The sequence below is a fragment of the Mytilus galloprovincialis genome, chromosome 10 (assembly GCF_965363235.1).
Source record: "Mytilus galloprovincialis chromosome 10, xbMytGall1.hap1.1, whole genome shotgun sequence".
Lineage (NCBI taxonomy): Eukaryota > Metazoa > Mollusca > Bivalvia > Mytilida > Mytilidae > Mytilus > Mytilus galloprovincialis.
This window is the reverse complement of record NC_134847.1, coordinates 70,126,189-70,266,064: the sequence shown is the minus strand read 5'-3', so window position 1 is coordinate 70,266,064 and position 139,876 is coordinate 70,126,189. Positions and strand designations below refer to the sequence as shown.

Genomic DNA, 139,876 nt, shown 5'->3' with positions numbered 1-139,876 from the left:
ATTTGCTCAATATTAGCATGAATGTGTCTCAATAAGAATCATGTTTCTTGTGTAGATGATGTACTTCTGTTTATATGTATTTATTATGTATAATAGTTTATGAATATTTTTGAGAAATTGATGTGATTTAAAAGGCAAGTCCTGTTATACCATATAGTCAAAGTTGAACCAATGTTTCATTACTTATTATTGACCATGTGTTCATTCCCACACTTAATCAAGGCTCAATCAAGGCTCAGTATGTTCTGCTAGTTAGCTAAGCATGCAAAATTTGGAGTGAGAGTAAAGTTTGTTGTCTTGATGTCAGAATTTTATGTCTGATTGGTGTGAAGTGAATAACATTGTTAGACTGTAAAGATATTTATTCTGTTAGACACTTTCTGCTACCCATAGGCACATTAAGTGTAATCTTGAGACTGATTTTCTTGTAGTCATGAAAATATGTCAGTGTAACTGTGAACTTTTACCATTTTAGTATTTGGTCAGCTCAGCTTGAAGGTCTAGCACATAATCATATCACTAGTCATGTCCTTGCCCTCGATGTTGTTGACAGATTTACAGCTATATGTTTAGCATCCACCATTATCATTATTCAGATATTTCACATTCAAATCATCAATGCCAGCAATTTGGTTAAATATTTACAATTAATGTTATTTCAAGTTCTGGATGTGTGATTTGAAGAACAAGATATAACCAGGGACACCTCTATATTAATCTTTTGATTTAAATTATTTGTATTGCTTACATTCAGTATATTTTCATAATATATTAAACAAAACATGAAATAATTGGTGCATAAATAGTTTAACAAATGAATGACAAATGATCTATTTAAACATCAGCTGTTGTTAAATTTCATTCATTTTGGATAACCAATTAACTTAATCCATATTCTTTGTTCCCATCTTAGCTTTGAAACAGATATCCTATCTTGAGAGTGAAAAAGTCACACTCCTTATCTATTCAGTAGGAGTTGATAAATCTGGCTTTGTGTCAATAACATTTTCCATATTCAAGTTATTTAAGTTGCATAGATGTGCTCATACAGCCAGGAGTATTAAGATGATCAGTATTGCATTCCTACCTCTCCAGCAAAACCCAATAAGTTAAAAAAATTATCAAGACTTATTGCTTGCTGGCGAAATAATTATTGGTCAGGTGAAACCCTTGCTGCAGATGAGTAAATTGTAGTGAATATGGTTTCAACATCTAAAAATGTTCAAATATCTATCCTTTCTGGTGTGAAAGAAGTGGTGTCATCTCAAATGTTTAATAAAGTCATAGCATTCATGGATACCCTTATTTGAAATGGCATCAGTGAGAACACATATGTAGTGGTATGAAATGACATTGAAATTATTTTGTGGATGAAAAAAGGGTTGAATGCTCAAATGCATGTAAGTTTGATACATGCTATTAAAGGAAATAGATAGTTATACATTAGGTCTTTATCTTTTAATGTTATGTGTATTTTTAAATGAATTTTTTTAAATGCAATTTGTATAGCAATATAGTCTGTAGAAGAATTTGTAGATACCAATGTATATGTATTGAGCATATTCTGTGAACCAAAGATGTTTTAGTTATATATAGAAATATTTAACATAGAATATATATGTGTGCATATATTGTAAATAAGGTGTATTGTCTATGCAAACTCGTTTATGCATGTTCCACGGTATATTTTTAACTTTGCAAGAAACAGATATGACGTGTATGTAAGTTAGTTATGGCAAGCCTTTTCCTGCTTGTATTAATGTAATTTAAGGCAAACTTTATTTTCCTTAAAAGAAAGGTATGAAATTATATTACATAGCAACTTCATTAACATACAAAACAAATGACTAAAAATTAGGTTCACTTGATCAACTTCTTACTGGTGATTTTCAAAACAAAGATCTAGGTATCTGTCTTTTCAGCAATTAGAATGTTGTCCTTACTTTTCATGGAATGGGACCAGACAACTTCATTTAAAAGGCATAGATTTATAATACATACATCATAAATGGAAGGCATATGTACTGATCTCAGTATTATAAAACATTCTACTTAATTATGCAAGTTAATTTGAGTGTTAAATTAACAAAGTAAACGACTTAAAACAATCCTTTGTATGCATAAATACTTATTAATTATTAGGAATTATTAGCATGTGATTTGGGTTTATAGGAATGTTGTATATATGTGAAGGTTGAAATTAGTTTTGTGTAAAGATTGTAGTGTTTTGGTTTCTGATAGATACTTGATTTAGTAAAACATGCACCATTTTTTGGTAGAGTTTCTGTTATTTTGGATCTTCATATGAAAATGAGATATGCTGTTTTATTATACGATGTTGAATAATGTTTTGATTTTAATGTTTAGATCCTTTAAGTATAAGGACAAAATCAGCCAAGACAAAATATAAATCATCCAACAGGTTGCAAGAATGTATTAAGTTGAGAGGTATTGTAAAATGAAGGACTAAAATGACAAAAAAAATGTATGACATGTAGGTTTGAGAATGAATATAAAAGTAAAACAAAATTCTGAACTCAAAGGCAAATTATAATATGAGTATTAGAGACCATTTAACTGAAATAAAACGTTTTCAATCTACAGAACTTGTAACAATTAACTGTCATATTCCTGACTAGGTACATGCAATTTTAAAGAAAATGGTGGATTAAACCTGTTTTTATAGCTAGCCAAACCTCCTACTTGTATTAAAGTTTTTCTATAACAAGTTTGAAGCAAAACATAGAATAAGTGAAGATTTGAAATTTTGAATTATGAAAACATTTATCAATCATCATGTTGAAATTATAAAAAAAAGTATGATCAGACTGAAATCATTACCTGATGACTGTAATTAGCATTAAGTATATTCACCATGTATGTGCAGTCAAAATATTAAATTGAAGAAGATACAAGTAAATGTTGTTGGAAAAGTGATATATTTTTCAATAAATAGGGATATGTAAAGTGACATCATAAGTTGTTAGAATATTTCAACCTCACTATGAAGGCCAAAGAAAAATAGTTTTTTAAATTAAATTTCCTCTTCAAAAGACTGATTTCACATTTTTGCATAGTCTGCCAAAGCAAAAAAAATAATCTTAAAGTCATACATGCTGTACTTGATGATTTAAGGTTACTGTATTATTTTCATACAATCAGATTATTCACAACTGAAGTGAAACAGACATTAGTCATGAGATCAGAAATTTACATTCATGTGTTGGTGCATTATGTGGTAATTTGTGAATAATTATGATGTATGTTACATTTTCCTGTTATATTTGTATTTTTTGTTGATGATCTTAAGATGAAAGTGCTGATATTCCTGTGTTAATGATCCTTGTTGAAAAATAAAATAGTATACATACATCTGTGTTTACTTATTCGAAAACATAAACTATCTCATAAAGTAAAGGTATTTCTGTGCTATACCCTGAAGAACTGGAATTTAATTAAAAAAAAATGTTTAAAGAAGGTATTCTTTTCCTAGAATTTGATGCTGTCATCCAAAATCCATCCCTTATATTTGTCTTAGTCAGAAATAAACGGTACTCCATATTTTGAGTTGGGGCAGAATTCTAAGTTGTAGAAGGTACAGAATTCTTAGTTGTAGAAGGTACAGAATTCTTAGTTGTAGAAGGTACAGAATTCTTAGTTGTAGAAGGTACAGAATTCTTAGTTGTAGAAGGTACAGAATTCTTAGTTGTAGAAGGTACAGAATTCTTAGTTGTAGAAGGTACAGAATTCTTAGTTGTAGAAGGTACAGAAATTCTTAGTTGTAGAAGGTACAGAATTCTTAGTTGAAGACACAGTTTTTTTATGACTTGCACAGAAACTTTATTCACCATTGGGTGAACAGCTACTTTATTTTAGATATGCACTTGCATATAGTTCCTTTAGAAATCAAAATTGACAACAAATAACTATTTTTGAATTAATGTGAAAAATCAATGTATCCAATTTATTCAGTTGATAAGAACTATGAATGTATTTTATCAGTAACTTATTGATAAAAAATTGTTACAAGATGTGTATTGATATATCAAAGTGGATTACCAACCTTTTCTATAACTGCAATATATTTTTGCTGTGGTCATAATATTATGATGGTTTCAGCGTCTTTATCGTCTTCCCAAGACATTTGATTTCAAGATAACAACGCAGGTATAATTGTATGGATCTACATGAAAATGTAGCACAAGGTTCCATACCACAAAATACAGGTTGAGTTGATATTAAGGGTTATTGTCAAAACTGTCTGAGAATAAAGGTAAAAATACGAGCATTTAAGTTCTCAATTTATAGACAATTACTTGTACATAAGTGTGCCGATTGGTGCAGATATAGAGCAGAATTGCTCACTTGATGAGGAAAGCATGAAACTTTGCATAGTAGTTCTTGGTTATATACCCTTTGATTTCAGCTATGGACCCACTCTGAAAAATCCAATATGGCTGCCATTTTCAAGATGGCGGAAAAACGGTATAAATATCAAGATAGTCCTAAAGGTATTCTATATAATTTCGGAAATCAAAATGGACTTTTTGTTCTTGAATTTGTTATTAATTAATTTAAAAAAAACCAAAAAAACAATTTGGTTATTTCTATAACGCATACATTTGCAAATATGTCTGCATGTACAAAACAAATAGTGAAATTCAAAATGTTAATCAATATGTGTGAGTTCGTGGTCTAGTGGTTAAGACCGATGGCTACAGTGCTGAAGGTCCCGAGTTCGATTCTCACTCGGGGTGCTAAAAATATCAGTACATCAGAAGGGTAATTTTCACCCTCTCACACACATCTCTGGTACCCAGACCGGAGTTTAAACTAGAATGGGTACTTTGGGGGCCTCGGTTGGTCAAAGTTGTTCCCTACTTGACCTGGAGATCAATCTTCTGATATCTATCTGGTTTGTCTGTTTCCACCGAGTGGCCCAGTGGTTCTCTCCGAGTACTTCGGCTTCCTCCACCATAATAACAGACTTCCCGGTGTCCTACATTCCCTTGGTGTTGGGTGGGATTGAGTTGTCCTTGTAAAAATAATTGTATAAATATACGTTAGTGACACATCTCCATTAATCCCGATAGGGAGTGTACATGGATGCCACTGTACCCTCGCAGCTTTCGAGGGGTTCTTCGGATATCGGAGGCATTTACCAGTACATACATACATATGTTACATGTTATTGTAATTGTTCTTTAAACGCTTTCAGTTTTAATGGTTGGAATGAAGTAGGTTGAAACGAGTCGATTGAACGTTAATATAGGTCGGATAAATGTGGTGGAATAGTAGGTAACTCATCTTAACTTTGCGGCAGTGCCGAGGGCACCTTGTCACGTGTCTCTTGAATGCCACGTCTTCCGTCACTTAGCGCGTTTTCATCTGCCGTACCCACTACATCGTCAAACTATTCTATGTAATCAATAGGCGTACCTTTCTTCAGGCGGATTAGACGATTGCCAAACCCATCATTATATTGATGACAATATCGGACGAGGCCGTGTGCCTCTGTTCGATTTTGTGATGAGGTGAGGTTTCATGGCTTTGGAATCGTGCGTTGGTCTACTGACTCGATCCTTTGCTGTTTAAAGACTCCCTTGTTGGGGTTGCACTTTGATTTGCTCCGTATCCTGGTGCAGATGACCGTTGTCTGAAATAACCGGGATTTCTAGAGTTTGTCCGTGGAGATGCTAACCGTTGTCTATAGGAACTATATGATCTCTAGCTTAGTGGGGGTGTTGCTGATCGATAGGCATTAAGCTTGGGTGTATTTCTATCTGGCAATCTACCGCGATTGTATTGCTCAGGAGATCTTCCACGTGTATATTGATCAGGTGATCTTCCATTGAACTGGTGATCGTCCATGATTATTTGATCAGAAGAATCGAGGTTATATTGATCAGCCTATCCACGGTTAAGCTGATAAGTTGAAAGCATAACATCAACTAGTTTTGTGACAATTTGTGTGAGGTTATGCACCTCATTATTCAAAGGACTGCTCATATTTCCTTTATCGGTCGGTGATACTGCGCCATCAGCAAAGTAGACTTTTTTCGATGGTCATAATTGGCACTTTTTGATCCATATATCGCCATCTAGTTTGCTATTGAGGTTTTCAATTGTTTTAACTGTTTGCAATAGCATGAATTGTTCTATATAATAAGAATGTTCTTATCCCGGGCATAAAAACAATGCCGTATTTGGCGAAACCTTTTCAACTTTTTATCTCCAGTGCTGTACAACTTTGTACTTTTTTCACTTTCGATCTTTTATATCTGGGCGTCACTTGTAAGTCCTGTGTGGACAAGGCGCGTTTTTGGCGTATTGAATCTTAAACCTGATGCTTTTTGTTATCTATTAATCATGTTTTTCTTTGTCTAATATGTTCTCCTATTTATTTGTATTGTAGTCCTGTAATATTATGTTGTCATTTCAATGTTATATTTAACTTTGCCATTAAAGTGCGAGGTTTGGCATGCCACAAAACCAGGTTCAACCCACCACTTTTATTCCCCTTTAAAAGTCTTCTGTACCAAGTCAGGAAGATGGCCATTGTTATATTATTGTTCGTTTCTGTGTGTGTTGCATTTTAACGTTGAGTCGTTTGTGTTTTCTCTTATTTTTGAGATATTGAGATCAGACGTGGCACGGTACTTGTCTATCCCAAATTCATGTATTTGGTTTTCATGTTATATTTGTTATTCTCGTGGTGTTTTGTCTGATGCTTGGTCCGTTTCTGTGTGTGTTACGTTTCGGTGTTATGTCGTTGTTCTCCTCTTATATTTAATGCGTTTCCCTCGGTTTTAGTTTGTTACCCCGATTTTGTTTTTTGTCCCTGGATTTATGAGTTTTGAACAGCGGTATACTACTGTTGCCTTTATTTAACGCCTTGTTGAACGTTTCTGGGTTTCTCTCTATTACATAACTAGAAGAATCTTTGTCTTTACATCCTCGACGGAATGCTTCGGTTCCAATCTGGTTTGATCGTCTTTCTTGCTGAAGCGCTGCTTCAAATGAATGCTTTTTTTAAGGCCTTGGAATAATCATCTGTGTTTACTTTGCGAGCGTACTCAAAGCCAACATCGGCCTGGCAATCTGGGGCCTACACACATTTTTCCTGTTTTCCCATTGTCATCTACCGACAGTTCGTTAAAATTGGTAAATGAACACCTCCCAAGTCATGGATCCTCTTCAATTGAGTTTCTGCATTTTTGGGAGCTGTGGGCTTCGGCTACGGTCCCTTGCACCAAGATTTTCTTGCCATCGGGTATATTCTCTCTCCAATGAGGAGTCTGAAGAAGAGGTGTTGCCACATTCTTTTGGTTTCCTCTGCCCTTTCCTGGATCGGTCAGTTGAGTCAGCTTGCTGTTATGGGAAGCCTGTTAGAGTTCCAGGAGCTGACGAGGCTGTCATAATTGGAGTGATAAATGTGGGATATGCCATTGACTTGACGGGGATGATACCATAAGCAGGCACTGCATTCAGCATTGGAGGAACTTGATAGAATCCACTTGCAGCCAATTGTTTCTGTAATGGTGTGTTGCTCTGAACCAAATATTATTGACTCATAGTAGATGGTAAGTGTGCGTAAGAAGACACATAAGCCTTTTGCTGGTATCATTGATTAGTACTAGAGGTTTAAAGTATGTTCTTAAATGGACATTGTTGTTGAATTATTTGAGCTGTCTCGTGCAGGGTCAAGGGCCCTGACATAGGACTTTTGAATTAAGGTGAAGACACCTTCAACAGAGTTGGCGCGGTTGATGGTTCATGCGAACTACAATTGGGGAAAGACCCAAGGCATGGATTTTGTTGTGTACTTTTGGTAAATTTGCATTGTACTGGCTAAGGTCAAATTTGTGGCTTAGATGATGTGTCCATTGCAGGAATGTTAACTTCTTTATTTCGATTGTCCACTAATTCATGTACAACAGATGCCAGTTGTTGGAAGGTACCCTGCTGTTAAAATGCACTTTTAAATTGAACTGTGTATCCTTCGTCAGTTGTTGTCAGCTTGTCCATTCGTCTCACCACAACATTGAATATCTTATTGGTCTAACCATCAATTCCGTCAAGTAATTATTACTAGCCTTGTGGTCTAACCTGTCTTCAGACTGCTGAAGTTGCTGAGATATTGCTCTCATATGTTCATTATTAATATTCATTGCCTCTTTCTGTTCAGCTTGAAACGTAATGAGACCAACACATATTTTATCAATTCGCGCTTCGCTCTGTTTTATATTGCGGAAAATCTCAGCTGTTCTTTGGGCATTAGATTTTCTATCTGCTAAAAATTCTTGGTACAATTGTTTAATAGTCATTTCTGAGCTGTGGTTGTCTCTATATCCCCAAGTAATTCGGTTTCTGCCATTTCAAGGTTCTTGTCCTTGTTGTACTAAATTCCTGCCATTTCACTGATATGTGTTTTAATAATTCTCAATTCACAGTTTAATATCTTAAATTGCAAAATATTGTGACCCAAGAAATAAGATAGACACTGAATAATATCTTAAGGTAGATAAATCCCAAACCACAGCTTATCCCAAATCACAGCTTTTATGTGTGACCCAAGACAACAAATAGTGCAGCTTTTAATTAAGTCTACTACTGCAGCTTTTTATGAAAGCTACTACTTTATGTATGAAATGACAAGCAAGGCAAAATCAAAAAGGACAGAACTGGGAGAGATACTAAATGACACTAAACATCAAGAAAATGCTTATGTTCAGGTCAAATCTCAATAATGAATATTTGCTTATTTTTCAAGCCGGCCATTTTGAAAAAAGCTGCCATTTTGTATTTCAAAGATAGATCAAAACAAAATCTACAAAAGTACACCAAGTCATTTAAATATGTTGATTTTTGTGCTTCCAGCATCAAATCCACTGTGGTTTGTGCAATACTGGAAAATATTTTAGAACGTACGGCAGCCATCTTGAAATCAGCCGCCATATTGAATTTTGAGGGTGGGTCCATAGCTAATATTGCTCAGTACAAAAAAATGTACCATCATGCAAAAATTGGTGCTTTCCTCATTATTTGAGAAATTTCTTCACCGATCTCTATGAAATTATACCACACGGTTTCATACCTCAAAAGGAGGGTATGGATTGATTTTAAGTTAATGACACTTACCATTTAAGATAAAATAGGCCCAAAACAATACTTTTCTAATACTATATTTGTATAACTAGCTTTTTTGTCAATTTAAATGTGGTTCAATTGAATTTTTGGGAATCCTTCAATGCATTAATCTTATTAGATATCAAAGGCACCAGGCTTTTAATTTGGTACGCCAGACGCGCGTTTTGTCTACGAAAGACTCATCAGTGACGCTCAGGTAAAAAAGTTAAAAAGGCAAACAAGTATAAAGTTGAAGAGCATTGAGGATCCAAAATTCCAAAAAAAAAGTGCCAAATACGGCTTAGGTAATCTATGCCTGGAATAAGAAAATCCTTGGTATTTCGAATAATTTTTACTTTTACAAACAGTAGTTTATAAACATGGCCATATAATTGATATTCATGTCGACACCACATGCATTTAGATTTTTTTAATTTTTGACCTATTATTTAAGTGGCTCCAAATCGTGGTCCACTATGAAACTGTTTGATACCATCAAAATTATTATAAGTGTTTTTTTTATATACCGAATCTTACCATGTATTTAAAATTTGATATTGGACCATAATAGATTAAAGTTCTGTGTCAAAAACCTATTTTTTTGCTAAACGTATAATCACAATCTTACTTCATAGCTGTATCAAGTATGAATGCTGTGTCCATTTAAAGTTTGATTTTGTCAGTTTGAATGTACATTTTATTTTTTGTCCCTCACTGACAAATGATGGATGACTCTTATGAATATAGAAGACTTTTCGAAAGAAAAACTATGTGAAAGCTTAGTTTGGACATTTTTATAGCAATTCAAAACTACAAAATTTCACCTTCATCATGACCATGACTATAAAATATCTATACAAATTGTTAGACTATTTTTTCTCAAAAACGGTAAAGGGGAATTAAAATCTTTATTTTCAAAAAGACGGGTTTTCGTTCCCTATTGTTTATTTCCTTTCTGAGAGCGGTGATTATTTTGGTACTACAGTTATCAAAGGTATCAATTTAGTACGCCAGACGCGCGTTTCGTCTACATTAAGACTCATCAGTGACGTTCATATCAAAATATTGATAAAGCCAAACAAGTACAAAGTTGAAGAGCATTGAGAATCCAAAATTCCAAAAAGTTGTGCCAAATACGGCTAAGGTAATCTATGCCTTGGATAAGGAAATCCTTAGTTTTTTGAAAAAATTCAAAAGTTTTGTAAATAGGAAATTTATAAAAATGACCACATTATTGATATTCATGTGAACACCGAAGTGTTGACTACTGGGCTGGTGATACTTTTGAACAGTGTTTTTATAAATAGGAAATTTACAATATTATGGGGAGGGTATTTCTAGCGGCTTGTGTCTACAATGACGTCATATATTTAAACGCACATACTCAATGTATGAATGTTAAATTATAAGGTTAATTGTTTTGAATTGAAGAACACAATCTGATTCTAAATTATTTTATTTCGTAAAATCATATCTAAATATCAGTATCTTTTTGCCATCTGCTACCCACAAAAGATTATTGTATATTGCAATTGCACCTGGTGATTCCAGGTTATAGGCACTGTTGCTAATAATAAACTTCTTGAGTTTCATATTTTCATCTAAAGCATAAACACATCTATAAGTTTCATCGGAAACTACAATGGTATTGTTGTTATCAGTACAAATGCCATTACATTTGAATTGCAAATTCGGCATTAGACCGAAGGAACCTTGAAACCATTTAACATCCGCCGAGTTGGTGGATCTAGCGTCTTTATTCTTCTGATTTAAAAGATAAATCGTTGATTGTTTATAGTTTTCTGAGCAATATTTGCATAAAATACAAAACGACATTTCTTTTCGATTGGCATGGAAAATTGATTCTGGTGATCCCATAAAATGTAAAGAAGACACATCCCAGGTTGATGATATGATGCCATCAACACTAAAAGAGTTTATGTTGCTGAAACTGTTTGGGATTTGTTACAGTCTTAGTATGTCATGCTTATCAAAACAGAATGGTCCTTGAGACACAGACTCATGGGCGTGTTATTTTCCATACAAGCAAACGGTACAACTCTTCCGTCTAAAAGTAGCTTTGTAACGAATTTTTCATACCGGTTAAGTACTATTATAGACCCATCCTTGAGTACTCCAATATCATCTGCTGTTACGTATTTAGTACTTTCAAGCACCCGATTTTTTATTTTTCTCAGTTTTCTGCTGATGATTATCCATGCATCCTGATCGGCTGTTGGAAAAATTTTGTCAATATTTCCTTCGTTTTTATCAAAACTAATAGTTATAGGATAATCCTCTTGTAGTTCATCAGAAGAACTTTCGTGCTGATTTGATCCATCTTTAATTGCAGTAACACTTTTGTAACACTCAGCCTGTACCGCGACACCAAGATCAAATTTATGTGACTTATTGTTTATGTCGTTTCCATCAGCAGATTTACGAACTGTGCCTGCATTCTTACAGTCTTCGTTAATATTAGTGAAGTATCCGACCCCACAATTTGGATTTTGAATAAAAATCGGCTTTTCATCCTTTTATAGTATATTTTTACATTGAAATCATCCCTTCGTAAATTTTACGGACGCCATCACGAGTTGGTTGACCGTTATGGAATAACCGTTTCACAAATGATATCGGCTATGTTCCTTACGTCGTAACTACAATCCCCTTCCCTTTCATGACTGTGACCTACCGAATTAGACTATTTACCGGATTTGTAATCACATAAGCAACACGACGGGTGCCACATGTGGAGCAGGATCTGCTTACCCTTCCGGAGCACCTGAGATCACCCCTAGTTTTTGGTGGGGTTCGTGTTGTTTATTCTTTAGTTTTCTATGTTGTGTCATGTGTACTATTGTTTTTCTGTTTGTCTTTTTCATTTTTAGCCATGGCGTTGTCAGTTTGTTTTAGATTTATGAGTTTGACTGTCCCTTTGGTATCTTTCGTCCCTCTTTTACATGTTGAAACACACCTTCTCATCTCAACATGTAAATTAACTACCTGATCGTCCTTAATAGTGTCTGGGTCTACATTATTAACGCATGAGCAGATAGTTTTCAAACTGTCTTGAACAGTTTTGATATGTTCGTTATGTTTATAAAACTGTTGTTCTAATGAAGTAAGGAGTTCATCTTTTGAAGACTTTATATGCCGTATCATTTCCTCCGTTCCATCTATTACTTGGGTCTTTATCAACAATTCATCACCTTTGAATTTTTCAATCTTACGTTTCAACTTTTCAGCAAAATGGTCAGCTGTTTCACTGTTATGTTCGCCATTTTTAGTTACGAATGTTTGTAGTTCTCTGAATATGCCATTTCTGGCATCTTTTAATTTACAAAAGCTATGCATGTGATGTAGGTCATTTTCTAAACATTCCATGCAAATACATTCCTTGCAGTCCTTGCAATATAGTTTGTAATCCTGATTATGAAAGTTGCATTTTATATTGCTGTTGTCCGCCATTTTACAGCTTAAGTTTTAATGATTTTTAACATAAGACGGCACAGTTATTGCATGAGAAATATTCACAAACCTTATACATTTTATAGATAACAATGTTTATTACCTTAACGTAAACATTGAGTGCAGATAAATCGATATAACTTGAACATATGTTAAACTAAATTAATTTAAAACCTGATGGAATCGAAGATTTAGACAACGATCGTGTTTAATATTACCTCCAAAGAGGACAGCGATGCAATGCAAGTGCATTATGCATGTTTACGAAGATATACTATGACAAAATTAGACCAATGTATTTAAATCGAACTATAATAGAATAAGACTTGATTTAATGTCATTGTATTTTCTGTTGACACGATATAAATAAATTATATTGATACTTTAACTGTCATTATAAGTGCATAACCTTTTAAAACTATAAAAGTGTTACATATGTACACATCTCTGATACAATTTAAGATATTTATTTCACTTTAGAGGATATTTGTCATATTGACAATTAAACCTCATCTTCTCATTTTGAAGAACAAGTCATAATCATGGACCAACCCTACATTATCTTATTGATTTATATTATACGTATTGATTACATTCAGTATATTTTGATGAAATATTAAGTAAAACATGAAATAATTGGTGCATAAATAGTTTAACAAATAAATGACAAATGATCTATTTAAACAACAGCTGTTGTTATATCTCATTCATTTTGGATAACCAATTAACTTAATCCCTATTCTATACTCTCATTGTAGCGATGAAATACTTATCTTATCTTGAGAATGAAAATGTCACTTCTATTTGTCTAGTAGGAGTTGATATATCTGGCTTAGAGTCATTACATAGTTATCAAAGGTACCAGGATTATAATTTAGTACGCCAGACGCGCGTTTCGTCTTCATAAAACTCATCAGTGACGCTCATATCAAAATATTTATAAAGCCAAACAATTACAAAGTTGACGAGCATTGAGGATCCAAATTTCCAAAAAGTTGTGCCAAATACGGCTAAGGTAATCTATGCTTTGGATAAGAAAATCCTTAGTTTTTCGAAAAAGTTTTGTAACAGGAAATTTATTAAAATGACCACATTATTGATATTCATGTGAACACCGAAGTGTTGACTACTGGGCTGGTGATACCATTAACATTGTCCATATTTAAGTAATGTAAGTGGCATACATGTGTTCATGCAGCCAGGAGTATTAAGTGATCAGTATTGCATTCCTACCTCTCCAGCAAAAACCAATAAGTTAAATCATTTATCAAGACTTATTGATTGCTGGCAAAATAACTATTGTTCAGGTGTTACCTTTGCTGCAGATGATTAAATTGCAGTGAATATGGTTTCAAAATCTAAAAATGTTCAAATATCTATCCTTTCTGGTGTGAAAGAAGTGGTGTCATCTCAAATGTTTTGTAAAGTCATAGCATTCATTGGTACCCTAATGTGAAATGGCATCAGTGAGAACACATATGTAGTGGTATGAAATGACATTGAAGTTATTGTGTGTATGCAAATGGGATTGAGTGTTTCAAATGCATGTAAGTTTGAGACATGCTGTGAAAGTAAATAGATAGTTATACATTAGGTCTTTATCTTCATATGTTATGTATATTTTAAAAAGATTTTTTTTAAATGCAATTTGTATAGCAATATAATCTGTAGAAGAATTTGTCGATACAAATGTATATTTCATTGAGCATATTCTGTGAACCAAAGATGTTTTAGTTGTAGATATAGATATTTAACATAAAAGATATATGTGTTCATATATTGTAAATAAGGCATATGGTCTATGCAAACTTGTTTATGTATGCTCCACAGTTTATTTTAACTTTGCAAGAAACAGATATGATGTAAATGTAAGCTAGTCGAGCAAGCCTTTTCTTGCTTGTATTAATACAATTAAAGGCATAGTTTATTTATGTAAGAAGTAAGGTATGAATTTAGTTTACAGTGCAACTTCATCTGTGTACTCAAAAGTTTAATATACATGCAAAATAAATGACAAAAATCCGGTTCACTTGAATAACTTTCTGACTGGAGATCTTCAAAACATAGATCTAGGTATATGTCCATCCCGCAATTAGTCTGCAGTCCTTACTTAACATTAAAAAGAACCAGACAATTTTATATATATTAATATATGGAAGGCATATGTACTGATCTCAGTATTATAAAGCATTCTACTTAATTATGCTAGAGTTAATTTGAGTGTTAAGTTGATAAAGCATAGGACTTGAAGCAATCCTTTGTATGCATAAATACTTATTAATTATCACAAATTTTGAGCATGTTGATTGCTATGTGATTTGGGTTTATAAAAATGATGTATATATGTGAAGGTTGAAATTAGTTTTGTGTAAAGATTGTAGTGTTTTGGTATCTGATAGATAAATAATGTAGTAAAACATGCACCATTTTTGGTAGAGTTTCTGTTAACCTAGATCATACGAAAATTATATATGCTGTATTAACTACACTTATAACAAAATATATATTTACTGGATCATGGCGGGCGGAAGTGTATTATTTGAAAACTTTTAATTTGTTTTGGGGTTGACACGAAACACATAAACATACATATGAATTAGGCCTGTATCGCTGAAATGATGTTTTTGTTTCAAAATTCTTAACTTGACACCTTCGTTTTGTGTGGGAAACCTGCTGAGAGATTTTCCAAAACGTTCGATTTACATAATCCGGAAATTCAGCTCCGTGAAATTTTGGTAGAGTTCTCTATTTTATATTTTCTCCCAAAATTAGGTCATATTGCCAGCTGGACATTTATCATTTCTTTTGGATATTTTGCATCAAAGAAAAGGTAAGCATTAGTATTATATGCAAACATTTCTAGCCATCAGTGAAATTTGTTCTCAGTGGACCAGTGGAATACTGTGGATTCATTTATTTTCGTGGGTATCAATTTTCGTGGATAAAGAAAAAAAGACGTTTCGTGGTATACGTAAATTCGTGGATCACTGATTACAACAACAAAAATTAGATACGTAATTCGTGGATTTCTTTTTGATTTAGGAGATCATATAACATCCTTGGTTCGATCAATAATAAAACAAAACTAAAAAGAAGGAATTCATTGAAAAAGTTTTGAATTGTCAAAATCCTCGCTTAATTGGTCATTCTAGGTTAAAGTGTTCATTGATAACTTCGATTACAATAATGAGCAGAGACAACTAATTATTTGTTTGTTTTACAATTTATAAATTCTTGTCTGAATTCTATAAGGCATTCAAAACATTATGATTGAAAGCTAATTTCCCTAATCACGATATAATAAACAGTGATATAAGTATAAGGTGTGAAAATAAATGTTCCTGTCATAAACAATATTACCTACGGGCAATATCCCCGTACTTAATCCTATTGATTTTTAATCACAGGTAAACCAAACTATGACACGGTAATTAACAACTTGCAGTTATTTTCCATGAACAGTTTTAATCAATTTTAAAAAGTAAATTATCACTGATATTCGATATATTTATTATAGATTTAATCAAAATACTTGTATCTTCTTTCAATAAAAATCACGTGTTATGTTACAATGTTTATCGCTAGTCAACACTATACTAGAACCGCATAACATAACCGGAAATAAACATCCAACTCCATACACATTTCTCGGGATTATTCTTCGTTGAATTCTTAAATTCGTGGTTCGCTGTGACCCACGAAACCCACGAAAATTGTTATACCACGAATAAAAATGAATCCACAGTAACCTGTCTCTTGACACTAAGATTTATCACAGGTGAAGGCAAGGACTCCCAGGTTGGAATGCTTTTTCATGTTTTCAGTTGGATTAAAATAATGAGAACTGGAACCTTAGGGAACGGTCATTGTTTATCAGCTGAGGGGTATGTTCAAATTTATTGACCCCCCCCTAGTCCGAGATAATTTACTCTGACGTCCAACGGCTGTTTTGTCCCACGGCACCAGCTTGTCTGGCAAAACAGCCGTTGGACGTCAAAGTAATCTCGGACTACCCCCCCCTAAATAAAAAAAACCAACACATTTTGAACCACATAATGACACCCCTCCCCTTACCACATACAGGTAGCTTCAAAACTTTAAAATCATCAATACATGTACCTCTCTCTCTCTATCTTCATGTATCTAGATTTTTTGCGCATCCATGCAAGTGTGTCCACACCAGCCTCGTGTATATACATGTATATATTTATCAAAATTGCATAGACCTTATGTCTAGATGTAGTCCATTCGTCCACACCAGCCTTGTATATATATTAATATATGGAAGGCATATGTACTGATCTCAGTATTATAAAGCATTCTACTTAATTATGCTAGAGTTATTTTGCGTGTTAAGTTGATAAAGCATAGGACTTGAAGCAATCCTTTGTATGCATAAATACTTATTAATTATCACAAATTTTGAGCATGTTGATTGCTATGTGATTTGGGTTTATAAAAATGATGTATATATGTGAAGGTTGAAATTAGTTTTGTGTAAAGATTGTAGTGTTTTGGTATCTGATAGATACTTAATGTAGTAAAACATGCACCATTTTTGGTAGAGTTTCTGTTAACCTAGATCATACGAAAATTATATATGCTGTATTATAATACAATTTAAAATAGATTGTTGATTTTAATGTTTAGATACTTTGGGATAAGGAAGCATCAGAAACATATAAAAAATATAAAACACCAAACAGGTTACAAGAATGTATTGAGTTTAGGGGCATGGTAAAGTGAAGGACTGAAAATATGAAAATTAAATGTATGACATGTAACTTTGAGAATGAATATAAAAGTAAAATAAATCTGAACTTAAGGCAAAATTAGAAAAGGGGAAGTCCATAAAAATTGGCACAATCAAATGTTATCAATCAACAGAATGTGTGAAAACAAATGCCATGTTCCTGGCTTTGTACTGGTATTTTCAGACGAAAATGGTGGGTTGAACCTGGCTTTATTGGTAGCTGAATCTACCACTTGTATGACAATTGTTATAACAAGTTTGAAGTAAACAAAGTTTGAAGCAAAACAAAAAATAAATGGAATTTTTAAAAATTTAAATTATGATTTACATTAGTAATCATCATGTTTGAATCATAAAAAACTATAATTAAACTGAAATCGATACTTGATCACTGTTATTAGCATTACGTATACTCATCATGTCTGTGCATTCAAAATATTAAATTGAGGAGGATACAAGTAATGGTTGCTAAGAGAGTGATTTATTTTTCAATGAATAAAAGTAAAAAGTGATATCATTTATTGAAAGAAAATTTAAAACAATACTATGTAGGCTGATGAAAATTATTTATTGTTCAAAGACAAAACTTCCTCTTCAAAAGACTGAATTTACATTTTTGCAAAGCCTGTGGAAGCAAGACATTTAATTTAAAAGCTGTACATGCTGTAATGGATGATTTAAGGTTGCTTTATTATTCTCATACAATCAGATCAATGACAACTGAAGTGAAACAGACATCAGTCATGAGATAAGTAAGTTACATTTGTTTTTTGGTGCATTATGTAGTTATATGTGAATTTTTATGATGTATGTTACATTTCCCTGTTATATTTGTATTTTTGTTAATGATGTTAAGATGAAAGTGCTGATGATCCTGTGTCAACGATCCTTGTTGAAAAATAAAATATTATACATACACTTTTGCATTTTAATTCACCCCCGAATTACATGGTTTCTAGGTGCCATACGTCATATACAAACAAGATAGATAAGTTTGTGCCAAAAAAGAAAATAGAATTGGCCTTATTTTCGAGAATATGCTCACACAAGCTTACCTGCACTATTTGTGCAAATGAGGAGTGCAATGCTATTCTTTGTTCGGCAGTTCCTTAGTGTGTCAACTTGGGGATCGGCAATCAATTAAAATTCCATTTTATTGACAACGATGTGTAAACTAAACAAACGGAAACAATAGGCAAAAAAGTCAAAAAACAGGAGTACAGTAGTTACCGTTGTGTCATTATCCCAATCACAACCAAAAAATATCATATAAACAAACATTTACCATGACACAATAAAACAATGATGGGATGCATAAGTACAATGCCACGTTACATGGAAGAAAGAAACACGAAAAGGCACACAGACAAAGCACATCAGCAAAAACTAAAGACAAGAATACAGAAATTAAAAAAGATCAACAACACAATGTCGGAGCCACGTCAAATGCACGGAGAGTTGTCTCATTGGCACTCAAACTACATTTTCTTATATCAAGAAATTATTTTAGAACAATAACACAATGACGCAATGTATAAGTCCTGTAGAGAGCCACCTCATATGTAACCAGGAACCACAAAAAGACATACAGAAAAAAACATATTTCAGCAAAAATGAGACAAGAATACAAAAATAATAATAGATCAACGTCTGGATTTGTAAGTACATAGTCACTTTAAATTGATACCACCAAAAGAACAGACTAAAAAGTAAAAGTAATATTCATAAAGACAAATCAAACAATACTTAAGTACGTTATTAAGATAATGAACAGCTTTTTTGGTACCTTCCGATGAACCTTTTTAGAAAAAGGACGAGACGTACTTTGACATACCACTGGTTCATCAACTTTCTCCTCAGGCGCTAGTGACGTTTGAAAATATTGTAAACACAGTCAATATGGAGTTTTTTTCTGCTTAAATGAAACTTCTCAAGATGCTAATGAGAAACGAAATATTTTAAAGTAAGAGATCCTTGACGAACAAAGATTATGATAGGAAGAATATTATTAATTATATAAATTTATGGCTTTGACCCAGACTAATATAACAGCCTGGAATATGAACCCGGAGCAATCACTATTAAAATAGACAAAGGCATAAAGCTTTCTTTTGTGTGTCCATATTTGCCACCTGAACGATATTACCATATAGAAAAAGTATGATAATCAAAAGATTTAAGAATCAGTGAACAAGTAATATTAGATCCAAACGCAACACATGCAACAATCAGGAATTTTGGAAAATTTAGTTGAACAAATTAGAGACATTATAATAAATATGTTGACAAAGCAAGAATTATTTGTGTTTATGAAGACCAACCAACAGGAAGTATTTCAGAATCAATACTGATAAAAAGTAAAATCACAAAAATTCTGAACTCCGAGGAAAATAAAATCGGAAAGTCCCTAATCACATGGCAAAATCATATGACAAAACACATAAAAAACGAATGGATAACTGTCGTATTCCTGACTTGGTACAGACATTTTCAAATGTAGAAAATGGTGGGTTGTACCTGGTTTTATAGCGCTAAACCTCTCACTTTGTACAACAGTCTTATCATTTCCGTTATATTTACAACGACACGTGGACTAAACATTCATAATAAATAAAATAGTCAAAATATGGGTACATCAGTTATTATCATCACCGTGTTACAATTTTACAAAAAACACAAAAACATCTATCAAATAAAAACACATTCATGATTGCTTCGCGTGTCTGACGTCTGAAAATTTATACGTCACATAGGAAGAAATTTTGTCGTTCAATGCTTATACAAAACAATTTATAATTTCACATGGGAAATTTTGGCATACAGGGTTTAAAAATCAAATGTATGATAGAAAAAAATCCAATGTATGTTAAAAAAAAATCTAAATGTATGTTAAAAAAAATTCAAAAGTATGTTAGAAAAAAATCAAGTTTATGTTAGATAAAAATCAAATGTATGTTGGAAAAAAATCAAATGTATGTTAAAAAAAAAATCAAATGTTTGTTAGAAAAAAATCAAATGTATGTTAGGAAAAAATCAAATGTATGTTAGAAAAAAATCAAATGTATGTTAGAAAAAATCAAATGTATGTTAGAAAAATAATCAAATGTATGTTAGAAAAAAATCAAATGTATGTTAGAAAAAAATCAAATGCATGTTAAAATTAATTTCAGAAATAGACCGAGATTTCAAATTGTCCAGAAGTTCATTAGAATTGATAAGAATCCACAACTTGTTAATACCACTACGCGATTGAATAATGTTGACGTTTGTGGTTCAACGTATTGCCCAATTTATAATAGAAATATAACATAATGCCATATAACAATAGAACAGTAACATACTGACGGGATCTTTTGAAGTACATAGTCACGTTATAAGAACCAAAGAAACACAAAAAGTCGCATATACAAAACACACCAACAAAAATGAAAGATATATGAGATCAAGCTTCTAACATAATTTTATTAGTTATGAGACACTAAGACATGAAAAAATAAGATCTGAACATTTACGTGTTTTGATGACATGACAATTTAACAGAGTAGACTAGGAAGAGTGAAAGCGAACTACGGTTTAGAATTGGAGACTTGCTGGAAAATAAACCAGCTTACAGCAAATCAGTTTTTCAAAATTTCAGACATTCTCGGACATTATTAGTAAAACACTTGAAAAATTAATCCCATCATTAGATTTCTAACCAAGAAAACACAACAAGCAACGCTTTTCAAATAGCAAAGCAATAAAGCTGCTACAACATATCTCAATCACTGGCAGAAACAATATCGAATGAGAAATACACAACAATTAAACCAAGGCTAGTTACTGTTGAAGAGAACATAAATTAAAAAAAATAGAGTATACAAATTAAAACTGTTTAAAAAAAAGAAGAATATTGTTTTATTTTTTTAAGACTTGAAATACATTTCTTGAAAAACACCTGGATATAATTTACCTTGTTTAACCCAGGAAAGTATACACAAGGGACCCTGTGTTTACAATGATCCATCGTCCAGGAATAAATGGTTTGATAATTATTCTTTTTAATATTTTTTGCATATCAGTTATACATTCATATTAATTACACAGAAATATTTTGCGTATAAAAGATTTACAACATTCTACAGCAGATGAAATACATCAAAAGTCATCAAAAGACACATTCCAATCTACACAATAATTTACCTTTACCTATAATTGAATAGAAGAAATTTTACAAACAACTTGAAGTATCTTAACACTATCAACATGAAGAATATCTGTTTAATTATAATTTCAACGACAATTGAAATAAATATAGGTCAGTTTAATTTGTCAGCATAATTTTCTATTCCCTTTGGTATTAATAAATTACCCGTTGGCCAATGAAAACCTGATACTCAGTGCATAGATTTAACTTCTAACTGTTTTCGTAGGACTGACCTACATTTTTTTTCAATATCAAAGTTATCATTTTTTAAACTTTAATCATCGCACAACTTGACTGTCTTAATCTTTTGATATGGTATAATCAATATATTTTCTATTCTTGTAGACATTGCTAAAGATTGAATGCCCACTCATTCCTGTAGAATTTTTTTTTGTTGTCCTGATCACTAAGACAAACAGGTTTTTCGTTAGGCAATACATTTCATGTTTCTCGAGTACTACCAAAGTTACGAAAAGTGTACCTTACAAATATGTATTGCCCTTTTTTTTTATCAAAATATTTATCTAAATTTTGCACCAGAGACTTATACCTTTTTCATTGGTTGTCTTTCGGTTTTGTTTGAATTTAGCACACATCGGACTGGTTTTGACGTAGAATCGTTTAGTCCCTTTGCAAAGGTAGACTCCTTCTTTAACCGGATCACAAAAAGGCTGATACCTGTGCCAAAAATGATAACATGAAAGTGACATATAGTTAACAAAGGTACCAGGCTAATAATTTAATACGCCTGAAGCGCGTTTCGTCTACATAAGACTCATTACTGACGCTCAGAGCAAAACAGTTAGACGTTTTAACCAATTCTGAACGAATAATAACTTTTGATACCAAGATTTAAGTTGAACACTCTGAGATTAAATGTGATTGAAAATTTAAAAACTGAAAAAAACCCAACACATTACTCACATATGCTTTTGCTCCTTCCGCTAGTCCCATATTGTCAATTGAAATTGTTGTCCATAGTGAGAGAACTGTGATCATGGTGAACAAGTCCTTTTTTTAGTTGTCCAATTATATGGTTAGGTACGTTATTGATTAAAAAAAAAGACTGTTACAGGTGATATCAAAAGTGATACCAACCCACTGAAGATTGATAAAAGTTAAAGGAACAAAATTTGTTACATTTATTTCAGAGTAAATCTTAATCAAAGGATGAGAATGCGAAAGACTAAGAATGTGAGTACATCTTGGGATCTAAAATAATACCACTATGCAATTTTTTTCAACTCATATGTTCAATATCTTTTTATTTTGTCAACATCATATCTGAATATCAATATCTTTTTGCCATCTACTACCCACAAATGATCATTGTATATTGCAATCGGACCGGGCGACTCGAGGTTATAGTCACTACTGCTCACAACAAACTTTTTGAATTTCATATTTTCATCTAAAGCATATACACATCTGTAAATTATATCCGAGACTACAATGGTATTGTTTTTATCAGTACAAATGCCATTACATTTGAATTTAATACTCGGCGACATACCAAAGGAACCTTGAAAATATTTAACATCAACCAAGTCCGTCGATTCAGTGTCTTTTTTGTTCCTATTTACAAGATAAATAATCGACAATCCTTCATTTTCTGAATTATTTTTACTCAAAATACAAAAAGCCGTTTCTTTCCCATCGATATGCAATACTGATTGTGGCAATCCCGATAAATTTAAAGCTTCCAAATTCCAGGTTGTTGATATTATGCCGTCAAAACCAAAAGAGTTCATGTTACTGAATACCATTCGGAATTTTTTACTGTTGTAGTAACACAAGTTTATAAAAATAGAATTTTCCGTTAAACAAATACCATAAGGGTAGTAACTATCAATAAATGCAAACGGTACAACTCTTCCGTCTAGAAGTAGCTTTTTGATAAATTTATCATGCTTACAAAGCACCACTACAGACCCATCCTTGAGTACTACAAAGTCATCTGCTGATGTGTATTGAGTACTTTCAAGCATCCGATTTTTTATTTTTCTCAGTTTTCTGCTGATAATTACCCATGCATCTTGATCTGATATTGGAATAATTTTGTCAATCTCTCCTTCTTTTATATCGAAACTAATGGTTATTGGATAATCTAGTATTTCGTCTGACGAACTTTCTTCTTGGTTTGCTTCACGTTCTTTTGCGACAACACTATCATTAAAATTTGTCTGCACCCCGACAGTCACACTAGAGCTATGTGGCTTTTTGTTTATATCAATTACATCATTAGATTTACTTATTGTTTCGGCATTTGTATTGTCATCAGAAATATTAGTGAAGTATCCCAACGTACAACATGTACAATTTGGATTTTGAATAAAAGTCGGCTTTTCATCCTTTGATAGCAATTGTTTACATGTTGAAATATACGTTTTCATCTCAACATGTAAGTTAACTACCTGATCGTCCTTAATAGTGTCGGGGTCTACATTATTAACGCATGAGCAGATTGTTTTCAAACTTTCTAGATATGTTTTTATATGTTCATAATTTTTATAAAACTGTTGTTCTAATGAAGTAAGTAGTTCATCTTTTGAAGCCTTTATATGCTGTATCATTTCTTCCGCGCAATCTATTACTTGAGTTTTTACCAACAACTCAGCATCTTTGAATTCTTCCATCTTACGTTTCAACTCTTCAGAAAAATGGTCAGCTGTTTCACTTTTAGGTTCGCCATCATCGGCTATGAAAGTTTGCATTTGTTTTAGTATGTCATTTCTGGCATCTTTTAACTTACAGAAGCTATGCATGTGATGCAAGTCCGTATCTAAACATTCCATGCAAATACAGTCCTTGCAGTCCTTGCAGTACAGTTTGTAATCCTGATTATGAAAACTGCATTTTATGTTGCTGTTGTCCGCCATTTTACAACTTACGTTTAAAGGTTTTCTATAAATAGACACTGTTAGTTATATAATAAATATTTAACCTACATTTTATAGATCAGCCTTAGCATGTTTATTTACTTTACGTATAAAGAAGTGCAGACAAATCGATATAACTTAAACATGTGTTAAATTGTAAATGAATGTAAAACTGATATTTCACTCTCCCTTTTTAAAAACAGCAGGTGCAAAATGCATGTCTACAAAGATATATGAAAAAAATGACAGCAATAGATTTAAATCAAAATAAAATAGAATTAGACTTGATTTAATATCATTGTATATTTACTGTTGACAGTCACATGTTGGAAATAAATAAACTCATCATAAATACCAGCTAGGATTAAAACTTTGTATTTACTACAAACGCGCGTTTCGTCTACAAAAGACTCATATTCAGTGATGCTCGAATAGAAATAAGTTAAAAAGGCCAAATAAAAGTACGAAGTTGAAGAGCATTGAACTCCAAAAATTACTAAAAGTTTTGCCAAATACAGCTAAGGTAATCTATTCCTGAGGTAGAAAAGCCTTAAATTAGTATTTCAAAAATTAAAATTTTGTAAACAGTAAAATTTATAATAATGACCATATCCTACATATTCTAATACTTTAAATTAACCGTTATTGTAAATGCATACACCTTTTGAAACTATGATATTTATTCTAAAAAAGCTTATGACTGGTGCAGTGCCGACCAGTCATTATGATATGACCCTCATGTATTTTGATATCCACTTGAAGGCTTTATGTAAATTTCTTCTTTATCTATTTGAACATGTTGAAATTACCTATACTCCGAGTTAAAATTTAAAAAAAAACAAACAGAAATTGTATGGTACAATGGAGTTATGTTTAAAATATGTAAAAATGATAATAGAAGAGTGTCGAAAGATACCAGAGGGACAGTCAAATTCATGACATATGTATATTAATTTCGTGCGTCCGATGTCTAATAATTTGTATCGTTTATCTTTTATCCATATAAAAGTGATCTAAAGGATATCATATGAAGTTTATCGAGATATGGTTTTATTTGATCCCAAAATGATTTCAGAATTTTTTATGTCAAAATAAAATGTCCATAATCTGCAATGACTTTACATATATATCATAACGGAGTTAAATTTATTTTTCAAGAGAAGGGTAATTAGTGCGGCGGCTACAAGCATATTTCAGACGAATTGTGCACATCCTGCTACAAGGATGGAATTTGACACAGACCTTCCTCAACTATAACTCTTTTATTTCAGATAGGGAGGCATTTGAAAAAAATGTTTCACTTCAGGTAAATCCAAAATGGCGGACATCATACTTGAATCAGCCCAATATCGAAGGCTAGTATGAGAAAAGGTGTAATTATCATGCTACTATCATAATATTTGATAAAAACCTTTGTTATGTTCTTCTTTTGGATATATTATATAGATTAGATGTCTTCAAAAAACCCTACTTCCGGAAAAATTCAACATGGCGAACATTGTAACAAAATAAGATAAGTTTTTAGGGACGGTAATTGAAATGTGTTTTAACGTATTGCTACTATAATTCTATTGCACAGGAACCTTTCTTTGGTGCTTCTAATGGATACAATGTATAAGACATATGTCTTTAAAACCCTTACTTCCGGTAATATCAAAAGAAATACAAAGAAATATCAATTTTATTTTGATATTCAATGTAAAGAAAATGTTGTTTTTCGTGCTGGTCATTAAATTTTTGACTTAGTTATCCTCAAAATTACTTATTCTATTCTGTTGTAAATGTTTAAATAGAAAGTAAACACTTCCGGTAAAAAAATCAATAGGGCATAAATGTCAAAGATGAGTCATCAATCCATATCTTTGATGTAAAGTTTTGGATAGATTGATTAAAACAAAATAAAATCACTAAAGCACTAAAACATTTTAACTACTACTTTTCGGCCAAAAATATATGTTCATTCACTGTCACCACCACATGCACACAAGGCAGTGCACGGGAGACTAGATTTTCCACATTGACAATGACCGCGGCATCCATTCTTACATCCACAATGTACAAGCTTCTGACAAAATGATGAGGCCTCAGAAAAAGTTTTTTAAAAGGGATCCTCTTTTGTCCCTTCGCCATCCATTAGCGCCTGAACTGGGTAGCATGAGCGCCAATTCCAAGTATAAGTGCCTTAGTATATTGCACGTTTTACATGCTTGCAAAGACTAGACCAAATTGAAGGAAAAGCCTCAATTAGCCTTCCCTTTTGCACAAATAGTTATTGTCTTCCTTCGTTAACCATGTTAACCAATCTGTTAAGTTTGTGCGATCTTACAGTAAAACCCCGGTGATTAAGGTTGATCAATTATCATTCTTTTTGTTAAAGTAACATCTACAAATGCCATCAATGTCTCCCACGCAGTCTTTTATTTTCCTTTTCAAGCAAACAGAGAACCGTATCACAACCGGAAAAGGCATGGAACACAATAAGTGTATTTGGTCACTCATTGTCTAGTGCATTTGAAAGGCCATTGCTAGATATTAATTCAAATTTGTTTGCCTACTCATACACAATCCATAGTTTGTCTACCCCTAAGTCACGGAATAGCGCAATAGTAATGACAGCATCATCAGTAACGACTGTTCGAATCATGACTCGTTTAAGTTCGTGTTTCACTGCATCAGACACATGCACCATGATTCTTGTGACTGTCTCTTAATGTGAACTTGATGCTAAACTGGAAATACACTACGTAGTGGATAAGATAGAATATCCTGAACATTTGCAGCTTCGACTACCATATGCATCCAAGACTTCATCCACTCGTGTTACAGTTTCGCTGTATTTCATTCCATATAAGGCACAAAATGTGCACCATAATTCAGTTACCTTGTTTTGTAACCCCCATTGACATAATGGTTACATTTGGTTACATTGGTTACACTCATACAAACTATCATAAATCATCATATTCAGAAATTCTCTAATCCTGGTACATTTGTAACCTCCATTGACCTAATGGTTACATTGGTTACACTGGTTACACACATGCAAGAATCCCTTTTATCTTGTTACCATGGCAACTCCATTATCCATGGCTGTGAGGTTACATAAGTTATTTAGGTTACAATGATTTAGGGTTACAATGGTTACATGCATGGAGAATCAGGTTACAATGGTTACATGTATAGGGAATCAGGTTACAATGGTTACATGCATGGGGAAGTCGGGTTACAATGGTTACATGCATGGGAAAGTCAGGTTACAATGGTTACATACATGGAGAATTTTGTTACAATGGTTACATGCATGGAGAAATAGGTTACAATGGTTACATGTATGGGAAAGTCAAGTTACAATGGTTACATGCATGGAGAATCAGGTTACAATGGTTACATACCTGGGGAATCGGGTTACAATGGTTACATACATGGAGAATTTGGTTACAATGCATGGTTACATGCATGGAGAAATAGGTTACAATGGTTACATGTTTAGGAAAATCAGTTTACATTATGGTTACATGCATGGAGAATCAGGTTACAATGGTTACATACATGGGGAATCGGGTTACAATGGTTACATACATGGAGAATTTGGTTATAATGGTTACATACATGGAGAAATAGGTTACAATGGTTACATGTATGGGAAAATCAGGTTGCAATGGTTACATGCATGGAGAATCAGGTTACAATGGTTACATACATGGGAAAGTCGGGTTACAATGGTTACATGCATGGAGAATCAGGTTACAATGGTTACAGACATGCCTGGGGAATCAGGTTACAATGGTTACATTCATTGGGAAGTCAGGTTACAATGGTTAAAATACTTGTGACTTTATCTTTTTATCGGTGGCTATAAAACTATGTCCACCATGATGGCCCTATGTGTCCATCATTATACTCGCTGTTGCTAATTAATACACAAGGTATTAATCAAAAACTAGTCAAGGATAAAGGGAAATCATGACTGCATTGAAGTGTTAAAATTACATAACCTACAGGTAAAGTGTCTCAGGTAAAATATGTGTTTGTCAAATTTAATTACTGTGATTATGACCAGAAAATTCTAAAAATAAAATGAAATAATACAACTAGTTGAATCAGAGACATATAAAACACATATAACCTTATAACATTTTTTTTTAAATGTCTTGTGACTTTGTTTTGAGGTTAAATTTTTTTTTTAACTTCTATCAATTTATGTTATTTTTTACAAGTACTTTTTGACAACTGAAGATTAAATGAATGTCATCTTCATATATAATGCAAACTTTCACTATACCTGTCTTTTTCTATTGAAAAGGTGTTTCTAAAATCAATTGTCTAAATTCAAAATTGTTTATACTAAGAGAGACGGATCTGCATTTAAAATTGTTTAACAAATGTTTAAGATAATATCTTTAGGACTTATTTTAAATATAATTTAGGCAATTCATTATTTCTCTATTGAATAAATATATTCAACATATATTTATTATAGCAAAAATTGATAATATTTTGTATTGTCATATATATTTGAGACTACTAGACAAGTATCTTTAAATAGTCTAATTCATTCAAGTCCCTGCAGTTATTACAATGTATTAACTTTATCTAAAAGGTCTGGTTTTAAGTGAAATATTCTTGACAAATGTATACAAGATTATATGAATGTAGGACAGAGAGTCACAGCTCAAAATTTCACGGAAAAAAAAAATCATAGGACAAAAAGTCACAATTCAGTTTTGAGATTATTTTTCTTTGAATAATAAAACACTTCAAGAAAAAATTTGTATTTGCCTTGAAGTTTAATATATGAAGCAACTTTGTAATTAAAATGTATTTAATAAATGTCATTAATAATTATCAAATAATTGTTTATTATACTTTATATGAAAAAAAAAAAAAATGCCAAAGTGACTTGGTACTTAAATTGGTTCATTTTGCCAATAAATATATCCTTTGCATATTTAAAATTTAATACATTTTCATTATCAATGTCAGTGTTCCAGCTAGGCCGTTTTCAGAGGGCGCGGCGCCCGCCCTTTTCCGAGTGGCGCCCTGTGCCCTTTTTACAGTTTCCAGGGCGCCCTGCCTTTTTTGAAGATCGATTGCATATTAATTTGCGTATTGATATGATACGCTAATTACTAAATTTTACCTGGGGAAAAGATTATGACTTTGTTTACCACCCCAAGCTAATCAATGGTTACAACTGGTGTCATAATCTGTTGTTATAGGTAATCTGTTTATCGGATGGGTCATTAATGATCATCAACATTAATTCGTTCAAATAGAATCGGTCAGTCGGCAATTATCTTTGAAGAAATGTGCATACAACAACTTGGGCACAATTTGCGATGTTTACCGTAGTTTCATGGAAGAAACGTAATGACAGAAAGTTGGAAAACCATTATAAACTCGTTGAAGACATTGTTTTACTTGTTTTCTGTAAAATAAACAGAAAATTCAGACGTATTTGTCATTGACTGCCTTCATTTTTGATACGAAAATAACAAAATCGGCCGCCATATTGTGATCATATTTACATCATATTTACGTACTGTTTATAATCCTCCAAAGAAGGAGCACACCCGAATAAAGAAAGATAACTCAATCTGATTTTTTTCCTAGCATTGAGTAACCCATTTACATATTCTAAAATGTGTCTCCATACTTCTTGCTTAAGAATATATATGTTTAGGTATTTATTTTGAGTTATGGGAAAAGTTAAAGAGGGTCTTAGTAGCAGTGTTGGTAGGGTGCCTTGGTCATCTTTTTCTGTATTCTTTATTTTTGATACTATTTTTCACTGTTGCTTTATATCCTAAAATTGTGAATTTACTGAGCACAGCTGTTTTGTGCTGTATTGCCATCAAGCACAGCAGGGGTAGAAAGGTGAAACTGGTAAAATGTGGTAGACCATAGAAACAGTATGAAACAGATCTCCTTTCAAAACATACAGCACATAAAGTTCAACTGTGCCAAGCAATGATAAAAAAACTTGTGTGACAAGCTGCTTGACAAGTTTTTCAGCCTTAAAAGTAGAAAGATAGAGTTCTATATGGGCTAAAGATGTTGTTCTTGTATAACCTGTGATTCAACGAATAAACACAAATGTTTGATTAACATCTTTTATTAAAATATGCCCTTTTCATATTATCATATCGCGCGTTAAATGCCCTTTTTCAGGATTGGCACCCTGCCCTTTTGAAAACCTAGCTGGAACACTGAATGTGTATATATATGTATCATGCCAGTCCAGCAGTTTCAACAATATAATACACAGAGAAAAAAAATGATTTTATTAATAGACCATAAAAATGTCACAATCTATAGACATGGTAGAAGTGTATTTATTTTTTCTGAAGACAATTTTTGGTTATTAACTGACAGATTTTAGCCAAACTGACGATAACATACTTGATTTTCAATTGTTTTAAAAAGCAAGAAAATTTTTCATTAACTAGTTTCTTTTCATAATGCAATTAAGATTCACTTTATTCTGAGAGCTAAGAAAATTTTTCAATATGATAAAAAAAAATAATGAGCGATAACAAACATTAATGAGCATTTATACAAATTTGATATTCCAATTCAATTCAATTCAATATTTTATTTAAGTCTCACCTCTCAATAATATATAATACAACATTACATTAAATGTAAAAATATATATAATTCCACCGCAATATCTATGTACTGTTTAAACTGTTTATTCAAAATACACTCAGACGCAGATTTCCTGCATAACAGGAGCGACAAAGAATGTAGGACAGAAAGTCACAGGACAAAAAGTAATAGACAAAAAGTCACGGACAATAAGTGACAGGACAAAAAGTCACAATTATTTTTTTTCTGGCTATTTTCTTTGAATAAAAGACGCTTATTTCTACAAAAATATTTTGGTATTTTTTTTTAACTATTGTATATAAACCAACTTTGTAAACAAAATTTATCCAAAAAATATCAAAGATGATTAAATAATTGTTAAAAAAACAAAATGTGAAAGTGGCTTGACACATTTTAATGGCCATTAAAATGGCTTCATTGTGCCAATAAATATATCCTTTGCATGATTTTTATTAAATAAATAATCATTTTTCAAGTATAATGACACATTTCCTAAACTTTAATATGAATATATGAATTAAAAAGTGAATACATCACTTACATATTCAAACAATTGGCAACAAATTATTTGTGACCTTTTGTCATGTGACTTGTTGTCCTATCTTTGTGACTTTATGTCCTGTGACATTTTGTTCTGTGACTTTCTGTCCGTTTACTGAGACAAATACACATAAATTTACAAATAACATAGATAGCGAAATGAGTAGAATACATAAAATGAAACAGTAAAAATATTCTTTTAACAAAACAAAATATATACTAAATCTTTTGACCAGATCGCAAAAAGTCTGTGCAATCTGTAAAGTTTAAATAACCATGTGATCAATATATTAAGATATGTGCATTAGGTTGGTTCTAGAACACCCAGACAAAGTCCTAGTAATATTCCTTATTATTGTATAGCAATATAATATTTCCCACAGAACGTAACCAAAAGTTAGCGTGCAATAAATTCTAATATTGCACTAGTGCAATAAATCTTCAAAATTCATGACGTCATCAACGTTTAAATCTTAGTTTAAACCATTTTTTTACTTTCAAATATTATATTGCTATACAATAAAAGGGTTATTGCATGAATATTGGGGAATATTGTCCCTCGTAGAACATATATTGCACTCGCAAGCTCGTGTAATATAAAATTCTACTCGGGACAATATTCCCCAATATTCATGCAATAACCCTATATTATTCCCAAAACTCAAACTAATTACTTATATACAATCTTTGTTGATAGCTAGAAGTATCTTATTCATCAAATTTGTCTGAAATTTACTGAAATAATTTAACACAATTAAATCTTTAACAAAAATTGAGGAATACTTTGTTTATTTAATTTATTTGTTATAATAGTTTAATATTGTTTTAGTTTTTTAATTATTTAGTTTATGCCTCATTTGTTGTTTGTATTTTGACTTGGGACATCGCAACTGTTACAACTAGCCTAAGTCCCCAAAATTCAAACATATCTTATCTTAGAAGACTTTCTTAAGACTAATTAAGATGTGTCCTAAGACCAATACATGTATACCATGTATACAGGTTGAAAACATATATATGAAACCACAGCACAGGGAATCTGATGTTTTAGCGCCAAAGAAGAAGCCTTTTAAGCACCAGATGTTTAACCCATTTTAGTGAAAATTAAAAATGTCAATGACCATTTTAGAGAAATATTTTAACCCATTCTAATAAATAATGTATGATCAATAAAAAACTTGAATAGACTCAAGACAGCACTATAGAACATATCTTGTCCATTAAAATACAGCACTAATAGTCTAAAAGATTAATTTAAATGTTAAAAGTCTGTTCTAGTCTGTAATTTATATTCCAGATTAAATACAGCACTAAAAGTCTAAAAGGTTAAATCAAATGTTAAAAGTCTGTTCTACCCTGATATTTATATATCCTATGAGAAAGTACATAATGGGCTCTGCATGAATATACTCCCTGTACAATACTATTCATAGAATTGCATACGGAACTGTTCTTTCTCTTTATCTTGTCTAGAATGTGGTGCACATTCCTGTATACTTTGTAATTTTAAATATGTTGTTGTTTGAAATTTAATAATAGTATCAAGGAAAATGTAAATAGCTGGGTGACAACTATAAAACTGCTCATTATAATGGGCATGGAAAGACCCTGGACGATCAATTGGTTGCTTTGAATTACACTGCCCAAAGCTTAAGTGGGAATATAGAATCTTCAGTTCTTCCCAGTTTCTTCTAAGAGATAATCTGCGAATTCGATACATCTTTTATTGTATTTCCATGATGAACATATAAACAACTTAAACATTAAACCAGTATAAATTATTGTTCATGGTTATAGTGAGGCTAGTATTATTCAACCAGGGTCAGCTTTCGCTAAAATGGACTATCCAAAATACAGGAGAACAGAGTAATCACACGCTAAAATGGGCTCTAATGTAGGCGCTAAAATATTCCCTAGTACCGGTAGTCTTTTTTTTATCTCTCGCTAAAATGTCCTGTGCCCAATCCTGTATTATGTGGTAATAAGCATTGTGTATAAGTTTCAAACCATTTGGTTGAGGCAAACTAATGTTCAATGGCATACTTGAAATTTCTGAAAATCATAAGGGAGTTCACATAAATAGATTTCAACAATTTACAATTTCATGACAATTCCTTAAATCATTTTTGTCAAGCCTTTGACTTTTGTCGAAAAAAGCAAGACATAGCGATTCTACATTCCATCGGGTGCATCAAGGCCTAGGGCGTTCACAAATATTCAATCAGTGGTTAAAGTTTTTAAAATGTTAATAACTTTCTTTAACTATCCTGGATTTCTAAGGTACCAAACTTGGACAGAAGGTTATTTATGATTAATAGCTATAGTATGCAGAAGGAAATTTTGTAAAAATATATTTCCAGTTTTTCTTTATATTCTTCCAGTTAACAGCACATAAAATCTGCAGTTAAAGTTCTCTAAACATTAATTACATTCATAAAGTAGGCGAGACACTATGTTCCATGGAACCCTTAAATTCTTTTGAGTTATTGTCCTAAAACTGGGAAATTCCCCTTTTTTCAATGAATAGATATGTAAAATCTTAAATTAAAACAATTCTAAAAGGAGCTTACATCAATAGATGATAAACAATTCACCAAAGTTTTGTGAGAACTGCTGAAAGCATTTTTGAGTTTTTGTCGAAATCTTGGAAATCATCCTTTTTTTTAATTATTATGACTGTTAATTGTATTAACCCTGAAGAAACTCAATAAACGTAAAATCTAAAATTTATGAAAATCTAAAGGCAGTTCATGCAGATATGAACTGAGACATATAATTCTATATTATATGTCTCTGATATAAACAATTCAGCAGAAGTTCTTGCAAGTCAATGATAGCATTCTTGAGTTATTGTTCGAAAACTTGAAGATCCCTCTTTTTTTAATGATAATTTAACCCCATAACTCAGAAACATAAAATCATAAATTTATTTCATATGAAAGGAAGTTCACATCAAAAGATAAACAAATCACCATGGAATTAACCATTGTAACCCTCATTCTCCATGTATGTAACCATTGTAACCTGAATCCCCATGTATGCAACCATTGTAACCCTCATTCTCCATGTATGTAACCATTGTAACCTGAATCCCCATGTATGTAACCATTGTAACCCTCATTCTCCATGTATGTAACCATTGTAAGCTGAATCCCCATGTATGTAACCATTGTAACCCTCATTCTCCATGTATGTAACCATTGTAACCTGAATCCCCATGTATGTAACCATTGTAACCAAATTCTCCATGTATGTAACCATTGTAACCTGATTCCCCATGTATGTAACCATTGTAACCAAATTCTCCATGTATGTAACCATTGTAACCAAATTCTCCATGTATGTAACCATTGTAACCTGCATCCCCATGTATGTAACCATTGCAACCTGAATCCCCATGTATGTAACCATTATAACCCTCATTCTCCATGTATGTAACCATTGTAACCTGAATCCCCATGTATGTAACCATTGTAACCCTCATTCTCCATGTATGTAACCATTGTAACCTGAATCCCTATGTATGTAACCATTGTAACCTGACTTTCCCATGTATGTAACCATTGTAACCTGATTCTCCATGCATGTAACCATTGTAACCTGACTTTCCCATGTATGTAACCATTGTAACCTGATTCTCCATGTGTGTAACCATTGTAACCTGATTCTCCATGCGTGTAACCATTGTAACCCGACTTTCCCATGTATGTAACCATTGTAACCTGACTCTCAATGTGTGTAACCATTGTAACCTGATTCTCCATGCATGTTACCATTGTAACCTGACTTTCCCATGTAGGTAACCATTGTAACCTGATTCTCCATGCTTGTAACCACTGTAACCTGACTTTCCCATGTATGTATCCATTGTAACCTGATTCTCCATGCATGTAACCATTGTAACCTGACTCTCCCATGTATGTAACCATTGTAACCCGACTTTCCCATGTATGTAACCATTGTAACCTGACTCTCAATGTGTGTAACCATTGTAACCTGATTCTCCATACGTGTAACCACTGTAACCTGACTTTCCCATGTATGTAACCATTGTAACCTGACTCTCCATGTATGTAACCATTGTAACCTGATTCTCCATGCGTGTAACCATTGTAACCTGGCTTTCCCATGTATGTAACCATTGTAACCTGACTCTCAATGTGTGTAACCATTGTAACCTGATTCTCCATACGTGTAACCACTGTAACCTGATTTCCCATGTAGGTAACCATTGTAACCTGATTCTCCATGCGTGTGACCATTGTAACCTAATTTCCCATGTATGTAACCATTGTAACCTGATTCTCCATGCATGTAACCATTGTAACCCGACTTTCCCATGTAGGTAACCATTGTAACCTGATTCTCCATGCATGTAACCATTGTAATCCAACTTTCCCATGTATGTAACCATTGTAACCTGATTCTCCATGCATGTAACCATTGTAACCAGATTTTTTCATGTATGTAACCATTGTAACCTGATTTTTTCATGTATGTAACCATTGTAACCTGATTCACCATGCATGTAACCATTGTAACCTGACTTTCCCATGTATGTAACCATTGTAACCCGACTTTCCCATGTATGTAACCATTGTAACCTGATTATCCATGCGTGTAACCATTGTAACCTGACTTTCCCATGTATGTAACCATTGTAACCTGATTCTCCATGCGTGTAACCATTGTAACCTGACTTTCCCATGTATGTAACCATTGTTACATGACTTCCCAATGCATGTAACCATTGTAACCTGATTTTTTTATGTATGTAACCATTGTAACCCGACTTTCCCATGTATGTTACCATTGTAACCTGATTCTCCATGCATGTAACCATTGTAACCTGACTCTCCCATGTATGTAACCATTGTAACCCGACTTTCCCATGTATGTAACCATTGTAACCTGATTCTCCATGCGTGTAACCATTGTAACCTGATTCTCCATGTGTGTAATCATTGTAACCTGACTTTCCCATGTATGTAACCATTGTAACCTGATTTTCCATGCGTGTAACCATTGTAACCCGATTCTCCATGCGTGTAACCATTGTAACCTGATTCTCCATGCGTGTAACCATTGTAACCTGACTTTCCCATGTATGTAACCATTGTAACCTGATTCTCCATGCGTGTAACCATTGTAACCTGACTTTCCCATGTATGTAACCATTGTAACCTGACTTTCCCATGTATGTAACCATTGTAACCTGATTTCCCATGTAGGTAACCATTGTAACCTGATTCTCCATGCATGTAACCATTGTAATCCAACTTTCCCATATATGTAACCATTATAACCTGATTCTCCATGCGTGTAACCATTGTAACCTGATTCTCCATGCGTGTAACCATTGTAACCTGACTTTCCCATGTATGTAACCATTGTAACCTGATTCTCCATGCGTGTAACCATTGTAACCTGACTTTCCCATGTATGTATCCATTGTAACCTGATTCTCCATACGTGTAACCATTGTAACCTGATTCTCCATGCGTGTAACCATTGTAACCTGACTTTCCCATGTATTTAACCATTGTAACCTGATTCTCCATGCGTGTAACCATTGTAACCTGACTTTCCCATGTATGTAACCATTGTAACCTGATTCTCCAGGCGTGTAACCATTGTAACCTGATTTCCCATGTAGGTAACCATTGTAACCTGATTCTCCATGCATGTAACCATTGTAATCCAACTTTCCCATGTATGTAACCATTGTAACCTGATTCTCCATGCATGTTACCATTGTAACCTGACTTTCCCATGTATGTAACCATTGTAACCTGATTCTCCATGCATGTGACCATTGTAACCCAACTTTCCCATGTATGTAACCATTGTAACCTGATTCTCCATGCATGTTACCATTGTAACCTGACTTTCCCATGTATGTAACCATTGTAACCTGATTTTCCCATGTATGTAACCATTGTAACCCGACTTTCCCATGTATGTAACCATTGTAACCTGATTCTCCATGCATGTTACCATTGTAACCTGATTCTCCATGCGTGTAACCATTGTAACCTGATTCTCCATGCATGTAACCATTGTAACCTGACTTTCCCATGTATGTAACCATTGTAACCTGATTCTCCATGCGTGTAACCATTGTAACCTGACTTTCCCATGTATGTATCCATTGTTACCTGATTCTCCATACATGTAACCATTGTAACCTGATTCTCCATGCGTGTAACCATTGTAACCTGACTTTCCCATGTATGTATCCATTGTAACCTGATTCTCCATACGTGTAACCATTGTAACCTGATTCTCCATGCGTGTAACCATTGTAACCTGACTTTCCCATGTATGTATCCATTGTAACCTGATTCTCCATACGTGTAACCATTGTAACCTGACTTTCCCATGTATGTATCCATTGTAACCTGATTCTCCATACGTGTAACCATTGTAACCTGATTATCCATGCGTGTAACCATTGTAACCTGACTTTCCCATGTATGTACATCATAGATACTAGGACTAAATTTAGTATATACGCCAGACGCGCGTTTCGTCTACAAAAGACTCATCAGTGACGCTCGAATCCAAAAAAGTTAAAAAGTTAAAAAGGCCAAATAAAGTACGAGGTTGAAAAGCATTGAGGACCAAAATTCCTAAAAGTTTTGCCAAATACAGCTAAGAATGATGATTGATCAGCCAACATCACCAGTTATGGACTTGATAATGTCACTAATAAAACGATACTTGGTTTTGTTGTAAGATTGAAAAAAACTTATAAGATGGGGTTTACAAAGCAAGAAAACATGTGTTTTTGAAAGAGGAAAGACTTATTGAGGCTTTTCCCACGACTCTGGCTAGTCTTTTTCAGCATGTTAAGCGTGCAATATACCATGGCGGGTGTGAATTAGTAACAAGCTTAGAATTGGTTCCTAGTCCAGACGCTTATGCATGGCGAAGGAACAAATATGATCCATGGGAAACCTTTTGGACAACTCTTTGTGAGACCTCTTCGTCTTTTCAGGAGCTTGTACATTATGGATGTAAGAAACAATACCACAGTCTTTGTAAATGTTGAACATCAGCTCTCCGAAACCTTGAAACTGTAACACGAGTGGATGAAGTCTTGGATGTGAACGGTAGTTGTAGTAACACATGCTCAGGATATTCTATCTTATCCACCACGTGATGTTTTTCAAGTTTAGCATCAAGTTCACATTAAGAGACAGTCACAAGAATCATGGTGCATGTGTCTGATGCAGTGAAACACGAACTTAAACGAGTCATGATTCGAACAGTCGTTACTGATGATGCTGTCATTACTATTGCGCTATTCCGTGACATAGGGGTAGACAAACTATGGATTGTGTATGGGTAGGCAAAAAACTTTGAATTACTATCTAGCAATGGCCTTTCAAATGCACTAGACAATGAGTGACCACACACACTTATTGTGATCCATGCCTTTTCCGGTTGTAATACGGTTTTCTGTTTGCTTGAAAAGGAAAAAAGACTGCATGGGAGACATTGATGGCATTTGAAGATGTGACTTTAACATAAAGAATGATGATTGATCAACCTAAATCACCGGGGTTTTTCTGTAAGATCGCAAAATTAAACAGATTGGTTTAACATGGTTAACGAATCAAGAAAAATAACTATTTGCGCAAAAGGAAAGGCTTATTGAGGCTTTTACCTCCACTTGGTCTCTAATTCTTTCCCAGTATGTAAAACGTGCAACATACTAAGGTAGGTGTTTAGTGGGATGAGCTTGGAATTGACTCTTATGATACCCAGGCCAGGCGCTAATGGATGGCGAAGGGACAAAGAGAATCATCATTTTGTCAGAAGCTTGTACATTGTGGATGTAAGAAAGGATGCCGCAGTCGTTGTTAATGTGGAAAATCTAGTCACCCGTGCACTGTATTGTGTGCAAGGTGGTGACCATGAATAAACATGGTTTTTTTGGCCGAATAGTAGTAATTTTAGAAATGTTTTAGTGCTTTAGTGATTTTATTTTGTTTTAATCAATCTATCCATTACTCTACATCGAAGATATAGATTGATGACTCATCTTTGAAATTTATGCCATATTGTTTTTTTTTTACCGGAAGTGTTAGCAGTGTATTTACACATATACAACAGAATAGAATAAGTGGTTTTGCGGATAACTTCAAGCCAAAAATTTAATGACCAGCACATAAAAAACAAAATTTTCTTTACATTTTGAAAAAAGTTGAAATAAGAAATTGATATTTCTTTGTACCCATTTTGTATCCATTTTGGATATTACCGGAAGTAAGGGTTTTAAAGACATATGTCTTATACATTGTATCTATGAGAAGCACCATAGAAAGGTTCCTGTGCAATATAATTATAGTAGCAATACGTTAAAACACATTTCAATTACCGTCCCTATTAACTTATCTTATTTTAATTATCGTCTCCTCGGAGACGATATTAAGAATTGAACGATGGACAGTCAGTGTGTGAATGCTTCTTACTACCTGATTGGAAGATATTACGAGACGTGAATAATCAAAGTTTATTGATTGGTTAGTACAATCCAAACCTAGTAAATGTCCTTCAATCCCGTAGAGTATCGGATTTGTCCTCTCTATTTTAGCAATAAGATTTTATCTGATCATTAATCATGCATATTCATGATATATAGTGATTAAGATGATAACACAATGTTGACTGCTGAACCCCTATTTTTTGACATTTTTACCTATTGTGTCTGTTTGTTTTGTTCACGCATCGGTGACAATATAATGGAATTTGATGCGACTGGACTGTCAAACAAGTGAGAGGTTTAGCTAGCTTTAAAACCAGGTTTAATCCACCATTTTCTACATAAGAAAATGCCTGTACCAAGTCAGGAATATGACAGTTGTTATTCATTCGTTTGATGTGTTTGAACTTTTTATTTTGCCATTTGATTGGGGACTTTCCTTTTTGAATTTTCCTTGGAGTTCAGTATTTTTGTGATTTTACTTTTTGGTACACAGGTAACTTTTATCTATATATAGCCGAATCTTTGGAAACAACAACGTTAAACGATATATACTACTTCATACCGTGTGACCTCGCGTGTGTGGTAAAATTTGTTGATTGATATTCTAAATGAATTAATCTACAAAGCGAGAACACTTTCCATTTTCATTAGCTAAGAGACGGTTAGCCCTTTTTGAAAGGCTAATACTTGTACAATGTTCGCCATGTTGAATTTATCTGAAATAAAAAGGTTATAATTGAGGAAGGTCTCTGTCCAATTTCATGCTTGTAGCAGGGTGCATCTATTCGTGTGAAATATGCTTGTAGCCGCCGCACTAAAATGTTTGAATAATAAAATATAATGCAGAAGTTCATCTTAATATTTCAAATTTCCAATTTACTGTCTCGTATATAGACATAAAGATAAAACACGGCACTTGTTCTCTTTTTCTGGTTTTGTTTTCCAAATTAAGCATTTTGTCCTTTTTTGAAATCCTATCGGTTTTTTATAATATTTATTTAGGAGGCTGTGAAAAGTCATTTTTTAATGATGACATTTTTTCTTTATGTTTTTAAATTTAAATTCGCGAGTGAATGGTCTTTTGTGTTTGAGTTTTTATTTTTTGTGCTAATTCGTGATAAGCTATTTACTATGAAGATGTCAGCATGTCATCGAATGGTATTCAACAAGGAATAAAACTCAAACTGCATAGTAAGCCTTAAAAGACATTTCCTTGACAAAATGTTTAACAATTGAAACGAAAAGAAACTAACGGCCTGATTTATGTACAAAACAATGTATGGACTACAGATATGAATATATCCACCAACGACATGAACAAAGAAACAGGCTCCTGACTTGGCACAATCACGCATATAGGATGTGGTGAAGTTAAGCATGTTAGCCGTCAAAATACCCTCCCATAAAATGGGAAGGTAGTGCAATAGCAAAAACATAAGAACTAACTATGAAATAAGTCGAAAATGGTTCGACTTCTCAGATTCACAAACATACCAAAACCAATTAACATAAGACTTAAAACACAATAAAAATTCCGATCTTTAAGTACTATATCAGTTGTTGCACGCGAAGGTAGTGCAATAACTAGTATAACTTATAAGAATGCGGGTTTCCTGTACCAGTAAAAAATCAGTGCGGGGGGGGGGGGGGGTATGCTTGATAATTTGGTTATATTTTGTAATTTTTAAAACAGACACAAGACAACATTCGTATCAACCATCAGATATTGTGTTGTTACCAGGTTACCTTGAAATATTGTGCTGTAGATTGTACGTAACACTTATTTACAAGTTGATTGAATGCTGCAGAGGTTTTAAACGTCTAGACAGGTTTTTTGTTTGTTTATGAATGACCTGTTATAGACAGCTATTATATTTTTGAAAGGCAACACTTATAGGTCCGACATATTTTTACATTTTCTGCAGTACATTTCATTCTTAGATGCAAAGACTACTGATTTGAATCATCTGTGGCAAATATTTCCGAACTTTTTAGTTCCAACAATTATAATTTCTACCGTGTTACGCTTATCAACTGCACATTATATATTTGTGACTTTGCAAAGTAAGGAGCCTGTAATTCAGGGGGATTTATTTGGTCTCATGTCTGTTTTACATTCATTATTTTGAACATAGGTCAGGCATTTAGTTTTTTCTGTTTGAATTGTCTACAGATTGTCATGGATTACCATTTTATAGCTTTCCATGCAGTATGGGATTTTAGTTCTTGTAGACTACCCTTGAATTAACTTGCTGAAATTTTCGTCACTTGGTGCTTAGTGGACAATTGATTCGATGACAATCATACCACATCATATATTAACTAATCATTAAAGATACAAGGCTTATAATTTAGACAATTTAATACATTAGACTCATTAGTAAAATTCGAATTAAAACAGTAAGAGTTGACGAGCTTAAAAAATAGAGAATACGGGAAAGTTGTCAAAAACGACTAAGGCTGTATATATCATTTGGTTAGATTTTTTTTAGTGTTTGAATCATTCAAAATTGTACAACAGGTAATTTATAAAAGATTATATGCATCAATAATATTTCATGTCAACACAAATGTGAAGACTACTGGGTTAGTGATACCCTTAGAGGCGAAACGTCCACAAGCAGTTATATTAACCGAGTGGTTGTAAAATCTCATTAAAAATACCACTCTTACGATTTGGTACGCAAGACGTGCATTTCGTCTTCTTAAAACACATCAGTGACAATAAGGTTATACACATTTGATTAAAATTTCAATGCACACACTCTTTTGAACAAAATGATAGTTAAGCAAAGCCAAGAAAATGATATTCCAAGATGCTCCATTTACAAATGTAGCTGTTCACTAAGTTAACACAACTTTTTTTTTAAATGTTAAAATTAATTAGTCAAGAATGTAAGTCAGGGTTTCGAAGACGATCAGATACCGTCGTAGTTCTGACCATAAAGGATGCATACTAGCGATCCGCCGGGGTTGCGTCAATTACTTGGTAGGCCGCCCCCGGGAAACCAAAGTTTTTGGGTTCCGGAGGAAGTATGGTTGCAAAGCTGATACTTAAAGGAATTGACGGAAGGGCACCACCAGGAGTGGAGCCTTCGGCTTAATTTGACTCAACATTGGAAAACTCACCCGGTCCAGATATTGTATCGTAAGTTATTTTTTATAATATGAACTTCAACAATTTTCTGAAAGAATTTAACCCTTTTCTTTCTTTTTTTTCTTTCTTTCTTTTAATAAATAGTATTATATTAATTAATAAGTACATTCAAATATCATGTAAAATTCATTGTATAGTACAAATGGAATATTTGAATCATGAGTTCATTTTTATATCTTATTTATGCAAGTCACTGATAAGTCTTATGTAGACGAAACGCGCGTCTAACGTACTAAATTATAATCCTTGATAACTATTTACACCACTGGGTCGATGCCACTGCTGGTAGACGTTTCGTCCCCAAGGGTATCACCAGCCTAGTAGTCAACATTTCGGTGTTATCATGAATATCAATAATGTGGTAATTTTCATAAATTTCCTGTTTACAAAACTTTGAACCTTTCGAAACACTAAGGATTTTCTTATCCAAGGCATAGATTACTTTAGCCTTATTTGGCACAACTTTTTGGAATTTTGGATCTTCAATGCTCTTCAACTTTGTACTTGTTTGGCTTTATAGATATTTTGATATGAGCTTTACTGGTGAGTCTAATGCAGACGAAACGTCAGTCTGGCGTACTCAATTATAATTCGGGTACCTTTGATAACTATTTACACCACTGGATCGATGCCAATGCTGGTGGACGTTTCGTCCCCGAGGGTATCACCAGCCCAGTAGTCAACACTTAAGTGTTGACATGAATATTGATTGTGCCTACAAGTAGTAAGCAATTATTGTACAATACTCGACTTTCATCATCGGATAATGTTATTGTCCCTAAATCAAATACAGAATTATACAAATCAAGTTTTTCTTTCAGTGGTCCAAAAGTGTGGAATTCACCGTCCAGTGAAATTAAAAATCAAAAAGTATATCTGCATTCAAAAACTCTTACAAGTCATTTTATTTTTAAAAGTGTTGAATTTATAAGTTAAGCCACAATGTATACCATAGTTGTTTTTGTTGTTGTTGTTATATTACTTTATATATGTCTATTGTTTACATGTGTGTAATAGTAGATTAATTATTTTTTATTCATATTGTTAACATTGTATGTAGAGAGCCTTATTGAAAATTGGTTTAATCCAAATGAGTTCTCTCTTTAAATAAAGATATTATTATTATTATTATTATTATTATTAATATCAACAATGTGGTCATTTTTATAAATTTCCTGTTTACAAAACTTTGCACTTTTCGAAAAAAAAACTAAGGATTTTCTTATCCCAGGCATATATTACTTTAGCCTTATTTGGCACAACTTTTTGGAATTTTGGATCTTCAATGCTCTTCAACTTTGTACTTGTTTGGCTTTATAGATATTTTGATATGAGCTTTACTGGTGAGTCTAATGCAGACGAAACGTCAGTCTGGCGTACTCAATTATAATTCGGGTACCTTTGATAACTATTTACACCACTGGATCGATGCCAATGCTGGTGGACGTTTCGTCCCCGAGGGTATCACCAGCCCAGTAGTCAACACTTAAGTGTTGACATGAATATTGATTGTGCCTACAAGTAGTAAGCAATTATTGTACAATACTCGACTTTCATCATCGGATAATGTTATTGTCCCTAAATCAAATACAGAATTATACAAATCAAGTTTTTCTTTCAGTGGTCCAAAAGTGTGGAATTCACCGTCCAGTGAAATTAAAAATCAAAAAGTATATCTGCATTCAAAAACTCTTACAAGTCATTTTATTTTTAAAAGTGTTGAATTTATAAGTTAAGCCACAATGTATACCATAGTTGTTTTTGTTGTTGTTGTTATATTACTTTATATATGTCTATTGTTTACATGTGTGTAATAGTAGATTAATTATTTTTTATTCATATTGTTAACATTGTATGTAGAGAGCCTTATTGAAAATTGGTTTAATCCAAATGAGTTCTCTCTTTAAATAAAGATATTATTATTATTATTATTATTATTATTAATATCAACAATGTGGTCATTTTTATAAATTTCCTGTTTACAAAACTTTGCACTTTTCGAAAAAAAAACTAAGGATTTTCTTATCCCAGGCATATATTACCTTAGTTAGCCGTATTTGTCACAACGTTTTGGAATTTAGGATCTTCAATGCTCTTCAACTTTGTACTTTGTACTTTGGCTTTATAAATATTTTGATATGAGCGTCACTGATGAGTCTAATGTAGAAGAAAGGCGCGTCTGGCGTACTAAATTATAATCTTGGTACCTTTGATAACTAATTATGTTCGTTCTTTACTGGTCATTGGTTATTTGTATTCCAATGTAACATATTATTAGCTGCATCGTCATTATTTCCGATTCATTAATTTACTCTTGTGAACTACATTTGCCTCAGTTAAACTTCATAAAGACAATACTTAATACCATTCAATCATAATTGCTCGATATCAGCGATGACGATATAATCGATTTTTTTTTTACTTAAAGGCAAATGAAAATTTTCTATCTCAACTTATCTTTAAACTAAATTTTAATGGTGAAAGGTATCTTACTTATTACTTGAAATAAGAATTTCTTTGATACTTTATACTGAAACAGATATTCTATAACGGTCAACCATCAGTCCATAAAGTTTTCGAAGGAATAATTTCAAGTTCATCATTCGGAATTTTTGGTTTAAAAACTCCTTGTTATTATATCAATAATATTCTATCAAGGAAACATGATCGGAAATGTAAGCTCTTGCAAATCATATCAACTTGGCGATTAATAACCATATGCAGGCGCCTTTTGTATATTGCTTCATAGAAATGAAAAGTTTTCAGACATATCTGTATCTGTTGTATCCTGTGTGCCAAGCGGACAGGTTCACTGTACAATAATTGAATTTACCGAATATTGACATGTTGCTTATATTATGAGAAAAAATATGATTAACCAGTGAACTTTAGAAATAATGTCAAAATCAGATCTATTCAGCTTCCAGACTGACTATCACGCTTCAAATTATTGCATACACCAAATAAAGTTGTTCAATTAGTTAAAATATCAGAGAAAGAATCAATTAAAAATCAAAGCCTTAAAGGCTGTAAAAGCAATTGCTGTCATGTTAATGTTTGGGGACTTTTATTTTTCATCCACATATATATAATAATTAAACCTGACATGAGTGTTGTCTAGTTAGAAGTAAGAAGGTTTTAACTTTATATAAATAAAAGACTTTAGCAGAAAGTCATTTTTAATATGTTTTATATTTCACAAGGAGACAACACGTTTACCAGGCTAAAGTTGGGGTCAAATATACATGTGCTGAAACATATAACTCAAAAAGAAATCATCATGGATTATCCCCTGGTAGTGTTTGTAACTGGGCAATAATTTCCTTTATTGATTTAATTTTAACAATTTTCATTATTAATTTATATTTAACCATTAACACAAATGATTAAGTTAAAACATTTCAACTTTCCAGACGCAAATGTTAAATAAACAGCTGCGCCATGAGCGCATGATACGCCCGACGTCTAGTGTGGAAGTTTTATGCAATAATCATAAATAGTTTCTGAGAAAGTTTTAAGCAATAACCATATATTGTTTTTGAGACACGGCGGGACATGTGAAACCCCCAACCCTGTTTTTTTTTTTACAAAAAACTAAATATCACTAAAATAAAACTTTGAATCAAAACCAAAAAGTATACAGATCTTTAGATTAATATAACAAAGAAGTGTGTAAAGTTTTAAGCAATAATCATAAATTATTTTTGAGATACGGAGCGACATGTAAAATCAAAGCGCTGTAAGCGCTGAAGGCAGTTAACCAAAAACCAAGGCAACCGTAATTATGAAAACTGTGGCAATGTTGCCTCAACATTAAACATTCATATATAGTACATTAATGTTTATCTAATGATTTATTTATTAAGGCAAATAGTTTATATGTTATCAAGGTTTCAAAAGCAATGCATATATCAATGTATATTTTTTATGGTGAGTCTGCAGTGGTACAAGTTCCCAATGATTGCATTTTATTCTACTTGGTAGTTAACCTTGGTTTAATTTGACTGCTAGAAGTTCAATTTGACTTAGTATGAACATGTAATAGTATGAATGGACTGGTTTCCCTTGAAAGAAAACTGAGTTTGTGTTCCATAGTACAAAAGTTATGAGACACGAATCAGACAAATGTTCACTACAACAGGGATCAAAGGTGAGGTCTGACTGACTTGCCCATAGTAAATGTAAATGATTTGTTATTTTAACCCATACATATGAATATATATAATTTAGGGGTGGGGATCTCAACGGTTTTCAAGTTCTCAAACAGGTAGGGGTAGGCAGAGGATTTAGGGGGCAGGGGGCCTGGACCCCCTTTTTGGGGAAAAATTTGGTTGCTTATATAGGGAATCACTGAAGCGTGACTGGAGCGGGCCCCTCTTAGGTCAGTCAGTGGGCCCCACTTATGAAAATTTCTGGATCCGCCACTGGGGGTAGGGTGACCCTAGGGACTTCCCCATCATTTCATTTTATTTGTTATATTGTCCCATACATGAATATATATGGTTTAGGGATGGGGATCTCATTGGTTTCCAAGTTCTCAAACAGGAAGGGTAGGGTGACACAAGGGAATGCCCCTATATTTCATTTAATTAGTTATATTGATCCATACATGAATATATATTGTTTTGGTGTGGGGATCTCGACCGTTTCCAAGTTCTCAAACAGGAGGGTTGGGATGACCACAAGGACTTCCCTTATATTTCATTTGATTTGTTATATTGTCCCATACATGAGTATATATGGTTCAGGGGTAAGGATCTTGACCATTTCCAAGTTCTCAACAGGAGGGTGAACAGTGACCTCAGGGACTCCCCTATCTTTCATCTGATTTGTTATATTGTCCCATACATGAATATATATGGTTTAGGGATGGGGATCTCGACCATTTTTAAAGTCTAAAACAGGAGGGGTGGGGTGACCCCTAGCGACTCTTCCTAGATTTCATTTGATTTTTCATATTGTCACAAACATGAATATATATGGTTAAGGGGTGTGGATCTCGACCGTTTCCAAGTTCTCAAATAGGAGGGGTGGGGTAACTCCAGGGACTCCCCCTATATTTCATTTTTTATTTATTATATTGTCCTATACTTGAATATATGCAGGGGCGGATTCAGACGGGGAGGGTTGCGGGCTTGCACCCCGCTTAAATTTGCAAAGCATGGGTTGTTCTCAGCTTAATAAAGAATATTCCGATAATTTTACCTCTTTTTTTTAGCCTCGCTCTGCTCGGCGAAAATTTAAGTTTGCGCCCTTCTTAACCTAAAATCCTGGATCTGCCCCTCATATGGTTTAGGGTTGGGGAGCTCGACCGTTTCCAAGTTATCAAACAGGAGGGGGTATAGTGTCCCAAAGAATGCCACCTATATATCATATGATGTACTTACATTAAGGTATATATAATATAGTTGCATTATTTGTGAAAATAAAGAATGAAACTTTCGGCTACTTTAATTGACCCTTCAAAATTGCCCTGAGAAAAAACAAATAACCCCTCGAAATTGCAGTAATATGTTTACACTTTAAAAGCATCTCACATGCATTATCATCATTTATCATTTATAAAGAAAATTTAGACTGTGACCATGAACATGTATATTGTTAGATATATACTGTTCCCAGCTGTCACGTTGTATTGGATTTTTAAATTAAAATTTGTCAAAAAGTAATTTTGAGTTTCTGAATAAAATATTTTTCTGCTTTTTCTTTCTTTTGGTTTACAATACTAGTGTTTATATTCATTTACCATGCATAGATGTATTTTTTCACCTGCTTGGATTAATTTTGTAAATGATCGCCAAACCCGGAATTACCCTTATCCGCTTCCGGAATCGGAACCGATTTAGTAAAATTTTGTCTTCACGGCCGCCATTGTTATGTGTTTACAATGTTGTTTTTGTCAATCAGATACGATTTTACTCGAATTTATACAATATTTGTCGGCGATTTTCTGTATAAAGCTAGCGGTTGAACAAAATGAACATCGCCGTCATGAATAATATTGATAAAAATAGGTTTTTAGCTCGTTTAATTGGAGACTTTGATGGTGAAAAGGTTTGCAAAGTAATTTCTTATTTTCTTTCAAATGTAAGGTGACTACGTCGGGCGTAGCTATAAACCAACTATCCTAGTCGAAATTCCGCTTGCAAAAGTGGAAGATCGCGGACCTCGGACCCCCGCTAATTTGCACACCTGCCTCCAAATTGAAAAGCTACGAAAATTTCTTTTTCTAATTTGAAATTGCCGCCAACAGCATGAACAGTTGAACTTATTATATAATAGACTACTGACGTAGTTGTACTACGTATTGATGACAAACCATATTCCTACGACTTTTGTCATTTGGGAAATCTAAACTGCTTGTCTTAAGAGATTTTCGGCGATTAAATATTTCATACAATTGTTCTTTGACATCTTAGCTAAAAGCACAAGTCATAATGAACTACACAAGGATTCTTAATAAGCACTACTTCCTATGTGTAACTTTAAAACTTTTGGATAAATCGACGATCATTTAAGGTTTTTCTGGTCATTTTTTTTGTAATCCAGAATAAAAAGTATTAAAAAAGTGTTCAATTAGTTATATATAACATAGTAGCAAGCTAGATAATAACAATGGCAAGTATCTTATGATTTATTGGGTAGAACACAAATCTAGGGTGCTCGCATAATGCAGCTTAACTGCATAAAAACCCTCCCCTGTTTAACAAAATACCCAATAACTCCAAAATAAAGTTTTGAATCATCATCAAAAAGTATACAGATCTTTAGATTAATATAACAAAGAAGTGTGTAAAGTTTTAAGCAATAATCATAAATTGTTTTTGAGATACGGCACAACATGTAAAAAAAAAACAACCTCCCCCTTTTTTACAAAATACTCAATAACTCAAAAATGAAATTTTGAATCATCACCAAAAAGTATACAGATCTTCAGATTAATATAACAAAGACATGTGTAAAGTTTTAAGTAATAATCATAAATCGTTTTTGAGATATGGTGCGACATGTAAAAAAAACCCTCCCCCTTTTTTACAAAATACTCAATAACTCAAAAATTAAATTTTGAATCATCACCAAAAAGTATACAGATATTAAGATTAATATAACTAAGAGTGTTTAAAGTTTAAAGCCATAATCAAGAATCGTTTTTGAGATACGGTGCGACATGTGAAAAAAACACACCCGTTTTAGTTACAAAGTGCCGTAACTCAAAAAGTTTTAATTTTATTTTCACCAAAAAGTATACAGATCATTTGACCATCATAAGAAACAACTATGTTAAGTTTCATGAAATTTGGATAAGTCGTTCTCAAGTTACGGTGCGACATGTTTAAGCCGGACAGACAGACGGACGGACAGACAGACGGACGGACAGACAGACAGACGGACGGACACCGGACATTTGTATACCATAATACGTCCCGTCAAAATTTTGACGGGCGTATAAAAACGGGAAAGAAATAAAATATCTTACAAGACATAAACATGTAAAGAATAAATATATATTTCAGCTTAATAAAAATATTTTCATAAATAAATGGTACTTTGTCATCATTTTTAAAACTAAGTTCCAAACATTATTGCTCAGTTGATATACATGTATGTCCTTCTGATGCGGTACGAGCACAGGCACTTGTTTCTATCCAAAATAGTTTTATATGGATAGCCGACCTTCCTATGGATAGAAACAAGTGCATGTGGGTACGAGATAACTATAATTCTCATGCAATCCCGAAAAGGGGGGGGGGTCATCACAGACAAACATGACATTAAATCGTTATCACTGATGTATTGTTTAGGGCCAGTTGAAGGACGTCTCCGGGTGCGGGAATTTTTCGCTGCATTGAAGACCTGTTGGTGACCTTCTGCTGTTGTATGTTTTTCTATGGTCGGGTTGTTGTCTCTTTGACACATTCCCCATTTCCATTCTCAATTTTATTATACGAACAAGAACAAACAGCTCTACATTGCTTTGACATTTATCAATTTTCAGGAAACATTGCGAAAAATGATCTTCAATATTTCGAAAACATGTGAAATAAAATTGCTAACACGGTGGACCGTCGAGTGTCAACAAACGTAGTAGACTTGTTCACTGAAAAGACGAGGATAATGGTTTCATCTGACATTTGTTATGCATTCCCAGTTTTGATCATGATATTTAAAAAGACGTACTTTTTTTCAATCTATGTAACTAGAAAATTCCACTTCACCTGGACCGACTTGGCATCTACTACGTTTGGACGGGTCCATTTCATTAGTAAGGTGATCGATAAATATTACGGAGTTTGACAGAAAAGGAAAACGAACTTATTGTTATGTGTTTTCAACAAGGGTTTCGTTCCGCTAAATTATTTGCGCAAACAAAGTTTGTCTATTTTTAGATTACAGGTAATCATTTGACACTACGCATTAACCTGTGTAGTGATTTTGATTTTACGATAAATGTATGAATGAACGATAATTTTATGAATGAACAAGAGCACCTGACCTCCTAAAGAAACACAAATTAAACATATACAAGAGGCTGTCACAACGACAGCAAACCGGATTTATTAACATTAATTTGTGTCCTGGCAATATCACAAGAACCATTACTGATGAATGGTGAAAGTGAAAATCGTCAATATCAAATTTGACCTCCATTTTGTCATCAGTATCAACATATTAAAATTTGAAAAGCTTAGATTGAATGGTTCATGAGTAAATGCAACAACCTGAATGGAAACACCATTTTACGATCTTTCAAGAACCATAACTCCTGAACGGTAAAAGTCAAAATCGTCATTATTGAACTTGACCTCTATTTTGTCATCAGTAACAACATATTAAAATTTCAAAAGCTTTGGTTGAATGGTTCATGAGAAAATGCACGGACACGACGGGAAAAACCATTTTTCAATCTTTCAAGAACCATAACTCCTGAACGGTAAAAGTCAAAATCGTCATTATTGAACTTGACCTCCATTTTGTCATCAGTAACAGCATATTAAAATTTCGGAAGCTTTGGAAGAACAGTTCATGCATAAATGCACGGACACGACTGGAAACTCCATTTTTCAATCTTTCAAGAACCATAACTCCTGAACGATAAAAGTCAAATTTGTCATTATTGAACTTGACCTCCATTCTTTCATTAGTAACAACATATTAAAATTTGGGAAGCTTTGGTAGAACAGTTCATGCGTAAATGCACGGACAACTGCATTTTTCAATCTTTCAAGAACCATAACTCCTGAACGGTAAAAGTCAAAATCGCCATTATTGAACTTGACCTTCGTATAGTTGTCAGGAATAACATATTAAAATTTTAAAAGCTTTGGTTGAACGGTTCATGAGTTAATGCACGGACAACATTTGATTGCCGCCCGCCCGACCGCCCGGCCGCCCGCCGTACATCCCCAAATCAATAACCGACATTTTTGTCACAAAAATCCGGTTAAAAACCGTATTTAATAGGAGGTAATTCAGTTAAATTTTCAATACTAAATCAACAACTGAAATGAATCCATATTTTGTTGAAACATCGTACGAACGGCGGAAAACGGAATCGCAGTTATAAAAATGTACTTTTTTTCACTCGGACTTCTATGTTATTTGATAGTCAAACGGTTGACCCTTTAAATACAAAAATACATCTACAAGAACGTATTCTGAAACTTCTTAAATCCACTAACGTTTTTTTAAAGTTTCAAGCTATGTATTGCATTAGAAAACATACATAGGTGTTAAAGAATGACAGACCAGGAGCCTGTTTAACAAAATACTATGGCTTGATATGGGCGGAGTCTCTGATCTGGGTCACAAAGATGGCCATACGCGATAGCATAAAAGCAATTGCTTTAAAAACTATTGACCAGTTATCAATGAAGCCGTCAGAGTCCATGCGAAAATCACTTAACAAAACAAAGCCATTTTTTCTCACCAGTTACTGAACCAAGGCCAATTACGAAGAACTGAAAACGATAGATCTTTGTACAAGATGAAAACAAGAGGGGCCAGTGATACCAATGGGTCATTGAAACTCATAAGTCGAAAGTAAACTTAAAAGGCCATGGCTCAAAAAAAAAATCCAGCATCCAGGCCTCTAACCTCTGAAAATTAAGCTGTATACGAAGTTTTTTTGGCAACGGCAGATTATTATTCCTAAGTCTCGAACTATGTGTCTAAAGTTACTGTCAAGAAAAAAAATTACTGAGACTTTTGAATGAGCCACTGTACTAGGAAAATGAGGTCAAGAACAAACGATGATTGATTGGTGCAAACATCAGAATATAGGGCATCTGTATTCTAGGTTTAAAGTATTCCGGTCGATGAAAAGATTTAAATATCCAAAATCATTTCTAGTGTATGATAACCTTTTTTTTCATACATAAACAAATACATTTATTAAATAAAGTGAACTTAAATTTACATAATTAAAGAAAATATTTTTCATTATTTCTTTTAATGTCCTGCAACTTAAAACCAATATTTGGTTATACTTTAATTATGATCCTTGCATTACCTTTTACCTTTGACAATGTTGTACCTTTAAGAACTTGAAATTACCCCCAGCTTTTGTTAGGGTTCATGTTGTCCATTCTTTAGTTTTCTATGTTATACTTTCTGTTCTGTTGTTTATTTCATTTATTCTTTTTTTTCAGCCATGGCATTGTCAGCTTATTTTCTACCTTTGGTATCTTTTGCCTCGCTGTAATTCATGATTGTAGATTTGTGAGAGATAGATGTAACAGGTAACCAAAAACAAAACATAGGATGACCTGTAGCTTTTAACTTCTAAGTCATTTGGTCTTTGCAGGAGTTTTTCTCACTGGCAATCATGCCAAATATTGTTATATTTTTTTTTAATAAAACCTTTTTTTCAACCATAATCTAGAGCCATGAAAATATATGAATTCATCCTCACCAAACAAATACGTTTGGTGATATGAATTCAAGACAAGAAGTAGATTGCACAGTTTTTAAATATGTATCAACATTAAATTTTCATTGGGGAAAAATAACGGAAGACATCTTTCTTCAAATGAATCAATTTCTTGAACGTTTGACATGGCAGTAATTGGGTTTTAACTTTATCAATGGAATGAAATTCTGATATTACTTGTATCATTTTATCAGGCAATATCCAATTACATAATTTGACACCTGCATTTCTCACCTATAAATTTGATTACATGGACATTTAAAAAAAAAAGATCAAGGTCTAGCCACAGAAAATCTGGAAACAGTATATCTCAATATATATGTTCCTGAGTTAATAATTGTATCAGTTGACAGGGGCAACCATATACTGATCAGCCAGCTAATTTCATTTTGGTCATTGTTTCTTGTTGGGCATATATATTCATCTTACAGTGTCTCAGATGTCTGGATGTTCTAAAAGCAACCAACAATCAACAATCAATCAATCAATCTAAGTTGTCCATTTGCAGTCGGACTACTATAGCACTAGCCTGTCAAGGACCACAATTCTGCTAATAATCATAAGACCCAACTAAAATTCGATCTTGATCTGTATCAAATCAATATCCTGAAGCACTTAAACAAAGACAGGCAAATATGTTCATGTATCTCAAATGTCTTTTGAAAATCATAGGAAATAAATTAAGAAGTATTTTATACAAATATGGCATGATTTATTGATTGTCGTATCCATAATGACCTGTGGTAAATATTTCATGTACATCTAGGACACAAACATATTCAATAATTAACAAAAGTATGTTATTTTGATGGTCACTGAAAATTCCTTATTAAGGATAGGGACTGATTTTTTCAAACTTGCAACAAGCCAAGCCATAGACTGATCTCTATTGCAGTAAGAGTTTTAGTTTACACTGAAGAATAAACTTTTCTCAACTGTATATACATTCCTGACAGCTAACAATTTTCTAGTGAGCCATGCAGTCACAACTATAGTACAAATTCATTAAACTGTACAAATAAATGGTAAATACATACAAAAAAATAAATAAAAATTACCAATATAAACAACTATATCACAGACTTTAAAATAAATTAATAAACAATTATATATAAACACAATATCATAAATAATTAAACAATTATATATAAACACTATAATATAAATAATTAAACAATTATATATAAACACAATATCATAAATATTTAAACAACTTTATGAGCGGTGTCGGATAGAAATTGACCTTATGCAAATGAATATCAATACATCTGTTCACCAAATTTCTGATTGTTGGAAATCTCTATGAAAAGTCTAACTATTTGAAAATTGAGATTGTATATGGATCCAACAAAACAGACCAAAAATCATCTCTTATTTCGTATCTGAATGTTCCAAAACCAATCAAAGTCTTATATATGTACATGTATACGTACACTTGCATAAGGTTGATTTCTATTGGATACAGCTCACATATAATCACTTTTTTTTATAAATTACAAAACTTTTATAGCACTGAATTAACATTCGCTAAAAATAAGGTCCCATATATTTCTCTGAAATGTCAACTTTTAAATCATCAAAACAATCTACACCAGGTGCTCCGCAGGGCGCAGCTTTATACGACCGCAGAGGTTGAACCGTGAACAGTTGGGGCAAGTATGGACAAAACATTCAAGCGTGATACAGCTCTGAATTTGGATTGTGATCAAATTTTTGACATTACATGGTTTTTTTTTACACAAAACAAATGTCAAGATTTTACAAATCAATTAAAGATTTCTTCTTCAAACTTTTTAAATCTAAAATTAAATAGTTGACACAGCATAGGTTTCTGACACAGAATGAATGTGGTCTAATGAACTTAAAAGTTTTTTTTTGCCTTTGAGCAATTCACTATGCTGTTGAATATTAATCCTCTCAAAAAAATGTTTGAAGAAATTTTCTTTTTATTTATGAAATCTGAAATGAGAAAAATTTAAACCCCCCCCTTTTTTTTCACATCCACGTTTCCCTTTTTCCAAAACTGATATCAATTCAAATTTCTAATGGAGTTTGCAACAATAACTACTCTTTTAAATACATCATAAAATATTAATATGTAAAATAAAGTGCTTGTTATCACTGAATGGTAAAGATTGGTTGGTAGTAAAAGTGAATATACATTGTTTATTGTATAAAACAATAAAAAAAACTTCATCAGCAACATTTTATATTGGTAAATTTCCAATGAAGTTATTTACATAAAGTTATTGGCAAATAAAAATAGAAAATGACATCATAGTCATGTCTGGCAAATGTCCAACATACATTATCTAAAAACATTTTAGATAAGATAAGGAAAAAAAGCTTCATCAGCAACATTTTATATTGGCAAATTTCCAATGAAGTTATTTACATAAAGTTTTTGGCAAATAAAAATAGAAAATGACATCATAGTCATGTCTGGCAAATTTCCAACATATATTATCAACTATTATTCTATACAAAGAAAGATAACTCCAATTGAAAATTAATTGCTATTGCACAATATTGTGCAATTAGATATTTCTTGCTATTGTGCAATACTGTGCACTTGAAAATTTCTTGCTATTGCACAATACTTGATATGGAATCCTGATTTAGACCAACTTGAAAACTGGGCCCATAATCAAAAATCAAAGTACATATTTAGATATTAAAGCATATCAAATAAGCCAAAGAATTTAATTTTTGTTAAAATCAAACTTAGTTTAATTTTGGACCCTTAATGTAGACCAATTTGAAAACTGGACCAAAAATTAAGAATCTACATACACAGTTAGATTTGGCATATCAAAGAACCCATTTATTCAATTTTTGATGAAATCAAACAAAGTTTAATTTTGGACCCCCATTTGGACCAACTTGAAAACTAGGCCAATAATTAAAAATCTAAGTACATTTTTAAATTCAGCATATCAAAGAACCCCAAGGATTCAATTTTTGTTAAAATCAAACTAAGTTTAATTTTGGACCCTTTGGACCTTAATGTAGACCAATTTGAAAACGGGACCAAAAATTAAGAATCTACATACATAGTTAGATTCGGCATATCAAAGAACCCCAATTATTCAATTTTTGATGAAATCACACAAAGTTCAATTTTGGACCCTTTGGGCCCCTTATTCCTAAACTGTTAGGACCAAAACTCCCAAAATCAAACCCAACCTTCCTTTTATGGTCATAAACCTTGTGTTTAAATTTCATAGATTTCTATTTACTTATACTAAAGTTATGGTGCAAAAACCAAAAATAATGCTTATTTGGGCCCCTTTTTGGCCCTTAATTCATAAACTGTTGGAACCAAAACTCCCAAAATCAATCCCAACCTTCCTTTTGTGGTCATAAACCTTGTGTCAAAATTTCATAGATTTCTATTCACTTAAACTAAAGTTATAGTGCGAAAACCAAGAAAATGCTTATTTGGGCCCTTTTTGACCCCTTATTCCTAAAATGTTGGGACCAAAATTCCCAAAATCAATCCCAACCTCCCTTTTGTGGTCATAAACCTTGTGTTAAAATTTCATTGATTTCTATTCACTTTTACTAAAGTTAGAGTGCGAAAACTAAAAGTATTCGGACGACGACGACGACGACGCAGACGACGACGCCAACGTGATAGCAATATACGACCAAAAAATTAAAATTTTTGCGGTCGTATAATAATTTACAAAGGGTTGGTCTTTATGAAAAATAACCCAAATGTGTGCAGCCTGCTCTTGACATTTTTCAATCAATTTTTTGCAGAAAAGAAGTAATTTTGCCATTTTTAAAACTAAAATTCATCTATTGTTCTTCATGTAATAAAGTCCAATATACAAATTTTGTAAACATGATTATTAAATGAACCAAAATCTTTAAAACCTTCCATGAATTTTCAATCAGCTGCATAATGACACAATTAAATTAAGTAAATAATCAATGTGAAGTGTTTTTTTTTTATTCTCAATAAATTGTTATTTGTAATTGTGAAATGATAACAATAAATCATTAATGGATGGAGACATTTTTTTATCAATATTTTTTTTTTTATTATTATGAATTGAAAAATAGTAAAATTGAAAAATTATAACTTGTTTATTTAACTAATATCTGCAACATATCTTTCATTTTGATCATTACATATAAGTCAAAGTGTATTCCAGAGGCGGATTTATAGGATTTTTCTGGGAAAAAATTGATTGATTATATAGGGAATCACTGAAGTATGACTGGAGCGGGCCCCCTCTTAGGCAGTAAATGAGCCCCCACTTATGAAAATTTCTGGATCCGCCACTGTATTCTGCAGATATATACAACAACAGCATTGTTCTACTACTTTTTTGGACAATATCACCTGAACTAATTATCACATTTTTTTTATAACCAAATTGTAAATAGATAAAGAAATACAAATGTGAAGCCTCATGTAAAACAAAAAATCAATCTCATTATAATAAATAATCTGTTAAATGATATTAAAGTTGTATAACTGATCCCTGATCGTAAATGGTATGATGAAAATTAATCTTTTGTTCACAAACTCAATTTATCGTTATTGACAATTATAATGCCTAACAGGATAAAGACAATGAAGGTACAATTCTATACTATTGCATCAATTTTTATTTTGTTTTGCATAACCATTTTCAAGCAATGACAGAAGTCCAGTATCTAGGCAACATCCAGGAGAGAGACGTTAATAGGTAACATCTAAGATCTTTGCTGCTTCCTAACCCAAGGATAGTGACTTTACTAGGCAACACCTAAGATCTTGGCTGCTACCTCACCCCAGAAGCAAGATGTCACTAGGCAACACCTAACATCTTTGCTGCTACCTCACCCCAGGAGTGACCTAACTCCAGCATACTTGATGTCAATTTATGCTCTTCCTCTTTCTGCTGATAGAAATTGACAGTTTTTATCATTCGACTATGCTTAGGAAAATGTTCATCATCAACTTGTTGCCTACCACCCTCTGTACTTTCTGATAGCCATTTTGTTAGCTCTGTTTGCCAAAAGTTATTGTCTTTAACATGAATTGGAACCCAGTCTGGTGACTCCAATTGTATAATAACCAGCAGGGCAATACAGGTTGCCAGTAAAGTCATTATCTCAACCTGGACTTTAAATGCTGAAATAGAATATTGTACTTAGCTTGAAATTAAATAGTTTCAATAAGTGTCAGCCCTCCAAGATGCTTAAGGTGGCTCGTGGGTACAAAAATTTCAGCAAAAAATTAAACCTTTTTTTTTTTCATTACAAATTTTATTTATTACACTATTAGTTATTACTTTATGATATGGTACAAAAATCAACCCAAAAAAATCGATTCGATTTGGCTCCAGATGACTTTTAAAATGTTTATATCATTGAAAAAGCTCCAAATTATCTCCCTTTGGTGCAAAAATGCCATTTTTTGGCATTAAATTTGAAATATCTTTTTTAACTCATCGGTGACCTATATTTCTTATTATTGTTTTCAAATAAGCTGTACATAAACTAAATAATTGTAAAATTTAAGCGATTTCTGTAATTAGGTTATTTTTTTATTTCGATATTACCTCTATTTCTCCTATTAGCTCAACAGAAAAAAAGGGCATTAACAAAAATGTATGCTTCTTCCGGAGGCAGATTGTGAGCTTAAATGAACGGTGACCCCATTTTTTTATTTCATTTTTCTTTTAAGTATATGATAAAGTTTATTTATAAAAAGATATAGCGAAATCCTAAATTAGAAAACAAATTTGATTTTTACCCAGGAGCCCCCTTAATTTCCATTTATTCTATGTTTTGTATACTGCTGTTTGTCTGTTTGTCCTTTTAACCATGGTTTATTTTTCGACTTTTGAGTTTAAATGTTCCTTTTGCCTCTCTTGATTAACCAGCTGCATGAGTTTTGTTTTGGTGACGGTTGTGCTCTAATTAATTCTTCGTAAGTCCATGTCAAATACTTATAGTCAAGATTTTAGATTAGTTTGCCATTTAACCATATTCATTGGCATTTTATAACTGCCCAGTTTAATAAAAATTTAAAAATCACCTCCTTATTCTGCTAAATTGAGAAAGCATGAAATATATATGATATTAGGGTAAAAACCCAAAATTGAACCTTCTCCTTAAGTGAATTGAAACTTGATATTTCGAATCATGCCAATATTGAACTAGACTACTAAATGGATTGAATCCGTTTGAAATAATATTCTCAAGCAGTGGTTCATACTCAATGTAAGTACAGTGTAACCTATGCCTATCCTTACAAAAACAAGAGTGCACAGGCTCAAATGTCTCGCCTTCTTAACTAATCATTGATATTATGTTGATAGTCCTAAATATTAAGCTTTATTACAACTGTCACATAAACTTAACATTACCCAAGAAAACTAAACATAGACCAATGAACAATGAAAATGAGGTCAAGGTCAGATGAACCATGCCAGGCAGGCATGTACAGCTAACAATTCTTCCATACAACAAATATAGTTGACCTATTGCTTATTGTTTAAGAAAAACAGACCAAAACATATAAACATAACACCGAGCAATGAATCATGAAAATGAGGTCAAGGTCAAATAAAACCTCGCAACTGACACAAGGATCATAAAATATTTCCAGACACTAAATATAGTTGACCTATTGCATAAAGTATTAGAAAAAAAGACCAAAATTCATAACTTAACTTTGAACACTGAACCATGAAAATGCAGTCAATGTCAGATGACACCTGCCAGCTAGACATGTACACCTTACAATCATTCCATACACCAAATATTGTAGACCTATTGCATACAGTATAAGAAAAACAGACCAAAACACAAAAACTTAACTATAACCACTGAACCATGAAAATGAGGTCAAGGTCAGATGACACCTGCCAGTTGGACATCTACACCTTACAGTGCTTCCATACACCGAATATACTAGACCTATTGCTTATAGTATCTGAGATATGGACTTGACCATCAAAACTTAATCTTGTTCACTGATGCATGAAATGAGGTCAAGGTCAAGTGAAAACTGTCTGAAGGGCATGAAGACCTTGCAAGGTACACACATACCAAATATAGTTATCCTATTACTTATAATAAGAGAGAATTAAACATTGCAAAAAATGTTAACCTTTTTTTCATGCAGTCACTGAACCATGAAAATGAGGACAAGGACATTGGTCATGTGACTGACGGAAACTTTGTAACATGAGGCATCCACATACAAAGTATGAAGCATCCAAGTCTTCCACCTTCTAAAATATAAAGCTTTCAAGAAGTTAGCTAACGCCGCCGCTGCTGCTGGAACACTATCCCTATGTCGAGCTTTCTGCAACTAAAGTTGGAGGCTCAACAAAAACCCGAGTATTCTGGCACCCTGCTTAATCTGACATTTTTTTCTGGTCACCCAGTGTGTCGGTTTACACAGGTTACACTGTAATATAAACATGAAACACCTACCTAAAGACTCAATGCCAGCTTCTTTAAGAATATTCATACAGACATTATAATCAATTCCCAGTAGATTACATAATCTTTCTGTCAAACACCAGCTACCATCCTGTAATTATACATTATCACATTGTTAGAGGTGAAATACTATTTTTCTTGGTTAAGCATGCTTGCTCACATGAGTCTTGTTAACAACTTTCTTAAAGCTATGATTTGTAGTTCCTGAGAACATAAAGGCAACTTTGCATCCATAGATGGAGCCAAATAATCACCATTGGATTAAGATGTGCCACTGATAATACATCAGCATATTACTATAAAGTATTGACTAATATAATAAGGAAACCAGTCACAAACTTAAGAAATTGTTGATGTTACAGACATTTTGATGCTGAAAGAAGTTTGCCTAAATCTTGCTGTCATTAGTGGAAATACGTTTTACAAGGACAAACTATCATGGAAACCAATACTTTCTTATTTCAAAGACTTTTGAAAAGAAATTATGATTTATCAAACAAATTACCTCCCCTTGTAATACAAATAGTTTATCCAGGTTATGCTTATCTACTAAACAATGCTGTGTCCTGATAGGTTTTATCACAGATCCTATACCAAAGTCACTTAGGTTCTTTGGTGGTTCAACTTGACCTGAAAAAGTCAAATCAAATTATTATAAATAAGAAGATGTCAGTATGATTGTCCATGAGACAAATCTGCATCCAAGTAGTTTAAATAAAGTTTTGATATTTGGACATTTAGAGTTATATATAGAAGTTATTAACAGTGATGGAGCTAGTAAGATAACTTGAGTTATTCAACTACTGCCTTGCCTTTATGTGACAATAATGTCTATCATTTTAGTACAGAGCCTTGTGTTTATTTCAGTTATCATGATTAAGGCATATCTTATTATAATATAAAATATATGTAAGTGCAATTTTTATTTGAAAAAGAATTCTAGTCTTAATTTAATGTTTAGAAACAATTAATCAACCACAAAGACAAACTAACCACAAATTTTTTCCAAAAAGACAGCACTCGTACAAAACCAGTGCAAAGAGAATCAAACAGGCTTTTATTTCAACTTGGAATAATTTTTAATTATGGAATTTGCATAATTTCTTGCGCTTGAAATCTTTATTACATTCAATGTTTATTCTGTATTAAAATGTATTTTGTATAAATAGTGTTGTGTGAAGCACAGAACATAAAAATACAGAATAAACATGGAGTTTATTAAGAAATTATGCAAACTCCATAATTAACCAGATGCTCCGCAGGGTACAGCTTTAAACGACCGCAGATGTCAAACCCTGAACAGTTGGGGCAAGTATGGACACAACATTCAAACTGGATACAGCTCTGAATTTAAATTAACCTATTATGGTCCAATATCCAAAATCTAAATACATGGCTATGGATTAATTCAGCATATCAAAGAATCCCAAGAATTCAATTTTTGATGAAATCAAAAAAATTTAATTTTGGACCCTTTTGACCTCAATGTGGACCAATTTGATAACAGGGTCCAAATATCAATAATCTAAATACATGGTTAGATTCAGCATATCAAAGAACCCCATATATTCAGTTTTTGTAGAAATCAAACAAAGTTTGATTTAAGACCCCAATTTGGACCAACTTGAAAACTGGGCCCATAATCAACCAGATGCTCTGCAGGGTGCAGCTTTATACGATTGCAGAGGTCGAACCCTGAACAGTTTGTGCAAGTATGGACACAACATTTAAGCTTGATACAGCTCTGAATTTGGATTGTGATTAAATAGTTGACACAACATAGGTTTCTGACACAGAATGAATGTGGTCTAAGAACTTAAACATAAAAACTTAAAAATTTTAAATTGGGCATTTACCTATTATGGTCCAATATCCAAAATCTAAATACATGGTTAGATTCAGCATATCATGGAACCCCAAGAATTCAATTTTTGATGAAATCAAATAATGTTCAATTTTGGACCCTTTAGACCTCAATGTGGACCAATTTGATAACAGGGCCCAAATATTAAAAATGTAAATAAATGGTTCCTTTCAGCATATTGAAGAACCCCATATATTCATATTTGTTGAAATCAAACAAGGTTTAACTTTTGACCTGTTGGACCTTTTAAATGTAGACCAATTTGAAAACAGGACAATACTGTGTAATTGAATATTTCTTGCTATTGTGCAAAACTGTGCAATTGAAAATTTCTTGCTATTGTGCAATTGAAGATTTCTTGCTATTGCACAATACTGTGAAATTGAAAATTTCTTGCTATTGTGCAATACTGTGCAATTGAAAATCTCTTGCTATTGCACAATACTGTGCAATTCAAGATTTCTTGCTATTGTGCAATAATGCGTAATTGAAAATTTCTTGCTATTGCACAATACTTAAAATAATAATTTTGGACCCCAATTAGGACCAACTGGAAAACTGGGCCCATATTCAAAAATCTAAGTACATGTTTAGATTCAGCATATCAAAGAATCCCAAGAATTCAATTTTTGTTACATTCAAGCTAAATTTAATTTTGGACCCTATGGACCTTAATGTAGACCAATTTGAAAACAGGACCAAAAATTCAGAATCTGAATACACGGTTAGATTTGGAATAGCAAAGAACCCCAATACTTCATTTTTTGATGAAATCAAACAAAGTTTAATTTTGGACCCTTTTGGCCCAAATTCCTAAACTGTTGGGACCAAAACTCCCAAATTCAATTCCAACCTTCCTTTTGTGGTCATAAACTTTATTTTAAAATTTCATAGATTTCTGTTTACTTATACTAAAGTTATTGTGTAAAAACCAAGAAAAATGCTTATTTGGGCCCTTTTTGGGCCCTAATTCCTAAACTGTTGGGACCAAAACTCCCCAAATCAATCCCAACCTTCCATTTATGGTCATAAACCTTGTGTTTAAATTTCATAGATTTCTATTGACTTATACTAAAGTTATAGTGTGAAAACCAGATGTCTTCGGACGGCGACGACACAGATGCCAACATCATACCAATATACGACAAAAAAAATTATAATTTTTGCGGCCGTATAAAAATCTAAACACATGTTTAGATTCAGCATATCAATGAACCTCAAGAATTCAATTTTTGTTAAAATCAAGGTAAGTTTAATTTTGGACCCTTTGGACCTTAATGTAGACCTATTTGAAAAAATTAAAAAATTAAAGATCTAAATACATGTCATTGAATAGATTTGGCAAATAAAAGAACCTCAATCTTTCAATTTTTTATGATATCAAACAAAGTTTAATTTTGGACCCTTTAGACCTCATGTGGACCAATTTATAAACAGGGACCAAATTCCAAAAACTTAATTCACGGTTAGATTCAGCATATTTAAGAACCCCAAGAATTCAAAAATAAAACCCCTTGAAATTGTTCAAGAAATAAGCAATTTATACAAAGTATTAGAAAAGTATTGTTTTCTGCCCCTTTTTGGCCCCTGATCCCGAAACAGTTTGGGCCATAACCCCCAAAATCAATCCCAACCTTCCTTTTATGGAATGAAACCTTGTGGTACAATTTCAGAAAGATCCATACACTTACACACAAGTAATTGTCTGGAAACTAGAAAAATACTTATTTTGACCCCTTTTTGGGCCCATGTTCCTAACCTGTTGGAACCATAACCCCCAAATTAATCCAACCTGCCTTTTGTGGTTGTTAACCTTGTGTTTAGATTTCATAGAAATCCATTCACTTAAACTAAAGTTATTATTCGGAAACTAAGTGTCTTTGGACGACGCTTGCAGTCGTATAAAAATAATTATAATAATAAGTTGAAATAATAGCATGTTATCAGATAACATTGACTGTTAAAAAAATAATTGAAGGCATTTATTATTGCAATTTTGTCATTTTAGACTAAAATGCAATTTAAAAAAAATGTTATATTGAGAAAAATCCTGTTTTATTCATATAAAAAAAATCAAAATGCAAGTTTATATTATTGCATTGATATAATAAGCCTGTTGCATTTTTCACAATAAAAACAATGCAATAATTTCTGATTTTACAGTAAATGAAAAGTTAATGCAGCAACTAATGAAAATAATGTATACCTGTTGATGGTGAATGGTAAGATAACACATCATCAACACTATCATCTCTGTAGTAAGCTATATCTGTCTCTCTAACCCCCTTGTCCTTAAAGATGTAGTCACCAACTGATTTGACTTTATCTACTACATATCTGGTACCATCCCCAATTGATGAAAAGTAACTTGGTGAAGAAAATGTGTTGCCTGTCTTATAAAAACATTTTTGCACCTGAATCAAAATTGAAATAGGTTAGATAAATATTATATATAAGATTTATACATTCTAACTTGGCAAAAAGCTTACGGATCTTCTTTTGGAAAACATGATATTTATGGTAGGAAATGTCATGAGACCTTTGGGACTGGTGAGCTAAAAATGAGTATTTGAATCATAAATTAAATCTGATAATTATTTAATTAACTTTTGGCATCACACAAAAATCCCTTTATAATTATGACCTCACATTTTTTACATTGCAATGTAAAATTTTGCTGGAACAGGTAATTTCACATTTGCATACAAGCGTAAATAAGTATGTCTATGCTTTGGGTATAATGACTATCTATGGTACTTACATGTTCAGTTTCTGTACTGCATCTTTCCACCAAGTGATCAAATGATTTCTAAAATCATAAGCTTAGAGAATAAGTTAGAATCAATACATTCAATACAATAAATTAATGTGATTTGATTAAACAATTATTAGCTAAACTTCAAAACTTTTAACTTACAATGAGTAACTTGAATGTTGCCACTAATGCAGCAGAAACTTTCCATCCCTAGGTTCACCCAAGTTAAAACTTTCCATCCCTAGGTTCACCCAAGTTAAAACTTTCCATCCCTAGGTTCACCCAAGTTAAAACTTTCCATCCCTAGGTTCACCCAAGTTAAAACTTTCAGTGAAGTGTTTTGTTAATTATACATGTTTGTATTTGTCTTTTCATCAGTTTTCATTTTGGTCATGATTTTGTCATTTTTATTAGAACTATGTTTTAGTGCCCTTTGATATCCTCTCTCTTTTTCCACATATTATATACAATGAAACATCTCCAGCAAAATTAATTTATTGAAATGCATAATTTTATGATTTTTTTCCTTGCTTGACTGGACAGTAAAATCCAACAAAAATATTTTGGATGTGGTTCTTGCATATTTTAGTTCCTTCAAATGTTTCCATTGTACAGATGACTCGTAGTGTTTCTTATATCTTGCCTTGTAATTACAGAAGTGTAGGAGAACATCTCGTCTTTTAGTGAAATTTAAAATTTGTAGACAGCAAATTAAATGCATGTAATAAAAGGAAATTAAAGTACAAACAAATAAAAGTTTTTCTTTACCTTTAATTTGTTGTACATTGTCATTTCAACGTGTTTGTATTTAGTTTTGTTACTTTGTTACTTAAGTAATATTACTTACATCCAAGACAGCCTTTTTCCTCATCTTTTTCTTTTTACTCTAGGAAAATAAAATAACATTTCTTTTATCATAAATTGCACTGAAACAAGAGGAAAATAAAACTATTTTGAATTTTTGGCGTACTAAAGTATAATCCTGGTACCTTTGATAACTATTTACACCACTGGGTTGATGCCACTGCTGGTGGACGTTTCGTCCCAGAGGGTATCACCAGTCCAGTAGTCAGCACTTCGGTGTTGACATGAATATCAATTATATGGTCTTTTTTTTTTTCCTGTTGCAAAAATTTGAATTTTTCAAAAAACTAAGGATTTTCTTATCCCAGGAATAGATTACCTTAGCCATATTTGGCACAACCTTTTGGAATTTTTGGTCCTCAATGATCTTCAACTTTCTACTTGTTTGGCTTTATAACTATTTTGATCTGAGCTTCACTGATGAGTCTTATGTAGACGAAACAAGCGTCTGGCGTACTAAATTATAATCCTGGTACCTTTGATAACTATTGGTACCTATTAAAACATTTAAACCCATTGCAATTGTTTGCACCAGTCCTAAGTCAGTAATCTGATGTTCAGTAGTTGTTGTTTGTTGATGTGGTTCATAAGTGATTCTCATTTTTATATAGATTAGACAGTTGGTTTTCCCTTTTGAATGGTTTTACACCAGTTATTTTTGGGGCCCTTTATAGCTTGCAGTTCGGTATGAGCCAAGGCTCTGTGTTGGATTGTACTTTAACCAATAATGGTATACTTTTATAAATTGTGACTTGGTTGGAGAGTTGTCTCATTGGCTCTCATACCACATTTTCTCATTTCTGTGAACAATTTTGTCATGATCATCCATTATACAAATTCAAATGACCTTTAATTGTTGGTTCAACTTATGGTCATAAAAATCTTTCACATTAGATCCAATCTATATGAGGACATGATTCCATCTTATTTTCTATGTTATAAGAACTTTTGCATTTGGTGTTCATAAATGTCTATCTTTTTCTTGAACTAACTATTTTTGAATGTCTCTTTCATATCTTCTGTCTGATATTAGTGATTTTCATCAGTTATATCACAATTGCCTGCTTGCTTTGAGCTCAGAAGATTGTTGGTTCCATTCCTATTCATATATATATACATGTAATATTTGCCACTGGATACTCATTTTTTGGTTGAATTGTATTGTTGGATTGCTGTTTCATTGACATTTCATGAAACTGACATACTGTGGGTATTGTTGTGTGGTTGTTTTTTCTACATTAGCTAGAAGTATAGGGGGAGGGTTAAGATCACACTTAACATGTGAACCCTGCCACATTTTTGCATGTGTCCAAAGTCATGAGCCATTGGCCTTTGTTAGTCTTGTATGTTTCTTAATATAAGTTCATTTATATGTTTTGGAGTTTGGTATAAAGTCCATTTTCACTAAACTAGTACACATTTTTGTTTAGGGGCCAGCTAGAGACTGCCTCCCGTGAAGGTTTTTTTCTCACTGTGTTGAAGACCCATTGGTGGCCTTCGGCTGTTTTCTGCTCATTGATTGGGTTGTTGTCTCTTTCATACATTCCCCATTTCCATTCTCAATGCTCTTCAACTTTGTACTTGTTTGGCTTTATAGATATTTGGATATGAACGTCACTGATGAGTCTTATGTAGACAAAACGCGCCTCTGGTGTATTAAATTATAATCCTGGTACCTTTGATAACTATATACTATAATACATGGAATTAAGGTCCAAATATCCATTTTTTCGCAAGGGGACCTCATGAAGAGTTATGATAATTTTCAAAATGTTGAATAAACTTACTGATTTTACTGTTTTTTCTTCTTCTATTTCATCAATATACACAATATCATCCAGACTTTTGTTATCATCCTCCAACTCCAATTCATGTAAAAGTTCTGATACATCTTCTGTTTCCTCCTGTAAATATATCCAGTAAACATATTTTTATTTCACTCTTTTGATTGATGACAAAATAATCTTAGTCTCTAACCTATATTTAAAACTGGAATGTTGATCAAGTAATCTATATACTGCATAGACATCAACTATTACAGTAGTCATTTCAAACTGTATTGGGAACTAAATTAAATTTTTCTACAGAGTCATTTCCTATTGGTCAATCTATTTAAATTTTGTCAGTTCTATTGTTCCATTCAATAAATACAATAGCTATTGTTCTCTGTCAAGTTTATTTACTGGGACCATTTTACGAGAAATCCATAACTCATTGATTAGTTTGCCTGAGTAAAAGTATTATCTTTTAAATAATGAAAATGTTTGAACTCACAAAAAGGCATGTAGTGTTGGATATATTGAATATCAATATAATGTTTTCAATCTGTTCAACACTGATTTTATCATAAGAATGTTTCCATAATACAATTCTGACCCAATCACACTATCATTTTCTAGGTTTAGTGCACTGTGACATTGGGGTCAAAACTTTAATTTTGGCATTGAGATAAGAAAGATCATATCATAGAGGACATGTGAACTAAGCATTTATTGGACCTTAACTTCCTCAAAAACTACCATGACCCAAAACTTTAAACTGAAAAACTTTAATCTGAAGCAGGAGAGACTGACAAAGGAATGGATGAATGAATGAACAGACACACAGATGCATAGGCTGAAAAACAATGCTCCTAGGTGGGGCTTAAAAAGTTGAGTTCTGATTTTATTTTTAACAATTGTTCCTATCAAAATTTGTTCTTTTGTGTTTGACAAAGAAAAACAAAAAAATGAGGCCTTCTTAAATGTATTCAATAACTAAAATTAAAAAAAAAGAAAAAATTTCAATAGAAAACATTATATCAAAAATCTACTTTTTATGTTTAAATAAGTAAATAATAAAGATTCTACTGGCTTTATTTTTTTTAGAACTCCCTTTCATGCATATAAAGTTAAAAACCTATGTTAGAAAGTTAAGGACATTTTATATAGTAACACACAACCTCATACAGGCATGCGTTGGAAATCAATCCTCAAAATGTTGATGGTATTCCATAACTGAAGAATATATAAAACCCAGACAACATACCTTAAGTGATGGTTCTTTGGTCTGCGCTAACATTTCACGAGTCAAGTCAACAGATAATCTTCTTGCATCACTTAAATAACCTTCATCAAAGGACCTGTTCCTGCAAGATATATACAATACATTTCACACTGATTTTAGTGATAGGTATACACAAGCAGAGCATCGAAACTCCTAAATGATTCACCAGCATAATTTTCATTAACAACTTATAGTACTGTGGATTTATTGTTATTTTTTAATTTTGTGGGTTAGGGTGAATCTAAAATTTATATTTTCAAAGAAAATCAACTTTTGTTTACACTTGTATGCAGACTCGGGCTTTACCACGAAATTAAATATCCTAAAATTGTAAGTTTTACCCATCCACTAAAATTGGTACACACAACAATAAATGAACCTGTAGTACCTGCAAAGATTACTTTATCGTCAAAAAAAATAATGAAAATATGGTCAAGTTTAGATGACAGTTTGTGAACAATATGCACAATTTACAACGACTCTATAGATCCAATATAGCAAAAAAAGAGATTAATAAAAATTGATAATTTTCTGTTCTAATTAGTTAAGCACTAAACAATTGTTTAAAGATGCATACATTTACTTTGTCTCTCAGAAAATTCACTTTGTTCATCAGTAGAACATGAAACTCCTTGCATTACTTACTGCAGTACAGAGGCTGGGGAACCCCATGATTTGGACTGAAAACCTAAGGACCCAGACATCCGTCTGGCAGGAGCTCTAGGCCTGGGTGCCCCTGGTATCTCCTCAGCCTGTAGATGTGGTTGAGTTGGTGTTATTTTTGATCTCTGTTGCTCTGGTATTGCTAGAAAGGAAGATGGTGTTTTATTACTGGTATCTGTTTTAACAGCTGCTGGAGAGGGTGTTGGCAGTGGTCTCCTTGATATTTGAGGCACTTGTGAGAGTGAAGGTGGTGTCACCCCTCCTCTAAACCTTGTATTGCCAGCTAATTGGGGTGAAGCAGTGTCCCAGTGACTTCCACTTTCTGATGAACTTGTTGTTTGTTGTCTTGGAGTTGCTGAGCCACCCATACATATTTTACTATCAGGTGATCCCATACAGCCAGACTTTTTTTGGTTTTCATTATACTTTGATAATGAAATTGGTTTATGCTTTTCAGGACTTGCATCAGAAACCATTATTGCAGGAGCAGGCGACTGAATACTTTGGGTTGACGATGCTTGCATTGCCTGAGGTGATGCTCGTTGCATACTTTGGGCAAAAAAATCTTGGCGTCTCTTAGGTGATGTGGGTTGCATCATTTTTGGTAACGATGCTTGCTGTATCTGAGGAGATGCTGGTTGCATCATTGCAGGTGCCAATGCTTGCACTTGCTGAGGTGATGTTAGTTGCATACTCTGGGGATGCATTACTGGACTTCTCTGACTTACTGGTGCTGTATACCCTGTGACTAAATCTGTCTTCCTGCTAGAGGGGACTGAGGATGACTGTTTACATTTCCTGTAGCTAGGTGTAGACTGTGGCATGTGAGCTATGCCTCCATGTACTATTGTACGGGCTGGAGCCATGTCTGTATCACCTGTGTGTATCATATCTGATTCCAGTTGAGTTGGTTTTGATACAAAATCCTCTTTTACTATGTTTCCTAAAAAAAATATTGTACATATTACTAAACTGTAATAAATTGTAACACAGATATCTTTTTACAACAAACCAAATAAAAAATATTATATACAATCTTTCTTAGACTCATTTATTACTGTTACTTTGATCAAATCTTTATGACAGTTTCAATGAGACTATTTAATAAAATAACAGTGTAACAATCTTATTCCTGCCTTACTAACCATGTTTGATTTAAAAGTCACAAAAGGTTATACTACTGGTATCACATAAACTAAACTTTATCAATGATCAGCAACATCAAGGTCAAGGTCAGATAAACCCTGGAAGACAGACATTTTTTTCAGGACGTCAGGATCGGATGTTTTTAAGCTCAGGATTTCAGGATTGATCCTTTTGGGATTCAGGAATTCTTTTTTGAATTTCGAATTTAAATTTCTTTAAATTTGGGACCTCAGGATGTTTTTTAAGCCCAGGATTTCTGGATAAGGACCCCTCCAGCCTCCCCCTCTTAGATGAAACCTGCCAAACTGACATGTACCTCTTTCCATAACATTCCATTTTATATTTAATACACAACATCAAGTTGACCCTTTACTTATAGAATCTGAAAAAAAAACCTGAACACAAAACTTTAACCTTAATCACTGACTCTTGAAATGAGGTTAAGGTCAGGTGAACCATGTCTGATCTGCCTATGTATAGTGCAGATGAGATAAATTTTTGAACATCCCCACTTTTTAACTAGTCTATAAAGACATTGCTGATATAAACCTGTATGTAAAACAAATACATTCTTGCCACCACTATAATAATTGGAACCTATTGAATCTATATTCATGTGACTTTTAGAATGTTATAAATCAAATATGAGAATTAGAGTCTAATCGGTGAACATGAATTTGACTGTTTGACAGCTAATACCCCTTTAAAGGGGCATTAGCTACGAGATATATAAAAAATCAAAAGTATGATTTTTTTTGTTCAATAACTAATTTATGAAAGTGAAATAGTGAATTAATAATTTGCTTTTATCAGCTAAAATGGTTCAATTTTATCAAATTAAGCTCATAAACATTGATAATGAATTATTCACTTGCAAGTGAATAATTCAACCTCATTAAATCCCTATTCATGTGAACTCCAATTTAAACCTGTAGAAAGAGATAGAATAACACCTGCATTGTATGTGTACAGGTATTTAAAGGAAAAGAATGTCAACATTGAAAGTGAAACAAAGGTAAATAATTTGATTAACTGATTCGATCCACACAAAATCATTCTCATAAAGGTAACCAGTACTCTGCAGGTCACAGCTTTATACAACCGCAGAGTTCGAACCCTGAACAGTTGGGGCAAGTATGGACACAACATTCAAGCTTGATACAGCTCTGAATTTGGATTGTGATTAAATAGTTGATACAACATAGGTTTCTGACCCAGAATGAATGTGTTCTTAAACTTAAAAACTTAAATATTTTAAATTGGAAATTTACCTATTATGGTCCAATATCCAAAATCTAAATACATGGTAAGATTCAGCATATCAAAGAACCCCAAGAATTCAATTTTTGATGAAATCAAATAAAGTTCAATTTTGGACCCTTTAGACCTCAAGGTGAACCAATTTGATAACCGGGCCCAAATATAAAAAATCTAAATACATGGTTAGATTCAGCACATATCAAAGAACCCCACATATTCAATTTTTGTTGATATCAAACAAAGTTTAAATTTTGGACCACGATTTGGACCAACTTGAAAACTGGCCCTATCAGCAAAAATCTTAATACATGTTTAGATTCAGCAAATCAAAAAACTCCAAGGATTCAATTTTTGTTGAAATCAAACAAAATTTAATTTTGGACCTTGATTTGGACCAACTTGAAAACTTGGCCCATAATCAAAAATCTTAGTACATGTTTAGATTCAGCATATCAAAGAACCCCAAGAATTTAATATTTGTTGAAATCATACAAAGTTTAATTTTGGACCCCGATTTGGACCAACTTGAAAACTGGACCCATAATCAAAAATCTAAGTACATGTTTAGATTCAGCATATCAAAGAACCCCAAGAATTCAATTTTTGTTAAAATCAAACTATGTTTAATTTTGGACCCTTTGGACCTTAATGTAGACCAACTTGAAAACGGGACCAAAAATTAAGAATCTACATACACAGTTAGATTAGGGATATCAAAGAACCCCAATTATTCAATTTTTGATGAAATAAAACAAAGTTTAATTTTCCTTTGGGCCCCTAATTCCTAAACTGTTGGGACCAAAACTTCCAAAATCAATCCCAACCTTCCTTTTATGGTCATAAACCTTGTGTTTAAATTTCATAGATTTCTATTTACTTGTACTAAGTTATGATGCGAAAACCAAGAAAAATGCTTATTTGGGCCTCTTTTTGGCCCCTTATTCCTAAACTGTTGGGACCAAAACTCCCAAAATCAATCACAACCTTCCTTTTGTGTTCCTTAAACTTGTGTTTAAATTTCATAAATTTCTATTCACTTATACTAAAGTTATTGTGCGAAAACCAAATAAAATGCTTATTTGGGCCCCTTTTTGGCCCCTAATTCCTAAACTGTTGGGACCAAAACTTCCAAAATCAATCGCAACCTTCCTTTTGTGGTCATAAACCTTGTGTTTAAATTTCATAGATTTTTATTTAGTTAAACTAAAGTTATAGTGCGAAAAACCAATGTGTCTTCGTACGACAACAACGACGCCGTCATAAAAACGACGATAAACATAAATTTTTAATCTATAATACAAAATTTAACAGACCTTTAAAAATCCAATTGCACGAGTTGCTTCATCTATTTATATCCATGTTTATGTTTACATCGCTTATATGGTCATATAAGGTCAACTCGATTGTTAATTAGATGGCGTCTTGGCTAAAATTTACACAAAATGAAGCTACATCTTATTGAGACCATGTTCTGTAAATTGTTTATTTTATACTTTTGATGGTTTGGAAAAATGTTTTACATTGTTTTAAATAAAATATGAGAATTTGAGTCAAATCAGTGACCATGAATTTGGCAGCTAGTGCCCCTTTAAGAAATATATATATTAAAGTGTTTAAGCACAATATTTTCTTGATACTTGGGTCTTTTAAGTGAGGATAGAAATAAGGTGCCCAACATGATGACAGTAAAATATTTGTTCAAACAGAACAGTTGGGGTAAGTATGGAGTCCATAATGTTTTGCACAAATAAAGAGTCTAATGCAGCAGATATGAGCACGGTGATATGCACACTTCGAATGATGCACTGCCAATTTAACAGTTTACTTAAGAACATCAAATTCATATCAAAATAAAGTTAAATATCGTTTTTTTTTTTTTAATCTAATGTCAATCACTGGGATGGCCATCTGATTAACATTATTGCCTTTTGCAACTTAGTTTTAAGGGATTAAAATCAGGATCAGATATAAAATGTCCGGCTGGCTCAAATATTTTTTGGAAGCCCTGGTATGGACACAACATTTAAGCTTGATTCAACTCTGAATTTGGATTGTGATTAAATATTTGACACAGCATATGTTTCTGACACAGAATGAATGTGGTCTAAGAACTTAATTTTTTTAAATTTGACATTTACCTTTTGGACCCCTTTGACCTCTATGTGGACCAATATGATATCAGGGCCCAAAAATCAAAATCTAAATACATCGTTAGATTCAGCATATCAAAGAACCCCAATAATTCAATTTTTGATGAAATGAAACAAAGTTTAATTTTGGACCCTTTGGACCTTAATGTAGACCAAATTTGAAAATGGGACCAAAAATCAAAAATCTAAATACACGGTTATATTCAGCATATCAATGAACCCCAATGATTTAATTTTTGATGCCATCAAATAAAGTTTAATTTCGGACCCTTTAAACCTCAATTTAAAAATGGGGCCAAAAATCCAAAACTTAATACATTGTTAAATTCAGCATATTAAAGAACCCCAAAAATTCAAAAATATAATCCCATTGAAATTGGTCAAGAAATAAGTAATTTACACAAAGTATTAGAAAAGTATTGTTTTTAGCCCCTTAATTATTCCTAATCGGTTAGGGCCATTACCCCCAAAATCGATCCCAACCTTCCTTTTTTGGTATGGAACCTTGTAGTACAATTTCAAAAAGATCCATACACTTACAAGTTATTGTCTGAAAATTTATAAAAATGCTTATTTTGACCCCTTTAAAGGCCCTTATTTCCTAAACTGTTGGGACCATAAACCTCAAAATCAATTCCAACCTTTCTTTTGTGGTCTCAAACCTTGTGTTTAAATTTCAAAGAGATCCATTCACTTAAAAATCAAAGTTACTGTCTGTAAACTTAATGTCTTTTCAGGCGACGCGGGCGACGACATGATACCAACATACGACCACAAAAATTTTTAATGGTTGTATAAAAAATTAAGACCAATTTGACACTAAACGTATTTAAAACAGAGGTTAGATGCTTGACAATAAAGGGCATTCCTTCTCTTCTAAGTGACAATTGAGTACTTGATGGGAGTTGCTGACTAATTTGAGGAGTAATATCTAACTCTCAAACCGCTCAAGCTATCAATTTTATTACATATTCATATAAACAAAATGTGGTATGAATGCCAATAAGACCCAATGTATAAAAAGATTAAAATTATTGGTCAAAGTACAGCCTTCATTTCAAACAGGAAAACAACAATTTAATCTTTATAAAAGATTAGAAATGAGAAACATATCCATAAATAAATGCACTACTTAAAATTCTAGGATAAATTGTATTATAAAAAATAAAACAAACCTGATTCTTCAAACAACATTTTGTAAACAATAGTCCCCAACCCAGAATAATATCCAGGAGTGAGATAATAACACTGGTCAATCTATCAGTCCTCTGTTGAACTGTTAAAGGTACATTATTATGGAACCCTTCACACATGAATAAACAGCCTCAGGTGTGATCTTGTTCCCGAGTAGTTTTCAATCTATCAGTCCTCTGTTGAACTGTTAAAGGTACATTATTATGGAACCCTTCACACATGAATAAACAGCCTCAGGTGTGATCTTGTTCCCGAGTAGTTTTTACAGAAATCAAAATACCTACTCAGTAAAAAAAGTCAGATCATAAGTGTTATAACTTCATGGATGAGCGCTTTTTCTAGTTAAAACAGATACAAGTGTGGACACACATAAATGTCTTACTAGAGTCTTTGTTTTGCCTAAATAATGATATTACTGTGAATAGACTGCATGTGTTGCTCAACTTATAGCAGGTCATTTAAAATTGTGACCCAGTTGCAATTTGTTTTATCAAATCAGCCTCTTCAAATCGTATGAAATTTAACCCAATTCAGAATTGCAATAAAAAATAAAGTCAAGACATCAGAGTGCAAGGTGAGAATATAAAGGATACTTTCAATTCTATAAAACTTTTATTTCTTTTATCTTTAAAACTTTTTTTTATCATTATTTATTTCTATAAAACTCCACTTTAATGGTCATATAAAATTGTATCTTTAAAAAGTTTCTATACAAATTGTCATTGTGAAGTGTCATTCAAAAAGGTAATGAGAATTTTAGAATTGCTATAAAAATGTCCAAACTAAGCTTCTATATTCCTAAGAATAAGACACCAGTTTGAATTTAAACAGGTTCTATTCAGTGAAACATATGTAAAATTACAATAAGATTTTAATAAGTTTCCATGGGAGATAATCTAAAATCTCTCATCTTTTGAAATATTGTTCTTATCTCCCCTTAAATCTTTAAGAGGAAATGTTAAAGCTTAAAGATAAAAAAAAAGAAAATATGTATGATTGAAAATGAGACAACTCTCCACCAGAGACCAAATGACATAGAAGTTAGATGTAATTATAAGTATTTTAGTATTAATTTAAAGAAAGCTATGTAGCATGTGTAGAAAAACACAAATTTCAGAAGAAATATTAGAAAATCTTAAATTTGATTTTTTTTAGCAACTTCATGAAAACTGCTGAAAGAACTTTTGAGTTATTGTTCAATAAGTGGAAAAATCACACTTTTTAATGAAAAAAACCCATAACTCAGAAATGTTATATCTAACTATGAAAATCCATAAGGGAGCTCACGTCAATAGATATAAACAATAGACTACTTTCGAGTTCATCCGTCACCGGAAAAAACTTGTCTATTAGGCACGCCTTTGTGATTTTAATTACCAGATAGAGGGGATCGCCTGTATCCTTGCACTATTTATGTTCATCAAGCGTCTTAGTGATCGTCATTGTGGTGGATAAACTAGAAATAATTTTGTTTTGTAAGTACTTAATCACAATTCCCTAATGACAGCAGTGCCGATTGTCAATTATGAGAATTTAGTTAGCCGAATAATTTGTGCAGTATAGTATTATAATTTTCCAACCACTCGCTCAACATTAGAATGGAAGTGATGATGCCCCTAAACGCACAAATGATGTTCACTAAAACCAGAGTTTTTGACGGAAATGCATCAAATTCAAAAGTTGTCTATTCACCCAAGTTTCATGAAAACGGCTCAAACCATTTTTGAGTTAATGTCTGAAAAACTAGAAAATCCCCTTTATTGATGAAATAAAACCCCATAACTCAAAATATAAAATCCAAAATTTATAAAAATATAAAGGGAACTAACATCAATAGATATAAACAATTCATTAAAGTTTCATGAAAACTGCTCAAAGCATTTTAAGGTAATTGTCCGAAAAAACTAGAAAAATCCCCCTTTTTTGATGAAATAGTACCCACATAATTTTGAAACATAAAATCCAAAATTTATGAAAATCATAAGGGAGCTCACATCAATAGATATAAACAATTCATCAAAGTTTCATGCAAATTGGTGAAAGAGTTTTTGAGTTAATGTCCAACATGTTGACGACGGATGAACAACAGGTTTCCTATATGTTATGTCCTGTAAGGAGGCCTATAAAGACTTTGAAAATATTCTATGTTAATCTTACCAGCATCAAATAAGCCTAAACCTAAGTCATCATCCTCACTTTCACTTTCCTCATAATACTCAAGTTTAGGAGTTGGCTTTGCTTTTGAACTGTCTTTAACTGGCATCATGTCAAATGGAGCTGGTTCTGCAATGAGATTTTTAAATGCATTTTGTTGTCATGCATCATGCTCCAATATAATACTTCAGAAAATATATATCAGTAAACAGAAGAAAGTGTCTAAAATATCCAAAAAAAATCCTCAAATGTTTAAATTACTGTCAATCACCACACCTATTATGAAGTCTGTTTGTGATGAGAATTTTAAAAAATCAATCCTTATCCAATTTTTCATTTTATTTTTACTGATTTCACCTAAACCTGTAACCAGATGTTGTTACTCCAAAAGTGTATCTCAATTTTGAAACTGTCAGTAGATCATTCTCCTTTTAGCAATTTCCAGACTTTTACACTGCATTGGGCAGCAGAAATGGGAGGTCTTCACCTTCAGATTTGCCTTTTTCCCCCCAGATTCCATTTTTGGGCTGAAACTGCAACTTAAATCTGAGAAACATAATATACCTTAAGGTGTAACACCACTAATTCGGGCCCGGCCAGAAAGCACATACCAGAAAGTAGTACATGTTTAACGCAAAATAGTTCCTACGCATGAGTGTAACTTTCAAAATATGTAGGATATTTAGGTATTTTTGGCATCAAATGTAAGCTGAAGGACTGGTGATCATTGTAAAACACTTTTGGACTTTTAATTTTAAATATTAAAAAAACTGCACCAAATTTTAAAAAGAGGGTACATTTTGTCTGTTTGTCAGATCTGAAGTACCTGTTTTGGTACATCCAAATTTCGGGGAACCAGCTCTTTCTTATATGCAATTAAAGGTATGTTGATTTTTTCAGAAGACACCATAAAGTGTTGCTTTGACATGCAATGATTGCCACTTTATTTGAACTTAAAATGAAAGAGGTGTGCCTGCTTGAAATGGAGGAATTTAACATAGAAAGCAATGGGACCATGAATTAGTGGTGTTCTTCCTTAAGAGTAGAGTCAACATGAATTAATTTCGAAATCAATATCAATTAGATAAATCAATATCAATTAGACTTACCACCTTCAAATAAATTAAAACTCATTTCTGTATCACTTTCAATTTCTTCACTTTCCAGCATAGATGAATATCTTGTGTTATATGCATATTTTTCCAGCAGTACCGGTTTCTCTGTAAAGAGTGAGAACAATATTTGTTGAACAAACAGATGAATGAAGTGACCAATGGAAAGACAAGGTGAATGAAGTGACCAATGGACAGACAAGGTGAATGAAGTGACCAATGGAAAGACAAGGTGAATGAAGTGACCAATGGAAAGACAAGGTGAATGAAGTGACCAATGGACATTGCAGACAAAGTGAATGTTATATAGCTCCATTCCCAGAGTAATAATTTCATATTTGATACTATATTATAAATAGTAAATTGATCCAGGCAACACATGACATGAGTAATAAATGACATGTGAATTTTAGTAAAATGATGCAATATACAGGATTATAAGTGACTAATATATACTAGTAATCAGCTAATAACAATTGTAACTTTAATCAATAGGTTATTTCCCTTGAAGTAAACAAGGTGTGAGTTACTTCCCTTTGTTCTTATGATAGAGGGGAAATTTCATTACTGGTTATTTGTTTATTTGACTACAATTATAACAAATCTACTGGGTTTGTCTTTACTTTTGGTCCTTGTTGGAATTATCAGTTCCTTTACATTTGTATTAGGTTTGGAGTACAAATTAAAAACAGAGAAAGAAATTGCTAAATTTAATTTTAATTCATTTTTCAGCAGTCAACAAACATTTTTATTGATACAAAAATATTTACACACCACCAAATCGAGGCCAAGCCATTCCATAATACTGCACTGCAGCAAATGACATTTAGAAGGCTTACAATGATCTCAGTTTTCTGTGATCTATTTTGAGGTGTTACTATGAGTAACTTGGCATATCCCCTGATGACTTCACTTCAAGCTCCAATAGTTGACTGAAAGTCATTGTTCAATAATGGCTCAGCACTATATATATAATCCATTATATCCTCATCACTCACGCTCTAGTAGCACAGTCATCCATTTGCACATTGTAGCATTCTTTTTACATTGCAATCCATTTTCAATTTACCTCTGAGTTTTTCAAATTCAATTGCTGATACCATGTTAAGTGTATAGCCTTTCAAAGCATTCTTTGCAGAAATACATTTTCTATGTTGTTTATTCTCAGCCTGATATTTGTATGCTTCAGTGACCATTTGATCAATTTCTTTTGACCCCAAACGACCTAAAGAACAAAGTTAAAATTGAACCAGATGCTCCGCAGGGTACAGCTTTATACGACCGCAGAGTTCGAACCCTGAACAGTTGGGGCAAGTATGGACACAACATTTAAGCTTGATATAGCTCTGAATTTGGATTGTGATTAAATAGTTGACACAACATAGGTTTCTGACACAGAATGAATGTGGTCTAAGAACTTAAACTTAAAAACTTAAAAATTTCAAATTGGACATTTACCTATTATGGTCCAATATCCAAAATCTAAATACATGGTTAGACTCAGTATATCATAGAACCCCAAGAATTCAATTTTTGATGAAATCAAATAATGTTCAATTTTAGACCCTTTAGACCTCAATATGGACCAATTTGATAACCGGGCCCAAATATTAAAAATCTAAATACATGGTTAGATTCAGCATATTGAAGAACCCCATATATTCAATTTTTGTTGAAATCAAACAAAGTTTAATTTTTGACCCTTTGGACCTTAATGTAGACCAATTTGAAAACAGGACAATACTGTGCAATTGAATATTTCTTGCTATCGCCCAAAACTGTGCAATTGAAAATTTCTTGCTATTGCGCAATATTGTGCAATGAGATATTTCTTGCTATTGCGCAGTACTGTGCAATTGAAGATTTCTTGCTATTGCATAATACTGTTCTCTTCAGTGCATGATTTCCAACAACTGTGCAATTGAAAATTTCTTGCTATTGCACAATACTGTGCAATTAGATATTTCTTGCCATTGCGCAATTGAAAAGACTTGCTATTGCACAATACTTAATATAATAATTTTGGACCCCGATTTTGACCAACTTGAAAACTGGGCCCATAATCAAAAATCTAAGTACATGTTTAGATTCAGCATATCAAAGAACCCCAAGAATTCAATTTTTGTTAAAATCAAGCTAAGTTTAATTTTGGACCCTTTGGACCTAAATGTAGATAAAATTGAGAATGGAAATGGGGAATGTGCCAAAGAGACAACAACCCAACCACAGAGCAGACAACAGAAGAAGGTCACCAACAGGTCTTCAATGCAAGGAGAAATTCCCGCACCCGGAGGTGTCCTTCAGCTGGCCACTAAACAAATATATAATAGTTCAGTGATAATGAACGCCATACTAAACTCCAAATTGTACACAAGAAACTAAAAGTTAAAATGATACAAGACTAACAAAGGCCAGAAGCTCCTGACTTGGGACAGGCGCAAAAATGCGGCGGGGTTAAACATGTTTGTGAGAGACCAATTTGAAAACAGGACCAAAAATTAAGAATCTGAATGCACGGTTAGATTTGGCATATATCAAACAACCCTAATAATTCATTTTTTGATGAAATCAAACAAGGTTTAATCTTGGACCCTTTTGGCCCCTAATTCGTTGGGACCAAAACTCCCAAAATCAATCCCAACCTTCCTTTTGTGTTCATAGACCTTATGTTAAAATTTCATAGATTTCTGTTTACTTATACTTAAGTTATTGTGCGAAAACCAAGAAAATGCTTATTTGGGCCCTTTTTGGCCCTTAATTCTTAACCTGTTGGAACCAAAACACCCAAAATCAATCCCAACCTTCCTTTTATAGTCATAAACCTTGTGTTTAAATTTCATAGATTTCTATTTACTTTTACTAAAGTTAGAGTGTGAAAACCAAATGTCTTCGGACGATGACGACGACGCCAACCTGATACCAATATACACCAAAAAAATTTCATTTTTTGCTGTCGTATAAAAAAATCAGCAGTAAATTTTATTGTAATATATTCTGAATTTTCTCATTATTCTTTTGTTATTATGATAGAGTTAAAATTGATATATTAGGATTATATAATGACAAAAAGATTAAGAACTGTATGACAATTTTTGACATTTGTGGTCAACTAATAATTAAAAATCCTTACCTTTGTCATTGGTAATTTTAAAACTATTTCTCTTTCCAGTAATCTTATCTTCTACAGAAATTGTCAAAATACCATTGGCATCAATATCAAAGGTGACAACAATCTGAGGTACCCCTTTTGGTGCAGCAGGTATTCCAGTCAGAACAAATGTTCCCAGAGAGTTATTGTTCTTGGCCAAAGTTCTCTCCCCTTCATAAACCTGAATAAACACACTGATCTGGTAGTCCTCTGAAGTAGTGAACGTCTGGCTCTTTCTAGTAGGAACTGTTGTATTACGTTTGATAACAGGTGTCATATGACCACAGACTGTTTCTATACCAAGAGATATTGGAGTGACATCTATCAAAAGTAGGTCTTGTATTTTTTCGATTCTGTAAACTTCATGTTTTTCAAAATCAATTGCTGATACCATGTTAAGTGCATAGCCTTTCAAAGCATTCTTTGTAGACATACAATTTTCCTGTTGTTCATCCTCAGCCTTGAATTTCTCTGCTTCATTGACCATTTTATCTATTTCTTTTGACCCCAAACGACCTAAAGAACAAAGTTAATAAAAATAAAAAAATCAACATCAACAGTAATTTTCATTGCAATATATTCCCAATTTCCTCACTATTAAAGATTCTTTTGTTATTATGATAAAGTTATAATTGATATTTTAGGATTATATAATGACAAAAAGATGAAGAACTGCAAAACAAACAGTAATGCTGTATTTTTTGGCATTTGTAGTCAACTAATCATTAACAAGAATGTGTCCATAGTACACGGATGCCCCACTCGCACTATCATTTTCAATGTTCAGTGGACCTTGAAATTGTGGTCACAAATCTAATTTGGCATTAAAAGTAGAAAGATACCATTGTACATAGGAAACATGTGTACAAAGTTTCAAGTTGATTGGACGTCAACTTGACCAAACTCTTTAACCTGAAGTGGGACAGACAGACGAATGAATGCACAGACCAGAAAACATAATGCCCCTACTATTGTAGGTGGGGCATAAAAATCCCTACCTTTGTCATTGGTAATGGTAAGGCTATTCCTCTTTCCAGTAAGTGTATCTTCTGCAGAAATTGTCAAAATACCATTGGCATCAATATCAAAGGTGACAACAATCTGAGGTACCCCTTTCGGTGCAGCAGGTATTCCAGTCAGAACAAATTTTCCCAGAGAGTTATTGTTCTTGGTCAAAGTTCTCTCCCCTTCATAAACCTGAATTAACACACTGATCTGGTAGTCCTCTGAAGTAGTGAACGTCTGACTCTTTCTAGTAGGAACTGTTGTATTACGTTTGATAACAGGTGTCATGTGACAATTGCCTGTTTCTATACCAAGCGACAGTGGTGTGACATCTAACAATAGTAAGTCTTGTATTTTTTCTCTTCTGTAAACTGGTGACCTGGCTGCCTGTTCAGCTATAATATACAACATAAAATGAGAGGACTTAATTTTACAATCAATACTACTGGTTACAAAATTAAAAGTGATCATTAAAATAAAGTATTGTTGTTGTTTGTGGTATAACATTTTGCTTTAGGCCAATTGAAATGATATTTGTGGGTCCTGTTACATAAGATAAAAAATTAGGGCATTTTTTTTGTATTGAATACATAGAGTACATATTGTCATTTTAATAGCACTCATTCAAATATACCCCCAATCTTTAGGGTAGCTTCCCAAAACAAAGAAATGGTAGAGAAAGCATAATAGAAGATATCTTTTTCTATGGCCTCACAAAAGGAAGATTTTTGTTTTGGTTTTCTTTTTTGTGAGTTTTGTAGACTGTTATCTGTCTTTAGGTCCTTTTTGTTTTTGCCATGGTGTCATCAGTTTTGAAATCAATTGCAATTGGTATAATCTACCTCTCATTTGAAACTAAGCAAATAAATTTTGAATTACAACAAATTCTTTCTTTAAGGGCCTAAACTTCTGAATGGAAAACAATTGCAATTTGATCACAACAGTTTGTTCAAGGTGATGGCTGATTGAAAATTCTAAAGTTTCCTTCTGTACTCTCATCTATACTAAGACATAAAATTTTCCACATACAAATGCATGTATCATTCAATGGTAAAAACAGCTTCCACTAATTTAAACACACAATGAACTGACCATTTGAAAAATTTCCAATATTTGGAATACTTAAAATATATATACTTAATTCACTCATACCATTTCTTTTTGTTTTTCTTTCAACGAAAGCAGCTCTTCTTTCATTTCTTATCTTTTCTCTCTCTCTTTCATTTTCTTCTAGTTTCTGTTTATTTTCTAGTTCCAATTGCCTTATTTCTTCTCTCCACCTGGATTCATTAGCCTGTCTTCTTCTTTCACACTGTTGTCTCTCCAACCCTTCTTGATCTAACGTTCTCCTTTTCTTTTCAGAACGCTTTTCATCTTCCCTTCCTCTGTCTTCCATAGTACTGTGATCAATAATTCGTTTTTGTTCCTCTTGCCTTATTTCTTCTCTCCATCTGGCTTCATCATCCTGCCTTTTTCTTTCACACCTCTGCTCCTTCAACCCTTCTTTATTTAATGTTCTCTTTTTCTTTTCATCATCCCTTCCTCTGTCTTCCTTGGTACTGTGATAAATCATTCTTTTTTGTTCCTCTTGCCTTCTTTCTTCCTCCTTTATATTTTTTCTATATCTCTGCTCTTCATTAGATCCAAATGAAGGAGGTGAAAAGGATGAGAAATTTCTATCTTTATTCCTATCTGTTTCCGTATCAATTCTCCCATTACTAGTAGTGCTTACTTTGTAGGATTTCACAGCAGCCTGGACAGATTCTATCCCTATATTCTCTCCTCTGAAAATTTAATCATCAGATGAGAAAAGGCATATAAACAAGCTTTTATTTGTAACTTTATAGACACTGACTGTTCAAGAGCTGAAAATATTGTAAAGAAACACATCTATTGACATAACTGTCAAAGACTTAAAATAAGTTTTGTGTCACCCAATCTATGGCACTATTTCATATATTATGGGTCAAGTGCATTGCATACATTGGCCTTCTTAGTATTTTGAAAGAAGCAGCATATAAAGGGGGTCTCATTGGGGGGTTCCGATCCCGGATCCCGCTTACTGTTTTGTCAGATTCCCGTATCCCGCTTACACTATGTACGTAAGCAATTCTCATTTTTTTGTCATTTCCCGGGTCCCGCAAAACCTCATTTCCCGTTTTCACGCCACAATAATTTGACTTTCACGTGTCACGCTTACAAAAAATGGGCAATCCCGCGTCAGGCTTAGACCCCAATGAGACCCACTATAAATATATTGTTTTATTTTTTTCATTACAAATGGTATCAGATACACTTTAAATATAAAAATAATAAATTCCTGCATATTTTTTCCAAAATTAAAATGACTCATTTAACTTTTTTTTCCATGCAAGGTCTGTTAAGCTTTAGGAGAACTTGTAAAAGAAATATCAATCTACATCAACTTACTGTTTTACACTGTCTCTAATGACTGAATTAGAACTATGCTTGTTCATACTGTAGCATCCTCTTTGCACTGTTGATATAAGTGTATGGTATAAACAATGTAACGTGACGGTACCCAAATTGCACCTATTTTGACAGTTTTTTCACCTACGTTTTTTTATGATAAAGACAAAAATGTCCATTCTGTTTTTATTTTGTAGCCGTATCCTTCTTTATTATATAGGTATACCAATTTGATTTATAATCCATATGGAATTATACAAAAATTGGTCTAAACTGACCTTCAAACCATCAATTATTCTGAAATGAGGAGTACCCAAATTGCATCCATGCTTAAATTCACATCGTCAAAAGTCTAATAACAGAGCTTTTGTTTAATTTCTTCAAATATTTTGAACAATTGGATATTAGTCCATGCTTACTCGTCATTTTTTTTTTAAATGGATACTTGTAACATATTGTATTTGATCATTTTAAAAAGATGACGTTTTGATGACGTTGCATAGCGACGTTTCAGTACATTTCGCTTTTTCAGTAAACACTTCATCTATTGATAAATACTATGAACGTTTTGTGCATATCTAAATATTTTTACCTATGTTGAAAGATGTGCATAGTATCAAATCATAAAAATACAAATTGTGTAGTCTCTAGGAAATCTTGTAAGATGTCCGCTGCTATTTTTGCTAAATATGTGCAATTTGGGTACTCGGTGCAATTTGGGTACCGTTACATTATACCTCGTGTATATCCCAGGAAAATTCAAATAATGGAGGAGATTTCTGTCAACGGAAGGGATTGTGCAGAAAGAATTCAGACAAGTAAAGCTATCATGCAGGAGATAATCTGTCAAGGAAAGCTCATGTGCAAAAATGTTTGGTCAAGGAAAGGGTTTATTCCTTGAATGCCTACATCCTTTGTTCTACCAACAATTTACCTGTAAAATTATGTTGGCGGTCAAGGAATAGGTGCAAGTAGTTATCACAACAATAGTGCATGCTTATCAAAACAATCATACTAATTAAACAGATAGGTAAATATATGTAGCTAAATCTAGTTCATATTTGTTAAGTTGTAAAAAAATCGTATTTTGCTGCTCCTACTTGAACAAATATGGATTCTCTTAAAATTAAACTTTCAAAAGTTTTGCATCACAAAGTCAATATGTGCATATTGTCAGGACAGGAGTTCCAGTTTGCACAAATTCTACAATAGACTCTTTGGACTTTGAAGGTTTTTTTCCAATATTTCTATAGTTGTGTGTGCTGTAATATCCTACCATATCACAGATTAAATTTCTTGAAACTTTGTATCTCGTCTTAGATTACTATTTTGTTTATTTCAGTTTGTTCAGGATATTTTTCTTGGTTATACAATTACACCCCCTTTTTTTTTTTATTGTAAGTGATTCGTAAAATAACATCGTTTAGTTGTTTGTCATGTTCGCAACTCATCTGAATTCTTGTTGCCATATTTCATGAATTTTCTTGAAACTTTTGTAGAGTTTCCAGCTAAGATGTTATTAAATTAACTTGATTTTTCTTTTAATTTAATTAATTGTACAACTGAAATCTTCATATAAGTTTATATTAACTTATTAAATAATATTAATTGATATGAAACTAAAAAAATCTCTTATATCCTTTATTTAGTTTGAAATAATTGTATTAAACTAAAATTTCATTAAAATTTTTAATATTTCTTACGTTATTAACATATTCCTTCCAAACATTTCTTTTGTTAAAAAGTAATAAAACGTTTTAATTTTTTTTATTTCTTGAAAATTCATAATAATTTTACCCCTAAAATCTACTATTTTTCCTTATGAGAAAGTGATAAAATGTTGCATTTCTATAAAGTAAAAACTATTTTTAACAGTTAAATACTTATAAAAACACCAATTGTTATTATATAAACATCTATTGAAATATTTTTGTTGGCATTCAAGGAATAGGTAACATATAAAATGTTGGCATTCGCGGAAGACACCAAGGAAAGCTCTTGTGCAGAAAGATAGCGCACACAAGGACAAGGCTTCATTTTAATGACCTTAACTACTCATGACGGACTTGCATGGTCAATTGAACAAAAAGCCTTTATATCTGTATGATTCTGATATAAATGTATCTTTCACAGCAACTTTGTGTACTTTATAACTTTACATGCCAGCCACTACAGTGAAATATATGTTTCTATGAATTAAGGTGAATGACAAACTTCTCTGCATTTAATCAAATATAATTCACCTTTCATTTTTGTTTACCCATAATTATTTATATGATACTGTAAATTCAGAAATTATTGCAATGTTTTTATTATCGCGAAAAATGCGGCAGGGTCATATCGCAATAGCTTAAACTCGCATTTTGAAATTTTGTATATGAATTAACAAATTTGTCTCAATATTGCATTAATTTTAAAATTGCATTTTATTCTAAAGTGGCAAAATCGCAATAATAAATGCATGCAATAGTTTCTGAATTTACAGTTGTCATTGTGGTGAGAATTTAAAGGTGTACTTTAGAATTGTTAGCAAATTAGTAAAATATAATTATTATTTATATAGTGTGTATTTGTAACAACTAGAATTTTAAAAACACCAAGCACTAATGGCCAACATTCGCTATCTCCATTACTTGTCAAAAGTCAAATAACAATCTGCATAGAGAGTTGCAAACTTTCTAAAAGATGGAGGTAAGAATTAATTGACAAAATTTGTGCAAATCACAAATATAATTGTTAAAACAGAAGATACTGAAAAGTTGTTGTAGGTGGTCACATGGACAAATAATATCACAAGTTTGTATTAATCTAAATAAAGTAACAAAACAAGGGAACAGTTGTAAGACTGTTGTTCATCAGTGACAACAAAAGGAGTTGTTGTATTATTATTGTTTGGGTATGATTGAGTCTTAGCTTAAGTATGATGCTATCATTGAAATTGTGTATACTTTTCTGAAAAAGACAAAAATTCAATACAATGAATGAAGCAATAAAATATTTGATATGTTAAACATGAAAAAGACTATTTTTACCTATTCTTTCAGTAGAAGTGTCAAAAACTTTTAGTTTTGAACCTCTTGTCGTATTCATGGGCGGAAACATATCATTTTCTTCTTCCTGTGACATTTAATGTAAAAATAAAAATTATTTTTTAGTTTATGATGTTTATTCCTTACATAACGTAATTGGTGAGAATAGGTCAAAAAGATAGAATTTTTACTAAAATTATTGAAAATCTGAACTCTGGTTGAAAGTATGACTGAATGGAGGGGCCTAAATGAATCCACTGATAAGTGTTTATAAGTACAAAAATTTCGAGAAAGAAGGTATCTTATAACATAGTACATAATGTTCACTGTATACATGTAGTGAAATTTAAAAAAAAAACAAACATAGTTTTGTTCTTTTCTTGATATGATGATCCTTCAGTAAAACTAACCAGTTTTGATTCTTTAGATTGAGTTGTATTCTCCAATGGTTTGTTTAAATCATATAGCTTTCAAAAAAGTACACAAGCAATTATCTCTTTTGATAAACATTTCAGAAAATGTCAGCAAATCAAAAGTCATTGACTTTCACATCTGTTTTTCCACAAACATAAGCATAACAAGTTAAACAAGATTGCTACATCCTAGCGAAATATCCTCTGTTATGTATTGTGTTTTGGAGCCCTTTATATCTTCCTGCTCCGTGTGAACAAGGCTCCCTCTTCCTGTTGAAGACTGTATCTTGACCTATAATGATTTACTTTTATAAAATGTGACTTGAATAGAGAGTTGTCTCATTGGCAATCATACCACATCTTCCTAATCTATTAAATTGTGTTCCATACTGTGTCTATGTGATACCATAGTCATAATATGGTAAAAGTCATATAACTCCCCTAATAAAGGGATCATCAAATGGGATCAATTAAGGGTCAACTTTATTAGGAAACTCAAGTCTAAAGTTAAATGGAATTGATTCCTCCTGCCTAATTCTTATCTGCTTAGCTCTGATTATACTGTATAAACACTGGGGGTTCTTGAAAAAAAGGGGGACTTCTAGACAAAAACTTTTACACTGTACTTACACTGGAGTCGCTTGAGTAACTTGAGTCATCGGCTAAAATTCTCATAGCTTTTTTGTTCGCTGCTTGTTTTCGACCATCAGATTCTAAACTCTGAAAATATATAATAAATAATTCTATCAGTTCACTCCACAACTTACTTTCTTATTTATCCATCAAATTTCCTATCTTTCAAGTTTCATTGAAAAAAATAACCAGATTTTTCATTAAGGATCTATGTCCATGCAATAAGCAATGCCTCAACAAACACATCACCTTCCTGATGCCTTGAGCATCTATGCCCATGCAAACAGCAATGCCTCAACAAAGACATCACCTTCCTGATGCGTTGAGGATCTATGCCCATGCAATAAGCAATGCCTCAACAAAGACATCAACTTCCAGATGCCTTGAGGATCTATGCCCATGCAATAAGTAATGCCTCAACAAAGACATCAACTTCCAGATGCCTTGAGGATCTATGTCCATGCAATAAGTAATGCCTCAACAAACACATCAACTTCCAGATTCCTTGAGGATCTATGTCCATGCAATAATTAATGCCTCAACAAACACATTAACGTCCAGATGCCTTGAGGATCTATGTCCATGCAATAAGTAATGCCTCAACAAAGACATCAACTTCCAGATGCCTTGAGGATCTATGTCCATGCAATAATTAATGCCTCAACAAACACATTAACGTCCAGATGCCTTGAGGATCTATGTCCATGCAATAAGCAATGCCTCAACAAAGACATCACCTTCTAGATGCCTTGTGAAACTATGCCCATGGTAAGCAATGCCTCAACAAACACATCACCTTCCAGCAAACACATCACCTTCCAGCAAACACATCACCTTCCAGATGCCTTGAGGATCTATGCCCATGCAACAAGCAATGCCTCAACAAAGACATCACCTTCCAGATGCCTTGAGGATCTATGCCCATGCAACAAGCAATGCCTAACAAAGACATCACCTTCCTGATGCCTTGAGGATCTATGCCCATGCAACAAGCAATGCCTCAACAAAGACATTACCTTTCCAATGCCTTGAGGATCTATGTCCATGCAATAAGCAATGCCTCAACAAACACATCAACTTCCTGATGCCTTGAAGATCTATGCCCAAGCAACAAGCAATGCCTCAACAAAGACATCACCTGCCTGATGCCTTGAGGATCAATGTCCATGCAACAAGCAATGCCTCAACAAACACATCACCTTCCCGATGCCTTGAGGATCTATGCCCAAGCAGCAAGCAATGCCTCAACAAAGACATCACCTTCCTGATGCCTTGAGGATCAATGCCCATGCAACAAGCAATGCCTCAACAAAGACATTACCTTCCCGATGCCTTGAGAATCTATGCCCATGCAATAAGCAATGCCTCAACAAACACATTACCTTCCCGATGCCTTGAGGATCTATGCCCAAGCAGCAAGCAATGCCTCAACAAAGACATCACCTTCCAGATGCCTTTAGGATCTATGCCAAAGCAGCAAGCAATGCCTCAACAAAGACATTACCTTCCTGATGCCTTGAGGATTAATGCCTTTGCAACAAGCAATGCCCCAACAAAGATATTACCTTCCTGATGCCTTGAGGATCAATGTCCATGCAACAAGCAATGCCTCAACAAACACATCACCTTCCAGATGCCTTGAGGATCTATGCCAAAGCAGCAAGCAATGCCTCAACAAACACATAACCTTCCTGATGCCTTGAGGATCTATGCCCATGCAACAAGCAATGCCTCAACAAACACATTATCTCCCAGATGCCTTGAGAATCTATGCCAATGCAACAAGCAATGCCTCAACAAAGACATCACCTTCCAGATGCCTTGAGGATATATGCCCATGCAACAAGCAATGCCTCAACAAACACATCACCTTCCAGATGCCTTGAGGATCAATGTCCATGCAACAAGCAATGTCTCAACAAACACATCACCTTCCAGATGTCTTGAGGATCAATGTCCATGCAACAAGCAATGCCTCAACAAACACATCACCTTCCAGATGCCTTGAGGATCAATGTCCATGCAATAAGCAATGCCTCAACAAAGACATCACCTTCCTGATGCCTTGAGGATCAATGCCCATGCAATAAGCAATGCCTCAACAAACACATTACCTTCCCGATGCCTTGAGGATCTATGCCCAAGCAGCAAGCAATGCCTCAACAAACACATTACCTTCCCGATGCCTTGAGAATCTATGCCCATGCAATAAGCAATGCCTCAACAAACACATTACCTTCCCGGTGCCTTGAGGATCTATGCCCAAGCTGCAAGCAATGCCTCAACAAACACACCACCTTCCTGATGCCTTGAGGATCTATGCCCATGCAACAAGCAATGCAACATCACCTTCCAGATGCCTTGAGGATCTATGCCCAAGCAGCAAGCAATGCCTCAACAAAGACATCACCTTCCTGATGCCTTGAGGATCAATGCCCATGCAACAAGCAATGCCTCAACAAAGACTTCCTGATGCCTTGAGGATCTATGTCCATGCAATAAGCAATGCCTCAACAAACACATCAACTTCCTGATGCCATGAGGATCTATGCCCAAGCAGCAAGCAATGCCTCAACAAACACATCACCTTACTGATGCCTTGAGGATCTATGCCCATGCAACATGCAATGCCTCAACAAAGACATCACCTTCCAGATGCCTTGAGGATCTATGCCCAAGCAGCAAGCAATGCCTCAACAAACACATCACCTTCCTGATGCCTTGAGGATCTATGCCCATGCAACAAGCAATGCCTCAACAAACACATCACCTTCCAGATGCCTTGAGGATCTATGCCCATGCAACAAGCAATGCCTCAACAAACACATCACCTTCCTGATGCTTCAATGATCTATTCCCATGCAACAAGTATACCTCAACAAACACATCACCTTCCTGATGCCTTAAGGATCTATGTCCATGCAACAAGCAATGCCTCAACAAAGACATCACCTTCCAGATGCAAGATGATGCCTTCAAGCATCACAGATTCATGAAAATGTTCATATTTATTTAACCAGCTCATAGTATTGTACCCCCTTTTAGTGTAGCTTTATAACGTGTTATATTTTGAAAACAAAACTATCCTGTTACAAAAAAATGTTGATTTAGAGATCTAAATGTCATATTTTTTTGACACAATTTAGCAAAAATTAGTATTGCCATGTCCAACAAACTACTTAGCCTCAAGAGTATATTTCTGTGTATTTTAACAGTAAATCAATATCACAATCTCCTAATTTGGTGAAACACAAGTTCTACCAAAAGTATCAAACATGATAAATTAGTATTGTATTGAAACATTGTTACAGCCCTGTCTTACTGAATTATTCATTTTAGTATATCACTAACCTTGGTTGATATTCTATCCACTTGTGCATTTTGTTCTGAAATCTCAGCTCCCATATCTAGAGACATATGTCTTAGGTCTCCTAGCATTGAAGCTATATCCCCTAGATTCCTTAAACATGGAAATTATAAAAGATTTTCAACAATAGTAGAAACTAATGCATTGTTGATTCAGCAACATAATACAAGAACAAAATAGAACAAAACACAATTTTCCTCGTTAATAACTAATGCAACTGTTCAGTATACATTCATAAACTTTTAATCCTTATGACAATTATGTTGAGCTCAAACTATTGCATATAGACAATAAATTGTTTTACATTTTTGGCCATTCCTAGCTAACTATGAGGTATGCATTTTTTCTCATTGGTGAAGGCGGTACAGTGACCTATATAGTTGTTAATTTCTATATCATTTGGTTTCTGGTGGAGAGTTATCTTATTGGAAATCATACTCCATCTTCTGATTCTTATAATAGATTAGAAAACAGAGCCTTGGTAACCCAGTGGTCTAAGTAGTTTATCTACTGTATCACTAGCTTGTCAACACTGAAGTTGTAAGTTGGAACTAAAAACTGACTGGAACAATATAGCCAAAAGTGCTTTAAGTGGCTTTAAACACCAACAATCAATCAATCAATTATAAAAAAACAGATTTTTTAGACATTTATATTGCACTAACAATGTCTCTTATATGAAAAGAGAAAATCTCAGTTCTTAAAAAAAGGTTCACACTACCATAATTTCATGCAACAAGCAAGGGTAAAACATATTGTAACTATTTGCTTTAATATTTATTCCCTTTTTATATGTTTTGAAACCTTTCAAATGGCAAGGTTGTTAATTAGAAGGTTTAAATTATAAATCATCCACCTTCATTCATATCTTTCATCATATTACTGGTTTGAAAATTTAAATGACCAATCAAATTATACAAATACATACTGATCCATGTCTCTTTCTTTTTCCTTCTCAATAATTTGTTTAGCCTCTGATCTTTTCAATGTATCACTTTCTTCTGCAACAAACACAAACATTTCTTTGAAATTCATACAAATTCAAACACCCCATTCTCTTGCATTGCAAATTGACTTTGCCATATTTCAGAACTAATGCTAAATGGATGGAAATGAATATTTTTTTGCTTTAATTCTATTTGAAAGGAGTAAAAGATAATTATTGCAGACATGATTTGGAGTTGGTTTCACAAAACTAGAGGCTCTAACGAGCCTGTGTCGCTCACCTTGGTCTATCAACAGTGCAAGCAGCATATCAAACAAGAGACACAAATTATTGACGAGAATAGAATTCATGATAAAATTGTGTTTTGGTGATGATGATGTGTTTGTCAATCTCACTCTACTTAACATTCTTGCTGTTTACAATTTTCTCTATCTATAATGAACTTGGATCAGAAGTTTCAAAGGAAAACATTTTGTAAAAATTAAAAGATCATTAAATTTTAGAAAAATTGACTATATAGGGCAACAACTCCTTAAGGGTTCAACTGACAATTTTGGTGTTGTAGACTTATTTGTAGATCTTACTTTGTTGAACATTATTGCTGTTTACAGTTTATCTCTATCTATAATAATATTCAAGATCATAACCATAAACTGCAAAATTTCCTTAAAATTACTAATTCAGGCCCTTTGTGCCAGGTGAGCTAAAAACTAATGATTAAGATTGATCGTAAGTCATAAACAGTTTAGAATAGTTAGTAAGGACGTTTTTTGTGAAACCTACTCCTGGACAGTATCTTCAGATTTTATGATAAAAATCATTTTTTTAATATAAATTCTGCAAAAAATTCAATTCAAAAGAAATGGTTCAAGGGGTTTTCACTTTATTATCAAAATAAACAAACTGAACGCTTCTTAGAGCCTGTGTTGCTCACCAAGATCAATGTTCATCTTTAACAATTGACACCCATTAACATTGTTGACTGGAATAGATTATGATAAATGACCAAAATGTTTTGTTTTAATCTTGTATAGTTTATAATTTTTCCTGTTACAGTTTCTCTCTATTGTCTTTAGTTTTGGACAAAACAAACTCCAAAAAGGTTAAAAACTAGAGGCTCTAAAGAGCCTGTGTCGCTCACCTTGGTATATGTGAATATTAAACAAAGGAAGCAGATGGATTCATGACAAAATTGTGTTTTGGTGATGGTGATGTGTTTGTACATCTTACTTTACTGAACATTCTTGCTGTTTACAATTATCTCTATCTATAATGATCTTGGCGCAGTAGTTTCAGTGGAAAATGTTAGTAAAAATTTACAAATTTTATGAAAATTGTTAAAAATTGACTATAAAGGACAATAACTCCTTAGGGGGTCAACTGACCATTTTGGTCATGTTGACTTATTTTTAGGTCTTACTTTGCTGTACATTATTGCTGTTTACAGTTTATCTCTATCTATAATAATATTCAAGATAATGACAAAAAACGTCAAAATTTCCTTAAAATTACCAATTATGGGGCAGCAACCAAACAACCGGTTGTCGGATCCATCTGAAAATTTCTGGGCAGATAGATCTTGACCTGATAAACAATTTTACCCCATGTCAGATTTGCTCTAAATGCTTTGATTTTTGAGTTATAAGCCAAAAACTGCATTTTACCCCTATGTTCTATATTTAGCCGTGGCGGCCATCTTGGTTGGATGGCCGGGTCACCTGATACATTTTTTAAACTAGATACCCCAATGATGATTGTGGACAAGTTTGATTAAATTTGGCCTAGTAGTTTCAGAGGAGAAGATTTTTGTAAAAGTTAACAATGACGAACGCAGGACGACGACGGACGCAGGACGACGACGAACGACTGACGACGACGGACGCCGGACGCAAAGTGATGGGAAAAGCTCACTTGGCCCTTCTGGCCAGGTGAGCTAAAAATCCATTTATTTCAAAACTGAGATTGAAATTGATGGAAGACTTCTGTGTAGTAAATCAGGCAATGTATGAAGAAAATACTTCTGAATAGTAAGGCCAGAACCATACTATTCTGTATGTTATACAAATAATGAGTTGCATGCAGTGTTGTACAAAGTCATATCCCCCTTCAACATAAGACATTGTCAATATATTTCATCCTATAGGGGAATAATGATTTCAAAGTATTGTCAAACAGGAAGTGAATTCCCAGCAGGTCTGTGAATCTCATTAAAATAAAGTTCCTGACCGAAAATATCAAATCATTCCTCAATAATACAGATGTTGAGAAATGTTGAGATCTTAACATACAATATTTTACCAAATTCAGGCAATGACCAAAACAACCCTAATTTTTTTTCTTCTATGGTTTGATCTTGTTCTAATTCTTCTAATTCTGCTAACAGATCATCATCCTGTAAAGAAAATGTCAAATTGAATACATTTGACAGTTGGTTCCATAACAGTTTTAACTTGAAAGCCAAAAATCTATAAATTGATTGTTCATTGTTTAACATTCAGTGTCAAATATTTCATACATATAAAAAAGAAGATGTGGTATGATTGCCAATGAGACAACTAACCACAAAAGACCAAAATGACACAGACATTAACAACTATAGGTCACCGTACAGCCTTCAACAATGATCAAAGCCCATACAGCATTGTCAGCTGAGTTTTGTGGTAATAAGCATTGTTTCTAAGTTTCATAACATTTAGTCTGGGCAAACTTAAGGTAGAGAACAGAAACAAAAAGTTCAGCAATTTTCCCCTTTGTAAAGGGCATACCTCTAGAATTGTAAAAGTGACGTCACCAAAAATCAAAATTGATCTGTGTTATGGGGTTATTAGCAAAATGTATAATATTCATAAGATTTGGTTGAGGCAAACTATAATCAGAAAACAGAAACAAAAAAATTCAGCAATTTTTCGATTTGTAAAGGGGCATAACTCTAGAATGGTTATATAGTGACACCTCAAAAATTAAAGCTTAATCTGTGTTTAGATGTAATCATTATTGTTTATAAGTTATATAATATTTGTTTGAGGCAAACTAAAGTTAGAGAACAGAAATGCAAAATTAAGCAATTTTTCCATTTGTAAAGGGGCATAACTCAAAAACGAAGATGCCACCCAAATGTGAAGTTGATCTATGTTTTGTGGTAATAAGCATTGTGTATAAGTTACATAACATTTGGTTGAGGAAAACTAATGTTCAAGAACAGAAACCAATTTTAGGACAGATGGACGGACAAAAGGATGTACAGATGGACAAAGGTAAAACTTAACACTCCCTCTCCGCTGCAACAAATGTTTGAGAAATGTGAATAAACCCTCAGAACTAAATAAAGAGGATACCAGAAAACTTGATTGTAGTCAATTCTTTGATTTTTGTTGTTGCTGTCTAATTGATGTATATCCCACATCCCCTTTATTTTCCTATCACCCTTGTATTTCTGCAATCCATATACCACTGAGTGTAGGTTGTTTTAATGTCCAGTGGCAAATATATCATGCATGTTGATGACAATACTAACCTCATCTGCTGTCAATCCAAAATAATTAGTAGAAATAGCATCACAAATTTCATCAGACACTATATATAGATCATGAACATGGTCAATATCCCTGGAAAAAAAACCATAAAAACTACATATATGTCATATGAGGAAGAAAAAAAAATAGTCAACTTTGTGGCAGAATGATTTCTTCCTCTCAGAGGAATTTCTTACTTTAAAAAAAAAAATGAAATCATCCATGCTTTTCCATGAAAAATTGTATTGTCACAGCAAATACTTTTGGAAAGGTGACTAAAATATTAGAGATTTATTTTGAATTGAATGAAATACATAAAACTTAAAAAAAAAAAAAAAAAATATAAGTCAGTAATAGATCTGTTTTGGTGTTTTTGAAAACCTATCACAGTCAGCTGTAATGCTATAAATAGAGCAAAATAATGATAAACAGTCATCTAAATGAGAAATGACATCAAATTAAATCCATCAAGAATTTTTTTTACATACCTATACAAATAAACCGTTAAAAATAAGCATAAAATCTTTAGAAAAATTGCTTCAGTGCTAAATAAAGAATGAAGTCTGAAGGGAAATTTTCAACTAAGATCATACATAGACCTTCACAAGCTGCCAGTCATCTTAGATCTGTACTTTGTGTCTTGAGTTTTTTTGTTAGTTGATTTCTGTTCTATGTAATTGAATATCATAGTTTGTTCTTATGTTGTGCTGTTACACTGCTGTCCAAAGTAAGGTGAGAATAAGTGCTCACAAATCTGTATAGCTTCCACATTTTGTATATAAAGGTAGGAGCATGTTATTTAATGGGTTTCTTTGATAGCTGCCCTTCATATTTGTTTTTCCTTAATTGTTAAAGCTTACTCACTCACGGAATAGTAAGGGTTTTGTTTATTGTTGAAGTAGGATGAAGAAAATCAAATTGGATTCTTTAGTAAAGAATTCATAAATATGAGATATTAAACATTTAATGCATGTTTGGATTCTTACCCCTGTTGCTCGGTCATCTTTAAGGCTTTATTAGCCCCTCCCATACAAATCAAAACTTCTTTGTTAGTAGTTGCATGATCCAATGCCTCTCGCTGAAATTCCATAGTTGATAGTGTTCCATCTACTTGCTGTAACTGTTTTTCATACTTCTTTTTTCTCTTTAAAGCTTGCAGAGCAACTATTGATAAGTACAAACTCACTATAAATTTCCATATTAATGCACACAAAGATGAAGATTTAAATGGAATATTTATTCAATCATATTGCCATTAAATATAATAAACTCACCATAACAGGATTAAAATTGTGTACACTGATCATTTGTTTGGTCTACAAAAGACTCATGAGTGACACTTGAATCAAAACAGGCTCCAAGGAGCAACCATTGATCATAAAAAAACTATGTGCAGACAGTTTTTAACTAGTGATTTCTAGGTGCTTGCATTAAAATAGCCATTATTTTAATTGAAGGTTTCTGTTTTGTAGTCCTATTGGATCTTTAAAGTAAAAGCAGTGCACACTTTTTACTGCAGTGCTACATACAAAATTTCTTTGGTCAATGTTTTCAAATACATTTGAAACTTCAAAAAGCAGCATATCTACCAATTAAGTTTATATCTAACAATTTAAATATTCAACATACCGGTATTAGGCAAAACAGTAAATCAAAATGCTTATCAGTACTGAATGGTAGATTGATTCAATTTATCAATGGAAGGTAAAATTAAATATTGCTTTGTATAAGCTGAATCAACTACAATTGTTTACAAAAGAAGATAACTCCAATTTTAAAGATTACTTGCAACAATTACCTCTTTTGTTTGTGGCAGCATTTTCTTTTGCCACCTTCAGTTCCTTGTCCACCTTCTTTTCAAGGTAATCTAGTTTTTTCCCTAACATGTCTTCTTTTTTCTTTAAGTTTTCCACAGTTTCTTGTGCTGCAGGAGTTTTAAAATCACCTTTTTCCTTTAATTGGCTTGATTTGGATCTTGTGTCTTGTTCTGAAATTAACAGTAGATCATTTTCTATTCATATAAATGTTTGAAATTTATCTGCACACAATGATCATTAATGAAACCAAACAATCTGAATTTAGCATTTTTTTTTCATCTATAACTATACTATACTATTAATCAGTTTATATTTGAAAGATAAATATACAGGACACTTTAATTACCTGAAGGCTGAACTGGTTCACTTTTTTCCTCGTCCATCATCCTCTTTACAAAGGCAAAATAATTAATCTGTTTGTCAGTACTGTCCACATCAGCTTCTCTCATCATTTCTTCAATCTCCTCGTCTGTTAATTTCTCCCCTAAGTTTGTCATCACGTGTCTTAAATCTGACATGCTGATAGATCCTTCACCATCTTTGTCAAATACTTTGAATGCTTCCATTATTTCTTCTTCTGCATCAGTATCTTTCATCTTATGTTGCATCAATGTGTAAAATCCTGGAAAGTCAACTGTACCTCTATCTAAAATACAAATTTAAAATCTAAGTCTTTGGTAGACGAAACGAGCGTCTGGTGTCAGTGTAAAATTTTAGTCCTGGTATCTATGATGAGTTTATTTATATATTTTTTATATTGTAAATTCAGAAATTATTGCCAGGTTTTTATTAATGCACAAAATGCCACTGGGTGAGCATCCCAATGATAAGAACTCGCATTCGGACAACTGAAATATAGACCTGTATGCCCTTTTTTCCATAATCACAATAAAAGAACTCACACTTTTGCTCATTCTGGAAAAATCGCAATAATAAATGCACGCAATAATTTCTTAATTTACAGTATATAAATTTATCTAAGTATCTTTTAACAATGACACTGAAAACAATACATTACACTGAAAACAATACATTACACTGAAAACAATACATTACACTGAAAACAATACATTACACTGAAAACAATACATGATAATTTTGGAGCATAACACAAGTTTTTGTTTCAGTTGAGTACAGTTTATACCACAGCATAGATAAAAATTCAAATCTTAAAATTAGCTTGCTTGTAGACATTATTTATATATTTCTATCTATATCTTATATATTATTTTTCATTGAAACAAATTATGCTTGGAATAGATTACCATCAAAGTCAAGATCATTTATTATGATTTGTAGTTCTGCTTCTGTTGGATTTTGACCCAAAGCCCTCATGAGAGACCCAACATCTTTTGTAGAAATTGTATGCCCATCATCTTCAGAAAATATATCAAAAGCTTCTTTCAGTTCTGAAAATATACATATTAATAAATATCAAAATCAAAAATGTCTATATTTTTGTCAAATCAGAACCAAAAGAGGATCATTAGAAGAGGACATTCCATTCATCATATCTTGACAAGTTTGATTAATATCTGCCAGACCAAAAGAAGAAGATGATAATGTGAATAAAATGCTCCGCAGGGCGCAGCTTGATACACCCCAGAGGTTGAACTCTGAATAGTTGGAGCAAGTATGGACACAATATTCAAGCTTGATACAGCTCTGAATTTGGATTGTGATTAAATATTTGACACAGTATAGGTTTCTGACACAGAATGAATGTGGTTTAATGAACTTAAAAAATTTTAATTTACCTATTATGTTCCAATATCCAAAATCTACATGGCCATGGATTGATTCAGCATATCAAAGAATCCCAAGAATTCATTTTTTTATGAAATCAAACAATGTTTAATTTTGGATCCTTTTGAACTCAATGGCCAAATCGAAGGATTTTCTTATGCCAAGCATAGATTACCATAGCCAATTTTGGCACAACTTTTTGGAATTTTGAATCCTCAATCCTCTTCCACTTTGTATTTGTTTGGCTTTATAACTTTTTTGATATGAGCGTCATTGATGAGTCTTATGTAAACAAAAGGCACGTCTGGTGTACTTAATTATAATCCTGGTACCTTTGATAACTATTGACCTAAATGTGGACCAATTTGACAACAGGGCCCAAAAATAAAAAAATAAAAATACATGGTTAGATTTAGCATATCAAAGAACCCCATACATTCAATTTTTGTTGAAATCAAACAAAGTTAAAGCATTTCAAAATGACTTGCTCCTTACGTCTTCAGCGATTTTCCAACGAAAAAAGCCCAACCAAAATGAAAGGAAAACTATATTTTTTGCAGTCGTATAAAAACCTAGGACCAGGATGACAAACACCCAAGCAATGAAGATCATTCATATGGGATTTCGAGCCAGAAGAGCTTTTTTTTGTTTATAATCATGAGCCTCAAAACATACCTCTGCCTTCATTAATCACATTAACTAACCATATTTTTTCAAAATGATCTTCAGTTCTTTGGTATTTTTAAAAATTGACTTTTTTGTCTTAATCTTAATCTCTTATAGCACAAATGCCTCTATTTTACCTGAAGTAATAAGATCTTCCCCATCCACTGCTCCTCTTTGAACTCCTTTTACAAATCCTCCACTACTTAGACTTTCATCCTCACTAGTGCATTCTTCCTCACTGCTACTACTATAGACACTTCCTTAAATAATAAATTCATAGAGGCTCATAAACTTTCCTTTGATCACCTTGAATGCATGAAATTATAAAACTGAGGTTGTAAGTTTTGAAACCCTGCTCGTATCGGTACACTTGACTCCAATCTTGACTAGGATTGTCGGTTTTCCCAATGAAGGTTAGTGGTTTTCACTGGGCACTCCAGCTTCCGTCACCATTAAAAACTGGCTGCTATGTAATTGCCTTAAAGTGGCACTATAAAGTGGAGTTAAACACCAACAATTAATCAATCAACTACATACAATAAGAACCAATCTTACCAAGTATGAGAAATCTTATAAAATGGTCTCATAGTAGTTGCATTCACAGGGTGTTATTGTCATAAGCTTCAAAAAATTATCAAGGTTTCCTTACTTTTATATTTCAGAATATAATGACAGTAACAATAGTAACACATGTGAGAGCTTTCTGTGAATTGGTCTCAGAAGAGATGCCTTCACAAGGTGTTACAGTCACAAAACTTCAAAATATGTTAGGATCACACAAATCATGGCATAAAATCCTTTTTTGGTAAGCAGATGAATTTTTAGAACAATAGACTATTTTCATATTACCGACTTTTGACTCAAGAGTTTGTTTTTTTAGACAGGTTAACTTATCTGTAGTTGGACATCCTGGTACTCTGACAAGTAGGAGCAACTTTCAGTTAAAGAAGTAAAAATCAAGCTTACAATCTTTACAATTTAGAGGGGAAATTTAGTTTTACTTTTTCTTTATAGGACAAATTATGGAAAACAGAAAACTTTTCCCAAAAATTGCACCAATTAAATGTTTGATTTTACTTCTTTCCTGTTGCTCTTTCTTGACTTGAGTACTAGGATGTCTTACCACAGAATAGGTACCTTTTGAAAAAAAAAAAATCTGGAGTCAAAAGTTGGTAATATGAGAAAAGTCTATTGATTACTTACCTGTCTCTCCTTCCCAGTTCAGGTAGGTAAGGAAGTCTACATCTTCTCTATCAACTAACTCTGATATAAATGGTCCCTCTGACGATACTACCTCATCCTACAAATGTTTAATAAACAATCTCTAATAAACAAGTAGAGGCTTTTAAAATGTTTGTGTATATAATCAAGACAGCCATCATAAATGTGTTGCTTTTAAAACAGTAAATTCAGATATAATTTGTGATGTTTTTATTATTGAGAAAATTGCAACAGTATAAGCTTTACAAAAATGAAAACTTCTTTTTCAAATTTTGCTTGTTTTATTTGTATTAAAAAATTGCAATAATTAATCTCCTAATTTTGTCAATTGATCAACAATCCATCATAATAAAATAAACAGCTGCGCCATGAGCGCATGATACGCCCGACGTCTTGTGTGGAAGTTTTATGCAATAATCATAAATAGTTTCTGAGAAAGTTTTAAGCAATAACCATTTATTGTTTTTGAGACACGGCAGGACTTGTGAACCCCCCCCCCCCCACCCTGTTTTTTTTTACAAATATCACAAAAATAAAATTTTGAATCAAACCAAAATACAGATCTTTAGATTAATACAACAAAGAAGTGTGTACAGTTTCAAGCAATAATCATAAATTGTTTTTGAGATACGGCGCAAGATGTAAAAAAAAACCTCTCCTTTTTTTACAAAATACTCAATAACTCAAAAATAAAATGTTGAGTCATCACCAAAAAGTATACAGATCTTTAGATTATCATAACAAAGAAGTGTGTAAAGTTTTAATCAATAAATATAAATCGTTTTTGAGATACGGCACGACATGTAAAAACTCCCTCCCCCTTTTTTACAAAATGCTCAATAACTCAAAAATGAAATTTTGAATCATCACCAAAAAGTATACAGATCTTTAGATTAATATAACAAAGAAGTGTGTAAAGTTTTAAGCAATAATCAGGAATCGTTTTTGAGATAGGGTGCGACATGTGAAAAAAAACACACCCCTGTTTTAGTTACAAAGTGCCGTAACTCAAAAAGTTTAAATCTTATTTTCACCAAAAAGTATACAGATCATTTGACCATCATTAAAAACAACTATATTAAGTTTCATGAAATTTAGATAAGTCGTTCTCAAGTTACGGTGCGACATGTTTACGCCGGACAGACAGACGGACGGACGGACACTGGACATTTGTATACCATAATACGTCCCGTCAAAAAATTTGACGGGCGTATAAAAAATCATGCTAAATTTCTCAATATATTAGATCTATTCAGGATTTTGAAAAGCCATAGACATACACCCAAGTTTTGGAAATGGTTGAATCTTCTTTAAAAATATCTGTTAAATATAATGGCAGTGACTCAGGTCGGATACATCAATTGAAGAAGACAGATTTTATATCATTTCTAAAACAAGAATGTGTCCATAGTACACGGATGCCCCACTCGCACTATCATTTTCTATGTTCAGTGGACCGTGTAATTGGGGTCAAAACTTTAATTTGGAATTAAAATTAGAAAGACCATATCATAGGGAACATGTGTACTAAGTTTCAAGTTGATGTAACTTTAACTTCATCAAAAACTACCTTGACAAAAAACTTTAACCTGAACTTGCACTATCATTTTCTATGTTCAGTCGACCATGAAATTGGGGTCAAAAATATAATTTGGCATTAAAATTAGAAAGATCTTATCATGGGGAACATGTGTACTAAGTTTCAAGTTGATTGGACTTCAACTTCTTCAAAAACTACCTTGACTAAAAACTTTAACCTGAAGCGAACAGACAGATGAACGAACGAACGGAGGCACAGACTAGAAAACATAATGCCCCTCTACTATCGTAGGTGGGGCATAAAAATTAATCATAATCAGTTAATAATCCACAATATAATACACATCATACCCATAGCCAGGGGGGTTCAGACAACCTCCCCCTTGAAAACAAATAAGCACTGTTAAAGTCAACGTTCTGTTTGAATTGTGACTGTTAAAGTCGAGTTAGTGAGTCCAAATACCCCACCCCTTGGAAATTCCTGGCTACGGGCCTGAACATAACATTTCATCAAATTTTATTTTTATTTTACATTAAGGATGTACTTGGGTGCAGTTTAGGTAAAGATGTCAGATGTTCCTTGCTTCTTTTATGATGCAGGGTAAAATATTTTGCCCCATAGCGCCCATTTTTCTTTTCATATAAGACTTTATAGCTCATGAAAGGCCATTTACCAAAGTTTTAGCAAACTCTTGATTTCTTTTCTTTCGATTTGAAACCCAAATAATACCAATGCAAATATAAGGTTACCATTTACCCCATTTTTTATAAATCAAATATCTTGAAAAGGATCTCCTTAACCTATCAATATTTTTAGCTGATTTTGTTTCTTAACGTATGCTCATTTGACTTATAGTATCAATTTTTAATTCTTGATTTTCTTTAATTTCACCTAAGTACACCTTAACATTAATAAAAGAACAAAAGTATTAGGTCTTTGTTTTTAAACAGTGTGCATATTTGTTAGAATAACATGTTTTATGTGGTCTATCACTTTTGTGTAAGATATGTTATTTTACTGGTAGCTTTATAAATAGGTAATAAAAGCAATCAGCAACAAGACTTTGAGATGACTACGTAAAAATTTTGTCTGGTTTTTTTTTATACACAAAATTTTAGTATTACCTTTTCTCTTTTCTCTACAGCAATAAAGCTTGTCAACTGTGTAACAATGGAATATTTCTTACTAAGTTCTATTATATAGTCTTTCATATTCATCTTCTTTAACTAAAATATAGAAATTGAATGCAAGATGAAGTACAATTCTAAGGCGATAAGTAAGTAACAATTTTTTTCATTGGCTAATAGTTACCGTCAAATCCACAGTTGACCAGGCGTAACTAAGGAGGGACCCACCATTTTGAATTAATTGTATCAACAAATGTTCGATTACTACAAAATTATCGAAAGTAAAACAACACCTACCTTGAATTCTTCGTTTTAATGTAATTTTATCCAATTATATTTGAATCCTAGAGGTAATGTAATAACCTCCATTTTGTAAGTTTTCATTGGTATGACTTCACGTTTAGCCATGACGTCTTTGCGCTAAAATCAGTCATGAAGTTTCACAGAATTTTTTTGTATGTCAAATCTATACCCTTTTTAATACTTTAATAATCTAAGATTCTCTTTATTTATTGATGAAAATTAGAAGTGACAATATCTATTGCATGCAGGGGGGTTCTGATCCCGGATCCCACTTACTGTTTTGTCAGATTCCCATATCCGGCTTACACTATGTATGTAAGCAATTCTCATTTTTTTGTAATTTCCCCGTGTCCCGCTAGACTTCATTTCCTGTTTTCACGGCACAATAATTTGACTTTCACGTGTTAAGCTTACAAAAAAATCATCAATCCCGCGTCAGGTTTAGACCTCAATGAGACCCACTGCAAGGTCAGCTCTATTATAAAGCATAATTATACCTGATGGTCAATACTGTCAGGGGAGAGTATTCCATCTTCCCAGTCTCTGATCACAGCTTTAGCAGTCAGGCAGTGAAGAACCTGTCAATGTTAAAGTTACAGATTCATATTTGATGATTTAATATAGTGATTTAATTTTATATCAGAAACATTGCTTTTAACACTTTTGAAATGATGCTTTTAAATTATCTCCAGAACTTATTTTTAATATTATCTGGCCATTTAAGTATAATCATATCTACCAATATAGATATGAATATAGTATTCAAGAATTGAAGGGGCACTAGCTGTCAAATTTATGTTCATCCATTTGACTCATATTCTCACATTTGATTTTAATAAAACAATGTAAATAATTTATCCAAATTATAAAAAATCTGAAAAAAACATTGCAAGTTATACACTGTCCATACTAGAGACTATATTTGTAGACAAAGAAAAGCAAAGGATGATAACTCTGTCTTCAGACCTTCTATTGTAAAACACATATAGCACCTTGTAAATTTCAAAATTGCTATTTATTTTTTACCTTTCCTTTCGTCATACTTAATTCTGATGTGTACACTACTGTTGATATCTGTTGCCCTCCTATCTCAGCCTTCAATGTAGCCTAAAATATACAAAATCAAAGCCATTTCAATTGATATTGTATAGTGTTTTATATGTTGTGATGTAACATTATTGTTTCAGGTTAGGGTGAAGGTTGGCGCCTATTAAAAGGTTTAAACCTAATGCATTTGTTAATTTGCACTAAATTTCTAAAGTCAAAAACCTGATGTTCTGTGATTGTTGTTTGTTTATATGGTTCATAAGTTTTTCTCATTTCTTGTTTTTTTTTATATATATTAGACTGTTGGCTTTACTGTTTGAATGTTTTTTTACATCTTTATAACTTGTTGTTCAGTGTGAGCTTAGGCTCCTAGTTGAAACCTATGACCTATAATGGTTTATTATTTACAAATTATGACTTGGATAGAGAGTTCTCTCATTGGCACTCATACCACATCTTCTTATACTATTAATTTCTTGGTTATCTGTATAAATTTCAATTCATTAAAATACAATGACTATTAATACTCTTAATATGGCTAAAAAATCTGTTAAGGAGAACCATATATGTAACTGTAAATTCAGAAATTATTACGTGCATTTGTTACTGCGATTTTGTCATTTAAGTTATGCAATATTGATAAAAATCCTATTTAATTCATATAAAAAATTCAAAATGAGAGTTTAAATTATTGCCATTATAAGCCATTTTCCACAATAATAAAAACATCGCAATAATTTCTAAATTTACAGTACTGAGAGGACAATAAATCAGGTCCTAAAATACTTGTTCTAGTTTTTATACTTCAAAATCAATTGTCAAATTGTCAATTTCCTTGAAGATGAAAAATTCCACTTTGCCGAATCAACAATTGTCCTACATAATCAATTACCATTTTGCAATTGCTGACAAATCCATATACCACAAGTCTGGAGCCATTAAACAGAGCTGTGATTTGTTGTGGAGCTTGAACTGGAGGAGGATTATCAAACTGTTGCCAAACAACTGATACAGAGGTCAGCACTGGCTGAGAGGTCTTCTGAATTTGGGATTTCACCTGTAAACAAAGAATTAATTAGCCCCGAGATATATTAAATGATCAACATATTTTTGAAAATGTCTTGCAAATTGTATATAAAATAATAATAGGGTCAATAAATTCTATTTTTGATAGCTCAATACCACAAAACGTTTAAAGATGTACAATGCCATCACATATATATTAAGCAGTAAAATGTTATTTGTTTACATTTTCCCCACACTTACTCTATCAGCAACACACTTCCTCCTATCTGAACTGAGAAAAATAATAGTGAAACATAGAATTTACCATAACATATATATGCTATCATGAAATAAAAAGAAATCTTACAGAAACAACAATATAATATAAAATTACAAAAACATGTACTTACAAATATATAAAGTAATGCTGTTCTTTGCTTATTGTAACTTATTCCCATAAACTTTTAAAAAAAAATATGCATCTATCTGTAAACATGTCACATCTTACCTTACTTTCCCACTTTGATTTTGCATGAGAATCAAAATATTCAAAGGAACCTGCTCCAAGTCTAGACATGGCCTTTAATACATGTTTGTTAGCAATAGAACTGAAATATAAGTAAACAATGTTTTTATTTACATCAATACTCACACAGCACACTACCTTTTGTCCTGAAAATGTACCTTAATAATTATCAAATTAGTACAGGTACTTCCAATCTATTTTATTATTTGTGGCATAGCAGTGCGAAATACTAGTGTTGTTTTTTCTCTCGACACAACACAACTGCAATGGTATTTATGTGGTATCTTACTCACATTGAGTGTGGCAGGGTATGGGTTTGCTTGTTATCAGAATCAAAACAAAGAATTTAAAATTGGTATTTGGCTGCTTCTCTGCTAACAATACAGTATTATTGAGTTAGAATAGGACACCAGCTGGTAAGAAGTTCACATAATGTGTGCAGGTAAGTTGTCATATCTTTATTTCAACTATTACCACAGAACTAGCATTGGAAGAATCAGAAAATCTAGCTCAGAATTCAGTCTGCTACACAGCAGTGTTCATAGCCATATCAAATTAATTTTTCCATCCTGAATTTGCTTTCAGTGCGGTAGTTTTTCGCTACATTGAAGACCCATTGGTGGCCTTTGGCTGTTGTCTGCTCTATGGTCGGGTTGTTGTCACTTTGACACATTCCCCATTTCCTTTCAATTATTTTTCACAATAAAAAAAACTTTTTCTTATAATGTATGAATAAATTGTAAATACACACAATTGTTTTAAACATTTGCTTACCTGACACCAAATGTAAAGATCCTTGTGTGCTGACAGTTGTCATGAACAGCTTTAAGAGTTGTCTCCTCATTGTTAATATGGCCGTCAGATATTATAAAGACATTTCTCAAAGAATTTTCAGATTTTAGGAGGAAGAAACTGTGGAGAGGGCGATATACCTCTGTGCTACCCATACTAGCATGTATTCCCTGTAAAAGTATACCAGATATTCATTTATGATATCTAATCAAGACTTCCTGAAAGCATTCATAATTTTATGTAGAATATTATACAAAAGACATGACTGTTTACCTTTATTTTTCATCAAGGAATTATAATTTTGCTCTCAAATCAACTTATTACATTATTATACAATACTTAATAAATTAATTCAACAATCATGAACAATAAATGTGAAGAAAATAAAAACTAACAGCTAGTCAAGTCTAAATGCAATACCTGAACAAACTGTTCTGCAACCTTCAGACTACTTTTTGATTTCATTTGGCTGGTTGGGAATAATTCTTTATAACCTAGGTAATACAAAAGTAATGTCATGTGAGATAGCAAATGCATGGCAACAAAATACTGTCAGATACTGATTCATGTGCAATACCACCATTGATTTTCCCCTATCAGACTATGTTAAATTTGCACATTCCAAAAAAATTGTGCAGAATTTATCTTTGTTTCAAATAAAGAAATACTTGGCATGAGTAAAGTTTTATCCTGTTCAGTAATTTGATATAATGGATGAAACAGTATACTGTTTATATTCTATAACACTTGCTTTTACAGTTAAATTTTTAAAACATAAACATATATTGTTTATTGTTCTGAATTATTAAGCAAAGGTTTAATTTCAAGTGAGGTTTCTTTCAGTTTACTAAGCCTGTTAATACAGCATAAAATATATGGTTCAGAACTTACTTGTGCCAAATACTACAATGTTAAACAAACTATGAGCTGTCAAGTGATTTAATGTCAGCAGTAAAATTTTCTTGGCTTCCAACAAAGCTTTCCCCTTCATTGAATTTGAAAGGTCAAGGACAAGTATTATCTCTGTTTCATTGTCTTCTGCTGCTTCAAATTCTGGATAAAATGTCAACATGGCCGCCTAAAAAAACAATTGTGTGATTTTTAGTTTCTGTATACTGTATTAAATAGGTCAAAGGTCAAAATGAAAATAATGTAAAGATAACAATGTTTTACCCTCATTTCAATAACTGATCTATTAGTTTTGCATTATATGGTTGCTTTTTTAACAAATGAAATTTACAAGTACCTCAGTCTGTGTCCCTTCACTATCTACCTCGACCCACATCCTCGGAACATGTATTTCAGCCAGTCCTATCAGTAACTGAAATCCATCAGATATTTTCTGCCCAATCATCTCAATGATACAACTTGTGGCTGTTTTCTAGAATTATAAAATCATTGTTATAAAGCATGAATTAAGCAAATTGGCGTATATTGAAATGAGACAGTATTACCTGGCAAAAAATATACTGAGGATCCATTTATTTTAGTGGGTATAAATTGTGCATTTTCATGGGTATTTGATTTAGTGGTTTTGTCAATCTCTACTAACAAAGACTATAGGAAATTTTTAATACATTAAACATTTTGATTTATTTATCACCTGTACCTGTGAAACCCACGAAAATTGGCATCCAACTAATAATAATGAATCCACAGTAATTAAACTATATTTAAAAGGTGTATTTTTTTAAGAATCAATATTTTGCACTAAAACAGCTACCAAATGACACAAAAAAGCAAAACATTCATCTAGAGTGCAACCTACTGTTTTGAACATGACTGGTGTCGATACAATATGACATGTACAGAAATAAGAATACAGACCTTTTTTCTGATTTGATGTGTTGGGCATGTTATAGTTCTAATATCAAATGGCATCTGTATGGAGACTTGTATACTACAACTGTCTTCTGAACTCTGAAAATATAATACAGTTATCATTCACATTTCTCTTTTTTTTTGTTACAACAAACACATTAACAGGTCCAAGAATACAGAAATTATTAGATTTGCAGTTTTGATGTTTTGATGTTCAATGGTATATTTCAGTAGTTTTATTGTAATTTGTGTAGTTCTGTGGTATATATTGAGTGTTCTTTGGTATATATTGAGTGTTCTTTGGTATATATTGAGTGTTCTGTCGTATTCTGTGGTGTTCTGTGATAAAAAGACGCTACTGAAATTCATTGGTACTCTTGCAACTTTGAACTATTCCAATTTGTTCTTGTATTTCCTTTTTGTTTAGAGATTACTTATAATAAAGCAATTAATAAATCTTTCCCTTTACTTAACTTATCTCTTTTACATCAATGTTATAGGCTCTCTGCTTCTCTACTGACAAACAGAACAAAGAAATCAATCAGTTTAATATATTCCTGTAGTAATTATATCCTTCTCATTCTCTTTGTAACTAGCATTTGTACTGTATATTGAAAGACTTCTATTTTTGCCACAAAAAATATCTAGGGACAAACAAATTGTCTCAGTCTATTTGCAATTATCTCCATTGACTTATTACAATGATGAATGGGCTACTTTAATCTGACAAAACAATAAGCATGATCCTGGATCAGACCCCAAATGAGACCCTCATATTATAGATTACCTCCCTTACCTCAGTATTACTGGGTCCCTGTTTCCAAGGAGCCACAGATCCAGGAATTGTGAAGTTAATCAATTCTCCCTCCACTTGTAATTCTGATACATAAGTTATCTTGATGAGGGCTACACAACCTGGTGGTAGATTACCCACACTGACAGTAAATACATCCTAAAAAAGAAATTCCATATTCATGATATCCTTTTCAAACAGAGAATTTTACAAATGCATTACAATCAGACAAAATATATCACTTATAACCTTGTTTAATAATATTTGTAATTCATAGCCTCTATCACCAATAAAAAATATTCAAACATAATGTTTTAAATGTAATCCTGTGTGAAAATTCTTCAAACCAACTCAATTTTGATACATATTTCAAAGTAACATGCTTGATTTAAAATCTCAATATTTAAAAGGGATATCAAATAAATCCTGCAAACAGTATAATTCCTAATTTGAAACCAGTTTTGTTGCATAGTCAAAATTATTCAACACCAAACTAACGGCTACCGCTGTTTTTAGTCCTACATTTTTGCTGAATATAAGAAAGATGTGGTATGATTGCCAATGGGACAACTCTCAGCAAGAGACCAAATTAAAACAGAAATAAGCAACTATAGGTCACTGTATGGCCTTCAACAATAAACAAAGGCACATACGGCATAGTTAGCTATTAAAGGCCCTGAAATAACTATTGAAACAGGTAAACTAACGGCCTTATTAATGTACAAAAAAAAAAACAAAAAAAAAACAATTATGTAACACATGAACAAACGACATCCACTAAATTACAAGCTCCTCACTTGAAGCCAATAAAAACCAATCTATCAAGAGAAGATCTTAACAGCACAGAACTAGAATTTATTTACCGGAGTTTCTTCATCCTGATCCATGAGATAAGCTCCATGTCCTTCACTTATTGCCTTCTTGTATTCCTTGTGAGCCGTCTCCTTCTCCTTTACTTCTCCCACGATATGTTTACCGTTGATAAAAGCTTCAAATCCACAAACAGCAGCCATATCATCTAATGGAAACACATACTTAGCTTCTAGAGTAGAGGTACTAGTGTTGTGGTATTCTTGGAGTACTACAACCTAACAATATAAAATAACAAAACTATGATAAAAGACAACATCCAGAATTTTTGCAAGGAAATGCTTTTTGGCAACTAACAGTGGCGTCTTCAGGATAATATAATTTGCAGTTGTCTTTTTATAGGTTTATTTTCACAAGACAACATCAGTATCCACCTTGGACTCAACTATACCAGCTTGTACCATTTGATGGTGATGGTCCACTTGATGTATAATATAAAATAATGTAAGAGAAAGATATAACATGTTTGTAAAGTACCAGTAGAAACAAGGTTAGTGAGGTATTTTTGTGACACCTAATTATAAAATGTTGTTGTAACACTAGATCTATTGTGTCTGATTTTCTCAAAGATATCTTATCCATTCCTATACCTGCAGCATGTGAAGTTTAACTAGATTAGAGGCTAACAAAATTGTATTTTCTTTGCCTAGGAAACTAGCTAGTTGAAATTAAACCAATCCATCTGGAAAGACAATTAATAAACAGCTGCACCATGAGCACATGATACGCCCTTCGTCTTGTTAATGAAGTTTTATGCAATAATCATAATTAGTTTCTGAGATACAGCGTGACATATGAAAAAAAACCATTTTTTTTTACAAAAAACTTAATAAAGCAAAAATAAAATTTTGAATCATCACCAAAAAGTATACAGATCTTAAGATTAATATAACTAAGAAGTGTGTAAAGTTTTAAGCAATAATCATAAATCATTTTTGAGATTTTGAGTTAAAATCCTATTTTCACCAAAAAGTATACAGATCGTTTGACCATCATGAGAAACAACTATGTTAAGTTTCATGAAATTTGGATAAGGGGTTCTCAAGTTACGGTGCGACATGTGGATGCTGGACAGACGGACGGACAGACAGACGGACACCTGACATTTGTATACCATAATACGTCCTGTCAAAATTTTGACAGGCGTATAAAAATGAATGGAGAGTATGTTCATGAAACACAGATGATGCCCCCATTTGCATATAATATTATGAAGGGATATAACTCAAGAATGGTAAATGTGACATCACCCAAATTTCAAATTTGATCAGTGTTTTGTGGTAATACACACTGTGCATAAGTTTCATAACATTTGATTGAGTCAAACTAAAGTTAGAGAAAAGAAACAAATGTAGGGAAGTACATGCCCTTATGTACCTATGTATGGACATAGGAACAATGGTTAAAATTAATGCCCCTTCGAGTGATGGTGAGGGAATTAAAAACATTTATTATAGTAACAGTTCTTGTGATAATCATACCTTTGAGGCCAAGTCCATAAGCTGAGCTCTGATATGGACTGATTTAAGAACACATGATTCTCCTGAGGTAGATACCAATCCTGGCTCTACTTTGTCCATGGGATTCTTTATTCCAGAAACATCTTTTAAATCAACTGAAATATATATAATTTATTGTATTAAAAATGTTTTTGCAACTATAATATCAAGTGAACATGCCAACTAAGAAGATATTTATCAAAAGATCCAATAAGTTGACATGGTTGCAATAGTTATCATATTTGAAAAATTAAAAATAACGTGGAATATTAACAATATATTTTTTGGATCATAATTATGTTAGTCTGTAAGAAAACAGTTAAAGCCTGTTACAATCCTCAAAAGCAACTTACAAGATGATTAATGTTTCAAATTATTGTTCATTGTTGAATGCTGTACAGTGATCTATAGATTTTGTGCCATTAACTTCTATGTCATTTGGTCACTGATGGAGAGTTGTCTCCATTGGCTATCAATTCTATAAATAGTACTGTGTTAAATTATGGCCTGGTAATTTGGTATCCTGTATTTTATTTGAATGTATTAAAATTATTTGGACTGATTTACTTTTATCTTCTACTTCTGAGTCTTCCTCTATTTCGTCTGACAGTTCCTCTATACTCAATGTCTTCTTATTATCTCCCTTGACAGAGAACTCTACCAAGTACTGTGTCATCTGTTGGTCAGTGTTGTATATTACAAACTCATTATCCTGTGTTTGAAGACAAATTATTCATTGTACAGCTAATAAAAGAACTGATTCTAAATAGAAAAAAGTTATGTATTACATGCTTAACACTCATTGGACATTGTATTTTCTATTTAAGAATTAGCAGAAAACTGGATTGACGGCAAAGAATTACTTCCCTTGCTTAGATTTTTAATAAGTCATAAGTGGTAAATTATTTATATTCTGAAAAGAAAGGAAAGTTTTTTGGAATGTCTGAGTATATTGTGATGTAAAAGATAAAAAAAAAAAAAACCCGAAATGTCAGGATTGTTATTTTTAATTTCATCACAACACAGAAGGTGCATTGCCTCAGATTGTATACCTTGAATTCTGAAGGTTGATCTTCTGATGAAGCTACACCATGACAGCTTTCATAACCCTCTGGAGGTCCCTGTAGGTCTTTTTGGTACTCAGTGAAATCTTTACAGTTGCCAAGGGCAACATTACTGACTAGCATCATTCTGGTACCCTTACATTTACTTTGGTCTGAGTACTGTATACTGGTACTGTAATATAAACAACATTACTGACTAGCATCATTCTTGTACCCTTACATTAACTTTGGTCTGAGTACTGTATACTGGTACTGTAATATAAATATATTAGATGTTGTTCATTATATATTTTGATGTTACCAACTTTTTTGGCCCCCAATTATACAATTAGCACTTTGCACTTTGGAAAAATAAAAGTAAGTTGCATTTCCAAACATTTATGTTTTAATCTCTAAATAAATTGATGCAAGGATTTTTATAAATGTTAATAATGGGACTGGATGAGTATCGCAATTATAAGAAATCGTATTTTCTGATATTGGATACATATATATCTTTATGGAGATTAAAGCTGAAATCGCAATAACCAGTCTTACATTTTGGTTAGATCTTCAACAATGACAATCATAAATGCATGCAATTATTTCTGAACTTCCAGTATTTATATTCACATGTATCTTACCTTCTGTGAATAGATGTTATGAAAATTGAATGAATGTTACAAACAGAATCACATTTACATACCTAGCAGAACTGGCAAAGTAGATTCCATTTCCCAGCATTCCTGCATCTGTTCTGGTTCCACCAAAATCATCAACTACAACTTTAGGCAGCATTAAACCTCTGCAACAAATATTTACATTTAAAGCGGATATATGTTGTAAAGCTCTTAGCATAATTTTAATATTATGTAATGAGCTGTTATAAATACTGTATAATAATGATAATAAAAGTAAGTTTCTTTCTATATTTCAAAGTACAGGTTTAATGAGAAATTGGTGTCTCCTTTTTATATTTGTAAACATTTTGTTATCTTATCTAACATAATGTCTTTTTCTGTAACTACTGTGGAATAATTATCAATTGTGTGAAACATAAATTTTTATGGATTTCGTTGGTTTAGATAAACTACAATTTCAAATGTTCAATGAAAGTTAAATTCCTATTATGCAGACTTTACCAAAGCCACAAAATTAACAATTAGCAAAAATACAATTGGTCCTCAATCCATAAAAATTTGTTGAGTAATTGAGTATTGAGGCTGAGTAATTGAGTATTTAGGCTGAGTAATTGAGTATTTAGGCTGAGTAATTGAGTATTGAGGCTGAGTAATTGAGTATTGAGGTTGAGTAATTGAGTATTGAGGCTGAGTAATTGAGTATTGAAGATGATTAATTGAGTATTGAGGTTGAGTAATTGAGTATTGAGGCTGAGTAATTGAGTATTGAAGATGATTAATTGAGTATTGAGGTTGAGTAATTGAGTATTGAGGCTGAGTAATTGAGTATTGAGGCATATTATGTTATGTGATCTTCTCATTATATATAATTAACATGAAATATCATCTAAGTGGTGAATATTCATGAGCTGTTGTTTTTTTTAAATTATTGCCTTCATGCATATCAAAAACTTCTTTTATGTACTGTTGTCTATGGAAAGTAGTCAGAATTTAGTGTAATCTACATTTTCACTAAACTATGCTAGTACACATTTGTGTTAAGGGTACAGCAAAAGTCCCCTTTAGTTGCAGAAATTTCTAAACTTGCGGTGTTGAAGACCCATTGGTGGCCTTGGGCTGTTTTCTGCTCTTTGTTTGGGTTGTTGTCTCTTTGACACATTCCCCAGTTAAATTCTCAATTTTATTACATGCCTTTAAGAAAAACACAAATTGATATTCTATTCTGATATTTATGTTCTCACCTAGATAATATTCCAACAAAGTTCTGAACTTTTGATGCATGAAACAACAACTTCTGAGGTCTCAAATCTTTTCTAAAATTGTCTTCTTCAACTTGTCGATGAACACAAAATATATTTTCTACTATAATGTGGTCATTTCTGAAAATAATGTGGTTGTTAGTACTACAAAATAAAAAGATGTATATTGTTTTAAAAAAATAATACTTTATCAAGCAGTACTAGTGCATGTAAGAAATAATGCAACTGTTTAAATTGTTAATGGTTTTATCACCTCCTCATTTACTTTTAAAATATGTCAATTTATATTTTATATAGTTGTCCTTAAATGAAAAAGCCCTTAGCTAATATACATGTATCTGTATGCAGCTTTTTTCAGAAATTGCCATAATTAATCTCAAATCATGTTGAAATTACAAAAATAAACACATGAAGTAATTTCTGAATTTCAAGTTACTAATTCAATAAATACATCTGAATAACTGAATCACAAATCATTCTGAGTAGTTATGTCCAGTATAATACAAACTGTTTGAGAGACTGTATAATGTATTCCTTGATCTGTTTATATTCTGTATCCGTAATCTCTAAACCATCAAGTCTGCATCGTAATGCTTTATACTTGGCCTCGGTACTACTTCTGGTCGACCAGTTTGTAGACTCACTCACAGCTACCATATCTTTAATCATCTAAAATATGACAAATTAATTTAGAGTCAATGCTAGCTATATGTTCAGAAGTCGAAATTTACATAGTCCTACCTTAGCAGTGAAAAATTAATCAGATTTACACCTACTTTTTATACGAACGAATGAAAAAAATTAAGATATTTACTACAGTCAGTTATCTGAAACATCTCAATTGCTTGATATCCCAATGCTGCTTTGATATATGTTAAATTATAGAGTGGAAAGTGTAAATCTTAAAACAAGTAATATACAATAATATTGAATGTGCTTTGCGTGGCTATTTGACAACTATCCACAAGAGACCAAAGGACGATAATGTAAACAACTAAAGTAAAAAAAAAATAGTAAAAATTAGAAAGGGTTCCGTGAAACCAGTGTCTCGCCTACTTTTGCTGTTAGTCACAGGCACAACAAAAAATGGGGAAAAATTTATTAAAACTTTTCCTCTAGATAATATCTTTTGATTGTAAGAAGCTTATGACCAAGTTTGGTAAAAATCCAGGATGGTTTATGAATCTAATAAATGTTTTAAAAATTGCAGACTGTATGTAATGTTAACTGGAGGAAAAACAAAGTCCATTTATAATTATAAGTTATGTATGGAAAAATAGGAATTAAATTTTACAAAATTTCCTTCTAGAAACTAGCTGTTTTACAAAATTTACTTCTGGATACTATCTTAAGATCATAAACAAGCTTCTGTTTAATTTTGGTACAAATCCAGGATAATTTAAGACAGTTGTTAAAATTTTAAAAACTTTAACCACAGCATGAATATTTATGATCCCCGACAAAAATGATCCAAACCAAAACCATATTGTAAGCTATAGAAGAAACTGTCATAAAACAATAATGTCTCCATGGTACACTGATGCCCCACTCACACTATCATTTTCTAAGTTCAGTGGACCTCGCAATTGGGGTAAAAACTCTAATTTGGCATTACAATTAGAAAGATCATATCATAGGGAACATGTGTACTAAGTTTCAAGTTGATAGGAATTCAACTTCATCAAAAACTACCTTGACCAAAAACTTTAACCTGAAGTTAACCTTAAGTAGGATAGACGGATGGACTGATGGACAGACAGACCCACAGACCAAAAACATAATGCCCCTAGGTGGGTCCGAAAAAAATTGAAACAATTAAAAATAGATATCTACCAATCCTTTTTTGATAGAAATTACTTTAAAGAAAAGTGTTTCTTTTATATTTATATTAACCTGTTGAATGAGACCATTACCTGACATATATCTTGTTTTTGAGAAAGCCAGGCTCTAAGTTCTATGTCTGATGGTGTATGTTTTCTCCTATGTGGCAAACAACTATAGAATTCATCGACTAGACCTGTTCTCTGTTGGTTGTCACTGCAATTTTTACATTTTAATAAAATAGCTTCTGCTTTCTCTATCTAAAATGGTAACAAAATCATGATTATTTTCTAATTTATTCATAAAATACATAGCATGAACAAATAAAATACAGAATGAAATTAAAAGTGTTGAGTGGAAAAATTTAGCAGTTAAAGCAATTTCATCCTTTTTTAAATGTACATGTACACTGTGATAAGTTGAATGAAAAGGGAAGTCAGAAACTTTAAGAGATCTTGATCACTTTAAGTTACAGAAATTAAGCAGTGAATAAGAGTGTGTCAGATGTGAATTTATATTATTCACTCATGGTGAGGATAAAATTTAATAAAATAGGCAAAATAAAGGAACTTTGAAATATAAAAATCAAATGTAATTTTTTTAGTAATCCTTTTCATGGATCATGATAATTTAAATGAACCATTTTTTGTACATACATTAGGTTGCTAATTTTCTTGTTTGAAATGTTTTACGTTAGTCATTTCGGGGCCTTTAATAGCTGATTATGTGGTATGAGCTTTGCTCATTGTTGAAGGCCAAACAGTGACCTGACCTATAATGTTAATTTTGTGGCATTTAGTCACTTGTGAGGAGTTGTCTTATTGGCATCATACCACCTTTTCTTATTTATGTCTACCTACCTGTTCTAGTTTGAGGCTCTGTAAGGGTGAACTGATAACTTCTTCAATTTCACCTGTAGCCTCTTTCCAGATATATTCCATCAGCTCTACGACAGAAGGAGATAAGGGACGAGTATCCATTCCATATTCTTCTACCATCTACAAAAATTTACATTTAATACAATCAGACTTAGTTATCATGTCAAACTTCAAGCGTGCACCTTTAATCTTCCATGAAATTCTTGGATATAAAAGGCATAAAATTAATAAAAAAATCTTTGGGAATTAATATTACTCTTAACTAAAATGAAACTAGCTTAAAACAACTAAATTAGTATACATAGATTTGTACATTCCAAAAGCAAATTGTGTTTTGGCGAAGAGATAATTACCTGAAACACAAATATAACAATCAAAAGACCATACCTCTAAAACTCAATGTATATGATGGTCATTAAAGGGGCACTAGCTACGAGATATATAAAAAATCTAAAGTTTGATTTTTTTCTGTTCAATCAATAATGAAAGTGAAATACTGAAATAACTATTCGCTTTTTGCAGCCAAAAAGGTTCAATTTTGTCAAATTACGCTAAGAAACATTGATAATTACTAGTTCACTTGCAAGTGAATGAGTCGACCTCTTTAAATCCGTATTCATGTGAACTTCAATTTAACCCCTAGCCAGAGATTGACAACGTATGCATTGTACGTGTACTGGTTATTTAAAGAAAAAGAATGTCAACAATGAAAGTGAAACTATGGTAAATCATTTGATTACTAATTCGATGCACATAAAATCATTCTTATACGGTTAAAAACAATGAGAAACATCTATTTTTAATCTATTAAATAAAATCAAACAGACCTATAAAAATCCAATTGCACGTGTTGGTTTAATCTATTCATATCTTTATTTTTGTTTACATCACTTATATGGTCATCTGAGGTCAAATTGATAGGTAATTAGATGGCTCTGGACTAAAATACACACGAAACGAACCTATATATTATCTACCCCATGCTCTGTAAACTGTTTATATTAGCCTTTTGATAGTTTAAATAAATGTTTTACATTGTTTTTGAGTCAAATCGGTGACCATGAATTTGACAACAAGTGCCCCTTTAAAGCATTTATTTTATTATTAAAGCATCATCCACAGATTTCAATAATTCTTCACACACATATTACTGTGTGAACATGCATCCTTCTCTTTGAATTCATCTCTTTCTTTTGTCCTTCTCAAGAACTAATAGTTTATATTTAAATTCTGTTTAATTAAATCAAAATTTACTTCATTAATAATATAATTATCTGCTTAACGAAATGACATACCTTTTGAAATTTTCTAGATCCAATATTTCTCATCATTGGCTGATAAATGACGTTCATATTACGTGGAGGTCTTGACTGTTCATTATACAGATATGCATACACATGTAGAGCATCATCTGATGTGATGATATAGCGATATTCCACAACAGCTTCCTGGAAAATAAAAGTTTATTATAAGGTAGGTTGTTACTTTGTTGACTGCCCACTTCTTAAAAATAACAAAAAGATTGGACCAGTTTTCTGTCCATTACATCTTTTAGATTATTACCTGTGATTTTAAGTGCTATTCAAGAGTACAATATCTTTCTGAAAACGCAAAATCCCTATTATTAAATACAGTTAGTACGGTTAAAGTGTAAAGGTAAAATTCACTCAACCTGGTCTTGTGATCCACTATGAAACAGATGAATGCTTTTGATTATATTTAAAAATACAAGAAATGTATAATTATTGATTGATAACTTTGTGTGCAGCATTACCTCTATGTCCTGTGTAGAACCATAGTGTGAATATATCCTGAATCTATAACAGTCTGATCTGTTTAAATCTACAGGCTCAGCTACATGTATCTCCAAATTATAAAACATTGTCGTCTCTTTTAACTTGTCATATTTCTGAAATGAATAATCTTCATAGAACCTTCATGTTATTTTGGATAAAAAAAACATACTTCTCATAAATGGAAAAGAATGGTATGAACTATTTTATAATTCTCTAAAACACTTTAAAACACTTCCAGCCCTTAAACACAGATTGACATAACAGAGTAAGGCCAATCAAACTATACAACAATTGTTCCTTTGCATTCTCCATTATTTTAAACTAAAAAGAATACGGCCTTAAAAAATAATTGACAATTACAGGAAGTTTTATCTGAAAAAAATCAAAATACATTGCTTTAATAGCACTCACTGCAATCATTATGTTTCATGTATGAATACAAGTATCAAATTGTGATAATTGGTAAAAAAAATATTACCTGAAACATAGCAAACTTGGCCACTTCATATTTCTCCTCATTGTAATCGGGTGAATTTTTATTACCAGGAAGCCACACTTTAACACCTTTGGGATCTATTTTGATTTTCTTCTTCTTGACATCTTTACTTTGATACTTGCTTGCTACAAAATAATAAAGTAACAGAGGACATGTAAATAAATTAATTTATCAAAACTGAAGATACATATTACATCACTTATCTCCCCTTAATTGAAAGTCACTAATTGTCTACAAAATGAATTATAATGTAAAACTAAGTGACCTTTTTATCAGATACTGCTACATTCCTCTAGATATATAACCATACAATTCTTCATATAATATCTGGAAAAACTTTAAACCTATGACAATGGAGATAAAATTTAATAGCGTCATTGAAGTGTAAAATCTAGTTCAGTCATTTATTTTCATGGAATCTGCTTTATTCTACAAGATGAGATTGTAGATAAAATGTTAAATGTAGGTCAGAGTTATCTCCCATTGAGTGAGTCTGATATACTCTCCTTGATAAAACTCTTTATCTGGTTACACAATTTCATGTCACAGAAAAATGATAAAATATGCCAACCCAAGTTGAAAGTTAATAAGTTAATGAGAAATACCAAAAAAGGCTTCTTTTTAAATTTTTTTTATCCAATTTAAAAATAATTAGATTGGGAATGTGTCCCATGATGCCCTCACTTGTATATCATATAAAGGGACATAACTGAAGAATGGCAAAAGTGATGCTTTCCAAATTTGTTGTTGATATGAGTTTTGTAGTAACAAGTTCTGTGTTTAAAGATGTTTGCTGCTCAGTTTCAAAATAAATGACTTTCCATAAAACTAGTATATATTGATGGGGGATTAAATGAGGAATCAAAAAAGCAAAAAAAATATAGGCGTCAATGTGCTTGTTTTCGAGATATAAGGCTTATATCTCAAAAACAAGCACATTGAACCCTATATTTTTTTTGCTCTTTTGAAACGAGAAAAATAACATCCTGAAAATAATTATAGCGTCGCGGAAATTATTATAGAGTTACGGGAAGAAAATATAGTGTCACGGTACCGCGACACTAAAATGGCCTGGGGAGAACATTGTATAAGCCATTGGAATTTTGGCGGGAAAATGTTCTCTCTTGATTTTTCATAGCTTTATCATTGACCAGTTAAAGTCCTCAAATACTATTAAAAAATAAAAAAATTTTATAAGACTTTTACAAATGGCTTACAATTATACATGTAAATGATTTATAAAAAGAAAAATGGGGGTCCATGCAGGCAATTTTTTTTAAGGCATTCAAATTGATAAAACCAGAGGATTTCGAAAATCTGACAAAAATTCCAAAACATGACAAGCAAACATCCTTAAGTGTCATAACATTTGGTGGAGGCAAACTTAAGCTAGAGAGCAGAAACGAAAAAGTCAGCATTTTTTTGCCGTTTGTAAAGAGGCATAACTGTAGAACTGTTAAAGTGACACCACCAAAATTCAAACTTGTATGTATTTTGTGGTAATAAGCATTGTGTATAAGTTTTACACTATTTGGTTGAGGCAAACTGAAGTTAGAGAATGGAAACCAACTTTGGGAACTATAGACTGACTGACGTACAAACAAGGGTAAAACTTAATGCCCCCTCCGCTATGGCGGGGGCATAAATACTTACCTGGTACTTTGCCACTGCTGAATTCTTGTGACTTTGTTTTTCCAACCAGGATATAATTATCTGCATTGAGTAGTCTCCCCTGGTCTACACAGTCATGGATATAATCAAGTGACACCACTGGTAATCCATACTTTGTGGCCATATTACATTTGTAACTGATATCTGCCTTTTCTAGGTCATTACATACAACATGTGTACTCTGTAAATAAACCAGAAACATATAAAAAACTAGACAACAAAGATGATAATGATTGATCTTTAGGAAGACATGTAGCCATTAGGGAGGTTTTGAAATTTGTATCAAGTGTTAATAGCTCATTAAAAGGTCATTTGACAAAATTTAAGCTGATTCTGGACTTTCTTTCTTTTGATTTGAGACCTAAATAATACCAATGCAATTATAATGTAAAGGTCCAAGTCAGCCTTTTTCCAACAAATTTCATAAGTCAAATTATCTCGAAAAGAAGCTCCATTACCTATCAATAATTTTAGCTTATTTTGATCCTTAACTAATACTCTTCCAGCTTAAAGTATCAATTTTAAATTCTTGATTTATTTAATTTTACCTTATTAATTAGATCACCTAAGTACATCATTAACACATTATTCTTACTCCCCAGAACCCCCCCCCCCCCTGGATCTGCCACTGAATCATACCATATCTCCTTATTTTTATAAAGTAATAAGACTGAAATTCTGATGGATATTTGCTTTACAAAAAAATCTCTTCAAAAACTATGATCAAAGGAACAACAATTTTCTGGGTAACCTGAAGCTGATTTTTACTTTGAATTACTTTGAATAAAACTTTGAATTGTAATTCATGTGAATTGTTCAACAAGCAATAAAATTGAGAATGGAGATGGGGAATGTGTCAAAGAGACAACAGCCCTACCATAGAACAGACAACAGCAGAAGGTCACCCTTAGGTCTTCAATGCAGTGAGAAATTCTCGTTCCTGGAGGCGTCCTTCAGCTGGCCCCTAAACAAATATATATACTAGTACAGTGGTAATGGATGTCAGTCTTCATTCAAAATTGATTATTGCATTGTACATACCTTCTTGGTGACAATGTAAGAAATAATTCCTCCATTTTCAGTGATCTTTTTCCTGATTTCTGTCTTTTTCTTAAAGCTGACACTGGTAGTCAAATCCAGGACTATCTGACAATCACTAAATATTGACATCTTTTATCTGAAAACAGAAATATATCATTAGTATTTTACTTTCTATTGAAATCAATCACAGTTTAACAGTTCTTCTCAAAGTTCAACCATCAAGGGTTGCCTAGAAATCAAATTATTACTATAATATAATAACTAGCACTGTATATGTAGCTCACTAGATGTTTTATCTTATAATATACAAATCAAATCATTAGTATTTTATCATCAACCATGAGTAGGAGGTAGTATCACTTTACAGTAATACAGAAAGTTCTGTTTAGGAGGATTAATTGAGTAATGGCAATAGTACATTGTACAGCAATTTGTAATAAATAAGTTTTCTGTACATGAGGAACTAATTTCATTCGACATCTTATAGGTGTAATTAATCTGATCTTCAATGGATTGACTCATTTCTTTATATAAATATTTTTGCACTAAAAATATCATGAATGAACTTCTTTATAAATTTGTTTTTAGGTACCCAATGTATTTCATGTTCATCTAATTGAGGATTTTAAGTGTCAGTTCAGCATCTCTCAAAGTGGATCCATGAAGCAAATCTGAAAAGTTTGTTCCTGTGTAAGTATGTAGCATAAGGTAGTCACTCAAAATTAGGTGAGTTAGTAAACCCTAAACATATACCTTTATATTGTATAGTTAATAACTAAGGGAGTAATTAAGGTCCAAAAGTCATTGAAAGACAGACAATGATAACTGATAATATGTATGATATAGATTATGTTACTGAGAGGAGAGTCAGTCAGGATAATATTATTGATACAAGAGGAAGGGAATTGCTTGATTTGTGCATATGTAACCAATTAAGGGGTCATCCATAATTGTCAACCATTTTCCAAAGTGTACAAAACGTACACTTTTTCAGACCCCCCACCCTCCCTCAAAAAGTGTACATCAACCATTTTCAGATTTCAAGAGAGGAATCAATCATTCTTAATAAAAAGAAGATCCTGTTTAATATATTTTAGTTTAATATAGAAATTTGCATTGAAAATAAACTAAAACATATCTGACTGTTTTATTTGATGACATCTGTCTGTGATGCTTGTGTTTTGTCAGAATAAAGAGTACAAAGATTAGTGTTTCCCCTATCACACAGTTGGAATGGTAACTCCAATGAAAAAGGGCACCTAGAGCATGCAAAAGATAAACAAAAGGGCACATAAATTATGCTATAAAGAATCAAAGAAGGGAAATGCATGGTTATATTGCATTAGTAAAGGATGGACTGACAGTTGTTGTGGAATCAGAGCTCAAGACAGCAATCAATAAAAGAGTAATGTTTTAAAACATTTAAAGTTTTTAAATTTCCCGCCTGTATTTCTATTTAAAAGGTCCCTGTAAATTTGCCATTCATGGCACCAATGATTTGTATAGTAAGTCTTACTATACAAATCCTTGGTTTATGTATATATACTGGATATTTTTTAAGTTAAGGTTAAACTTCATATGGAGGTGCTCCTAATTAAAAGATGCTTATACTAAGAAAAATAAGTTTGCTTCCGGTTTACTGGTTTACTATTTTGGAATGCATTACAAGAAAATTAATCGAAGGACCAGTTTAAAATCTTTTCACAAAATGGCGTCTTGTCAAAATCAAAACATTCAAAGAATTTAGTGTTTCCATCGATTTTGTTTGTTAAACAGAGTGAAACGATAACGATCTATAATAAAGCAGGTGAAATTGACAATCGGGGGTACTGAGAAATGCTTGCAAACTTTTTGTTTAAATAATTTTACTAGTTCACATTTTTGAAAGATTTAGTTTTCATATGATTTGATCTTTTAACATGTTTAATCTTTCAATCCGGATTGAGGAGAATTATGATAACGAAATAAATATCATCAAGTTAAAATAATAAAGAAGAAATAAGAAGAGAAACACACCCAAGCCAATTCTCAATTTTATACATCGACCTTTCCTACCATGCCTACGGACACGAAATAAATTTCGGAAATAAAAAAAAAAAGCGTACGGTAAAAATGTTGATTTTTTAACCCCCTCCCCCCGAGTGTACGTTTTGTACACTTTGGAAAATGGTTGACAATTATGGATGACCCCTAAGAATTGTTAACGGTAGATGTTGTGGTAATGTTAATGGTACTTATACATGTTTTAAACCAAATGGATGTAGTGTAGTCGATTATATTATAGTCTCACAATCATTGTTGTCACAATTATCATATATGAATGTAAATGAATTCATTCCTTGTTTATCAGACTGCCATTGTAAAATATCTTTAACCAGATGCTCCGCAGGGCGCAGCTTTATACGACCGCAGAGGTTGAACCCTGAACGGTTGGGGCAAGTATGGACACAACATTCAAGCTGGATTCAGCTCTAAATTTGGATTGTGATTAAATAGTTGACACAGCATAGGTTTCTGACACAGAATGAATGTGGTCTAATGAACTTAAAAAAATTTGTTTGCCTTTGAGCAATTCACTATGCTGTTGAATATTAATCCTCTCAAAAAAATGTTTGAAGAAATTTTCTTTTTATTTATGAAATCTGAAATGAAAAAAATTGACCCCCCAATTTTTTTTTCACATCCCCCTTTCCCTTATTTCAAAACTGATCTCAATTCAAATTTCTAATGAAGTTTGCAACAATAACTACTCATTTAAATACATCATAAAATATTAAAATGTAAAAAAAAGTGCTTGCTATCACTGTCTATCAGTTGGTAGTAAAAGTGAATATACATTGTATATTGTATAAAACAATGATTTAAGTTGATTCAACTACTATTCTGGACAAAGAAAGATAACTCCAATTGAAATCCAATTGGAATTTCTTGCTATTGCACAATATTGTGCAATTATATATTTCTTGCTATTGTGCAATACTGTGCAATTGAAAATATTTGCTATTGCACAATACTGTGCAATTGAAGATTTCTTGCTATTGCACAATACTGTGCAATTGAAGATTTCTTGCTATTGCTGAATACTGTGCAATTGAAAATTTCTTGCTATTGCACAATACTTAATATAATAATTTTGGATCCTGATTTGGACCAACTTGAAAACTGGGCCCATAATCAAAAATCTAAGTACATGTTTAGATTCAGCATATCAAAGAGGCCCAAGAATTCAATTTTTGTTAAAATCAAACTTAGTTTAATTTTAAACCCTTTGGACTTTAATGTAGACCAATTTTAAAACGGGACCAAAAATTAAGAATCTACATACACAGTTAGATTTGGCATATCAAAGAACCCCAATTATTCAATTTTTGATGAAATCAAACAAAGTTTAATTTTGGACCCCGATTTGGACCAACTTGAAAACTGGGCCAATAATCAAAAATCTAAGTACATTTTTAGATTCAGCATATCAAAGAACCCCAAGGATTCAATTTTTGTTAAAATCAAACTAAGTTTAATTTTGGACCCTTTAAACCTTAATGTAGACCAATTTGAAAACGGGACCAAAAATTAAGAATCTACATACACAGTTAGATTCGGCATATCAAAGAACCCCAATTATTCAATTTTTGAAGAAATCAAACAAAGTTTAATTTTGGACCCTTTGGGCCCTTTATTCCTAAACTGTTGGGACCAAAACTCCCAAAATCAATACCAACCTTCCTTTTATGGTCATAAACCTTGTGTTTAAATTTCATATATTTCTATTTACTTATACTAAAGTTATGGTGCGAAAACCAAGAAAAATGCTTATTTGGGTCCCTTTTTGGCCCCTAATTCCTAAACTGTTGGGACCTAAACTCCCAAAATCAATACCAACCTTCCTTTTGTGGTCATAAACATTGTGTTTAAATTTCATTGATTTCTATTTACTTAAACTAAAGTTATTGTGCGAAAACCAAGAATAATGCTTATTTGGGCCCTTTTTTGGCTCCTAATTCCTAAACTGTTGGAACCAAAACTCCCAAAATCAATCCCAACCTTTCTTTTGTGGTCATAAACCTTGTGTCAAAATTTCATAGATTTCTATTGACTTAAACTAAAGTTATAGTGCGAAAACCAAGAAAATGCTTATTTGGGCCCTTTTTGGCCCCTAATTCCTAAAATGTTGGGACCAAAACTCCCAAAATCAATCCCAACCTTCCTTTTGTGGTCATAAACCTTGTGTTAAAATTTCATAGATTTCTATTCTCTTTTACTAAAGTTAGAGTGCGAAAACTAAAAGTATTCGGACGATGACGCCGCCGCCGCCGACGACGAAGACGACGACTACGCAGACGACGACGCCAACGTGATAGCAATATACGAAGAAAATTTTTTCAAATTTTGCGGTCGTATAAAAATCTTAGCCAACTGTGAAATAGAACGCAAGCAAAAAGGGTCAATTGATTTTCCAACAAGATATATATGGGACCATGAAAGTATTATTAAATTTCAAGAAACATTTTGTAATCCTGCTTTTCAAAATGAAATTAAAAGTTTTATGAATGAAAAGATGGAGCTTACCCCAGAAAACATTGATTTATACACCAGTAAAGTCCACACGATTTTTGATAAAGTATGTAAAGCATCCTTGAGAAAGAAAAAAGAAAATTCACAGAAAATAATAAAAAATGGTTTGATCATGATTTGGAACAACTTAAAAAAATTGTCACAGAAAAGGGCAATTTAATGTCAAAATTTTCAAAAGACCCAATTGTACGGGGCTCTTTTTTTAAGACAAATAAACAATATTCAAAACTGAGGAGAAAAAAGAAAAAAGACTTCAAACAGCTTATCTTAGATCACTTGGACAATTTGGAAACCGAAAACCCAAAAGAATACTGGTCTCTGGTAAACTCCTTAAGAGATGAACAACAAAATAATAACACAAACAATATAGATGGAGATAATTGGTTCAAATATTTTTCTAATTTGGCATCTGTTTCTCCAAATCTGTCAAACAAAGTAACGAAATTACAGAAAAACTAAAACAATTAGAAAAAATGTTGGAAGCTTTTTTCCACTTGATTTTGAAATTTCTTTGTCTGAATTACAAAAGGCTTTGAAAAAGCTCAAATCTGGAAAGAGTCCTGGATTGGACAACATAAGTAATGAAATGCTGAAAGTGTCAGAATCCCACATGGTTCCATGTTTTCTAAAACTATTCAATGCAATATTTCGATGTGGTCACTATTCGAAGTCTTGGTCCCAAAGTTTTATATGCCCTTTGTACAAATCTGAAGATCCCAATAAACCTGAAAACTATAGAGGCATAGCAATTAATAACAGTATTGGCAAACTGTTTAACATTATTTTAAACACCTGAGACTTGATAATTTTTTGTCTGAAAACGGGATTATACATCAAACTCAAATTGGGTTCTCTAAGAAATCCAGGACTTCGGATCATGTCTTCATTCTAAAATGCATTATTGATAAATATTTAAACTGTGGTAGCAAAAAAACGATATACATGTTTTGTGGTTTTTTGTAAAGCCTTTGATAAAGTGCTTCACGTTGGTATCATGTTGAAATTGTTAGAGGGAAATATTGATGGTTTTTTTCTATAGAATTCTAAATAGTATGTATAACAATGACAGACTCTGTGTGAGGGTAGATAATAAAATAACTGATTTTTTTAATTCTAAAGTTGGAGTCCATCAAGGGGATGTTTTAAGTCCTAACCTGTTTAAATTTTTCATAAACGATTTGTCCAAAGCTTTAGAGGACAACTGTGACTGTTTACAATTAAATAATAAATGTGTACCTTGCCTTCTCTATGCGGATGACCTGGTGTTATTTTCAGATAATAAAAAGGGGTTACAAACCCAACTTAATATATATACCAATATTGAAATGACTGGTGTCTTGAAATAAACACAAAGAAAACACAAATTATAATCTTTAATAAAAATGGGAGACTACTGTTAGATGAATTTAATATAGGTGCAAACAGAATAGAGTGTGTGAAATTCTATAAATACTTAGGATTAGTTCTTACTTATACTGGAAAATTTAATGCAGCTAAAAAAAAACTATATGATAAAGGACTAAAGGCTTCATTTAAATTTTACAAAAACATTAAGTCATGTTCTCCATCTATTAAGACTTTACTTCATATTTTTGATCACACCATCAAACCAATATATATAGCTTTATATGGCTGTGAAATATGGGGTATGTTAAATATGACTCCAAAAAGAAGAGCCATGCATCTTTTTGAAATCTTCAAAAATTGGGAACCTGATAAATTAAATCTTAAATTTTGCAAGTATGTTCTTGGTGTCTCCAAAAATTGCACAAACATTGGAGTTATATCAGAGCTAGGTAAATTTCCTTTATATATTAACATATTAATTCAAATGTTTATGTATTGGCACCGCCTTGAAAACTTGCCCACTGATCTCTTAAGTGATGCTTATATTGAAAGCTTCTCTGATAAAGCTGTGGCTAATCAATCGTGGTATGCAAACATAAAGTTTTTTAGTGAAAAACTTGGTTTAAATTTAGTACTTTGTAAAAAACTCAGTAAAGATAAATTCAAAATTTTACTTAGAAAATGTATCAAAACTGATTTATTTACATATTGGAGCAATCAAAAAGACTTAATAATCAAAGAGCTGAAAGCTCTGAAGAAAAATGACGCCACTGTCTCTAATATTGGGATAGTTTATGCAAGTCTTGATTTTCACATACCGTAATGAGTTTAACAATGCAACATGTCTCGTAAGCAAATAATTGATATTCGTATATGTGTGTGTGTGAAGTGAAGGTGACAACTGGCTGTTTTTTTTAAGACAAATGAATAGGTCAAGACTACCTGAATTGTACAAATGAATACCGTAGAAAGGCTTGTATATTTCTCAATGGTACATAGTCTGAATCCGGGTCCGTTCGCGCCCAACTCATGTTCGCCCTCTTTCACTTTCACACCCTACATGTTCGCACCCAATCTTAATTGGTTTTGTGTTTAATAACTCTGTAAGCAAGTGTTTTCTTATAAGTATAATTGTTGTCATTGTCTTAAAATAAAGTGAGACAGCATTTTTGTTTGTGTTGATTGATTGATTGATTGTTGGTTGCTTAACGTCCAGTGGCAAATATTTCATGCATATTCAGGACTAGAACAAGTTCACAATGAATACAATAGGTAGGTTGATACAATAGAGGCCATCTGGGATGATGGTCGGAGAAATTTGGACTGCCACCGGAAAAAGAGGGTATATTGGATAGGAACAGAAATTTGGCCTTGCAACAGGCCACCTACGGACCCCTGAAAAGTTGTTGCAAGGGTTCTTAACGTGCAAAGAGCGTGGCACTCTCTTTACACGAGGCATCAGATTTAACGTCCCCCTTCTGACCGTACGTGACTGCGAACTTGATACATCCCGCACAGCCAAACGGACGCCCCACTTCAGCAAGCGTTTTACTGCCGGTCGGGAGAAGACCAAGTGACCATATTTCTATTCCCCAGTCACCCTTGGGGAGTGTTTGTGTTGAATAAATCTTAATCATGTTTTGGATAGCGTATTGTTATTGCAATTTAAAACAACAATCATGATTTTCCAATTATTCAACTTGAATTTGAATTAAAATTGGGTGCGAATGAGTAGAGTGCGAACGGACCTTGGGTGTGAACGTGCGAGGTGCGAACGTGTAGGGTGTGAAAATGTATTGGGCGCGAACAGACCTGATACCACATAGTCTGAACCCCCTTCTCCCACAAAATATTAAGTAAATAATCTTTGTGTTACTGTTATCAAAGGTCTAATGAAACTCAGGTAATTTCAAACATTTGTCAAAGAATTCTAGTCAACCGGCACCTGGTTAAATTGGCACCTGGACAAATAAGCACCTGGTTAAATCGACACTGGATATAGTCAATTCGTCACCCATGTTAAATATATATTTTAACAGTATTTTAAGCAAAAAGAGTAAAAATAAGAAAGGGGTTGCCAGAATTTTTTTCAGTATTTAAGCAAAAAGAGTTTAATACTAACTTTCACATTTTTGGGTGTTCATGTACATTTTGTATATATTTATTTTTCTCAACTAAATGACTTTTTTGGCTTATTTTTAATGATATATATATGAGTAACCGTTATGGTAGTCCAAATAATTATTACGTCTGGCAAGGCTTTTTAAATTTTATTCTGGGACACCTTCTTATGACCGCAAGGCTATGTTAATTTTTTTCTGGGACGCCTTCTTACGAACGTCTAAGGAAGGCGTCCCAGAAAAAAAATAAAATAGCCTTGCCAGACGTCATTATTATTTGGACTAATACATGAGATATTGGATATTTTTATGCATTATTTTAACCAGTTGAGCATTTTACAGGATTGTTTGTTTAATGCTGTTTAAACTTTACTGAAAAAAACACCTAAAATTTGCTAATTATTTGGCATGAAAGTTTGATTTATTGAAACGGACTCATAGTTTTCCATTTTATTTTAATTATTGTCTAATTGTTAAAACAATAGCTTGGGTAAAGGCTTTGTTGTTTACTGTACCCTTATACACAACAACATATTCACTTTGGTTTCGTTGTTTACCTAAATACACAACAACATATTCAGTGAGTGACGGTGGATTTCACAGTGAAATTCACTATGTACTTGGTACCTGTTAATAATTAATTGAATAGAAAATATTATAACAAATATTATTGGATGCCGAATTGACGCCAATTTGTTCAGGTGCCGACTTGACTTGTACGTTTCAATTCCTCTGCGATCGTTTGCGGTATTTTCTTGAGAAAACATATTTTCCATCATCAAAGAGAAAAAGAAACTGCTTGAAAATGATTCTGGAACGCTTCATGATTGTTTCAATAAGTTTAATTCACTCAAAAAACAATTTTAAAACTTGCGATGTTTAAACAGGAAGTTTCAAAAGCACGTGTAAAAGAAGAAATTAACCGGTGAGAGTGGAAATCCGTACATAACAGATATCACTATAGTACGACTTTGAAAGCAAAACAGTTCCATCCTTTTGTAAAACAGTCTTTAATATACCTATCACATTAATGTTTGAAGGGGCTTAAGCTTATTCAAACCATATAAGTCGGTATGAAACACCAAAACGGAATGATCAATAACCGATTATGTTTTGTAGTTTGCAAATTCTAAACTGGTTCCTGTCAAACTACAACACTTTGTTCGAGTGTAGTGAAATACAAGCAGAAACCAGTTAGTTTGTAAACTGGTTCCTGGCTGATTACTACACAATGATCATGCATAATGATAACACAAGCAGATTCCAGTTTGTATGAAAAATAGTAAATACGAAACCAAGCGCGGTAGGCAGAGAAATGTAATGAAGTTCAGGTCGCCAGTAATGGAACAATGACTGCGTCATTTTCCAAAAAAAGATGATCACAGTAAATTGAGCAACTACTTTAAATTTAAACATAATTTCACTTTTGAAGATTACTTCAATATTAAGAACAGAGATAAGAGAGTTATACTACATTTTGTAACTAGATTTAGAATAAGCAATCATTGTCTCCGCATAGAGAGAGGCCGTTACGAACGAAAAATTGATGAACATGGAAAAAATATTACACTTCCAAGATCAGAGAGAACATGCCAGTTTTGTTCAATGAACTCGGTTGAAGACGAAGAACATTTTTTATTTAAATGTACCCTTTATAATAAGGAAGAAAAACCTTTCTGGATGAACTCTTTACAAAATACCCATATTTATCCCAAATATCCGATAGTAATCTGCTTATTTGGTTTATGTCAAACGATAGCCTTCATTTTAATTCTATATTATGTGAATTGCTATCCTCATTTTACACATTGCGAAACTAAATATTTGCTTTACTGAAACTTATAAAACTTATTTATAGTCTTCACCAGTTCATTGTCACATTATACCTGGATTGTTTTTTCTTTTTCTTTTCTGGGCAGTAAGAGTAATGCTTCGTTCCACATATACAATGTAGGCAACTGACTCTCCTCATAAAAAAATTTGTGTCAGTATTTTATTTTTCATTTACATGTTGTACTGTTAAATCAATCATCCTTAATCAGAACGATAGTTGTATGTGTGAGTGTATGCGAGTGGGAGAGAAAGGTTTTTTATTTTTACTTTATGTGATTACATGCTTGTTATGAGCCCTATGATTAGGAAATAAAATATCTTATCTTATCTATGGGCAAAGGAAAAAAAAAGAGTAATAGGCAATCTGAGTGCCAAGAATTTAAGGTTGAGTTACTCAAACGGTGGTGAAACCAATCAAATTGGTGGGATGAGGTCAGTTACTCAAGAAGGGTTTTAAAGCAACATAAGATTTTCAAGAGCGTCAGGGTGAACATTAATGAGGTAAAAAAATTGTATTTCATGATATTTTTAGTCAGGTATTTCCATAAGCAAATGAATTGATTTAAACAGCTACATTTTAGATTACACTTGAAATCATTCTTCGGATAAAAGATTTTTTTAGGGGTTAATAGGCTTCTCTTCCATGCCCTAGGCACACACACATTACAAAAGCCTCAAACTACAGAGGGGGGGGGGGGGAGTAGGGATCCAGATCCCGAAATCCCTGGCATCCAATATTCGAAAAAAGAATTCCCGAAAGGATCAATCCCGAAATTCAGGGCTTAAAAACACCCGATCCTGAAGTCCTTATAAAGGTCCTATCCCCCCTCACTGCATGTACAAAAAATAATGTAAACCAACAAGCAATTGACCATTGATTGTGCTTATTATTGAAATATTTTTATTTGAACCTTTAAATTAATTGTGACTGAGTCACTGTCTTCTTGTATATATTAACTCTTTGTTTTACATTTGTACTTGATATTCTCGATTTAGTATACACAGTTATGATATAATTGGTTTACAGCTTTTAAAAAAGTATTTCTTGTGATCCCTGCCAAGTGTTTGAATTAATTTTATTTGAAAAATATCGAGCACGCAAAATATAAAGACTTTGAAAATCACGATGCACGTAAAATTAAATAAGCAGAACACATTGAACGAGGCACCCTTCTTGCACGACTGAACGTCAAATAAAAAAGTAAAAACATGTTGAACGTGAAATAAAAAACAGCGATCATGTTGCCCGAAAATAACCCTTTACCACCCTCTTGTATCCTTGCTTTACTTGCTACTGTATATTTCATCATATTTGGTGAAAATTTTTAATCTGTTGAATCAAAATAAAGCGAAACTATTATAATTACTCCCAGCAGGTTCCTTTATATATTGACTTGATATATTATATGTTCCCAGCTCACAGAAGGTGAATTTTCTAATTTGTTCAGAATGTTATAAAAATATAGTATACTACACCATATCATGATCCTTATGTATTAATAATCTAGTTTCTTCTGATATCATGTCTAAATTCATGTTTATCTAATTGACTCATGACTATATAATACTAGTCAGTCACTTTTTGCTGATTTGGATCAGTCGTGAAACATGGAAATCCCCTTTTGTAGGTCAGCATAATAATTTTTAATAATTTTATGCAATAAATCAACTCGGCACAATCAACAATTTTACCTGCAGAGTTTTAAATATTATTGGAAAAGTGATTATAAGAACATGTGTGATATTTGAAAGGTAAACACTGCGAATGTTGGCTAAAATTACATGTTTCAGTTTCTTCTGTCACAACTTCCTGTTGTTCTAAATATAGAGATGATTTGAAGTTTTAATGGCGGGAATTTTAAAAGTAGCTCTTCTTCTTCCGTTAAGGAGTTGACCTCATATTTGAGTGATTTACTAACTCCGCTCGGTAAAACAGGAGGCTTTTCCATTCAGGATTAAAAGTAAATATTAACAAGATAATTAAAACTATATACACTGTACAATTTGGCAGGCTGATGTCTAGTTAGGCTGCATCTGGGTCCAGGGCACACTGGATAATCTGGCCCTGAACTCCTCGAGTGTTGGTGCAGCTGTTACTGTGTCTGGCAGAAGGTTCCAGTCTCTTATAGAGCGTGGGAAGAAGGAGTTGTTGTATACTTCCTTAGTAGCTCTTATCTGTCTAAGCGGTCTGTGGCCACCCCTTGTTCTGTTGTCCCGGCCAGATGTGTAGTAGATAGCTGGTTGTATCTCCACTAGTTGGTTCTGTATCTTGTAGCATAGGACGAGTCGTTGTTTAATTCGTCTATACTGTAGTGTATCCCACTAGAGTTGGTCTAATAGTCCAGTGACGCATCCTGGGGAAGTGTCTGTGTACTGGTTGTAAACAAATCGTGCTGCTTTACGCTGTACCCTGTCGATGTCTTTGATCAAGGTGGTTTGATGGGGGTCCCACACTGTGGCAGCGTACTCAATCGATGGTCTGATGAGTGCACAATAGGCTGTGTTTTTTACAGATGGTTTGCATCGGCCCAGGTTTCTGCGGAGAAAACCCAGGGTCCTGGTTGCTTTTCCTGTGGTGTTATTAATGTGCTTATTCCACTGTAGGTCTTGACTAATGGTAACTCCAAGGTACTTTCCGCTATCAACAACTTCTAGTTGGTGTCCATGCAGGGTGTATGTTGTTTGCAGGGTGTTGCGCTTGTTAGATATCCTCATGACTGTGCACTTTTCTGGATGGAAACACATCTGCCACTTGTGTTCCCACTCTTCCAGAGCAGTGAGGTCTCTCTGTAGAGTTGCAGCATCATCAGGATTTCTAATTTTCCTGTACACCAGGCTATCGTCCGCAAACAACCTTACATCTGAAGATGTACAATCTGGCATGTCATTGATATATGAGGGGGGATAGGAGGGGTCTTGATCCCGAAATCCCGGACTTCAAAAAACGAAATCCCGAGGTCCCGAATTTAAATAAAGCAAATCCCGACATCCCGAAATCCGAAAAAAAGGATTCCCGGATCCCGAAAGGGTCAATCCCGAAATCCCGAGCTTAAAAACACCCGATCCCGGAGTCCCGATAAAGGTCCTATCCCCCCTCATATATGTCAGGAATAGTAGAGGACCTAAGACTGTCCCTTGTGGAACTCCTGATATTACATCTATAAAGGAGATGATGTATGTCCTTCTAGCACAACTGACTGGGTTCTACTGCTAAGAAAGTCCTTTATCCAGTTCAATGTTGATCCTTTCACCCCGTAGTATGCCAGTTTCAAAAGCAAGCGTTCGTGTGGTACCTTGTCAAAGGCATTTGAAAAATCCAGTAAGATGATGTCAGTCTGGTGCCCCTGGTCCATGTTTTTGGCAATCTGGTTCAGTGTTACAACTAACTGGGTCTCACAGGAGCGTCGACTTCTGAATCCATGTTGCTCGTCGCATAGAATGTTGTGTCGATCAAAGTGATCCATTACTGTGCTATGTATAATATGTTCTAGCAGTTTGCATGCTATGGATGTCAATGACACAGGCCTGTAATTTGAGGGTTGGTGTTTCTCTCCTTTTAGTAATAATTGCAGGTCAAAATTGTTTCACCATTTGGAAGGGAAATTTCGTATTTTTTACATACGAAACACATTTCAAAGTTTAATTTTCGAATTTTGAATGTGTGCAATATTTTATGATCATTTATGTCCAGAGGTTTTATATTAGTCATTAGTGTTAAAATAATGCCCTGAGGTTCTCTGCCAGAGTGACTCTCCTATGCTTTAAGAAATGGGATCAAACGGGGGTTATCTTTCGGACTGTATGAACTCCTATTAAGATCTATTAACCTCACACTATACTGGAAACGTTAGGGCTCACACTCTCAAGCTGAAAAGTTGGGAGAACGAATGATGTCTCAAGTGAGTAGTTATAAATCAAATGACATTTGTACAGAAGTTTATGAAAGGCCAATCATGTCAAAAACCCGATAAAGTAACGCATTAACATTTAACACGATAAAATCAAAATACAGTTTTAACGCGTTAGTAATTGTTTAACTCGTTAAGCACAAAACTACAAAAATGACCGAAAATACTTTCTTCTTTCGCCCTATCAACATTTAAAGGCGTCAGATTTTACTCGAAACTTACTAAATGAAATGGCCACATGTGTCATACAATGCCAATTAACGCGATAAAGTTTATTGATTTTCAGCACATTTTTATTATCATCGTCATTAATTACTTATCCCATTAAAATAAGAATTAACGCGTTAAATGAAGGTTTAATGTGATAAAAGAGGTTTTAAC

At 32.8% G+C, this 139,876-nt stretch overlaps 1 protein-coding gene across 1 annotated transcript; it reads right to left on the bottom strand.

Annotated features, from left to right (window-relative positions):
• Nucleotides 1-54,841: 54,841 nt before the first annotated feature.
• LOC143048259 (uncharacterized) lies at nucleotides 54,842-137,163 on the bottom strand. Its single transcript, XM_076221828.1, has 54 exons — nucleotides 137,064-137,163; nucleotides 125,716-125,851; nucleotides 124,657-124,855; nucleotides 122,986-123,128; nucleotides 122,486-122,620; nucleotides 122,007-122,159; nucleotides 120,694-120,831; nucleotides 119,926-120,093; nucleotides 118,521-118,681; nucleotides 117,995-118,132; nucleotides 116,819-116,917; nucleotides 116,122-116,305; nucleotides 115,637-115,781; nucleotides 115,052-115,185; nucleotides 113,564-113,788; nucleotides 112,704-112,859; nucleotides 111,914-112,006; nucleotides 111,333-111,467; nucleotides 110,978-111,164; nucleotides 110,507-110,580; nucleotides 110,069-110,256; nucleotides 109,277-109,376; nucleotides 108,656-108,820; nucleotides 107,743-107,823; nucleotides 107,214-107,294; nucleotides 106,411-106,512; nucleotides 103,729-103,825; nucleotides 102,663-102,785; nucleotides 101,379-101,522; nucleotides 100,460-100,759; nucleotides 100,095-100,283; nucleotides 99,283-99,460; nucleotides 98,299-98,389; nucleotides 97,083-97,176; nucleotides 94,767-94,839; nucleotides 93,823-93,931; nucleotides 90,469-90,558; nucleotides 89,429-89,513; nucleotides 86,397-86,463; nucleotides 85,119-85,750; nucleotides 83,960-84,361; nucleotides 82,944-83,477; nucleotides 80,883-81,038; nucleotides 79,811-79,921; nucleotides 78,705-78,830; nucleotides 70,780-71,740; nucleotides 70,117-70,216; nucleotides 68,877-68,993; nucleotides 67,073-67,111; nucleotides 66,232-66,279; nucleotides 65,677-65,884; nucleotides 62,112-62,236; nucleotides 61,598-61,697; nucleotides 54,842-59,282 (listed from the first exon to the last, which is right to left on the bottom strand). The coding sequence occupies exons 2-54, from the start codon at nucleotides 125,842-125,844 to the stop codon at nucleotides 58,957-58,959; spliced, it is 9,138 nt and encodes a 3,045-aa protein (XP_076077943.1). The 5' UTR covers nucleotides 125,845-125,851; nucleotides 137,064-137,163; the 3' UTR covers nucleotides 54,842-58,956.
• Between the last annotated feature and the right edge of the window lie 2,713 nt (nucleotides 137,164-139,876).

Coding starts and splice junctions, on each gene's coding strand:
- LOC143048259 (XM_076221828.1), bottom strand. CDS start 125,844: ATGTCAATATTTAGTGATTGTCAGATAGTCCTGGATTTGACTACCAGT. Junction 124,856..125,715: donor CTTACATTGTCACCAAGAAG/GTATGTACAATG, acceptor GTTTATTTACAG/AGTACACATGTTGTATGTAA. Junction 123,129..124,656: donor CAGCAGTGGCAAAGTACCAG/GTAAGTATTTAT, acceptor ATTATTTTGTAG/CAAGCAAGTATCAAAGTAAA.